General features: G+C 43.6%; 1 protein-coding gene across 2 annotated transcripts; it reads left to right on the forward strand.

Annotated features, from left to right (window-relative positions):
* Positions 1-7,107: 7,107 nt before the first annotated feature.
* LOC143355437 (zwei Ig domain protein zig-8) lies at positions 7,108-111,393 on the forward strand. Of its 2 annotated transcripts, XM_076790242.1 has the most exons (7): positions 7,108-7,479; positions 16,518-16,700; positions 67,722-67,888; positions 74,916-75,126; positions 106,351-106,478; positions 109,452-109,620; positions 111,050-111,393. In XM_076790242.1, the coding sequence occupies exons 2-7, from the start codon at positions 16,577-16,579 to the stop codon at positions 111,136-111,138; spliced, it is 888 nt and encodes a 295-aa protein (XP_076646357.1). In that variant the 5' UTR covers positions 7,108-7,479; positions 16,518-16,576; the 3' UTR covers positions 111,139-111,393. The 2 variants fall into 2 exon arrangements, with proteins under 2 accessions (XP_076646357.1, XP_076646356.1); XM_076790241.1 differs by lacking the exon at positions 7,108-7,479 and having other exon boundaries at positions 16,449-16,700; positions 111,050-111,391.
* The last annotated feature ends 32,786 nt before the right edge of the window (positions 111,394-144,179 follow it).

Here is a 144,179-nt window from a genome sequence, read left to right on the forward strand (position 1 = left end):
CGATGAAGAAAAGTTAGAAAGCGATCAGAGATGTTCTTGTACGTTATTTTCAAAATAAAGTGCACGGTTGTATTGGGCGGAACGGCTCACGTGGTCGGGTCTTGTCGGAGAGGCTCGTGCTTCTCGAAGAGAGGAAAAGACGGCTGAAGTATAATTTTTTGATGAAGAAGAAGATCTGTTCTATGGTCCTGAAAAAACCGCGGTTAGTTAAAATGAATTAAGATATTTTCACGATATACGAACACGTAACGTGTTTTTCACGTTACTCAAACTTTAAACGCATTTTTCCCGAAACGCAAAATTTCGCACGCCTTGTATAATATTCTATGAATAATTAGCCACAACACGACGAACTCCGATTTTTTAATTTTTTATTTAAAACATCGTTGTTAACAGAAACACATATGAGAAAATCCGTTTTTTTTTTCAAAACTTCGCCATTTTTGCAATTTTGCAAATTTTAATAAAAGAAGAATGCCACGTTGTGCGTATTTGCATAAGCTAACGATTCCATTTTGATCTTTTGTTTGGGATCATTTTTGTGCACTGTACACTGCACGGCGCATTTCCGGGATGCCGTTTTTCAGCCGCCATCGCACCATTGATATTAACGATTAAAATTTATAGAAAATATTTTTGTTGACACTTCCAACGTTAAAAAATGACCTCAAATTTTACATCAATCTATTCATTACATTTTTCAAAAAAAAAAAAATTCTTGAAAAACAGACCATTCAGACAAGGTTCCCCCTTATGTTTCACCTGTTCATTTCCGTTATAAATTTCGAGAACACATTCTTTGTCGTTCTTCTATTCGCGCGAACAAAAAAAAACAGAAAGAATCAATTTTTCGAACCCATTACACGAAAATCCCTTGGAGCTTAGTAGCCCCGGGTAGCTGAAATATCGAGCGATAAAAAACAAGAACGACCGTAACGCGGTATCAGAAGACCACCGAGCTGGGTCAAAGCGGTTGTTCGTCTGAAATAAAAAGAAGAAAGAGGGAAGAATGTTTCGGTAACGATATCTGTAGGACACGTGCGGATGTGGCGTAAACGTAGCTCCGCGAAGTCTTCCTCCGGCCACGTTTTATCGTTTTCAATAGGAACGGTGTTGCACCACGGAACAACCTGGCCGTTCGGTAGACACTTATCGACTGTCCCGGTAGAGTCGGATGGTCCCGATATCGTTGCCGCTATCGCAGCCACTTCGAGGAAGGTCGCGGAAGCCGCAAGCTCGATGTCACGCGGTATTACACAAGGTAATGCTCGGTCCGCATTGTCGCTTCGCCGCCATTGTTATTGTTCGCCGCCCGCGTTCTCGTGGCGTAACAAGCCGCGCACACCACCAGACATGCGCCTCGATCGTGATTTCGGTAACGCGTCTCCTCGTAAAGTTTATTGCCCCGCGTTATCCGGGGCTCCGCGAGCTCTTTTCTCGGTCGCGGCTTTGACTTTCGTTCAAAGACACGCCGCCGCGCCGTTTGAACCGTTCCACCCACGCGATCATTCTACTTACGATACTAAACTCGAGGCGGCTCGCGTCGCAAACTCGCGGGAAGTTTCTGCGAACCAGTCCGTCGTTCGGAAATCATCGGATCACGGTGAAAATGAATACCTAAATATTAAGGAAGGAGCAAAACTGATTACACACTATTTGGAACAGCATAACTTTCTTCAGATTAGTCCAAATAACTTTAGTGTTTTTGAGAAAAATGCGATTCTTAGTCGAAAATCGTGAAAAATGGCAATTTCCCCAGTTTTAATCGTTTGTAACTCGTAAACGAAGTAGCCAATATCGGTGAAATTTTCAGCATGGATATAATTTATTCGAGCTAGTCAAACACATTCTTTAAATTTTCAATACAGGCTCAGATAAAAAAGCTGATAAAACCAACTTTTACTGTTTCTTTTGCGATTCCGACCAATTCAAATTTTTTTCAAAAATTTTTTACACCTCGTCTAATAAACTAATCCTTCTCACTTCTCAATAACGTTCAAGTCATTTGATGCAATTTTAAAAAAGTTATGTTTTTTCAAATAGTGTGTAATCAGTTTTGCTCCTTACTGTAAATCGCGGTAAAAATTAATCTTTACTCAAGCCTAAATTACATTGAATTCTCGATGTATGTCGATCACACGGGACCTCACGGTTGGTATAGCCGGCGGTAGTGGGGATAATTCCGCGACGTTTATCATCCGTGCCTTGGCGACATATACAGAGAAACCACTGTAATCTCCGGGCCTACAATCGCCACCAATCTGTTCCTACCACGTCACAGCGAAAATTAATCACAGTGGCCGTAATGAATATTGTAGCGTGTGCATGTTTGATATAAAGTTTGTCGTCGTGGAATTGTTGATTGTACCTTGTTGTTTGTTCACTGGTTTTCCGCGCGTTCGCCATCGTACTTAATGAAATATATTACGTTCATCAACTGCACCGATTCCGTCGCTGATGCGGCGCAGCGAAAAATAATTTTCTAGCTTTGTCGTCCTAATAAATCTCTCAAAAGATGAGATTGAAAATGAATTGTTAACCCTGGCGAAAGAATCCCGTGAAATATGCAATAATTTTCTAAGCTCGAGGGGACGTAGTTAAAGGATCAAAGGAGGACAATGAACGTCATTTCCGTAGAAGACAGGTGCCCGCGAAGGACAGCGGTTGGTAGAATTCCTCGGAAATGTATGCGAGAAGAGACAGGCGTGTAGGAAAGGGCCCTATGAAATATCTTTCGCCGGTTAAACGAGGCCATCGCAAAGTAATGAGCCCCGTTTTAAGGAATTATTAAAGAGATAGCCTACTTTCGGCGCACGTAGAACGGAACGCACGAGGAATTATTATGACATTCAACTACCACAGGGGCTGCCTGCCGGGCCCCTGCGTTCTGTTATAAATACGGGAACATCGTCCCGGCCACGGCTAATAAAGTCATACTTTTCGTCGGAGCGCGATATTAAGAGCCGGAGAGATAACATTAACTTAATAAACTCCCTAAGCTAATACGGCGGAGGCTTTTAACCAATTTATTTATACTTGGAAGTTGCCCGGTGGAAAGTTCTCCGGGCCTATAACACGGCTTACGACAAGCACGGTAAATCAGCAGAGAAAAGGATTTAATAGACTCACCTAACGACGACGCAGATCTTTTAGCAACTACCCTAGCCCTTGCTCTCGAACCTACAGCGATATCCAGGCCAACGGATGCTCCGGCTCGGAACAGATTCGCAAGAAGATGCTGCTTCAAAAATCATTCACGCGAAACCGCGACAAAATTGCAGGTGCGTATCGTTTTATTGGTTCGAGAGCTGGCAAAAACTGGCGAGAGCTGGTCGAATTTGACGAATGAATTTTAACACACAGGGAGATTTAAAATTTAATCCTCACGATTTTAGAGCCTCGAAAGGTCTGAGAAACAATTGTAATTTCAATGGTCTAAAAATTGCATTGTTAAAAATCGGTAAAAGTCAAGACCAGCTTTTTTAAGTAGCACTATGTATTTTTGATCAGACTTCATTGTAGTTTTCAATGCATTCCGTCAAGGAATTCTTCGGTTGTGCTACGGCAAAAATTGAATTTTTCTATGACGGATATTCATCCATTGAAAAAACGGCACAAACGTCCAATAAACGTCAATTTTCTCTCCCTTGTGGCGAGCCATAAACGATAAACAAGTTGTAATCGCTGTGGCCGTATAAAAGGACCGTCCGATGTTGCTGCTTCAAAAATCATTCACACGAAATCGCGAAGAAATTGCAGGTGCGCATCGTTTTATTGGTACGAGAGCTGGTCGAATTTGACGAATGAATTTTAACACACAGGGAGATTTAAAATTTAATCCTCACGATTTTGGAGCCACGAAAGGTCTGAGAAACTATTGGAATTTCAATGGTCTAAAAATAGCATCGTTAAAAATCGGTAAAAGTCAAGACCAGCTTTTTTAAGTAGCACTATGTATTTTTGATCAGACTTCATTGTAGTTTTCAATACGTTCCGTCAACGAATTCTTCCGTTGTGCTACAGCAAAAATTGAATTTTTCTATGACGGATATTCAACCATTGAAAAAACGGCACAAACGTCCAATAAACGTCAATTTTCTCTCCCTTGTGGCGAGCCATAAACGATAAACAAGTTGTAATCGCTGTGGCCGTAAAAAAGCTCGTGGGGCAAAGGGTCAAAGCAGTTTTATCGCGGTCGTAGTAACGAAAAGTCCGGTAACTCTGCCGAAAATACCCTGGCGACAGTAAAAATTTCGCTAACAACTGGGTCTCTAAAAAAATACGCAAACAACTGGATCTGTAAAAAAATGTCGCAACACCATTTCGTGTGGCTGGATGAGGGGAGATGATCGGCATGGTTGTTATCACGGCAGTTAGTATTCGGAATCTTGGTCAGTGGGATCGTGTGCCGTATATCGAGCGCAGCCACGGTTGTACGGGTGTATGGGTACGGGGGACGCGTGATAGCAACAAGCAGCAATCGCGTTATCGAATTTAACAGGCAACGGATACGATGTCGCTTATAATGGTCGAACCGTCGATCATCGCAATAATAATACCAACCGCTATCGACTGCCGTTAGGGGGGCTGCCGTCGACGGCGTTGAACCCCGACAGTACCGCTAGCAACTTGCTACGAGGTAGTAAAACAGCCAGCAGTGTTGCCAACAGTATTCCAATACCATTTCATTCGAATGGGAATTACCAATGTATATCGTTAATCGTTGCTCGGTTATTCTTTTGTTCCGGTCGTTCGGTATTGTTTACGGTCGTTTAAAATTATTTGGGAAACGTTTGTAGCGGTGGGTGAAATTATAAAAATTGAAATGGTTAATTCTTTTACCAACATTGACATCGGTACGCCCTTTCAACTTCTTTTTAAAACTTTTTTAATATTTCTGTTCTCGGCAGATCACTAGATTGCGGATTTTTATGAAACATAAACATTGCCAGTTTTAAGAAACAGGAGTTACGTCGCTAAATGTCGTAGAAAGTTTTGGTTTGTGGCATAAGGGTTGGAGGGAAGTTACGTGAAATTTTTAATTTAAATAAGAATCATACATTTCCTCTTGAAAAGGAATTATAAGACGCCACCATTTTAAATGGATAAAATTACGAAGCATTTGTGACCACTTGTAGGGTAAGGGACAACATTATTGTGGGGGTACCAATTACTGTGCTTATATTAACCCTTTGCACTCGAAGCTATTTTAACTCGAAAATGAAACATTTCTTCCGACCTAGAATATTTCCCTTCTATATATATATATATATATACAATACTGAAATGCTTAGTAATTTATTAAATACAAACAAATTTAACAATGTAAAAAATATTTTGAATAACGATACAGCAATTTTCAGTGACGCTTTAGCCATTCGACTGCTAAGGGTTAACCCTTTGCACTCAAAGCCATTTTAACTCTAAAACGAAACATTTCTTCCGACCTAGAATATTTCCATTCTATATATATTTTTTCATGCTATACATACGAAAATGGTGCAATTTACTCGTAGAGTACTGAAATGTTTAGTAATTTATGAAATACAAACAAATTTAATAATGTAAAAAAAAATATGAATAATGACACAGCAATTTTCAGTGGCGCCTTACAGTCGCCATTCGACTTCTAAGGGTTAATTACACTCATTTGTAAAGCATAATGATATTGTAAAAGTGATATATAACATCTATACTAACTAATCTTAATGGTAAAATTAAATTTCTCTTTTTCAATATTCATGATGCTTTAAACAGAAGTATAATTAATATACGCACAGTAATTGGTATCCCCGCAGTAATTTGGTCCCTTACCCCACCAATCGTCCCGGGACACCCTGTACAACATTCCGACGCGCCGATTCCGAAAGTCGTGTTTCCCCGTGACGGTCGACGATTTTCGGAAAAACCGTCGGCGAACAAAGTGAAACTATTTCGCGGGAACGCGAAAACTAAATAGCAATTTAATCATTACGCTTTCGGATCGGTTGACGTAACTATCGTTGAACACTGGTTGGCAGAGCTACTGGCGAGGGCGGTGGAAACTCGGCGCTGTAGCGCCGCGTGGCATGAGCGGTGTGGGTGACGTCGGTGCAAGAGTCAGGGGCTGATATCTGGCTAAGCGCGGGCGCAGTTGGATCGCGGTCTCCACCACGGCAGCATTTCTCTCACCGGTCTCTCTTAACGCTCCCTCTTAACGCGGCCCTCCGTTTTCTTCCCCCTTATTCGCCTTATCCCCCCCCTCCCTCGATGGACCCTGGCCCCTGTTACCCTTCCACCCTCGCTCTTCCTCATTCTTAATTTTCCACTCTTCTCTGAGCTCCCCCTCTTTTCTCCGCTGTTAATCTTGGCTCCGACCTTCTGTCCTCTCTCTCTCTCTGTTTACTCTCTGTCTACTCTCTCTGCACACTCTTCTTTCTCTCTCTCTTTCCTCTGCTCTTAATCTTCGCTCCGACCTTCTGTGTCCTCTCTATCTTTTTACTCTCTGTATTCTCTCTCTCTCTCTCTCTCTCTCTCTCTCTCTCTTTGCACACTCTTCTTTCTCTCTCTCTTCTCTCTGCTCTCAATCTTCGCTCCGATCTTTCTTTGCTCTCCCTTTGTCCACTCTCTGTTTACACTCTCTCTGCTCTCTTTTTTCTCTGCTCTGTTACATCTCCCCTTTTTCGGATCACTCTGCCCTCTCCCTTCTTTTCATCCCCCTCCCCTCTCTCTGCTCACTCTGCCCTCCGTCATAATTCTCTGTCACCCTCTCTCTCTCTCTCTCTCTCACCCTTATCTCTGATTTGTCCTTCTCTCTCGCCCATTTCGCAAATCCTTTATTCCGAATTTTCGTTTTCACCCCTACCCCCCTAAACTTTCATTCTCATCCTTCTCACCCCGTTCCCTCGAATCCATCTCTCTCCGGTCCACCTCTCCGTCTCTCCCACCGACCAGCGTTGTTTCCCTCTCTCTCCCTCCCACTCTCCCGGTGTGACTCCATCCCCGTCGGTCCCTCTCTCTCTCTGTCTGAGTCTCGGCGAGTCCAGTCTCCACGGAGGTTCTCGCCGGTGGCGGTGCATCGGAGCGGCGTGCATGCGTGGAGTGTGCGTGTGCACCGCATGAGGAACGAGTGCCACGAGTGCCACGGGATGGGAACCGGAACCGGGCGACCGGTATCGCGAGTCGGACGTAGATGAGAGTCTCGTTGGCGCCGATCGCCTCGGTGCTCTCTCCGGATGCAAGCCGCATCCGCGGACGCGGCCGTGTCACGTGGAACGCTCGACGCGCTCTCGCGATACGTCTCGATACCGCGTGGCCGTTTACCAGCGACGCTCCGACGATCCTCGTACCACCGCGACTGAACTCGAACGACCAGGTGACCGGATGTTTGTGACTCGGCCCGAGAACGTTCGCTCTCCGTTCTCTGGATTTCTCCGGTGCGTCGCGCCGTTTCCGGAAGGAGGGACCCTGGACGCAGCGGCTGGAGCAACTGGACTTCCGGTATGACGCGCGAAATGCTGGGTTTAGGCTCGAATTTCGCTACGGTTTCGCTTCAAGTGATTTTAGAGGCTCGAACCTCCGTGTACCAGCACTGCTGTTTGTTGAAAGCTCGTTCCGTTCAATTTTAACCCCTTATACAAATTAAATGGAGAGATCCTGCAGCCTTTGCGTAAGCTTATTGGCAATATATTTATTGTTAACCCCTTGCCGTACCTTTTAGCTCGGAAGAATTCGGGCCCCAGCGCCAATTCATGTTTGGTTCGAACTTTTGAATACGAGGCAGACTCGTGATGTTTATGTTTGACGTGATATTACGACTACGAACCTGACTCGCAATGTTAATGTTTACGTTTGGTCCGAAATTCTCATGACGAGCCAGACTCGTCAATGTACGGCAAGGGGTTAACCAACATGCGAGTGTAAACAATTTATACAAATTGCTGAGAAATAGGATAAATGTACTTGTAATATGTAGGAAGATGTTCGTCATAGTCCGTGGACAAGGAACGAGACGAATAAACCGTTTTTATTTCGTATAAAGATCCCCGGTCCAGGGGTAAATGCGCTTGTGACAGTTGGGACAGTGACTGTCGTAATTAGTCCGCCAGTATGGCGCGCTCACGACGGAAACGAATAATTGATTTCAGACTTCGTCCTAGCTTAATTGAATTTCTCTCGATTACTAATAAGGCGTTCGTCGATTTTTGTCTTGCTTGAATTAGAGACTCTTTCAAACGTACATACGACCGGTGGACGGTGTCTGTCTTAATTAGTCTGGGGATATGATGCACTCGGGACAGAAATGAATGCATCATTTCACACTCTGTCTGCCAGCTTTTAGCGTCTAATTTCTAATCCGACGTTTATCAATGTTGAATTACTCGCGGCTGGACCGCGGATCGGTCGAAAATAAATCGCAAATTACTTGTGGAGAGGGACACGGTGTCCGTCATAATAAAATTAGTTTGCGCATTTGATTTTGCACAAAAATTTGGTATGTTTCCAATTCCGCCCCAACTGATTTAATCGGTGTCACAGCTGATTTCCGGCTTTGTTCTAGCTTTCGTGTGTGTGTGTGTGTGTGTGTGTGTGTAATTCGAACCACAATTTGTAGCCCGATGTTCGTCGATGGTAAATTGCCTGCAATTAGACTCTTTCGAACACACACGATTAGTCGATTGAACACTAAAATTGATGTAATTACTATGGAGGTCTTTGTATAGTGCTGGAGATATTCAACTATGGAGAGATTTTACATTTTAAAATTGTTCAAATTGTAAAAATTATTTTACAGGAAACGACGAAACAAATGTCACGTTTCGTTTCCCCCCTCCACAATGTGGCAACATTAACTGAACAGACAACTGCCGTGACTGTCAGCCAATCTTGGCGCGGATCCTTCGGAGAAAAGAGCATAATCGAAGCTGAGTCCCTCGAGATGAGACCGGCCGAGCCCCGCAGGCGTTAAAAGGTTGCGGGGGTGGATGAACTCTCGTTAAAAAAGCGTAACGCGCATGCACGGCTAACCCCGTTGCCGAACAAACGTTTGTTCCAATTTTTCGTGTAATATTTTTATCCCCTGCTCGTCGACACGAGCACACGCTGCCGTACCAGTATCGGAACAAAAGGGCGAAGTGGTCCTCTCGACAATTTTTCGGAAATGTTTGTTCAACCCTCGTGCAAACCTTGGACGAAAATTTGCCCGATTTCTGTTTCTGAATATCGTAGCGTGTTTCAGTTGCCCTCCGATTGTGTTGCAGTTCGGTGTTCACGCTGATTCGCGGACTCGTTCCGCGAGGAGCTGTTGTTATTGTTGTTTGTTGAAATTGCGAACGAGAACACATGACGCGCAGTAAACCTACCAGCACCGGTCGAAATCACCGGCTCCAGATTTTTTATTTCACGATTATTAAAGTTATGAAGACGCTTTCGTAGGAAATGATCGAATAAACATCTTTCATACCGCACAAAGTCGAAATAAATTCGGACTTGTCATTTTTATAATGGCGATGTGGATCGGTTGCTTTTATAGCTTGGTAGGTTTAGTGCAGACCTGGGCAAAATTTCGAGAAAAAATATTTAAAATACTATTTTAAATAGCATAATTTAATGAGGCTCAAATAAAATTCCACTTTAAATAGAACGAAAAATTTCGGCGAATAAAATATTTTTATTTTGATAACCAGATACATAACATAAAATATTTTAATGTTTTATTTCAAATATTTCCTTACAATGAAAATAAGTTGAGCAAATAGTTAATATTATAAATTATAATTTTTAACATCAGAAACTATAACAGTTATCAAAGTATTATTTGTGGCTTAATTACGAATATTTGCATCTAACATGTTGGTAAACAGACGACAATGTCAGAAAAGTATAAGTTGCTATCAACTATTTGAAATATTATTTTACACAGTCCTACAAAAAAGTCTCACTATTTTCAATATTTTCCAAATAAAAGTACTATTTTTAAATAGTACTTCAAAAACTTTTACTTATCAATAAAATAATTTATTTTTGCATGATTATAGGTATACTTTAAAAATAAAATAAACTATTGTCTATTTCAAATACTACTTTGCTCAGCACTGGTTTGGCGGTAATAGTTAACTATCGCGTTAGTTCGCTTAAATTGTGTACCGAGATCATGCATTCTGTTGTCTCAGAACTGTAAATCAGGAACCATAAGACAATTGGTAGATTATCTGGAGGATCGGAAAAGTCGTTTTATTTTACACTGTAATGGTAAAAGAAAAACAATTACTAATTCCCTACGAACTTCACGTTACGTCCTAAACAATCTTAACCAGCGTTCATTATGTCCCACAAGAACCGAGCTCCAGTTAATTACGGTAGCCTGCCGGCGAACTTTTTAAATGTTTCTTGACTAATTCTTCTTCAAACTTCCCGCGATTCTTCGCGAATATTTCGCCTTAATTTACGACGTTCTTCTGCAAACTTCTCGGGAAGATGTAGTCTTACTTTACGATGTACCTCTTTGTTCTTTTTACACGATTTGTGTGTCCAATTTTCGAATGTATCGTGTCATCGTCCGATTAACAATACAAGTTATATTAACGAAAGTGATTGAAAGACTGTTTTACAGCAAGAACCGTATCGTCGTTAGACAACGGATCTTTGCGCAAAATGAAAATGTTATGCATCAATCGTAGGACACAGCCTTTCTCTTTTCATAATTGTAGTAAGCTGAAAATCGGTGTCTCCGAATTCTATTAACCCCTTCGCCATTTTAATTTGTACCTACCCTTTCTTTCTATATAAAAAAATATTAAAAAATAATGTAATCTATATCTGTTTTAGGATAGACGCTTTTATCTGACTTACGAACGAGCACGAACCGAATGAAATATTTTTCCTAATAAAATTCAAAAAGGAAGGAACTGTACACCGTCGATCAGACACTTTGTTTAATAAAATCAATAGCTGGTTCCAGAAGCATGCGGTCGACGGCATGTACCTCTATCACAAGAACGTGTATTCTATACGCAGTTTTAATTTACACCGCATCCGCGACCAATCCAATTCCCTTAGCTGCGGACAGGACAGAACTTTTGTCGGAATACTTTATTTTCGAATCGAGATTAAATTCGTTCGCAAAGGCTGTCTTCGATCCTTTTGTCCTCTCTCGACCATTAACCCTTTGACGCGTAATTGTTCTTGCACAGAACATGTCGCGTTTAATGTACAAACGGTGGATAACAGTTAATCATTGGACAATAAGAAATTAAACGTTTTCTATAAAACACATTGAAGAATTTTACGTTGGTATTTTGCAAGCCACGCTGGAATTATGTTGCAATTATTTTATTTAACGATGATTTATTTGTGTGCTGCCGAACCAATCAGATAAATATCAACCACTGTTCGCATTAAATGGCCCATATTATTGCGATCCAGTGCAGTGAGTATACAGGGTGTCCCAAAATTACATGAACTCCGTGAAAGAACTTCCTTTGCAAAAATGTCCACCCTGTTAAGGAGTCATTAACGATAGAGGGAGTATTTTTAATTTAGAAATCACCAAAAATCCCCCAAAATCAAAGTAATCTGGTCACTGTAATAAAAATTATAAAGTTTATCGCTTGACTCCGGATTTTACGCATTCATAACAAAAATGGTAGGTGCAATTTAAAACAGTGAACAGATTCAACGAACTCGAGAAGATCAACATATTAAAATTATCAATGAGGGAAATAAATGTTTACTTAGCTCCTGTACCTTATAATCCGCGTATGTAAATTCATTTAGAAATCATAATGAAAGTCGGTTCAAGCGACTAAATTATGAAAAAGAAATCAATTCTTAAACACAGAAACAAAGAACTGTGCCACTGACGCTGCACATACACGCTGACGTACATACATGTTTCAAATCGTGTCTAAACAATTCGTCCCCGAAGAAATTCCATAAATGCCCACAGTAGAATTCTCAATGATTGCGCTGTCAGCGGTCGCTTTTCCATTGATCTCTACCACTGCTCGCAGCAAGTGGTGTCGTCTCGCAACGCGTTCTTCGCGACGTCGCGTCGGATGTCTCGGGGACGTCTCGATCGCTGCGTCTCTGCGACACTGACAAAGCTCGAAGAATGCTGGATGAACGCTATGACGTTCTCGGCCTCTGGCGGGTGGGACGCGTTTATCCAGAAACGGTGAACGTTTTTCGACACGACACGGGAATGCACGGTGCAGCGCAGGGTGCCGTGCCGCGTGCAATTCCGCCGGCTGCGTGGAAATTCGAGCAATATTGAGAGAAATGCACCGGAAAGCACGGGAACACGTGGCCCCGACGCGGACGCAATAGAGGAGCTTTTATTGGTGACAGTGAGTCAACAACGGTGCTCGACACGAGCCGCTCCCTCGACAACGGTACGTTTCTCGTTTCTCGTTTCTCGCGACGCGATGGAAACGCGCGGAATAGAAAAGAGCTTGCCTAGTATACCTAGTGCCTAGTACACCTAGTGCCTAGTACACCCAGAGTGCTCACTACACCTAGCGCCTAGTGACTGCCTCCCCCCAGTCACTATGGCCACAGTCCGTTGATCCCGGACCGCGACAAAGCTTCTCAAACTCGCATCCTTTCCCGCGAAATTTCAGTGATTTATTTATGCGGAAGAACCCGCTGTAATCGCAGATAGTTTAGCTCTCGTTCGGACATTGTAACATGCTATTGTGTTTTCGGCAGAAGTATGTGTTTCTCTGTTCGAACGACGATCTCTCAGAAAAGTATTTTAATATTTTTATCATAACCATCACTTGTTAATCAAATTTTTGCGAACGTTTCTAATAAACGAAACGAATTTTAAAGTCTCGTATTAATGGGTTACAGGGAAATACTTTTTTCATTGCCTACGCAATTTTTGACGGAAAGATCTGCACGCGTTGCCGCAGTGTTCTCGACAAATTTTAATCAATTTTATTTATTTACTTGTCGATATAGATCCCTCGCATGTAAATGTAATTACCTTTCCGGCTGCTGTTGCTCCATGCGGACTGGAATTTCAACAATTTCGGGCGGAAAATATTTTTCTCTGTTCCAAAAAGAAGTTGAAAAATATTGTTATGCTGTTCGATAGCGGTCCTTTCACTTGTTAAAAAATGGTCGACGACATTTTGGCGATTCGGGGCTCTTGAAAAGACTCTAACGCAACAGTTAACACAATCTAATAAACGGTTTTGGTATTGTTGTTGAAAAAAAAAATGCATTTTTACTGCACACAAGCTTCGAGTAACCGGTAAAAATATAATTACGTTACGCGCAGTAATTTACCTTAATAAATCACATTAAACACGGTAGGTGAATATAATTGTATTTCATGCACTGAACGGCGACTAAAAATTCCGGCGGATTTGATAGAAGCCCGCGCTGCGGACGGCATATTTACGGTAAACAAATAAACCCGGCAAGCAAATAATTGCCATTGACGTAAGGAGACGATCGCGGTGGTGCGGCGCGTCGTTTTGCACGGTCGTGCAAGCGAAATATTGTCGAAAGCCAGCCTCGGAGCAGTTATTTTAGAATTTGCCGGGGCGTGATCCTCCGGGCGAGTTTGCACAACCGTTCAGCCATTAAACTCGTTCGAAATTAATTGAAAATAAACGAGTATAAATCGAAACTAATAACGAAACGTTTGCATAAGATGCATCGCGCCGATCACATCAATATGTTGAATAATAATATTTGTAAAACAATTTGCGACTACGGGGAGTCGACGCGATGCGACAACCACCGAGAGAGACAGAAAGAGGGAGAGAGAGGGGGGAGAGAGGGGGGGCGCCGATTGCACGGCGTTTATAATTTCGATTATCTGCCGGCGAATGGGGAATTTATTAGCGATCGGCCATCGCTTGCCGGGCAACAATCAGCCTGTTGTCCGTGTGCATCGCGGATTTCGCCGAAACTCGCCGCGCCGTTCGGCCAAATTGAAATCAAACGATGCGTACAGCTTTGTCAAAAAGTGGCGATTTTATACGCTCGCGAAAACTGTTTAGCTTCATCTCCACGCTGATCCGCAAAATAACGGTTATCGGGAATAATTAGACTGCGGATTTCATCCGCTCGTGAGCAGAATGACTGGATCGAATGCGCGACTGTGAAAATATTTAACCTATTACCTGCGGCTGCTCGATTTCCAAACCGGGTTTTGACACAATTTTATTACTGATCACGCCAGACGACGGATTTTACGCGTTTGTCAGAAAATTGAGTGGCTGCTATTTGAAATAGCGGAAAGATCAATGGAATTTAAGAACGTCCATTTTCAATTTTTTAAGATGATTTGAAGAAGCAATTCTGTCTGGCACCTGTCCCTTGCAACTAAAAGTTTTGTTTTGCATAAAGCTCCGCGGCCTACTGATCACTAGATCTCTATGCAAAATAGAAATTGTTAGCGTCAATTGCAAGAAACCATATAGAACAATCTTTTCTTAAGTATCCTAATAAGTTGAAGACAGTGTATGGACAGTCTTAATGTAACCTTGTTACCACTAAAATTTCAATACAAATAGCAATTGTTCATCAATTTTGGTGAACATATGTTTAATAGTTCCTTATCTCGATCCATTGATCGCAGAGCACAAAACATATAAAAATGAAACGTCTTATAGAAGAGAGAAGATTGAATTTACACAAAGTTTTTTAAACGTTTTTATAATTTCACAGAATTGTGAAATGGAGAACCGGTCATTTCGACCGTGGTAGGTTTAGAGTTAATTCAGATTAATCACCGAGAGCTCTAAAGCTACATAATCTCTTTGAAATGCAGCGCGAAAATGAGCTCGGGCTCCGCTATCCATTGTTAATATGACAATGGATATATCAGCTTCCTTACGAAGTGTAGAATAGTGCAAATAATTTCTTTGGCAATCACCTGCTCAATTTTCAAGCCCACTCTCCAGCAACTCCGAGATTGGCCATTGATATGCGCTATGCTTCCCCGCTGTTGTGCTGCATCTAACGAATGCACATGCATAGTCTATCGCTATCAATATGCGCGAGGTGTCGTCTCAAGTTAAAGAAGCTGGAAATCGCTTCGAGCCACTTCAACTTCGGTTCAAGGCCACGAGGCAAGGACTATCGTGCCGATTAACTGAGTACTGGTATAATTAGCATCGTTACAGTGTAACAACGAAGATACCAGTAAATATTTAGCGTGATCGACAAGTCAATCCGAGCAATTGCTAGAATTCGTTCGACAACGTTTAAGAAATAATTGCTGATAAACGACGGATTTACCTGTGGTCTGTTGATTCTTGTTACCGGAGGTTATCGATGGTTCATCGGTATCGAATGCGGCTTGTTTTCACCATGATCGATACATGCTTGTTTGCGCGTCCATTAACACGTTGATCATCAAATATCTGTTAACGTACACATTAGATTTGCTCGAAGCAATTCATTGAATAAAACAAAACTGTTTGAACACGGTACACGCGACAAACCCACCGAACGAAATACAATACATAAACTCGTTTCCTCTACGATAACTATCCGCAGACTACTTAGAATACAAAAAATTTTCTTTTGCGTGTGTAATGAACGATGAAAGTTACTTCCCATTAAAATTACATTAACGGAAAATTAGTGTAAATGTGATCCGAATTATATCGCGTTTGATATCATTTTAATCAGAATAATGCCACAAATATATTGGTGAAAGTCTCATAAAAAAATAATTGATAATAAAGAAGTTAATGGAAAGTTCCTTCCCATACGCTGTCTTTCTCTTTGCAACATTATATCGGAGACGGATATTCTTTCCGCTTGAACGTCAGTCATGTTTGTATGTCATGACATTCACGCGGGATGACTCTTAGGTTTCGAGCGTGCCCCGTGTATTTCCAATGGGACGCTCGGCGAGAACCACCGATTTCGTATGTGTGTCAGTAAAAAGAACGGCGGCACTGACATACAACGATGATTCACTGTAGATGTGTTAACGATCCAGTAGGTTATGAAATAAGCTAAAGGTCCGTAGTACGTGAAATAAAAAAAACAGAGTATAGAGTTTGTTAGTGAATAGAAGAGGAGCTTCTCGCTGAAGCGCTTCAGTTCAACTAACTGTGTTCGAAGTCTGTCCTCGGAAAAATGCCGTCTTTACCGATGGTCATAAACAAGTGGGAAAATAGATAGGGATATCTATCTAGGTATAAGGTATATGGGATAGCGGCAGAGGAGACTTTTCCTTCGTACTTACATAGATTCTAAATGTATACTTTAACACTCCCACTGATTTAGAATTGTCGCTCCCACTACAACGGCAGAGGCTTTTCATTGATACGCGCGAGCTTTCGAGAACAAAAAATAAAACAGAAAAGAAACTTAAATAACTTCTAAATATCTACTTTAACGAGATGTTTCCTGCGGACGAAGTGGCTCGCGAACGACGCAGTTAGCGCCGTTGTGCAACACGATACAGCGCAGCGCGGCTGATGCGACGAGACTATCCTTGTCGGGCGCGTGCCAGTCGAGATCGATTCAGTGTGCGAAGCAGAACTTCTGTTTCTTGTCCGCAGAAAAGACGCATCGCTTTGCTGCTCGGGCTGGCACCACTTGCGAGACTGGTGAACGCGAAATGAACCGAAAACGATGGACCGTGAAGCCGCTGCGAATAGATTTACGGTGCGGCACCAGCGGGACCGGATGCTGCACGACCGCCAGGATCATCTGCATCTTCTTCCTCGCGATACTGATGCACGGTATGTCCATTCACTGTTCTATTAGCCGTAGAAACTAGACCGAAGCGTCGTTCGCACGGTGCACAGTCGCTGCTCCTCGATCTCCTGCTGTTATGGAGGGAACCTTGTGTAAAATGAAATTTTTGAGAATTTTTATTCAGGAATACGATAAAAGATGTTAGAAAGTGATCAGAGATGTTCTTGTACGTTATTTTCGGAATAAAGTGAACGGTTGTATTGGGCGGAACGACCACGTGGTCGGGCTCTTGTCGGAAAGACACGTACTTCTCGAAAAGAAGAAAAAACGGCTGAAGTACAACTTTTTGAGGAAGAGGAAGATCTGTTCTATGGTCCAGAAATCGCAGATTAGCAAAAAACCGCGGTAAGCTAGAATGAATTAGGATTTTTTGATGATATACAAGCACGTAACGTGTTTTTCACGTTACTCAAACTTTAAACGCATTTTAGTTCGAAAACTGATTACTCGATGTTTATGAAACTTGGTATATATATTCTAGAAATAATTGATCACAACATGACGAGCTCCGATTTTTTAATTTTTTATTTAAAACATTGTTGTTAACAGGAAATCATAAGAGAAAATCCGTTTTTTTTCAAAACTTCGCCATTTTTGCAATTTTGCAAATTTTAATAAAAGAAGAATGTGATGTTGTGCGTATTTGCGTAAACTAACGATTCCATTTTGGTTTTTTTTTTTGTTTGAGATCATTTGTGTGCACTGTACGCTGCACGGCGCATTTCCAGGGTGCCATTTTCAGGCCGCCATTGCACCATTGATATTAACGATTAAAATTTGTAAAAAATATTTTTGTTTACATTGCGACGTTAATAATCGATACCTCCAATTTTAAATCAATCTACGCATTCGATTTTTCAAAAAATAATTCTGGAAAAACAGACCATTTACACAAGGTTCCTCCCTTAAAACATGCAAGAGAAAAATGTCTACTCGTCGAGATAATTCGATGATGAGAACTCGTTTGTTTCTAATTATTCTTTGATTAACACGTTCGTGACATTTTTCTGATTGAAATGACACCCAACACGACACATTTTGGATCGTATTTACCCGTTTAATCCGCGATTGCGTGGAACCTCGGTTATCCGAACCGACGAAATCCCAATTCAGTCTGTACGATTTTTGAAGCACTTCTGCAATATTTCGAAGCTGTCCCAACACGAGACTCTCTTCCCGAATAAGCGTCGATAGCATGATTCACAGGTTTTCGGTTGGTAACAGGTCTAGTGACTCGGTGTAACAAACGAGTGCACTAGGATCTGTCAGCAAGGCGACGAGAGAAATCGTGATCGTGTGGAGCGGGAGGGGGGAGGGGAGGGGATGGGAAACACTATTCGCAAAAATCAGCGAATCGTTTAATTCAGCGAGGGGAACACGCGAGAAATCAAATCCGCTGGCCGAGTACATATGCGCGCTCGCGCAGTTCAATTACTTTTTTGTCATCGATTCCTGAAGGCACAGAGGCTTGTTTATCGGGGCTGTTGGCGCGCGCGATTTATTCCAACGGTGAAAACCGGGCCCCCGTTAATTAGAATCCCCTGCGTTCCGTGCGGTCAACTATCGGCGCGCAACTATTGACAAGCCACTCTCATTACAGTAAGTCTCCATTATCGCGTTAATTCTTGCAAAAGTAATTGTCTGGATATATCGATTCGTTAATTGGAATTCTCGGCCGACCCCGCCATCGCGCGTTAATTGATAGATTTCGTTAACGCTAAGTCTACCGACACTTCTTGTATACCTGTTCCTACCGTTCGTCAAAATGACCGGTCCTTAAAAAAAGTTATTGTTAATATAATGAAACGTAGATCAAATTCCATAAAATGACGATACAATTTCAATTATACAAAAAATGTGGCTCGATCGATCAAAAGAATTTTGTCAAAAGTGTCGGCATAGCTTCCGCACGTTTCCTAGACGTATGCAACAACGCTCTACCGTCGCTGTAAAAAAAAATAAAATGTTTATTCCGTCAGCCGTTTCGGAGCGCAACGCGGAATACTTTCGAGTCGAATAAACGCGTTTCGTTTTGTTCTTTTTTTTTTTTTTTTTCAACAGGTTCGGGATAAAACCGAACTGCGTTGTCTCGATCTCATTGTCGGAATCGGGCCGAATCGAATGTTCGCGGGGCATAAATATCCGTGGACGGACAAGCTCGCGTTTTTTTACGACGCGGAGGAAAATACGCAGAGATCGAGGCGACAAATAACGCCGAGCACCACGGTATCCAAGCCGGCCGATATATCAATGCGCAATTTACGATGTTGTTACGTCACCGGGACGGTGTGCGGCCTTTTTCCGCGGACAGAGCAAACAGAGGAAATCTGAAATTTATAACGGGATCAGCCGGCCTGGGAGTCGATCGGGGATAATGCTCGGAGCTTTACGCTTACGGAAATAAGAAATAAGAAGCTTGCGAGTCCATTGACCGCGGTTTGCTTGTCGTTTGTTCGGCCATTGATTCCTGAACTCGAACCGCCGTTCCACGATGTCGTCCTCTTCGTTAACACGTTCGCTGTCCAAATGTTTTTTATTAAATTCAACTTGAACAAATATCTCCTTTACGAAATGTACAAACAATACGACAGAAGAGAGTCAAATGGATTTTACACACTTCTGTTGCGTAAAGTCATCATTATCCAAGTTTATCCAATTTTTGCAGATTTCCAGAGAATGGTGTGGAATGAAAAACTATTTTTCATGGGAACAGTCCCTGTGAACAAATGAAAATCATGCTAAATTCGATCGAATTTTATGTTATAGCATTTTTTTTTCCATTCACGGCTCGTTGATTCCACGTCTGCGCATCGTCAATTTTTGGTCTGCTTCTAACGCTTATATTACCAAATATCTGCCTAATCTCGTCAGCTGATGACCAGCACGCGCTAGATTGAACCTTCCTCTTCCGTACGAGCCCTTTCCCGGCGAAAAATATTCTCATACAAGGACGAAAAGTTGAGGCGCGTGAAACCATTTTGCGTCTAATTTTGTCGGTAACGTGGTCGCTCTGCCTTATCGAGGATTACGGAGTCTTGGCTCGTCTAGTTAATAGTTTTGGCCAGTTGTACGCAATTTCCGAGGGAAGACAAAGGGACTGGAAAGTAAAATCGAGCCCTGGTTTCGCGTCCCAGCGAACTCGACGCAGCGGGAGCACCTCCTCCGCGAGTATTCCGCCGTGACAACGATCTGGACGGAGAGCAATCGCAGTCAGCACTTTGCGAAGTGAAGGTAATTGGCTGGGCTGAAAGAGAAACGCGGATATATAGAGCGGTTTTTTTCGCGGGAGGAAAAGGATCCGTCTCGTCTCGTCTCTGCTCGCCTAGTTTCGAGAACAGTAGCTCTTTGGAAGGTTCGCTGATGCTATTTCGTCTAATTAAATCCGGAGCCCCCTTTGAGGGTCTTAAGCATGGCGTTTCCAGTCCTATCTCGAGTCGTTTGCCGCTCCGTTACGCAGCCTTTGCCTCAGCGTTTCTTCGAGTACGAGAGTTCAACGCGCCCGCCATTTTTCTTACCCTCGGCCGCCTGCTTTTTCGACTAACACGGAGCGTGTCGCGAGATCGTTATACTTCGCCCGCTGCGTCGCGGTTCGCGTTTCGTTCGCGTCCTCCACCGGCGATTGTTTCCTAATTGTTTTGAAGTCTATGATCCACGGCTGAGGGCTTTCCAACGGTGGGTTTACGGATCACTAAAAGTGACTATTTTGCACTTCTTTATAAAAATATCGAGAACGTATTACCCACATTTTTCGCAATATTTTTAAAGTAATATATACCCAAAGAAGTAAACTTCCTAAATAACTTCTCATATATGCATCTTTAGAATCTTAATAATTGTAAATTAAAAATATTAGAACCCGTCATTTCGACGCATCCCGTAAACCTAGTGTTAATAGATCCTTCAACAGCGATTGTAGCAAGTAATCTGATCACTTCGATTGTGGTATTATTAAAAAAATCGTGGATCAAGTTTCAAATAGTCATCCTGCAATGGATTCGTCCAAAAAAATTTTTTGATGTTTGTACAATCGATTCAGTTTCTCGCATCTTTTTTTACCGACAACGTGTCCTCGGTTTTTTACCTGCCATGTTATGGAAAAATGTTTTACAAATGAACGATGTATGGCGAAGATATATGCTTTGACACGTCAAGTGCCAAATATCAACCCCAGACACCACAACTAGAAATTTAAAATGTATTACAGGGGATGCTGTCTTATCCCTTTTGAATTCGAAAGACTCCAATGAAATTCGGTTCATCTGGATATCTCATAATAAATATAAATCTCTAAACCCAGTCAAAAATCAGTGTCAGTCATATGTGACTGACGTGGCAGTGAACGTGTTAAGCTTTAAAACGAGTCCACGTTTGTATTATTATTTTTCACGAAGTTATCACAGTTTCAATGTCGACAATTAGCCGAGGATGGGATATTTACTATTGCAGATCCACTGTAAACGAGACAGCCTGTATATTGGAACGAAAATCCCGTGAAAAGGGAATAAATACAATCCTACAGATAATAAGGAGCGAACTATGGTGGTAAAAACGTGCAGGGACGAGCAATCCGGGAGGCACGAAAACGTAACGTTCCGTTGATCATCCTCGAGCGTTGCTCTCGAGGATCGATTCCTAAACGTACATTTGACCGGGCTCACGGATCGTCAATTCGAGCAGGAAGAGATTCGGAACGCTATCGGATGACTGGCGAAACGCAATCAACCGGAAATTTATAGATAACCTCGAGTGTTACAATCGAGCAACCGGAGAGAATCAGGGCGAGAAGAGAGAAGACAGAGAGGGAGAGAGAGAGAGAGAGAGAGAGAGAAAGCGAAGAAACTACAGAGTTGCTCTCTTTCTCGTTTCGATGAAACGAACTATCGAGCAGAAAAATAAGCGCGGAGAAGCTTGGCGAGCTCGTCTTTCCATTATCGCGGGTAAAGCTGTCCCCTTTCGCGGCTGAAATCGTATCGAGTCGACAGAGACACACACACACGTACACAGAGAAAAAGAGAGAGAGAGAGAGAGAGCTCTTTCATCGAGCTAAAGTCCCGGAAGTGCTCGAACCGTTTAGAGTTTACCGACGTCGCCGTCGCCGTCGCCGTTCTATTTCAATCGCGCGATCTAATTATTTCACAGGTGGAAAGGAGCGCGAGGGACCTTCTCGGATGATTGATCTCGCCTCGGCGAGTATTCTCTTCGCGACTCTACCGGGAAATGTTCCGCAAGTGGGTCATTTGCCTGCTGGGAGTCGCAACTAACCCGGTATATTCAATTACCGCGGGCCTCCAATTAATTAGTCGCCTTAAAGGATAATCTGTCTTCGTCCGCATCGAACGAGCGCCGCGGACCCTCTTCGCGTCTCGGCGCTAGAAAAATGCGGAGAATCATTCATTCTTCATTTGTGAAACGTTATCATGCCAGATCTCTAGACTGCGGATCTTCGACACAGAATAAAAATTGTCTTGCGTCAGCTGTGAGAAACAGGAGAGCCAAGTTCTTCCTTTAATCCTTAGGGAACGCAGTTTGTCCATTGGAAATTTGGCTTTTCTTGAAGATAAATTTATACAGGGTGATCGACTACAGGTGGGAGAAAATTTAAGGGGTGGTGTTCTCCATGACAATATAAGACGAAAATGAAGAGTAGAAAAATGGTGATTTCGGCTCCGTTTTTCAGTCATTAACAAATAAAAATCCGCCTAAAATGCGGCAACCCGGCCAACAGATGGCGCGAGACTTTATGACGTCAGCAACGTACACCTCTGTTGACCGGGCTGCCGCATTTCAGGCGGATTTTTCATTGATTATAACTAAGAAATGAAGCCGAAATCGCAACTTGTTCACTCTTCATTTTCGTTTTATATTGTCTTGGAGAACCACCCCTTGAATTTTTCTCCCCCTGTATACAATTCGCTTACAAGAATCCGCAGTCTTGACTTCTCTCTCTCTCTCTTTCTCTCTCTCAATCGCACAATATCGAGCTTTCCGGCGGCGGATCGATCGCGACATTTGCAAAAAATTAGTCGGCATTACGGTGGACAATGGCCGGCGCGAATTACACGAGCGTAAAAAATCCGGGACGAAGACGGGTGCTCGCAAAGCTTTTAATTAATGCCTCGGTGAAATACGTTTACAAAGTAAGGACAATGCCGAGATTATGCTCTCATAAAGAAGGATCCGCGAAAGAAGTTCCGTCTAATTATTCAGACTAATAAACGTTTAATTAAAGTACCCACCGGGGGAGCATACCTTTTATGCTGTTCCCCTTGAAATATGTACTCGTTCCTCAGAAGGGTCGGGGGGAGGGGGGGGGGCTAGTGCTAGTAACCGGTGCTCGTTGACTATGAAAAGCGGGTGAAACGTCTTGCGAAAACTATTTGCCGGGCTTCGCCTAATGCCCGGCGTCGCTCGTTAATCGATTCGACGCGAATAATCGCGCGGATCGCGGCCGATATTAAATAAGTTCGTCGATGGGAAACGCGAGGAGGAGAGCCCATCGTTATCGGTTATCAATATCTGCTGGCTGCAAGCTGCCGCTGCTCTTGGATCCACCGAATTTCAACGCAATGTCTCGCAGTTTCGTTATTATTTCGGGGGGGGGGGGATGTGCTTCGTTAAATTGACTGGAGGAGTTCGACTTTACAACGGAGGCGCCCGAGAGGACTATAGTTGGCGAAACTCATTCCGAGTGGGCCGCGAATCTTTACGTATTTATAATGCCATTTGAAAAACACAAGAGATTTCTCGGTGCACTCGCGAGGAAACTTGTGAAGTTCGAAGGGCGCAAATTAAAGCTGGAAGATCGTAATTTATGCTAGATTCGTTTAGATTTGTAGGAGAACTCGAGATCATGTCGGGAAATCGGTAAATCGCAATCGACAGCTCGAAGAAACATGATTGGACTTTAAGGAGTTACTGCAAATGGATTTCAAAACGCTTTCCCGGGGAAATTTATGAACTTTTGTGGGCTCGTATGGAAGCTGGAGGATCGCTCTACGCGATAGATGCATTTCGGTTCGTAGAAAAATTCGAGATCATGTCGAAAAATCGGAGAATCTCGGTCGATAGCTCGGAGAAAAATGATTGGGTTTCATGCAGCTACTTGAAACCGATGTTAAAATATTTTCCCGTGGGAATTTATAATGTTTTGAGGGTTTATGTGAAAGCCGGAAGATCACGCTTTATGATGCATACATTTAGGTTTGTAAAATCGATAAATCCTGATCGGTGGCTTGGGAAAAAAATGATTGAAATTCAAGGGGATGCTTGAAATCGATTTTGAAATATTTTCCCGTAGGAATTTGTGAACTTTTGAGAGCTTACATGACAGATGAAAACTCATGTTGTATGACCAATTCGTTTAGGTTTGCAGGAAAATTCAAGTTCGCATGGAAAAATGGATAGATTCCAGTCGATCGCTAGGAGAACAATGATTGAAATATAACGGACTACAAATCGATTTTAGAACGCTTTTCTGAGGGAATATGTCAACTGTCGAGGGCTTGTACGAAAGCTACATGATTGCATTTCATGATAAACTTATTTAGGGTTGTGGGAAAATTCAAATTCATACCGAAACGTCAATACATTCCAGTCGATTGCTACGAGAAACACGATTGACATACGGAGGGGCTACTTCAAACCGATTTTCAAATATTTTTCCGAGAAAATTCGTGAACTCTTGCCGGCTCGTATGAAAGCTGTCAAGAAATCTCATATGAAAAAAGTCAAAATCGTATTAAAAAAAAAATCGATAATTCGATTCTAAGTAACTTGCTGTACACATGAACAATAAATTAGATTAGACACCATCGTGTTAGGAAATCTTTCACAGTAACTGGCTACTGTCAAAGTTGAAACGGGAACAAATAAAAATCGGTAACGATCTCGAGTACTTCAGGCTGAAGCGATCCTCTGAAAAAATGCGTGATTTCCTCTGGAATCGGCTCGTCGCGCACGCTCGTCGGATCCATTCGTTGTAGCCTCGGTCGCTCGCAAAAAGCTCGAATTAATCTATCGTAACGGCGCTATCGACTGGGCAGCACGAGCCCCAGAAATCCTCGGATCGATCCATCATCGACTGCTTCGGCCATGCTGGAAGAAATGAATCATTACTTTAACGGATTATCGGTTAGCATTCCGCAACGAGGACGGTGACGGCGCACCGCAAAAAGACGAAACTCTGCTTTTTCTCTCTCGCTCGCCTCTCTATCTCGAGTTTCTTTTCCTCTATCGACGAATCTTTATCGGATCGGAAGTTCATTCCGAAGTAGCACCTTCGCTGAGACGCTTAGGAACAAGTGGCCTAGGTGAAAGCGTGAAAAGAAACCGAACTTTCCGCGAAAGTCGCGGCAACTTTTCCTCGGGGCGATGCACGCTGTTTCGACCGACGGATAAAAATCGAAGGAAATAAGTTCGCGAGACAAATCTTCCCCCGCGACGTATTTCGTCCCTCACCGCATAATAACGAGCGAAATAAATATTGTTTTTATGAACTGCAAGAAACAGGAGAAACAAGTAAAAATTTGTGCACTGAGTATAAAAGTACTAAAGTGTATTTGTCCTAAAACTTACCGTTGCTGAGAGATTTGATTGTTTTCGCGTAGAATGTTCGAAATGTCAGCCATCTACTGCGATGCAACTTTGTAGTCTTTGAAACTGTCGCGTCGCTTACGCGTCTTATTGTTGGAGCGTCTATTGTAGCACACGCTGCGATAATTCGTTGCTTCATATTTTCCGGAGTTGTTGGTGCATCTCGGTACACAATATTTTTTTAAATAGTATTAAAGAGAAAAAAAGTGGATTGATTTGTAGCTGCTCTTGAGCCCCTCCACAAAATCTAACACGATTCACATAATCCATGTCGTGTAACTTCTGCTGAATGCTAATGTGATATGGATGATATTCGTGATGAGTGAGATTTCAACAACATTAATTTCATTATCTTCATCACTACATACAGGCTTTTCACGATTCATCTTACGAACAGCGAGACTTCCAATTTCTTCTAATTTTTTACACAATCTTTCAAAAATCTTGTGGAAGGGCATATGCGGTTAGGGTATCTTTCACCGTACCGAGCCACAATTGCGTTTCTCTTACTTTCTCCATAAATTCGAAGCATCGCTAATTGTTCTTCACTAACTGAGAAACTGGCTGACATTGACGTAGTGAGCATATCCTTGATTGCGTTCCATAATGAAAGTAATAGAATGTAAACAGTCAAATATCTCAGCAACGGTAAGTTTTAGGTCAAGTACACCTTAGTACTTTTATACTCAGAGTACGTCAATCTATCGACATCGAGCATAAAAAATTGGATATTCCATTCAAAAAAGAAACAAAGGTGACCTCAGTCTTGCTAATTCTGGGACTTTTATCGGCGAGGCATTTCAGACATATATAGAGTAAACACTGTACACACCTGAGTTTAACCACCTGTCGGTTATTGCCCGAGCTTCAAATGTTTTTTCGACGGTCACGCGCCGATATCTCTCGTCGAAATTTGATCGCGAGCGTCACGTCGCTTTTTCGACGTCGAGGATCACTCCGATCGCGTTAACCCTGTGCAGCCTCGCCGATCAACCGGCCGTATTGAATTTCCTGCGGTTCTACGGACCTACCCTGTCACGGTCTTTTTTTCACCGGGACCGAAAACCATGCTGCGGAAACGACGACGCAACGCGTTTCAACTTTATTTGTCGGATCAAGTGCTACGACACGCGACGCGACGCGACGGTTCGACTGCAAACTCGGCGAACCGATCGACTCGGAAACTCGATTTCGTTCGACTCTACGATCTCCCGCAAGATGACGTTGCTCCTCTTCGCAATCTTTTTGACGGCGAAAAAGGTTCGTACGCTGACCCAGCAATCCCAGAAATTTCACAAAATCAAATTTATGCAATTCCTTTGGAAACTTTTCGCCCTTACGAATTTTTTCGATCTCGACCGAGAAAGTTGCAGAAACGTTTCTTGCGCATTCCATAGACTCTCCCGAGTGCAACGATACATTTCGATTGCAGCATTAAAAGCAATTAAATATACCGTCTTTTCGATGTCCTCGACATTGGCAATGAATCGGTTTCGATCGCCGATTTCTTTCCGTAAAAAGTTTCGACGCAATTGCACGACATGACTTTTGGTCCCGTTTGAATATAATCGTAGAGCAAACGGTTGAAACGCGTCGCGATTCGACTGATCGATCGAGTTCGGCGTAGAATTATCGGGAAAGAAACACTGACCCGAAACTTATGGTTCTCAGGTTCGGTAAAGTTGAAGTTCCGCCGGGGGTTCTTCGAGCCGATTCTTAACCGGGGGAGGACAAATATTTGCGTCGAAAGTTGAATCCGCGGCCATAATAGGGGTGGGTTACTTAAGAGTGCCCGTTCCCGTGAAAAGCTCTTTCGCATCCGCGTTTCGCGCTACGCCGTCGAGAAATTCTCCCTTTCTCCGTCTGCACGAAGGGAAAAAACCTTTTATTCCCTTGTTCCTTATTAAAATGGAACCTCGATTTCGCCGAACGAAATGGAAAAGGACGTCCTTTGTTCTCCCGGGTTCTCTTTCTGTTCCGCTCGAAATTTCTCCGCGGAAGTCGGTCCGGATGGCAGCAGCGAGAGGAAGCAAACGATCGTGTCCAATCTGTTTTTTCCTGGCCGCGTTGTCGGACGAACAGACGCTGCCTCGAGAAAAAAAGAAACGAAACGAGAAACGATACTGACGGGGAAGCAGATGCGGCGGCGTTGCACCGCGTTGCACCGCGTTGCAGAGCGTTGCAGAAACGCTGCACCGCGCACGAATCGCTATGCCCCGGGTAAAGAAAGAATGCAAATATTTCCCCGTTTTCTTCGTACGCGCGAACGCTGGTAAATCCGCATAAACTGTCTGCGAGCTGAGTTAATATAGCGCCGCGTGTCTGCCTCGCCGACAAGGAAATATTCCTCGAGCGAAACGTGTCACTCCTCGGGGAAAGGTGCTTTTCTTCTATCGTCCGAGACGTATCCGCCATCCGCGTCCAACGCGGAGGAGAACGTACACAATTTTTACCTGTTCTTCCCCGCTGCGGCTTCCTCGAGTCGAAACGACCCCGAATAAATATACCCTGCCGAGTGGAATAACGTTTACGTTTACCCGAGATTCTTCTCGGGCCGAATAAACAACGATGGGTTACCCACGTCAACGTTAGGATCCCTCTCAGGTGCGCGATGTTTCGTCCAATGGGAAAAAATCAGAAATTCATTTATCTCAAAATATTCATAACAAAACGTGGTTTGTATAATTTCAGCTAAATATATCAATTTGTTATCGAAATCGAGAAAGAAAGGTTACTGTTGAAATCAGTGCATTTTTTTGCAGAAATCCGATGCATAAACTACTAGTTGAGACTGAATCATTTTGAACCTGTTAACTGTTTGGCACAGAGCTGTTCAGCGTCTGCCCGTACGGGCAGCAATTTTCTTGCCCTGGGCATACGAACCACGGGCACGGAGCCCCGCCCCTGTGGGCAAGGCTGCACGTATTAGGCGGACCTATAAGTAATCAATTATTTTGAAATCTAAAACAAATTTTGTAGTAAAATCAGATTCGTGAAGCAAAATATGATTTAAGGTGCCTACTTACATCTTCTACAGAAGTGAATGTTTTATTTTTTAAATAATGCTACAGGGATCTGAAAAGATGATAGAGGGAGCAATGTCCGGTGAGTACGGGGGTGCGGTAAAACTTCCCATTGCAATTCTTTGATTTTTTCCTGAGTGAGTTTCGCTATGTGGGGCTGGGCATTGTCAATTTGCAGTATTACACCTTTTCTGTAAAGAGCCCTCTTTTTCAACAGTTCTGAATACAACTGTTGTAATGGCTGACAATACAACTCAGCAGTAACCGTTTCTTCAGGTTTCACCACAATTTTACAAAATTGTTCTGTGCACGGAACTTTAACGTAGCTTTTAAAACGGAAGTAGAAAAAATGGTAATAGTTGGAAAACATCCTAGAAAGCTGGTGTGTTAAGGATGAACCGCGCTCTTAAGGCATTGTTTGAACATGTTTAAACATCGATAATGTTATAAGAAAAAATATACCGTTGAACTTGGTAGATTTCACGGTTACAGCAGAAAATATTCCCGAAGTTGAAAAGCATTCCAGGAAGCCGGTGTACTCTAAATTCGTCTCGTTCTCTTAGGGCACTAATTATGCTTGGATATTTACAATTTTATAAAAAGAAAAATGAATATATTTCCTACAGTCTACAGAATCATTCTACGCAAGCAACTTTTACAGCGGTTAAAATTCTCAAACTCGAAAATTTCATTCTCACACCTTAAAGCATGGCTTCTCCTTTTAACACTACACCTACCGCCGCCGGTCAAAATGACCGTTGCAGATTTTGTATTTTACAATGACTGAAATAAATAAATATATTTAGGAGGACATGCATTGTAACACGAACCGCACAAAATCCAAATAAATTTAATCTCGTCATTTTTATAAGACAACACGTATTTGTCACTTTGAAGGCTCGGTAGGCTTAGTATTAAAGTCAACTCAAAAGACTGATGGTCATAAAGGAAAACGATTTTCATATTCAGCGCACGGGGCTCTATAAAAATTGTCTATTGGTATACATAGTGCTATCTTTATTTTACGCATACCTATTCCCTTATCGTCGCTCGTCGACAACGGTTCGCATTACCGACGTCACGCGACGCTGTGGAAATTTATTAAACAGAGTGCAACCAATCGATCAGGTGTTCTTTATAATCCAACGTGACAGAGACGAGAGAGAGAGAGAGAGAGAGAGAGAGAGAGAGAGAGAGAGAGAAGAGGGATCCCGAGAAAAGCAGGATTCGTTTAATCGCGCGACAGATCTCCCTTTCGATTTTGGAAAACTGCTTATGATGGAATAGCGTCGCGCGAGCGTATCTCATAGAGAGAGTCGTCGGTGGAACACGTCGGGGGATGAGGGAAAATGAAGTTTCCCCTCCGTGAGATGAAAGAAACGAGAATGGCGACCGCGTCTCTGCGTTTTTCCGAGCGGGCCGCAAAGGAGCCGTTCCTCTCGCCGCGCCGGGAACGATGCAAAAATGTTGCTCCCTTATCTCGTATTCTCCTTACGAGGAAAGACGAGCACGTCTCGCAGAGTGGATGGCGGAATGGAATATCGTCGGCGATTCGCAGTAATTCGCGTGTGCCTCGACACCCCCGCAAATTACGAATACATACACGTCGCCCGTCGCCTAATGGAATTTTCAAAAATCTCTGCGAACACGCTCCGGGACCAGACGAACACTGCCTCTGCAACGTCGTGTTTGCAGCTCGAGTAAAAATTAATGGAACCGTTACTATGCAACTGTTGGACCCGAAATCATACGTGCACCCTGATCGTCCAAATAGTTTTTCATCGAACCGTAGAAACTCTCGAGTGATACTAAAGTGGCACGCTGCTTGTTAACGTTCGATTAAAACACCATTTAAACGAGATTTTATATTACACGATCCAATATTGTGACGACAAATGCCTGTCAATATAGACAATTCAAGAATTTCATTTGTTCGACGACCAACGAATTGATCGCAAATAATTCGAAAACAAATATAAAAGGGGTGAGATTTGGGAAAATGCCCCCTTTTCTTTCGACACGTGACCTACGCCATTTTATTGGTTTTGAAATGCTGTATACAAAATGTACTTCTCATTTTCGGCGCAAATGAATAGTTTTTGAGATATTCGCGAAAAACTGCCGCTACTACTACGCGAACCCTGCGTATGCTTACGCGTCCGTGACGGCGAGCCGCGCAGTGTATGCGGTATAGATATACTTTCTTACACCTCACAGGCGAACTTGCTGAAAAGGTATTTTCGGTATAGAATATAGAAAGTTCGGGATTTCTGAGATGTATAATAAAATCGCTTGCTTCGGTAGCTCGAAAAAAGAAAAAAAAAACTAACCCACCCCAACACCAGTTCCACGTATTAACAAATTCTATAACAGAATGTTATATTGTTTAATGTGAGAGTCGTCAAGTTTTCGTCACGGACGCGTAGTTACACGCAGGATTCATGTAGTAGTAACGGTAGTTTTTCGCGAATATCGCGAGAACTATTCATTTGCGCCAAAAATGACACATACATATTGTGTTCAGCATGTCAAAACCAATAGAATGGCGTAGGTCGCGTGTCGAAAGGAAGGGGGGCGTTTTCCCAAGTTCAGCCAGAAAAAGATATAAAATCAGAACTGCGGTTCAATTAAATCGGGACATGAATTTAATTTTTTTCTGTACACGTGCAATAATTCAGCCTCTGCACGTGTCGGCAAATACTTCGTAGATTCCCGTTCGTTTTAATTGTATTCTCGCTAGAAACGTCTAAAGCGACCGATAAGGAAGAAATCACGCGAGTCCGGTGTCCGAATAGAGAATGTCCTTCGAGCGTCGTCGTAATGAAAAGCGACGTAAAAGCGCGGAGCTTTGGCCGTAGAGCACAAAGGTTCGAAAGTCGTTGGGGAACGATATCGCCCGTTTCGCCAAAGGCATGGAGATCGCAACGAATCGCGCGAGCGAAGCGCATCCTGCGCGCGGAACCAGCCGGAAAGTCGGTCGATAAAACGTATTTCGGTGCGCGGCACACGATTTTCGTTGTTCGGCTTTGTCTTTCGTCGGCGACGATCGCTGCCGCCTGCTACGCGCTCGAGCTAACACGGCGCGCGTATTGGTCCGATGAATCCGCTTGATGGGACCGCTCGAGCATGCGCCTTTCGAATCGCGTTTTACAGAGGAACGACGCTAATGTCGGTTTTTGCGCTGCCCGCGACAATACGCGCGCGTAGCTGGCCAACGATTCGAAATTATGTTGGTTGGTCCGACGGACGTTTACTTGTTGTTACTCGTCGCTGTTACTAACCATGTCCGCTCGAAGCTGATTTTATTCCAGAATTCAGACATTTCATCCGATATACAGGGTGTCCCAAACATGTATTTCCTGGGAAGGGATGATTCCTGACGCAATTCGAAATATCTTTTTCCTTTGCGAAAATGTTCTCCGCAGCTTCATTAAAGAGTTATTGACGGAAAACACGGACCAATCAGAGCGCGGCTACAGCCGACCGATTCCGTCTGGGCCAATGGCAACGCCACGCTCTGCTGTAGCGGCGCTCCGATTGGTCCATGTTTTTCGTTAATAACTCCTTAACGAAGCCGCGGAGAACATTTTCGCAAAGGAGAAAGTTACTTCAAATGATCTCAGGAATGATCCTGATTACAGTTTTGGGACACTCTGCACACTTAACCTACCAACTACCAATAATATCGAATAACAGTTGCACGAATTTCTGGAATAAACACCGTTCTCTACTTTCCTGGCAGCCGCGGGAACAAATGACAAAGCGCGCGATGCAACCAAACGCAACGCGGTGCAGCAGTGCAGTTAGAAGCATAGACAGACCTGAATCGGGTAGTTGTGGGATCACGGTTCCCGAAGCAAACTGTTTGTTCGGCTGTAAACACGTTTATCCAAAAGTCGCGTATCGTGTATCGCGTATCGTGTATCGCATATCGCGTGTCCTTGCGTCGAGATATCACAACAGCCAGTTTTGCCGGAGCTCTAACCGGAGAACTGGAGAGCACACCTCAGCTCTATCCCGACGGCGAATGGCGCGGGGTATGGGACGTAATGACACGATGATGGGACGCGTGTAACTGCGTTAGCTCGAAGCATTCGGCACAAATGGCAGTAGAGCTTACGGGCCGGAGGCTGTTTAATTTCACCGTGTTCCGCCATGAAACCCGGAAAATAGCGAATTCACGCTCCGCCGCCGCGAGCCCCGTTAATAATTCACGGTGTTTTCCTTTCATAACTTTGTGCTTTGTCACCCCCGCCTAAGTTCCGAAATTGCGGCGCGTTTTACGCTCCGCGCAGCTCACCGAAAAATCGCTCCGTGCAAAAACCGTTTATAATATCGATCTCAGTTCTTGAAACCGTTTCGGGACAGTAATTATTTTAATAAATTCTCGACATTGGAATATTTTATTCAGAGAATAATTTTACTCGTAACACATTGCCCTCCCCAATTATTTAAAGCACTCGTTTAACCCGTTGATTCCCAAAATTCATATTACTAGACTGCGTTATCTTGTGGAGGAATTGTTTTAATAAATTCTTGACAGTGGAATATTTAATTCAGCGAATAATTCCCGTTGTTCCCTCTATTTATTTGAAGAATTGATTGAATCCTTCCATTCCCAAATAGATTACAGTCTTTTCTCGATATATGTCGCGAATGCCTGGCTGATAAAAGTCGCGAAACTATCCCCACTACCGCGGCGTATACCCGGTGAGGGGCACCGAAGCTCGAGAGGCCTCTGACGCCGAGGTGTGTAAACATAATATGAGTGAATAGTATCTCCTGCATGATATATGTCGCTGGTAAGACCCGTGTCGTTGACATATATCAAGAAAACAATATATTTGGATATTTCACGAAGGAGTTTGCCTTTCCTAAAACATTTCATCGATGAAGGTATTATCGCTCGATACTATAGAGTAAGGAACAGTTAATAAAGCTAGTAAATAAACAGTAAATAAAGCTTTTCTAACAGAACAATTTTGGTCAATCATTTCCGATATTATTTCAATCTCTGGTTCCAGCGCACGCGTCAAAGTTTCGACGACTGTACCAACGACACGTTGAATCTGCGTCTCCCCGGTTGCCTATGAATAAACATTAAACGCAATTATGGAGCGGCATATTCGAGCTGCTATAGGTGGATCTCTCGGAACTGTTGCTCTCGCGGAACCCATTGTTTGTTCGACTGTTCGCGACGAACGGCCGGATTTGCACGAAACTCGTCGGGCTTCCAAAGTATGCCGGAAACTGTAGATAAGTTAGTTCTGAATCTCGCGACGCGACGCAAAATTCATTCTCCGAAACTCTTCCCCGACGGCGCGGAACTTTGACTCTTTCTTTCAGCGCTTTTGCTCTCGCGTTCGTCTCTTTTGTTCGCGAAAGCTTCCTTCGGTCGACTTTTGTCCAGCACGAGAGCATTGCCATTGTTGCGAGCCAAAACGTTTGTTTAGCTCCTACACCAGCTCCTCGTATCGGTGCTTTAGTATTTTTAATTGATAAGAAGTAATTCATCTTTTTTGACAATATTCGACCGTTGCGTGCAATACAAAAATTGTCTGTATTTATTGTAAGGTACAGGAGCTACAAAGACGTTTATTTATTTTCTAAATAATTTCATATTTTTTAATAGCATTGAAGGGGGAGATTAAAGGGGGGGGGGGGCTTGCACAGTAAAGTCTTAATGTAAGCTCAACCCTCGGGTCCGTGCTGCGACATAGATCGTGCAGGGCTACTAGTTTTTTGTCACCGAGTCGACCGCGCCGAACGAAGACGCATCACATACCGTCAATTAAGCCACTATTCATTTACAGTTCAAATTATATCGTGTTTAGTGTGATTTTACTAAGAAAAATGCCACGAATAAGTTGGAAAAGTCCCATAAAAAAAAAAATGAAAAATAAAGAAGTTCCGTAATTGAATTAGCAGTGATTCACACCGATATACCCGACCCGATATCGGATTACGCGACATGAGGGGAAACTGACTAAGATCGTGTAGCTCCGTTCAACTTAGGTCAAGACTTTGCCCGTATTGCGTTCCTAGCGATTCGACGCAGATAATTTTGATTTTGCATGATCAACCGCAGTCTAACAATACGAAATAGTTCGTAAAAGAGATCGTTCACATAACGTGTGTTCAAATAATGTTCACATACCGAGCGTTCTACGGTACAATACAAATGCCGGCTACAGCGTGCAACGTCCCATTAAAAGCTCAGGCTGGCGGTGCACGTTCGATATTATCGGATCACGTTCGCAATGGTGAAAAAAAAAGGCGGGGACAGGTAAAATGTCCATTCGATGCTTGCGTCGAATAGCGTCGAACGGTGCACGCGCGCGCGCCTTTCAAAACTGCTGTACACACAACCGTCGAACTGTACACTGTAGACCGGGGACGCGTTTTGTCGGCACGTCAGCCGGTCTCTGTCCGCGATAACATTTGCAAAGCAGCCGGCGATCATTGTTTCCGGCATGGCGGTGCGTTTTTACGTTTTTCCCCGAATGCGTCCGGCAAGAGACCGTTACTTTCCACGTTCTGATCTCGCCGCGGCAGTTTCCCGTTTTACCCGACGTTTTCCCAAACGGTTCCCATCTAGCTTGTGTTATCCCCTGGCCCAGACCGGCATCAGCGAAAATTCCGCGGCTCGCGGCGAGTCACTCGTGCGAGTACAAAGTGTTTCGCGCACGAAATCACTCGGGCTACTCGAAAAAAGAACTATCTCCCCGGGATTTTTTAATTGCGATCCTACAACCATTCTCTCTCTCTCTCTCTCTCTCTCTCTCTCTCCTCTCTTTGCTGGTGACCCTCAGAGCTTCGTTCTCGTATTAGAAAAATCCTCGTCTAATTTATCATCCTTTTTCCTGCTAACCCGTTTTCGAAAACGCGAAATTCCCCGAGCGCTTTCGAAACTCTGCCCCTAATAGAGGCTGTGCTCGGCTTACGCGAAATATGTATAGTGTAGTATCTATTCGCGAGCTCAAGTTCTCCTTCGCAATTTCGAATACGTGGCAGTTGATTTCCTTGTTTTTTTTTTTTTTTTTTTGAGAGCTTGGGAGATATTTTGAACAAATGTGTATTGTTCTTGACAGCGGGTGGTTGATTAAAAGGGTCTGTGTTTTTGATGAAGTGTGAAACTACATACATACGAATTCACGTATACATTCACGTATACGAACTTGCAAGGGTTCACGGGGCCTCAAACTGACGCTTCAATATCGAAATGAGCAATTCAGAAATGGTCAATTTGGTTTCCTGAAACTCCAATCTAGGACTGTTCGGTCTCTAAAATGCCTATTTTTACCTTATCGTGGAGTAATTTTTAATATTTGATGGCATACTGCCAGTCGCAAGGCGTTCGAAGCAAGCGTGACGTCACAAGATGGCCGCCGCTGACAGATCTTCTTAATATCGTGAGATTTAGCATTCGTATCGAAAAAATAGAACCATATAGTCCTAGCCAGGACATGTACAATGACGGTGCTGTGTATTTTTAGTTGATTACTTACTTATTTAAACGCGAAAAACGAGTTCTCCTGAAACAGCATCTCGCGGTTCCGACATTTTTCACTACTAGCGCTACTGTCACTTTTCAAGTAAACACTGCACTACGCGATAAAGTATGGTCGATAATGCAGGTCGATAATACAAGACAATACGGATTATAGGTTTACTTATGTACCATATAGATTACAATTAAATTAACATATTTCAAATGGAAATTGTATAAACATGCACGAAATAGGTGGAACGATTAAAATGAAGATGCGCGGCTTTTTAATCGGAGATACAGTGAAAATATTCGAAACTGTTAGTTTGATTGAAATAAACATGTACGGCTTTCTAATTCGATGTTGAATCAATATATTGATATTAGTACGCTGTAATTTCTCATTGCTTTTATATTTGCGTGGCGAAATAAAGCTGCAAACGTATGAAATTGCTTCCACTGAAAAGAAAAAGGTTTTTTAACCCGTGGAAACGATGGAATGAAAAGCGCTGGATAAAACAGCTCCGCAACCGAACAGTACAGCAGCAAACATGTTGTTCGTGTAACCGTTGGGAGTCGGATGAATCGGATAAGATCATGGCAAGAATGTGATATACGGCAGCCGACGATGCTTGCGCCGCGGTACCATCGAATAGTATAGTTCCACCGAGAAGAATCGCAGCTTGTTATCCACCAAGTTGGAGCGGGTAACGAACGTATTTTTGCCGCCTCGATTGACGGCGTAACGCGGATCAATGTGATTACGCGGCCAAGATATTTACCCTCTCGTACGTACAATAGCGGACAAAAGTCGTGTTTATTTTGGAAAATGAAACTGCACTGGAAAAATATCGCATTCTCACAAATACATTATTTTTCAGATGATGAAGCAATCAACGTTTCAATCTTGTACCATTCGGTTCGTTTATTCTTAGGGTAGGGGACCCAATTACCGTGGGGGTACCAATTACTGTGGCTATATTAATTATACGCATCATTAAAGCATAATGGATATTAAAAAGGAGATATTAAATTTTTCTCATTAAAATCTGTTAATGTAGATGTTATATATCTCTTTTCTTAATATTCATTATGCTTTAAAAATAAGGATAATTAATGTAGGCACAGTTGCCCTATTAGTAAACCGTGGAATTTATGCGTTTTTAACAAAAACGAGTAGAATGAGCAGAAAACAGTAAAAACCCATTGTCACATTGTTTTCAATCTACTGGACCTATTAAGAAAGAAGACAGATTTCTCTTTTGCTCTAGTTTGTAGGAATTCAGGTAAACAATTTTTATTTTGCATAAATTTCCGCAAATTCACTACTAAAATTATTCAAGAAAGGAAGATGCATATAGTTAAGAGCACATGGGTGCTCAGCGTCACCACATCGCTCTGTTCCAGTCACACTCTATACAGGGTGTTTCACCTAACTCGAGCATCCAAAATATCTCGCTTGTGTTTCATGCTAGAAAAAAGTTGCAGAGCGAAACATTAGTCGGTTCAAGGTTATATCTTTTTAAAAGGAATGATATACTCTTATTATCGCTATATGATAACCGAGGTCAAGACAAATCCAACGACCTGTAATATTACGACCTTCACGTGACCTTCTTGCAACGGACGCAGACAATTTTGTTTTCGTATAAAAACCCGGTGTCTGATAATGATTCCTCGACTGGGGAAAGTGTCAATTCGAGTCGACGAATGGCAGAATCGTTTCGATCGATTCCCGGACACGGTAACACCGCGTCGTCCAACGAAACCGTGAAAAATGACAGCGCGGCGGCCGTTTCTGCAAACATTTGTTACCGGCTGACAAATGTTTCGCTTGTCCAGGCTCCGCTCGCGCGCAGACGTTATTAATTTCGGCTCCGGTCTCTGCTCGTGATGCCGGCGCGACGCGACGTACAGTCATAATAAACAAATTCCGCTTGTAACCGACGGGAAATACCGAAACCAGTGTACGCTGTGTCGTTCTATCGGCGCGGCGAACCTACACTTGTCCGGCGGCGTTTTCTAGCTTCTACCGAACAATGAAAATATGTTTACGCGACACCGCAAATGCCGGAATGACGTTGTCTTCTCGCTGCTGCCGGACATCGCTCGTTCATACGAGCCAAATTTTTAACGTTTCGCGTATACATCATGTACTTATGCCTGTGCACGTATCGTTCGTTTCGTTTACGGGGAAACGTAAAAACGTTATTATTGGACTGCGGATTTTCTACGGTCATGGCGAAAATGAGTGCAATTTAATGCAGCGGGCGGATTGAAAAAAATTTTTAAGTATCAACCTGCTAATGTGCGCCGATCCAATTCAGTAAAGAAAGAATAGAACTTCTGTTTCGATCCTGTCCTGTCGAAATTATACAAAGAATTTTTATTTTGCGTAAGGATCTGAAGTCTAGTTTAGAGCTAGAATGGTTCTTTAATTACCGCGCTACTGGGTTGAACTTCACCTCAGGAAACCAGAAATTTTTAACTTTTTCTTACGTAATCGTGTAGATTTTGGCGAGAAAATCCCGAAAATCCATGTTTCAGTCCTAGGAGGTCACTAGTTCAAAAGTTATGCGAGTGTACGACGATTCTCAGCGTTTTTGATAGGCGAGGGCGCCGCCATGATGGTATGTAGTGACCGACAGAAACATGTCAGAAACACTGAAAATGCTGTGATCACTGAACAGTGATCTCCTAGGATTGAAACTTGGATATTTGGCATTTTCTCGCCAAAATAATTTTTAAGAAAAAAAGTTAAAAATTTCTGGTTCCCGAGATCAAGTCCGCCACTTTTGTCGCAAACAGAGCATTCAACCAGATAACTCTAAGGATTCGAATAAAGAATTTTCCTTGGAAAAATTGAGTACAGGGGAAGAATTATATCGAGCTTCCGTGTACCGATTCGAGCGACCAATTAGGGTCGAAATGGCAGAAATTATTTTTCAATTCTTTTGGGAAGAAGAATTTGATTCGGTAACAGAAAGAGGAAACAGTGACGCCTCTTGCCGAGACACAGGCGGGAGAAGAAACGCGGCACGTTTCAGGGGAACATTCGTATCTTTAATATTCCGGCTGTATCCTCGTGCACAACGTGTACCGGCGAGATTTTCAGGATATTTCTGAACTGCATATCGCGTGGACGTGGTGTGCCAGCGAACGAGGAAACTCGCGAAGAAACGGGACGCGTGAAAAAAGACGAAACTGTCGGTACACGCTTCAGAAATCTCCATAGTTCCGCGAGGGTGCAACGAGCCTGGCGAAACAAACATTTCTGGCTGGAAATTATACGTAGAGAGTGTACCACCTGACGTGTCCACCTCAATTATATTGTAGATTAAATGCGAATATTTATACATTAATTGTTGCAGAATACTTTAGAAAATACAAATTTTGTTTTTCTCTTTGCAGCAGAAGCTGCTTCTGTTTCTTTTAATGCCATTAGAAGAGTGTGCAACAAGGTTCGCTTGTATCTAAAATTAATGAAAAAAATTAACACTTTTAATTTGGTATAATAAGAAAAATATTGGGAACATTGGAATGGAAGTTGGCACGACTTAATATTCAAATTGCGACTGGTATATGTTGCCGTATAAAAATGGCAAGATTTATTTTGAGCCATTTTTATTATAACGTAGGAGAAATTTGAAAACCGGTAATTTGACAGTACCTACACCTAATCCCGTTAAAAAGAATGATCATTTCGAAGTTCGTATATTCAAATTTTTATGACAACGTTAAATATCAACGAATTTAAAATATAGAAATAGTATTTCGCAGTTGAAATATTGAACTTATTGCGTGAAAAAAATTGACTTTCTACGTGCTCAAGCTTCAGCTCCAACTTCAACGCCACCGTTTGACGATTTCACGGCTCGGTTTTCTTTTCCCGGAAAGCCGAATTGGAAAGTTTTCGCTCTTTTCCTGTTTTCACTGAAACGGCTATTTGCCGAGCGCGGATTCGATCAATTTGTTCGTCGCGATAATCTTCAATGAAAAAAAAAAAAATGATCGTAGCCTGGTTGAAAACGCTTGGCCGGATAATGCGATGGTTCATCCGCGTTCCGGGGCCAACGGGGCTTCGATTTGCATGGAAACGAACCGGTAAATACAGACGGACGTTTAGGAGCAATCGATGGCGCTATTAAAAGTAGACGATCTGCAATTTGTCCGGCATAATACCAAAGCACTGTGGTCCCGGTCCGCAAAAACGTAATCTATATGGTTCGAGCTGTTACAATATTCCTTTTCTGAATCTGTATAATCATTATTGCGGTTGCTCTAATTTCACTCCAACTGGTGCATATTAAATAAAATTAATACCGGACGGAGACAATATAGAAGAATTAAATTATAGTATTCAATTATGCACGAGAATTCTATGTTCAATATACCTGAATGTTTCGCTCGAAAAAGTTCCGGACGGTACAAAAGTAGAACAGTGCAAAACAGTTGAAGAAAATACCGTTGTATTATTAAAATTATAGTTGTAGAAAACATAAAAATAAAATTATAGTTATAATTGTAGTCTTAAATTTTTGTGCCAAGCGTTGGCTTAGAAGCACCGAAAATAAGTTAGCGAAATATGTCCGAATTATGAGATCCCGAGATATAATTCTCGAACCACTGGGAAATGTTCGAGCAAATCATAAAATCCAGACGCATGATTCTCGAACAACTAAAATACGTTCGTTTAAATCCTAAACTGCCGAAATACAATTTTTCTGCAGAAATCCCACGGATTCAGTGTTGCGGCGCCATTAGGGTCGGCGACTCGTCCTCGAATGGCGGTTTCCGGTTTCAACTCGAGCACCGGAAGCGACGGCGTTCTGTCCGAAGCGGTTTCGCAATGGCCCGTCGACAGGAAAGTCCGCGGGTATTGCGGACTGAATAAATCATCGCTTCGACGAGCCATTAAAAATTCGGAGAAGTTCTTATTACCGGGTACAGTCTCCCGGAAAATTGCTGACAACCACGTGTCCCTGCGATAAGACTCCGGCGATACATAAGCTTCTTAAGAGCTTCGCCGTTTAATTAAGAAGAAGATAGAGGAAACGCGGGCAACTTTAACTTCGACGGTTATCTATCCGGGTGATCCTGGTCATCGAAGAACCGATAGGCGTCGTCAAAAAGTTCCGGGAAATAGAAATTTTTTACTGGAACAAATCGGAACGACAGACATTTTGACTTCTTTTAATAATTTTCACATTGGAATTCTTCGAGTATCCTATGTATTACGATCAGAGAACGTTTCAGTTTTCGTGAACGTCTCAGATATTCAATTATATTGGACTCGCGAATCATGCAGCGTGGATTATAGTTGCATTCGTCGAGAGAACTGTGACTCGCGCACACAGATTTTGAATGCTCCGAATAATTGGAATAAACGATCATACAATTTCAATGAAGACTGCATAGTGGCCTCAATTGATGTTTCTACAGAGCACGTGTTTTTACGCATCCGAATTTTTAATGTGGAAAGCGAGGACTACGGCAAAACATTTATGGAATTGCCATATTGGGGTTTTTTATATATTTATAGCATATGAAAATGTTTAAACTCTCGCTTTGAGCGACTTTTGACGTGTTTACAGGTTATGCGGTTGTTTGAAAATCGTAAATTTGTCAGGGAGGTAAAAACGTACATTTTTGTATGGAAACATTTGACAATCTAAATGTCATTAGTTAGGAAAGCTTCTGAGCTACTGTGCTGTGTCAAATACAACGTTCTTTTAAATTTCAATAGTAAAATAATAAATGTATTATATTATTTGGAGCGATGATTCCAATCTTTCCTGAAAGAGAGCGCCGGCAATGAATCGAAGATTTCCAAAAATCGGCAAAAACGTGTTAATCGTCGACGACCACTGCGATCCCAATGCAAAGGTTCGAACATCGAAACGAAACTCTCGAAGCACGGCGAAAACTCTTCAACAAGAGATTCTCTTCGTTTCACCTTAGCGGATGATCGGCAAAGTGTTTGCTATGGTAGAACGCGGCGGCGATCAAAGGAGAGACGCGATCGATCGAAAGGAGATTCTTCTAGGGTTCGGAGGTGTTTTAAGCGGTGCGCGTGTTCCCCGCAAAGCGAGTAGTCTATCCCGTTATTTGTCGAGCCCGAGCCGAAGCCCGAACTAAGCCCGAGCCCGAGGTCGGGATCCGGGGAGATATTTGCGGCGTTGCAGTTGCTCGTCAAAGAGAAATTGAAACGCCAACCGTAAACTACATTAGTCGGGTATGAGTCATCAACGGCTCTGTAACACCGCTTCCGCGTTGTTAAATAAACCTAATTCTAGGCGTCAAATATTGAAGATGATGGCTGCGCCCTCTATCGGTACGGCACGCTGCGCAAATTCTTCAAGCTCGAAATCATCCCAAAGCGAATCACTCTCTGCCGACAACCCTCGCAATATATTTGCGTTACTTCAAAATCGAACATTAACGTTTTAACCTCTTCGATGTTTGCTGAAATTAGAAAGCACGGTAGACAACGTATCTATCCGTTTTAAAATGGAGCTAATAGATTGTGTCATAAGATGGCAATGATTTCTTCGACTAGACTGTTTTCCATTGCGAAGAATAAAGCAGATTTATGCGTTCATGACAAAATAAGTAGAAGCATAAAGCTAGCTAAAAGAATTCGAAAAATTTGAAACCTACTAAAAAAGCAATAAACCAATCCTCTATTGGCTCGTTAAAATGAACCGTATTTTAACACCGTACCTACCAAGCATTAACAGTATCTGGTAAATATTGCCTTGTAAAAATGGCACCCATCAATTTATTCAGATTATCCGTAATTTTCAATATAATAAATGCTTGGACAAGGAAATTTATTTTATCGTTTTCCATAAATGAATTTTTATAGCTTCAATAATTGTAAAATATAAAACCGGTCATTTTGACCGTGGTACATTTAGTGACAATAGTATTACTAAACCTATAAAAATCTACTGCTTCACTAAAATAAAATATTCATATGTATCGCGATGTTGTTTCTCTCCCGTGATTATTAAAATACATCAATGAATTTCCATTTCACCGCAGTTTTTCGCAACCGATGCGAAACATATTTCCCATAAAGATTCTCAGACTAGTCATAACGGACTTCGAGAGAATTTGTCAGAGTACATGAAGCAGAAGCAAACTTCCATATTTTTCGTCAGCTGGTTCCGTGTGATTCCGGCGTCCGCCGTTCGCGAAAATCCGAGACCATTTGCGCGAAGTTTGGCCCGCGAAAATTACGTTATATTCCTCGACGGTGAGAGGGAGAGAGAGGGAGAGAGGGAGAGAGAGAGAGAGTGAGAGCCGCGAGGGTCGCGCTTCCCAAATAATTACGATTTCATTTTGCCCCAGCCACGCTCCGGGATTACGAAAGCCTGCTTAACATTTCCGATTCCCCGGTTCTTTGGAACTTTCCGCAATTATTCTACGGTTCAGACCTTGTCGGAGTCCCGTGTCAAGCAATTCCCATTAATGTCGCGTTCCCTCGAAACGCTTCTGCCGCCGCAAACAATCGTTCAAGATTGTTCTTTAGCCTGATTAAGAGTTTCGCCGCGAGAACACTAATTGTAACGATGTTGAAATTTTGCATTGTTTGGCAAGCCTGTGCTTCGAAATTCCGTGTTAAATCATAGAGACTTTCATATCGTTTTCGATGATATTCTACTCTCTTGTGTACTTTTTGCACGGTCTACGATTTAATTTTTGTCTAGGATTGCAATTCTTATATAAATAATTTGTAATTTCTAGTCTACTGTTGTATGACGAATCTGGCCAGGACAAAGTAGGCACAATGGCAAGGAAAGTTTCTTCTCAAGCTCATTCCTTTCACGAGACTTCAAAATCATTGATCTTTTTTTAATCGATACCTTATGTATACTTTGTTGGATATACATGTAGAGCATGAAAATACGAATCCAAAGACTATAAGGACCAGACGGTTACGATTATTTAATCTGGGAGATATTTGTGTCTGAAAGCATTAATATTTTTTTTATTTGATGCTTTCAGGCACGAATATCTCGAGATTAAATTATTGTTATTGTAATCATTCAATTTGGCTTTTTATGCTTGACAAGGAAATCCGAGAAAAAATTGAGGGTTCCGTGTAAATATATACCGATGACCTTCAAACCATAAGATGATGACTTTGAGAAGATTTTTAACCAATTTGGACAAATTCTTCGCAGATGTATTTTTAGTGAGGTGCACTTGAAACAAAACAAAAAATTAATTTCGTCAAGGTTTTAAAAGGACGAACAGTTTCCAAGCTTTGTGTGTTGCTGATTTAGTCGGCAGAAAAAATTTTTGCAGGCAGGTCGAAATTTAAATTTTGGTCCATCCTGAGAGATCATTTTGGCCGTTGTGGGTCCAGGATAAATGATCGGAAGCGATTTGCATTCGTCGGCCGTTGAAGAGACTTTACGATCCGCGGCTTGTTTTATTTCTTACGGGATCCAGCGGTGATTCGCGGAACTCTTTGACGCGTCCCAGAATATAAAACTGACCGACAAAAAGCCGCGGGAGTGCAAACGACAGCTTAATTACCGGGACACGGGACGGTATGCAAACGTAATGCGTTTCCAATTATCTGGCCGCCATGGCGCGCCGCGGACTCTAATTCTTGATCTGCATAAACAAATCGGCCAACCCGCGCGCGCTCTCTCCTCCCTTTTTCCCGTTGAAAAACTTTCGATAATTATCCGAGCTGCTCACTCTCTTTCTCTCTCTCTCGCTCTCTCTCTCTCTCTCTCTCTCTCTCTAGTTTTCTCGAACTGGCATAAAGCTTTTGTAACTGCTACCACCGCGAATACCCAGACGGTTTCCCCTTTAATTATTCAGTTTCTTCGGCTGACTCCAGCCAGAATGCATCAACGTGCTCCCGCAAGCGGAACGAGAAAAATTAATCATTTTTCTAGCGCTGCCTAATTGAACGGTATTATGATTAAAACTGTTTCGCACGGTTGCGCGAAATTTTCGAGAACGCGAAGTCCCGTGGGCCGACTGAAATTAATTTATTTCGGTTTCATCATGAAAAATCCTTTCGGCGCGAGTGTTTCCCGGATTTTTCGAAAGTAGTTCAACAATGTAGAAATTCATATGCGTACGTAAGCATGATTGAACTGTCATCCTGTGTGGCAGTATTACAGCAAGAAGTCCGTGTCGACAGAAATTAATAGCGTACTCATTCTATTTCCGTTGTGAAAAATCTTTTGGTCGGCGACACGTGAATATTTTTGTCCGGAGTTTTGCAACATTATTTTAACAAAGCAGCTTATGTAAAATATACGAGTATGATTAAACTAAAAACGGGAAGGCAAAAAATTCGTGTGCGTTGACTGAAATTAATATGATAATTATGCGTTCATTTTACCGTCATGTTATTATTATATTTATAATTGTCATCATTACATTACCCGTGAACAATTTTCATGACGCAAACACACATTTCCATGATAAACCTCATAAAATCCACTACGTGTTCATCGCATTCGAGCAATCCGATAAACGGCAGCAAGTCACAGCAGATAATGGCGAGCGCACATAATCGACCGAAATCGAATTACTGTACGTGTATTCGAACGATAAATAAAATCGGCGGGCTAAAACGTAAATTATTTATGAGCGGACGGTAATAGTTTCTCGAAATTTCTCTAGAAAATCGACGCGTTCGGTAATTACACGCCATCAGTCGATCGCTGAAACGATCGATTTATGGGAGGACGTTGAACGAAATAAATTCGCCGCTGTCTGGAATGGTGCACGGTCGCGATCCGAGCAGCTGTTGCGCGCATTTCGCGCTATAATCGACGCCGGTTTATCTTCGCGCGATAAACGCAATTGTCCCGGTAAATTATGCGAGCCCTGTTAACCAAATCGTAATACGCGTACGCGTGGCTGGCCAAAACTCTCGCAGTCGCGAAATAAGCCAATTGGGACGCAAGAAACAAGATCGATGCACATACAACTGCCTCGCTACGAAATTGCATCACCGAATTCCCATTCTAACCATAAGCGCGGGGATTCGAACGAGATTCAAACGGGATTCCAATTATCTCGATCGCTGTGCGCCTTTTTCTTTCTTCCTGCAACCAATTTGTTACATCGAATTAATTCTATTTCCGGTCAAGATGTTCACGTATACGCCTTCAAGATAAAAATTTCCAATCGCGTTAAACGTGCTTCAATTTTTAAGACAATTAACAACCTGTTTTGCTTCGTTTTAAGAGCGTGCACTTGTGTGCTTGATTATCTGTAAGCTAACATTATTTCTCTGCTTTTTTTCTGAAATTTTATGTAACAACAAGTGTAAATTATTTTCCTCCTTTACTAGACAAATGACACCTTTTCAACGAGCTTTTAACCCTCCGTATGCTATGCCAGAGTCAATGGTGACCCGTAGCGGTGGGGATAAGCTCGTCAATATGTACAATTTCGATTCATCCGAAATACGACGAAAGCCGGTCCCGAGCCATCGCCTTGTATCGAAAGATAATTGTAGTGAAATATCGGCATAGGCCTACAACTCGACTTCGATTGGCTATATCTCAGCCACCGATGAACAAATTCAACAAATTCGAACTGCGTTCGATTCACCGAAGTCTACACGACAAATCAGCCGTGGTAGGAAAAGTCTGCTCCGGCTGAAAAGCTAGCGAAACCATGCGCCATGCCGCGATGCTAATTTGCGCGAGTTTCGATCGAACGTTCCCGGATCATCTCGAAACAGCAGCCGGCCGTTTATCCGACTCGTTAGAAAGTTTCCAGTGCCTTCTGGCCGCTTGTTGTACCAATTTCAATAAACGGGTCCAACCCTTTCACCGTGGATAAAGTCGTTTGCCGGGGTTCGACGAAGATCAAAGGGCCGGGGGAGTGGGGGTAACGACGCGCGACGGAACGAGACGATCCGGGGAAGTTTGAATTTCTATCGGTAAAGGATTCCCGATGTTTCATTAAAATCTGAAAGCCCCGGTTAATAAGGTTCCTCGACGGGTGGGTAACGATTCTCGTTAGCCGTAAACTCGCGGCGCGGAACCGTTTAGATTTAAGGAGGGTTAAGTAAGTGGTTATTTATGGGGAATCCGCGAAACTCGTCTCCCGACGCCACGCCACGCCATGCCACCGACGCGCCGCTTTGGTCCTCGAAATTTCGTTCCCTTTCTAGGAGGATCAACAGCTGGAAGGACGGCAGCAAAATGCTTGATTGCCGCTATAACTCCAGGCAATTTAGCGCACAAGGCAAAGTCCCGAGGCGGCGAAAGGGCCAACAGCAATTTCATGTTAATATCAACCCCGCCACGGCTGCTCCAACCTTCACTCGTTGCCTGACGACGCGACGCGACGCGAGACACTGTCGCTCATTTTGTTCGATCGAGGGATCAACGATTCTCCCGAGATTCTCTAAAAGATTCCCTTTTTTTTTTCATCGTTTGGGGACGATACGATTTTATGCGTCTACTTTCGAACATTCCAGGATCGCTATGGAAAATAAGCCAGTAATTTTTTTTACGATTAGATTAACGATTTTGTCCTGCTTCGCGGGTATTTGTTATATCTCGGAATTGTTCCTTTGTGCTGTTACCAGTTCGAATAATCCTGAACAATTGACTGAGCATCAGAAACCCAGTCAATATTCCTAGTCGAGAAGAGGATCGTTGCGCAATCGTCTATCCGTAGTGTTCAACAAGCGTGATTTTTCGAACCCGGCCGCGAAAGAACGTTCGCAAAATTGAAACGAGGAGGAAACAGCGGAAACTATACACGAGAAAAACACCGGGTATTTCCCAAATCCGGTGGATAACTGGAAATATCCGATATCCGGCCGGCCAGGCAGCGTTTTTTACCGATCGGATCGAACCGGATCGGACCGAATCGAATGCACAGTCGGATATGGTCTGATATCCGACGGAATGACGGGCCAATAATTCGACGGTAATTCAACGTCCGCTTAAGATGCGTCTCGAGCTCCGATAACGTAGAAAACTCTTTATGGCTGGTATTAGAACCGAGCAGACCGTTCGTAAATTCGACGTTGGAATCCTTTAATCGTACTGAATCGAAAGCGTAGTTGCGTCGAGGACTTTCGGAAAATTAATGCTTATCCGTTGCCGTCTTCATTTTCCAAAGGGGTTCGTCATCACATAAACATATAAGCAACTTATTACTTATTACTCACTTATTACTCAAACATATTCAATTGTTTAGAATGATACAGAAATACATACCTCAGTTGTTTTTGGGGTTATGTTTGAATGAAGCGGCGTGAGCTTGGTTATGAGATGATATTTATTTATACTTCTTAGATAAAATTGAAGAACAAAGAAAATAAAGTAGCGGTAGAACCATTTCCTCCAATGAAAATAATGTAAAACGGCGAGTATTTTTGATTTAAAACAAAATATATCTTGCGCGACATACACGCTCAACCACACGACGGGTTCCGACTCTGCCCGACAGTCTACGATTCGCCGGAACGCGCGCTGTTTAAACCGCATATGACGCGGCAAAGGAATTTAACCTCATAGAAATATCATATTTCATATTTATTCATATATATATATAATATCATATTTATCATATTTATAATTTAAGATGTCAGGTCATTTTGGGACACCATTTGTGTCACCTTCAAGAATAAGTAATATAGGTTTCCACTATATCCACTATATGCCAGCGACCTTCCACATTCCATAAAATCAAAGTAATGTATTTAAGGAAATTACTAAATAACGAATCTTCATGCAAACATTCTCTGCATTAAACGCAACAGCTTGGAATATAATAGAAATGAATTTCTTGCCTTTACGCGATTGAATAAGTTGATGGTAATACGTCGGTACACTGAAATCCCCTTTCTGTTTCTTCTGTTTCACGTTTTTCACTTGCCCGCTTTTGAACGCATAAAGAACCGCAGTCTAGCGATTACCCGGGCATTCGAAAAAATTGTCGCATACTACGGCGAGGCAATTAGGGGTTAATTTGCCGGCGGCAGAGCCGTTCGCTCCGGGCATTTAAGCATCCGCTGACGTCGCTGGTTCGACCCGGCTGGAAGAAACCGGGGAAATAATTCATCGGATGTTCGCCAGCTCGTGAAGTGTAATGTGGAATAATGTTTTACACCGCGGCTGGTCTTGGCCGTGGTAGTGGGTCGGCGGCCCGTGGATGTTGCCTGCAGCCGCAGCGATGAAATGAATTTTCCAGTATCAGGGCGGGGAGGGGGGGGGGGTAGCCTGCACTTCATCCGTCATGCACTTTTTGCCGTGGCGCGATGGCAATGCGCCAATACACCGACACGACCGCGTTATTATCCGCGAGGAGAGATGGTGCGTTAACAACGATACATTAAGGAGGGTACCGCGTCGCATTGCCCGAAATTCTCAATTCAAAATTAATTAGAGCCGCCCGGGAAACATTCTTCTTTGCTGGAACAGCAATTGCCCCGCTTCTCTCATTATACAGTAAAAGTGCGTATTTACAGTATTGTGTATTTACAGTAAAACTGTGTGACTCGAATCCAGTGCAACGAACGTGTCCAAAAGTGTTCAAGGATACCGTGACATTATTTTCAATCGATTACAACTAGTAGAAGAAGAAATACATTTTTATTCAGTTCCTGTTCCTTACAATTGATGACGACAATTTTTATTTTACACGAGGATCCGCAACACACGAGAGTTACCCTTGAGTGATCTTGAATCACCCTCATAATAGGTCATTGTATTCGTCCGGAAACAGTCCATTCAAGAAAATATTATTGTCCTTAAGATCTCGAAGAAAATAACCTTGAGACAACCTTTAGCCACACAGACTTATGTCCCCCTCCAAATACGATAACTTTCTGGCCAAACATTTTTTGATATCTACCTAAATAGTAAAGTGAGTAGGGGTGGCAGAATGAGATGAGACACCCTGTAGAGTCATAGAAAATTAAAGAAAGAAAGATCGTTGAGAAATACGTGATAATTTCAGAGAAATGGCGGAATCCGCGGCGATAGTTGTCTCGCGGAAACGTCGACAGGCTCTCGCGGATGCCGTAAATGGCATTTTCCTTCGGATGCACTTTTTGCGCCTCGGTTGCTGCACCGGGAAAGGAATCTTCAGATCCGAGGATCCGAAGAGACGAGGCCGCGATCCACGCGTCGACTTCGATCGTCAACGTCAGCCGTCTCACCACGTAGGCGTCTATTTCCGCGGAATTTCAGCCGTATTTCCGCTCCCGGGACTTTCGACGTACCCCGTCAATTGCGTTCATCCGAACTTTCGTATATTCCCAGTCACACATCCTACATCTGTCGTTCAATCTTTCCAATCCGTTTTCTTTTTTCTCTGTTGCTCGGCAGCCCAATTTGTTCGTGGTCATTGGATTCCGCGTCGACCCGGAAATATTATGCATCAACGCTGAGCCTACCAAGCGTTAAAAGTATCTTGAAAATGTTGCCTTATAAAAACGTTTTCATTACTTCATTACACATTATTCTCCATAAATGAATGTTTATAATTTCGATAATCGTAAAATATAGTCTTATAGACTAAATAGTACAGTGATTCCTCTATATATGTCGCCAGGGCCTGGATGATAAACGTCGCGGAATTATCCCCACGGTAGTATACCCCGCGAGAAGTGTAAACATAACAGGGCTCGGGACGCTGGCAAGACGCGTGTTGTTGACCTATATTGAGAATTCACTGTATTTATAATTTTCAAATTCATTTAACCCCAGATAACTAAATTATCATGCATGGCGATTACGGTGCCAATTAAACCACAGATATAATAACAATCAATCGATCCAAATTTCCTATTCTATCTATAACAAATTCTATAACAAATACTGAATCTCAACGTGAGCTAACAACCTACACAAGTGGTTGGTGCGACGCTAAATAATTAATTAAGAAGGAAAAGAATATTTCATCTGATAGAGAAGCGGGATACAATTGAACGTATTATCAAAAAAAAAGAGAAAAAAATTCTTTGCCCTGATGGAGTAACAGGAGAATAAAATTTATTTCAGTTTCAGCATGCACAATCTAATCTGCAAAAATCTAAATTTTCACAAAGGCCTCTTAATTACAAAGGAAGCGGACCCATGACAAAATTTTCCGGGCTCCAGCCGACTCGCGGACATTCCCTTGTAACGGGTCAAAGTCTCCGAATGGAATTTTCCTTTGTCCGTGCAATTTTTCGAGCACGATGTTTGTGCATCGGATAAACGTAGGAAAAATATTGTAATAATTTCGAGCTCTTTCATTAACGTTTTTTTACGACATATATATACATATATCCTCCCTCCCGCGATGCCATTTCAAAGCATAATTCCGGCACAATCAAAATTCTGTGCCCGGGGGAAACGGTGCTGGATCTATTATTTCAGTTTCGTGCATTTTAATATGTTTGTTATTTAACTTCGCTTTATTGTTTTTATCGATATTCCGTCGACGTCGACGTCGACACGACGCGACGCGACGCGACGCCGCGTCGCACTGCGCTGTGCCGCTTCGTTCCGGAAAAAAAGCTTTGTTTCAAGAGGAAAAAATACGAACGATACTGTTACAAGGCTTGTAATTCACAGTTTTTGTTGGGTACCGAGACACTCGCGAGTCTACTCCGCCATGATAAAATCCCTGTACTTTTGCTCGTAACGCGAAAACAAGAAAAAAAAAAAAACGATTTTACGAGGACAGTAGGAAAAACTGCGCGAACTCAACTAAAGCGGCTCGCTTAACGGCCTTTTTACAAACAATCCTCTATCCCGTGTTTCACTGCGGCCCTATTTACACTCGACTTTAAGATTACACGCGTGTATACACGGGCTCGAAGCAAGGCCTTTGCCCCACGGTGATCTATAAACACAAAACCGGCAAACGAATCCATTTTGTCAGGTGGCCCAGCTAGACAAATTGCCCGAAACACCGAAATATTTAGGAATTAATTCTGAGGAATTGCGACACGATAGAGAATTTTTCTTCTGCACACTGCGCGCTGCTGTCCTGCAGTATCAACACAATTTTTTAGGGATTTGTAGGTAGCTACAAAATGGCGGTGCGCGACGCTATTTGGAACGTCCTTTTTCCCCGAAGCTGGTTTCATTTTGTCGCGAACTAAAAAAGAGAATAATGAAAAATCGAAATTTGTTTTCAAATATTCCGTAGGTAGAACTTTCAATTTAGTATTGAACCTTGAAAAAAAAAAACGGATTGGAACGAAATTGTTAAATTGGTAGTAGGAGAAGAAGATATATTTAAGATTTTCTGCTGTTGTTCGAAGTAAAAAATTCCTCTTTATTATTAAAATTCTGGACATACATTTTTCCAGACATTAAACTGCAAACGCTCACCGTATTAAGGTAATCAGTTATTCGTCTATTCGGATACAGTTGTCCTCTCGTGCTTCTGTGCCGCAATTAAAACAGATTGAATTTTTCCAACCCTTCAAACTGCAGGAACGTGGCTCGACGGAATAGTTTTCGCGTTCCGGAAAAGCGTCGCGGAAAAACGACGATAACAGCACGTTGGTAACATGCATCGCCCGGCTGCATAACTTTTTACGATGACCTGGATGCGCTCAAAGGTCCGCGAGATCGTCTGCAGCTAAAAGTTCGTTACTTTCTGACAGACGTTGCGAGGCCACCGGGGTTGTAGAGGTCGACTTTGTGCCCGTTAAGTATGATTTTCCTGCTGAAGGCAATTCATAATACTCTCGTACCGTGTTGCTGGTTCAAAGAGCCGAGCGGATTCACTCGCGGCTAAACGTTATTATTTTTTTTTTTTCTTGGTATTATTATTAACGACAGGCGTTGTTGGTTGTAAGACGCGCGCGCATCCTCCGGACAAATAATTTGAACACGAAACGGCCATTCGCCGGGATCCGTCTAACGACGCGGTTCCCCGGCTACTTTTCCTGCTTTATGGAAACACGCCGAACTCATTTGGATTTAACCCAGTTTCGCCGACGGAGATCACGCGGGAATATGCTCTCGCGAACGAACGAAACTACTTCCCTGAAGAGACCGCCGAAACAGACCCCGCCAAATAATTATATCCTTCGCGCTCGCTGCGAAGAATTTTTTCTACGGAACTTTCCAACGCTCCGCGGTGCCCGAGATTCGCCATAACGGACCGTCGCGCGTCGCTCCGATGCGAACCCGCCCGAAAACAGCGATGTTCCATTCGTACGGGATTAAATCAACAATTTCGCCCAAAGTTCACGACTTCTTACTCAACATTCCCGGGGAAACTAATGTACGTTACTACGCAGTTTTATAATTGCGCTATGTATCATCGTACGAAGTACGAAGAACAAGATAGGTCGAGTGTACAAGGATTATTACGGATTCTACGGAAGAAACCATCCACCCAGCTCTTGCAATTGGAGCGCAAGAAATTCTTAAAATTGACATGTGGACTCTGGATTTTTATGCAAAATAAAAATTGTTTGCATCGATCGGTTTCCTCGTCCAATAATTCTGGAAAGAGGGGGGCCGATACATTGGAGCTCTTACGTTCTCTTAATCCATCTTTGGCTCCAAAACAATTCAAATTACACCTGCTCATTTTTACCATAAATGCATAACATCCGGCGTAAAAATTGACGAATATCCGGTAGAAATTGAACACTACCGGCCAAAAATTTGAGGTCACTTGCTGATTTTTCGTAAAGATCGAATATACCGAGAAATTGTGAAACGATCCGTCCGTGTATTGTTTCGTTTTATTCGCACTTTCGTCGAGCATGGGAAGCTTAATCCTCCCGAAGCGTGGCGCTACAACGGTCATAAAACGTTGAAGCGGTGGTCACGGTTCGAGGGATCGATAAAGGTTTCAATTTAGTCCTCGGAATGCCCTCCGAGTCGTTAAGCGATTCGTCCGCCGGTATTATTTAATGAAGTCGTTTGGGGACTGCCGTTGTAACTTTATAGCGAAACGGTCTGCGCAAGCGGAGTTCGCCGAGAACGATGATATCGGGCGTGTGCCGTCAGGATGCTAATAAACGTCCTAACGCTCGGCGGGAGACGGTCCCGCGGGCCGGGGCCCCGGGAACTTTTCGAAATAAGGAAAAATGATAAAACTTCGAAACGTAACGGAGCCGGGGATGCTCGCTACGTTGCGGGATAGTGTTCACGCGCTAAAAGCCGAGACGTTCTCGTAGTCCCGCGCATTTTACCATATTTCCTACGGCGCGCGCTGCACGGGAACAGCTTTACTGCGACGGAAGGCTCGCGAAGGGAACGCTTCTTCCGTTAAACATAGCACGTCGGTTATGCCATTCCGGCGGCCGACTGCGAACCGATAGCACAACTCGAACACTGTCTATTTCCGCGACGTATCGCAGCCCGATCTTTCAATTATTTAACAAAAAATATTATATATCAATAACGACTCGTTGCCTTATGGCGTTTCTTTGTAACCATCGTGCTCCCATAACCTTTTAACCTGTGGCGGCTAACTTCTAATACGGCGAATTTTTGATATACAGTGTGTCCCACGAGCTCTGTGTACTTGAATATCTTGGTTATTTCAAACAAGACGAGAAAATGTTGCTTACAGATGTTGTAGGGTTTATGAAACCACATGGTATAAATGATATTCATGCAAGCGGAGGCGTAGAGAAGATATAGAGGTCACCTTTGTTTTTTTTAAATGGAATGTCCAATTCTTTACGCTCGATTTCGATAGATTGGCGTATTCTGAGTATAAAAGTACTAAAGTGTATTTGTCCTGAAACTATAATTCTGCTATAAAACTGACAATTCCGCGACGTTTATCTTTTCATACCCTCCCGATCTTCGTTCCTATTCATAAATTTTCGCAAGACAGTTTCAACAGTAGGTTTACGGGACCCGTGGAAATGACGATTTCTAATATTTTTAATTTACGGTTACCGTGATTGTGAAGACGTATCCGCGAGGAATTATTCAACGAATCTATGTCTTTGTGTTTATACTGTTTAAAGAATGGCTAAAATTTTGGATAGATGTATTCTTGTTATTTTTGAACCTAGTGTTGATACAGGTCGTCGGGAAATTATCGGCAGCATCTTTTCGCAAACATTTTAAAACATTGCTCACTTGTATTCGAGCCCTCCGGCATTACGTTTGTGTTTTCGACGAAACGCAGGCATGTTACGCATTTTATCAGGACTTTCAGCATTGGTACACTCGAAACCAAGTTATTCCGTCGGCCATGAAGTTTATCGTGCGTCCGTTTCGAATGGTCTCGACCTTTGTTCGAAAAGTTGAAGGCGAGCCCGTCTATAAAACGCAACAGCCACCGGGTTATTTTCACATCGAGTCCTGTCGTTCGTCGAGGCTTCTTATACGACCGTACATCACGGGTTGGGTCAGTCGTGAACGCACGATAAGACGGTCGCTTCGTCCTCTCGCTGCTCCTGCTCTGCCTCTGCTTTTAGGTCAGTCGTTCCGAAAGGGCCAGTTCTCGTAAAACGTATCCAAAGTATCAGGATCCTTGAAATCGTCGGTCGCCCCCCGTGAATCTCGAGTGATATATTATACCCCGATCGAATTCCTGGAAAATCCGAGGAAACCGGAAAAATCTTGCTGCTCGGTGACCCGGCCGAATTAACTTAGGCGGAAAGTTCATCCCCTTTTCTCGCGCGCGATAGGTGGTTCTCGTTTAAAAAATTGTCATTTGTCTAATTTTGTTATCCTCTTCCCCATCTTTCACAGGTATAATCACAACGAAAACTCGAACGGAGCCTGCTAAATACGAATGGTATTTATTTGTTACAAATCCGAGAAAACTTTAACTTCCCTGTTGTTAACATTGAAGCTGCTGCAGATATCCAGTCAATATAGATTTCTTTTTTCGGTTAGGAAATTTCTAAGATGAAAAAAACTTTAATGTTTGCAAGCTGCGATGAAAATATTTCGTTTCTGCTGGCTGTTTAAATTTTAGAGTTTTATTCGAACGAAAAGATGCAAATATTTTATATTGCCTCGGGCGGTGGTTTTTGCGGAATGTGTAATTACCACAATGTACAATTGGAATTCCATTAACGGGATTAGCAAGTAATTAATTTACTATCCTCCGAGATTTCGCTCGTCGCTCGTTAAAGTTTCCTTTCTCGCTGCGTTCCGTGAAAATCGGATGATTAAACCGCCAGCTAGCCCGACAGTCCGTATTACCTTCGCTCGAACGAGAGAGTGGAAACTCAAAATTTGCTGCCCTACGGGAACGTTAAAAATACGAACGGGAGAACGAGACGAAAATAGAAGGGGTGGGAGTTGCTGGAAAAATGAGAGGGTGGTTAGTTATGTATGTAGGTGCGGCGCGAGCAAAAAAGGTACAGTGCGGTGTAAAAGTTGCTGGAAGATTGTTAGCAACCGTAATCTCTTTCAATTTAATTTTCTTTTCTCCGTTTTTACTGTGCCATTTCAATTAACAAAAAGTGTATGGAGCTAACGATGTTTTTTTCATCTCGAGAACCACGAGAGAGAGAGAGAGAATGTGAGAGGGAGATAGAGGGATCTAGAGGCACCCTATCGTTTTGTCCCGGAGTGTACGACAAATATCTGAAATGCTGGTTCGCATCCGCAATACCGATATCCGCTCGAGAAAGCTTTCCACTGTTCCCGAGAGCTTAATTCGTCGCACGCGACGAGCGTATTAGAGCAAACAATCTTGCCGCGGTGCTTGAAATATGTGTTCCGTTCGCGCCGAACAACTGAATATTTCACGACGGGCTGGATGATTAACGCGACACCTTGCCGGATTTCATAGATCCCCGGCGAAAAACCCGTTCTAACACACGGGATCGAATGAAAAACCGAGTTACCGGTTTGCGTGCGCTATTCTATGTTTTACATATGAACACCTCCTGGTGTGAGCGGCAAACACCTCCGTCCCAATATTAATCCCATCGAGGGTCTGCCCTCTGAAATTGGAACGGAGCTGATAGGTTGCGAAATATTGACAAGCCAAGCATTAAACAATAAAGTAGAGGAGACCTGGAATTCTAGAGGTAAAAATATAGAGGAAAATTTAGAATATAGTCTGAAACGTTCTGACGTGTGCTTGTTGCCAACTCCAAAAGAAAGTGGACCAACCAGATATGAAAATAGTATAGGATTTAAAAATATTACAGTATATATTTACTCCACTGTTGCGGGATTAGAGATTTGTCGTCATTCGAAACTTCTTAGAGGAAGAAAATTCGTATGTATTGTATGCCTAGGCTGAACTCCACTTACTGGGACCAAAAATTTTGCACTTTTCTTCATCCAATCCACTAGATCTTCACGAGAAAATGCCAAAAATCGAAGTTTTAATGCGAGGAATTCACCGATTCGAAAGTTATCTATGTTTAGAGTTGCGCGACTTCATGCGTTTTTGACAGGTAAAGGCGCTCACCCAGCGCTTCCGCTCGCCAAACATCGCGTGACGCCGAGCACACTTTAAACGCGCATAACTTTTGAACCAGTGAATTCCTCGCATTAAAGCTTCGATTTTTGGCATTATCTCGACCAGATCTGTAGGGTTATATTTAAAAAAAGTTGAACATTTTTGGTCCCAGAAGGTGAAGTTCTCGTCAACAAAGTAGAATTTCATATCGGTTTAACGGAAATCAATGACAATCATATTTAGTAGATACCGTTCGAAATTTACTTTCGTCGGCACACTCATATACCAAGATACCAAAGTACCAAGGAATTTAGGAACTCACCAAATCTTCGTCCGACTATTTATTCTCAAGGCTTTCCTCGCTGGTAAGTTCAGTGTCGATTTAAGAGCTGAAGATTAACGCGTCCGTTTTATTTATTAATGATATATAGCGAGAGCGTCCGAACGTCTACTTATCACGCGAAAAAGGGGAGCACAATGACGAAGGCTCCTTTAAGATATTTACTGTAACAAGCTCGGGGGGCCGCTCTCGCTGGGCCGAACAAAGACTCGAAAATTATCCGTATCCTCTTCCCTCCCACACTCCCACGCCTCCTCGGCAGCTCCCTTACCAGCTAATTCCACGGTTTTACGACCGCCTGAATTATTTGCGCTGTTTCCACTCCGTTGGCCCACCGACAAAGTGTTTTCGGCTCTGTTCGCCTATTCCAGAAGAAACCGCCCTGCCGAGCCGAGCCGAGCCGCGTGAAACCAAAGATTCCCAGCCCCCTCGTCCTTGTTTCTAAGGATCGTTCAGGGGAGCCCGAACCAACGAGAAATATTCCCAAGGAAACCATCCGGTTCTTTTTACCACGATTTCCGGCACCAACGTGGCGAAATATTGCGCCTGCAAAATTAATTTATTAGGGGGAGCCATAAGTAATCTATTATTTTGAAACCTAAAACAAACTTTGTAGTAAATTCAAGTTTTTACTTCTTAATTTATTATATAATCTCCGTCAGTATCAAGGACAGTTTGTCATCGCCCCTGCAAATTTTCAATCCCCCTCCTATAGACATCCAGGGTTCGTGAAGCAAAATATGACTCGAGGTGCCTCCTCAGATCTCGTTGAAATTACTCAGAAAAACAATTTTTTTTAGCAATTTCCTTTTCTTCAGGTACTGTAAAACGTTCATTTCCTTTTCGCTTGCACTGTAAGGTGCTTTTCTTTAACCGTAATATGCCAACTTAATCCACTTCTTAATATTTTTCACTGTGCGCGTGGCCTGAAGCAAGCGGATCAAAAATGACTGCGGCACAGCACTCGGAGGGTTGAAGGAAGTTCGGATCATTTCGGTAATGGCCGGACGTGCCAAACGAACGGACGTACCGTATCGTTCGGTATTTCCAATTGACCAATCGTATTTACTTCCCACCCGATGCGGCCACCAATTCGAACGTTCGGTATTTCACGTTTTCCAAGTGACACGCGGCTCTTTTCTCAATGAAATTAATCATCGAAGTCTGCACACAATTGCCGAATTTTTCAACATGTAAACGAAACAATTTTCAGAGGCCGCTGAGCAACGAGAAATCTGAAGTGATTTAGTCTATATAATTACGACGATTTATTGTTACCAGAAAATTAATTTACCGGAGGGTACATAAAAATGTCGCTATCATCGTGTCCAGTTTAATTTTCTAAAATGAAAGGATTGCGCCGCCACACGCGCTTGGAAGTTTAACCGCGAAACAGAGAAAAATGTGAAGCAAGCGCTGCAAGCCAAGGAAGGATAAGAAATAACGTAGTCCACATAATTACGACATTGTGGACCACAGTTCCCGTCGTCAGTGTTAACAAACTCCACAGAGTACATTAAAAAGTCAGGCTTTAATTATTTCAGTTTTTTCGTTTTCAATCTAACTTTCGCGAATTAAAAGACGCGAAAGTTCCGCCGGAAAATAAAGAAAAATTTTAGACGTCGGCCACGAGCCAAGAAAGTTTAGGAAACTATAATTTCATTTCTATAATTACGACAATTTAGATCATAGTCTCCGCCGTCGGTGTTGGCGCAGTCTACGGAGTACGTTCAAAGTGCAGGCGTCTGTGATCTCATTTTCTGTATAACTTTCGAAATTGGTAAAATTGCACAACCTTTGAAACGAAACTAGCATTTAATTCATACAATTATGCCAATTTCGACCATGATTTCAAACGTCAGTAACGAGGAGAAACGCCACAGAATACGTAAAAATGTCAAGCTTGATGATCAGATTTTCTCGAATTTTCAATCCAACCTCCTAAATTTAAAAAATTGCGCAAACTCGGCCACAGAACAACAAAAAATTCGAGGAGAAGTTGTAAGTTGGAAAAGGGCTAGGAAACTGCGACGCAGTTTAATGCGAGGTGCTCGAGCATATCTCACGGCGCCGAACGAGACATTGTTGGTGTTAAAATTTCGAGGATCCAGACGAGCGTCGTTGTTGAGGAACGAAGTAGGTTGAAATAGCTGTGCGAGCATCGTTATTAATGACATATCTCGCTTAACAGTTTCAACCGCGAGTAATCCAACGTAAACGAGACGGTCCGTGGAAGTTTGCAGGTTTGTTAAGACGGTGCACGCCACTTGGAGGTGTAACTAGGCTGAGCCGAGCAACTTGAACGCGTTTCCGGAGCTGACTATGGTTCCTACTGTGACTCTGACTGCGGGACTTCCAACGCGTCGGCAGCGCGTCGGCTGCTCGTGTATACACGGTCTGTCCCATTTCCGATGAGATTGCTCAATAAATAAAAAAGAAGACGCTCTACAGTGCATTTCTTCCATTGTATTTATTCGAAATAATCCCCCTCCAAGTCAATACAGCGTTGAAACCGATCATAAAACTTGTCGAAGCATGTCTGGTACTCGATGGCCGGAATAGCTTTCAGGATGTCGGTCGAAGCCTTCTGGATGGTCGGAATCGTACTGTAAGTGTTCCCCTTCAACGCTAATTTGAGTTTAGGTAATAGCCAGAAGTCGCACGGCGCTAGATCAGGCGAGTACGGCAGGTGGTCGAGCGTTATGATGCTTTTTTTGGCCAAAAACTCGCGTACCATTAGGGCTTTGTGCGACGGCGCATTACACAAATCGCGCGCAGATTTTTCTCTTTCCCAAATCCTCGGTCAGAATGCGATGGACCACACTCTTAGGAATGCCAGTCATCTCCTGGATAAGTCTCGCGGACACACAACGGTCAGAGCGCAGAATTTGGCTGACTTTCTCAATGTTTTCTTCATTCCTCGAGGTTCTCGGCTTCGGTGCGCGTTCGTCGTCTTCAAGGTCTTCACGACCATCACGAAATCTAGCAAACCAGCGGAATACTTGTGCACGGGATAGACACTGGTCACCGTAAACGTTTTTCATCAATTCGAATGTTTCTTGAGCAGTTTTGCCCAACTTAAAACAAAACTTGATATTCGCTCTTTGCTCCATAGCGATTTTTCGACAGACTGACACAATGGACGGTTAGGTATAATGTCGTAACTATTGACAGAACAATTGAAATGCTATGAAATTTGGTGTGAAGATAGATGAAAGATGTGTCTACAAAATTCAATACATGAATCAATAGATGGCGCTGCAATCGGCTGTTAATTTCGACCAGTCTCATCGGAAATGGGACACACCGTGTAATCCGGAGAATTTATAGGACGGCGCAATTTCCTGCGCATTCTTTTTGAATAACAAAGAATCTGCTAACAAGAGTTTCGCGACGTATGTATTCTTACCGGCCTAATTCGAACATTCTCTCGACTCCCCTAATTAGTCTGTGCTTGCTGTTGCGAAATATGCCCTGTCGAAAACGAGTCCTCTCTTCTGGGCTTCAACTGCGTTCCGAGTGTTAATAAGTGATCGAGTTGATGCATTTTTCCCTGTTGCATAAATATTGAACGTTCAGCAAAGAAATATTTCTATCTCATGCTCAATGAAGGTCCGCAAACATTCGTGTATATTCTTTAGAGTGATACTTTCGCTTTTTGCTCTTTTTAATCATTGCTCAAGCATACTTGAACGTTTTCAATGTTACAATAACTGCAACTGTATATGTTCAAGTATGTAGAATTTTTCCGTGCAAGGTATTTTCCTGCAGCTTCCGTTATCAAAGAAGAAAAAGTTCGTCGACAATTTTTCAGATTTAAGTTTTTTTACTGCTCGTTTAACATGGACAATTAGAATCAGAATGAGAATTAGGAACAGCGATAATGCAGTCAAGCTCTGTGTAATTCGTTACAAAGATCGATGGGGCCAAAGAGAACGGTAAACTGAGAAAATGAGCGAACAAAGAAAAATAAATGTGTTGAAAATCTCCGAGGACCGAGGGGCGACGAATAAAAACGAGCGATCCGATCGATCGCGAGGCGGAAAATTCGAAACCAGCTGTTGCAACGGGACAGGTAGAAAAATCCGTTTGGTCGTCCGAGTGCGAAAGCCTCCTCTTTTTTCAACGGTGAAAAGGTGGAACGGTGGAAAGGTGTCGCGCGTCTCGCGACAGGTTTCCACGGGGGTATCGTAACTTTTGTCGTTCCATGATTGATTAATTCGTTGGGCTGGCAATATTTCCACGGTGTAAAATCGGTCGCGCGGCTCGACGGTCAGAAACCAGAGATGCTTTATAGGGCGTTTGAAAACGGTTAATCCCCGGGGCTGTCACGAACACAACACACGATGCTTTGCAACGTCGTTTTGGCTGTGCAAGAGCTCCACTTGTACACAGAAACGAGGACTTGAATGCCATCAATCTAAAAAAGAAAGTAGTTTCTAAAACTAAGCAGTCCTTAACACTAGAACTACCGAGCCCTAAACGTGACTTAGACTTATACCTTTATGATAACAGCAAGATTGAATTTGCTCAGGTTTCATACGATTTTTATGGTAACATGTACTCCAAAGAAGAGATATATTAAAAAATTTCTCGTGAAAACGTTTTCATAGTTTCCACTAATCGTGAAAGAAGAAATTATCCACCAGTCATTTTGACTGGTTTCGGTAGTTCTAGTGTTAAAATTAATTTTCTGATATTGATTTTCAATCCTCATTTTGGCATCAGTAAATCGAAGGCCTCTGCAGGGAAGTTGGCAGGCAGGAAAACTAAGGACTGAGAAGGAAAAGAGGAAAAAAGAAAAGCTTGTATTCGATCATCCGGCCAGGCGAGGTTCATTGTTCCGACGGATTGAAACTGTGAAGCACTTGTTTGCGTAAACGTCACCGGTCCCCCGCTTTCGCCGTGATGCCAGTCGTATCCGGATAATTTAATGCCTCCACGAGTATCCGACTTCATTAACGCAGTATCTGCTTTGAACGCGTTCGCCTCTCAAAGGAAATTTGCTCTGCGCAACTTTGAGATCGGAAGGCATGCCGCTCCGCCCGCGTAATATAAACACGACGGCGCTGCCAGCTTTGACATGTTTTTCTCATTGATCTTGGATTACTTTGCAGATTCAATTATCTCTAAACGAATTTAGATTGGCAATGAGATGAGACGCGATAAATCTCTAGCTAACTAAATTGGTTGATTTTAAATACGCTCGTCATGGTCGAACATTGTTGCATTCTTGACATCTTGCATTTTTAACGGAGTTGTGGGCTTTTGAATTTGGAACGTTCGGATAACAGAGCGTTTGAATACTGGAGCGTTCGTATTGCTGAGCGTTCCGACAACTGAGCGTTTAAATAACTGAGCGCCCCGTTAACAGAGCGCCCGAATAACAGAGCAACCAGATAACTGAGCGCTCCGATAACAGAGCGACCATATAACTGAGCGTTTAGGTAACTGAGCGCTCCGATAACTAAACGTTTGGATAACTTAGCGTTTAGATAACTGAGCGCTCCGATATCAAAGCGTTTAGATAACTGAGCGCCCCGATAACAGAGCGCCCGAATAACAAAGCGACCAAATAACTGAATGTTTAGATAGCTTAGCGTTGAGATAACTGGGCGCTCCGATAACAGAGCGTCCAAATAACGGAGCGCCCAGATAACTGAGCGTCCAAATAACAAAGCGCCCAGATAACTGAGCGCTCAAATAACAGAGCGCCCAGAGAACTGAGCGCCCAAATAACAGAGCGCCCAGATAACTGAGCGTCCAAATAACAGAGCGCCCAAAGAACTGAGCTTCCCAATTACAGAGCGCCCAAATAACAGAGCGTAGAAATAACAAAGTGTTCGTATAATCGAGGTTCTACCTCACACAGAACGATCAAGCGATTGCGATTAAGCTTTTGTATCGCATCTCCTTGCAATACGTAAGAAAACTCCCATTATTACCGCTAATGACTTAACATTGTTACGGTCGATTTTATATTTCCAGAATAAAATGTTAACGCAAATTGCAGTCGAACGAAATGGAAAAATGAGGTCGTTCGGCCCGCTTAAATAAATTGAAATGTCACTCGCAATATGTTTATTATAGTTTATTCAAACGACTTAACCCTTTTCTTTACGACGGGGTTGACCGCGATTCGAAACTTCACCGCGAAGCGAGTGTAACGTTTTTACGACCTCTCTTGAAGTCAACAGCACTTCCGGCAGTATGCTTTGTCCTTAGCATCCATAATCGTCGGGGCCATCTTACTTACATTTTAGGCTCGTAGCTTTTTGGCGAACGCTTCTCATGCAAAGTGTATTCTAATACCACCATTTACTGTACGGGGGTGGTTTTATCTTTGTTATCAACGTCGCATTTTCCTTTCTCCTCTGTTCCCCTCATTTTTATGCAGTCTAGTTTAATTACAGTTTAGCTTTAGCCTAGTTTTTCATTTAGAGGTAACCTAGTTTATCTTGGGTATGTGATCCAGCTTTTTGTTTCGTATTATTATTAAGTTAATCATAGTTTTTCACTCTAGTAGTTTATGTTCGTGTGATTCTAGTTTATATTAGCACGATAGTCCAGCTTTTTATTCCACCTTATTCAAATTTATTCTGACGTTTTAATCTAGCCTTTCATGTTCATGTAATTCTAATTTATACCAGCGCGATATCTTTTTGTTCCACCATATTCATCTTTGTTCTACCATTTTATCCTGTTGTTGTATGCTCATGTAATTCTACTTTATTCTAGCATTCCAACTTAGTTTTTTGTTCCGTGTCATTCTAATTTATTTTAGTGATTTAGTCCAGTGTTTTATATTCATTTCATCCGAGTTTATCCTACAATTCTAATCTAGTTTTCACTCCATGCCATTCCAGCTGATTCTAGGTGTCGCTACCTCCACACAACTTCACTGTTGCTGAAACTTGGTATGTAAAACAAATGGTGATAGTTAGACTGCGGATTTCATGCACTTACGACAAAAATGGGTACTTTAAAACAGTAAAGACATTAGAAAAATTTTAAAATGCTGTCATATTATTTTCAGCCTATTAAACTTATTCAGAAGAAAAATCTATTTCACTCCGGTCTGCTGTGATTCGGGTAGAAAATTTTTATCTTGCATAAAGATCCGCAGTCTAGTGATAATCAATTTTCGAAAGCACGTTCGACGAAGGATAATGATCTTTCACGAATTTTGGACAGGGTCGGAGCGCTAGGATCCGATCCAGCGAGGAAATTTTCGGCGACGCTTTCCGGCACGTAGTTTCCTATTTGTCCTAGGGTGTACCGGGGCGTTAAAAGCGTTTCACCTTTTCATCTCGCGCGAAAATTCTGCATTCTCTCTCTCTCTCTCTTTTTCATTGCGGCCTCTAATTACACACGGCCGCGGTAAACGGTGCCGCGTAACCCCTAGACGGGTGAGAAATAATTTTCTCGCTCTCCCGCCAGACGCATTTATTAAAATTATACCGCGCAAAAAGGAAAATATAGAGCGATCACGTGCTTTGAGCCGCGGTACACGAGACCCTCGACTACTACTATACATACACATACGTATTGTGCAGGTGTATATACACAGGAACGTTGTCAGGAAGCTGTTCCGTCGCTTAGGAAAATATTTGCCGCGTCCGAATCGATAATTTCCTTCTACGAAATGAAGCCGGGAGTTTCGGTGCTCGCGACCTACTCAACTTCGCCGGCTTCTGCCCCTGTTCCCAGGGAAAAATCTACGAGCCCCGTCGTCGACGTTCGTTGCATCGCGCGCTACTCGTTAATAATTTCATTATACCGGCTCTGAAACAGCCTCATATTTTTCCGCCGCGTTGTACGCGAAGCTAGAAGACTCGGCCGTGCCAGCGATACCGGGAAAGTTTGCGGACGCGCGAGAATTACGACGGATCTCGTTTTGATGACTCGTAATCAAATAGTAATCGTATAATCTATACGTACAATATGTATTATACGATCCATAGAACGTGTACAATGTGCCCTGTTCAATTCATACAATGTACAACACATAGCCGGTGAAGCGTATACAATATACATGTCATACAATGTATACAAAGTACAGTGATTTCTCTGTACATGTCGCCGAGGCCTGGATGATAAATGTCGCGGAACTATCCCCACTACCGCGGTGTATAACTACCAGGAGTGTAAACATAAGACGGCTCGGGTACGTCTCCTGGACGATACACGACGCTGGTAAGATCCGTGTTGTTGTTGACATATATCGAGAATTGACTGTGCAATGAACGAGACACTAGGTGTACATGAAGTACAATGTACAATATATACTGTGTACATGAAGAACAACGTGTACATGACGTATGTACGACGTCCGCGTCCTTGAGAGCATGTTTCACACAGGGATTGTTTCCTGCATCGGCACAGAGCAATTCTAAATAGTATGTCGCTGCAAGGGATTTCCTACGGTGAACAATTTCCAAAACAATTAATGAATAATATATCGTGCGATATCCAATGTGAATGCATATCGTGCATTTCGAAACAGCGCGATAGACAAGCCCATATTGCAGCGTGGCTGCCGGTGGCTTCTGGTGCATCGCGGGTGCATCCTCTGCGTCGCGCACGCTAGACGAACGAGGTCGCGACCCTCGCGTCTCGTCGCTTCGGAAAAGTCAATTACAAGTGTAATCGCGTATTCGTTGGCGCGCGAGATCGGAGAGCGGACAATTTATCCGCGAAATTTCGCATCGGTCAACTCGACGGCGGCGATCACTTCCGAATGCAGCCGATGTCCGGACGGTTATCACGGCCCGAAAGTAGGTACGCGGGTTGAACGACAGGCGCATAACTATCCTGTTGCCTGTTGTCTATCCAGCTCTCTCTCTCTCTCTCTCTCTCTCTCTCTCTCTCCCTCTAGTCTTCCTGCACTGCGGCAAATACGATCTCGTTCGCGCGCGAGTCCCTGTAACGGGATACGTTTACACTGATGCAACAACCCATGCATCCTGCTGCGAGCACGATGCTCTTCGATGCACGATGCACGTATCTGCATCCCTTCGCCATTCATCCTGACAGGGTGAGTCGCGCGGAAGATACTCGACGCACTTGAAATTAAAATGAGGTCGCATCGAGCGGGCCACACGCTGTCAAACCTGACGGAAAACTCTGATTTCAAAGCTGTTCTTTGAAACGTCCTCTTGGCGCGTAGTGCTATCTAATTATGCTCTTCGATGTCTTCGTTGCCACGTCTGTCTGGGATTAATAAACTGCTACTATTCGCTTCGACGCACACCGATACCGATTTTTGGGAACCGAGTTGTAAAATGATTTGATTAGGTGTATGTCACACCTAATTGCTCTCTTTTTGCGGTAGACTTTTGTGGACCGTTTTATAAAAATATTTGATATGATTATATTGCATAGAATCCTTTGGATTAAAGCTCGTTCTTGTTCGTGGTATGTAACACCTAATTGCTCTCTTTTTGCGGTACATCTTTGTCGGCTGTTTTATAAAAAATTTTGATATAATTATATTGTATAGAATCCTTTGGATTAAACCTCGTTCTTGTTCGTGATATGTAACACCTAATTGCTCTGTTTTTGCGGTACATCTTTGTGGACCGTTTTATAAAAATATTTGATATAATTATATTATATAGAATCCTTCGAATTAAACCTCGTTCCTCTATTAAAGCTGAACAGATTTTTGTGGATCGATTTGTAAAAATCGAAGTTGAACAAGAATTAGACATTTCGATTTATATTAATATAGGGTTAACACTCTTTGCACTCGAACGGTGACTCAGAGGCGCCGGCAAAAGTAGCTATACCGTTGTTCAAAACAGTTATCACATTATTAAACTCGTCTGTGTTCTATAAGTGACTAAGATTGAATTGTTGCACGAGAAAAAAGGTTCAGCGTGATTTGCATAACGTAGAAATAATTGTATAGACTGAAAATGTTTCTGGGTTGAAGGAAACGTCTTGATTTCGGAATTAAAATTGCTCCGTGCGCAAAGGGTTAAGAAGCTAGTTTCTCAAAAATCTGTTCAACTGCTTCGACATGAAACTGAAAGAATACTGAAAGAGAACGACCGAGCCCGAATGACTTTAGCGAATGACGACGAACAACATCGGAAATATTGCCAGATAGTTCCGGGGATGGTTAGGTTCGCCGGATAAAGAATTCATGCAGTACAGAATGAAACCAATCGATTGTTCCCTTTTCCGTTTCCAGAGGAAGCTGTGCAGAGTAACCGGCTGTTCGAGGCGGATAGCTCGCAAACACGGCAACCGTCGGACGGCGAACCGTACTTCGACACGACGATTTCACCGAACGTGACGGGCCTCGTTGGAGAAACGGTTCAGCTCCCCTGCAAGGTGAAGAACCTGGGAAATAGAAGCGTAAGTGCTCCTCTCGACTATGTTCTGTTCTCGCTATAGCTACTCCACTCTCACGGACCTCTTGATTTACTCGAGACAATCGATTCACGCTACCCAGAAACTCGCTGGCCGAGTTGTTTCGCCAAAATCCGACCGCCCCGCAAATAAACGCGACACGTATTCATACAAACATACACGCCGTCCTGAAACATCCTCTGATTTCGTGCACTCTTTACTCACACTCGAAGAATCAACGAATTCCCCAAAAAGTGCTTAATAAAAATTACAAAAGAATACATATCTCACTTTAAGCCCTCACACGTCCCTCAGGGTGAACATTCACACACTTACTATTATTTTTACAGGTATACTGTAAAATGATTGATCACATATATGTATGTGGGTGACGGAACTATTTGTCCAGGTTTTAAGATGAATTTTCACGTTAATCTATTCATTGTACCAAATTTGATTAGGATCTGTAAAATGCAAGAAAGTTGGAAGACTGCTCAATATCATACATTTAATTAGTTTCAATTTTTATTTCATTAAATAACTTACTCCGATTTTACGGAACTTTTGAGTTCTCTAGTTTGGCAGTCAAGGTATTAAATGAAATATAATTCTTCGTTTCACAGGAATTTTAATACGATAGTTCGCAGTCGAGATTAATGACGTTCTACTTGTAATACTTTTATTTATTTTACTTATTTTATTTTACTTTTTATGTCTTTATAATACTCGACGCATTCTATTCGCCAGGATTGTAGACGATTCTTGCCATTAAGGCCCGTGGAAAATATCGTTTGCACGTAGTGCAGGAATTGCGGACGGGCCAAATTAATTGGACGGCGGAGGATCGCGTTTGAAAATTTAACGAACAACGCGCGAATTGAACGGAACGCGTGCGCGAGATCATCCGGCCCGCTGTAAACACGCAGCCCGCGTGAATTAACCGGTAAACAAGCGGGTACACGGCCGGATACATGCGTGAGCACGTCGACCCGCTCCGATACAGTCGGGTACGGTCCGTTGCCATGTATTAGGTCACGCGACGCGTCAACGAACGCGCACTGTCAACGCGTTCGGTCACTGATAGCCACTGAAACGTGATAATGATCATCGGACTCGAGCGAAAAGCAGGAGCTCATTCTCTGTCACAATGATTCTCACAATTTACCGTTTATCGTGGATTTTCAATTTCTTTTTCACACGACTTGCATCACGAGCACCACGGTTATTAGTACACCACGGCATAAAAAGCAAAGAAAATTGAAGAAATAGTATATATATTCAACAAAACACGAACAAATTCACGGATCCATGGACTTGAGAGCCAAAACTTCGTAATTCCCGATAAGGTAGAGTGACCACGTTACCGACAAAAATACGCGAAAAATGGTTTCGCGTGCCTCAACTTTTCGTCCCTATATGAGAATATTTTTCGCTGGGAAAGGACTCGTTCGAAAGAGGAAGGTTCAATCTAGCGCGCGCTGGTCATCAGCTGACGAGATTATGCAGATGTTTGGTAATATAAACGTTAGAAGTGGGCCTAAAACTGACGATGTGCATGCCGTGGAATCGTAATTACGAAGTAATATTTACTTGTGTAACGAGCGACTAAAGTTTCGGACACGAAGAAGAACAGCCTATGGGGAAGAAAGAGACTTTAAGTCAAAAGTTAAACATTTTGGAGGGGGACAGTGGGCGCTATGGTGGGGGCCGTTTTGCCTCGATTGAGACAAGAATGCCCTTGCCTGATGTATCGGATCGGATAATCGGATCGGATATAATATTTACTTGTGTAACGAGCGACTAAAGTTTCGGACACGAAGAAGAACAGCCTATGGGGAAGAAAGAGACTTTAAGTCAAAAGTTAAACATTTTGGAGGGGGACAGTGGGCGCTATGGTGGGGGCCGTTTTGCCTCGATTGAGACAAGAATGCCCTTGCCTGATGTATCGGATCGCTGCGCGGGGTCAACGTGTAATGTGAATAGCGTTCGGAATAATGGGACGACAACACGACAAGGTGAACGACCGACAATAACGAGAAAAAAGAAGAGGGGTCAAAGAGAGGATATTAAAGTTCCATGATCCGATGGTGTAAAGGACGAAGTGGCTGACGGTAATAAGCTGACGGCGCGGCGCGGCGGAGACGACCAGCGAAACATAATGCAACTTGCATTATCCACCGATACGACTCTCCGTCGGCGACGGCGTCGACGTCGATACCGTCTCGCTCGTAATGTCTCTGGGAAGCGAAAGATATTCGAATGAAGAAACTCGATCTTCGGCCGCGTTATCCCGGATTATGCTCGGGAATGAAACAGCCGGAAATAATTCGCTGAAAGTGTCCATACTGCGAATTACCGAGGAAGCCAATACTTTCCTATCCGCATAACATCCTATCAGGAAGCATAACTTGATGGAATCCTACTAGATATCGTCGAAAATGTCTGTAAGGCAAAGAGACAAAAGCAAACTCGGAATTCTCTAGTGCATCCGGACGTGTCCGTTCGTTTATTAAAATTCATTCGGTAGATCCGTGCCGCTGGGTTATGCATGGCGTTCCATTAATCGAATAAACGAATCCTTTAACATCCCGCGCACGTAATCGAACGCAAAGCAACCTACTTCGCGACTTTGCGGAGGCAAAGCTCGCTGTAATACCGTGAAACGGTGCTCGAAGTTAATCAACGGGTCTGCTCCCCGGGTCTTTCTCGGAGTCCCGGTTGATAATTGCATAACCAGAATAATCGCGAGTTGCCTTTCAACGCGTTTAATCCACGGGGGATCTGCTCATTCTGCCCCGGCCTTTCTCTCGGCTTCCTTCGGCCATCCGGCAGACTCTACACCTTCTGTAAACACCGATGCTCTCATAACATTTCGTCCCCTGGCAACGTTCCCGTAGCACTCGCGAATTAATTCTACCACCTCGAAATGTTCCGTTTGACGATCATTTCGAAAATAGTCGCGGGACACCGAGCAACGTCGAAATCGTCCACTCTTACTTCACAATTATTCACTCTTGTCCCGACAAACTCTTGCAACTTTTTAACCTTTACACGCGCGATAGAAGACACTGTTTGGAGCAAGTATAGTTGTTCATTAATGCTTGTTATTTAATTTCGTTACAATATTAGACGTTCGTTTTCACACCTTCGGTAACTTGACTTGCCTGGTAACTTAATATCCCAGTAACCATTACTCGTTCACCCTGTACACCGCGATACTTTTTTACTCAGCATTGAATAATCTATCGAATCGCAAATATCACACGTCATGATGCAAAAACTCAAGTTCACCGTCACACTCATCGTGCATCGTATCTAATAATTAACCTTTACGACTGTGACGCCACTAAAAATTGCTGTATCATTATTCAAAATATTTGTTACATTATCAAATTTGTTTGTATTTAATAAATTACTAAACATTTCGGTATTGTACGAGTCGCACCATTTTCGTATGCATAACACGAAGAAAAGAAATACATAGAAGGGAAATATTCCAGGTCGGAAGAAATGTTTCGTTTTCGAGTTAAAATAGCTTCGAGAGCAAAGGGTTGGCCTCGTGCAATTGATTTTTAAATATTTGTTAAACACAGTACGGCGTACCGATGTCGTCCCCGAAGAATTTTCTTCCGCCTCGGAATTTACCTTTTAGCGGAAATATCGGGTCGACGGTCCACAGGCCCGTACACTGAACGTCCGTTCGAGGAGTTCCTTACGAGCGGTTACGCGGATTAAGTATAAAAAGAGGATCGCTGATTGGCCCCGGGTACTGCGGCACCGGTTCCGGTTCGGGCGCGCACGGCGTGTTACATTTTTAATCCCAAAACTCATCTCTATGCAAAGGATGTGCTCACACGTACGGGTCAACCGGGTACGTGTGTACCCGGCTAATACGTTTCGTTGATAGCCTACCGTTCGCATTCGTGCGTGTAACGTTTCCACGCGTCGCGACGCCCGAGCGTGTCGCTGAAATTTCCTCGGCCTAGCTTGGGAAGAGAGCCTCCGGGCTCGCCGAAAATAATGCTGTCAAGCTTGACACAGTAGACGACGCGACGCGTCCCGTCGCGACGCTGCGCGCTCTGCTCTCTGCTAGCTTTATTCCACTGTAGAAACTGCCGTCCCTCTGTGTTTTGATAGCGATGACGAGTGGGGAACGGTGATGTACTGCGCGACGGTACTATGGTCCTTTTGGGTACGATTCTACGTTCTCTTTATGTAGGGTTCTACGTTCTCTTTAGGTGGGGTTCTATGTTCTCGTTTACCTATGAGTTTACGTTCTCTTTATGTACTGTCCTGTGTCCCCTTTATGTACCGTTCCGTGTCCTTTTTATGTACCATCCGATGACCTCTTTATGCACTACTCTATGTTCCCCTTTCGGTAGGATTTTACGTTCTCCTTGATGCACGATTCTACGTTCTCCTTAATGCACGACTATACGTTCCCTACGTTCCTACGTCATTCATATCCGATTCTGCACCTTCTCTATAAACGTCGTGGAACTATCCCCACTACCGCGGGGTATACTCCGTGAGGGGCCTAACACATCTCCTGGACGATATACGACGCCGACAAGACCCGTGTTGTTGACATATATCGAGAATTCACTGTAATTCTACATCCTCTTTGCCACGTGGAACTCTTTGCTCCTCCAGACCACCGACCTAGGAGCAGAGCTTAACACTAGGTTTACGGAGCACTAAAAATGGCTATTTTACATTTCCTTATAAAAATAACATGAATATATCTATCAAAATCTGTAGCCATTTTTTTTTTAATAATATATACCTAGAGAAATCAATTGGTTAAATCATTCCTCACGGATCCATGTTTGCAATCTCAATAATCGTGAATTAAAAATATTAGAATCCGTCATTTTGACGGGTCCCGTAAATCTAGTGTTAAGGTGTGTATGGTGCAACAATTGTTTCAGTATAAAAAAGCAGTTAAATATAAAATCTAATCGAAGCACTGTTTAAAACATATTTTAAGGTGCTTAACACTGAACCTACCAAGAAGTGTCGGTAGGTTTAGTGTTAAACAAATATTTTTTTGTGTTTTTGCGGTACCTAACCTAACCTATGGATCCCAAGAGAAACAAACGTATTCTAGTGTTTCGGAAACGCCTTGGTGTCACCTTCAAGAATAAGTAATACAGGTTTCCACTAACAATTGTAATTTTAATCTCTACAGCGCTTTTCAAGGTTACTGCAATGTCAAGCGAAGACTGTCTTCCGTATCTGAGATCTTTCGCGTGGAACATTTTCTCGTGACACCTATAATTTTCGAGTTAAAAGGAATTCTGTCGTGAGAACGGGCTTTTTAACGCGCTGTGCGGAGTACAGAAGCGACACAACGAGCAGTGGCATTAGAGATACAGAATCGTGGGTGGGTAATGAATGAGCGGCGGTTCTCGATTGTCCAGGAATCGTATGCAGATCGCGTATCCTCGGCAGCGATGATTGCTTAGCCGCAGCCCGGGCTCGGTACGGTCCCGAGTAATCTGTTAAATTACGCCCGGCAAAAACGATTCGAATTGCCTTTTAAGCTGCGAGACGGTCGTTACGGCACGATTCAGCTCCCAGGGTAGGAAATGGCTCGGGTTGCGGCTGTTATGACGGCTCTGGATCATCGATTAGATCCCGTTCTAATTAACGGCCTCGAGAAGTTGCCGGTTTCGGTATCACCCGTACCTCCTCCCCCTCCCTTATGCCGTTTCGCACGCTTCTCCCTTTGGAACTTTGCCAATTCGCTTATCCGACTCGCTCGAATAGATATCATCTCGGGATCCGTTCTATCCTCGCAATCAACCACTTATCACCGATGCTGCCACAGCCGCGGACAATTGCGGATTCGACGCCCCGTTCGAGAATCTTTTGTTCTTCGAATTGCTTTTACTTCTGACAAATTTTAGAAATTCGATCGTACGCATAGATTCCGATACGTTCTCTTTTCTTTCACCATTGAAATTACCATGCATTTGAAGATTATAATGCCGTCTGCAAAATTGATATACGATCTTTTTTTTTTTCGAGGCGTGTATCGACACGCGTATCGCGGCGTTACTGTGGCTCGCGCGGTGAAACCGTGAAGCCGTGAAATTGTGGCAAGGTTGTCGAGAGAAATGTACTTCTCAACGTGGAAAAATGCGAACATGTGTTCCCGGGGAATATTTTTGCAACAATGTACACGTGCGGCGGGATGTTTACGATAGTGCGGTTAGCGGATAACGCGACATACACAGGAACACAGGGGGGATCCGGTGTGTGCGGAATCGTCGAGCGTCTAATCATTTTTGTGTTTTAGGGGGTCGATTAATCCCCTGAGTGCGGTCTGACCTAGCTTTTCCAAGCCAGCTCTCTCTCTCTCTCTCTCTCTCTCTCTCTCTCTCTCTCTCTCTCGGCTAGCAGGGTTGGAGTGGGGTGGGTTGGTTCGAGAGCAGACCTTAAAAATGGACACAGCGGACAGGGACACGGTCACGCCCGCAGTTCACTCGTTTATGTTCGGAACTGTGTCCGACTGTTATCTACCCTCTTAAAAATAGTCGAGCGCTGCTATCGACCCGTTTAAAAACAGCCCGCGCGACGATTAGGCCGGTCGATCAAACCCCGGTTGGCTCCGAACCCATTTTTCAATTATGCTCGCCCCCGTTTTATGCGATTTTTATCTCCCGTAGGCTTGCCCGAATCGTTGCGGCTTTCGGGTGAGATGGCACACTGGTCTGGTTTCTGGGTCGTTTGTTTCAATGTTGACCCTTTTATTGCGAAAAACATATAGACAGCGGACTTGATGCGTTCATGGCAAACGTGTATTGTATTATTTTCAACCGAGTAATATTGTTCAGATATAAATGTCTATGTAGCAATTTGCATTTTATTTCAATCTGAAGGGAAGTTACTCAATCTGGACACCCTGGATAAGTGTCGTATCTTTGTTCACTTTCGTCGTTAGCAAGCAGCGGACGGATAATTACTGTTTGCACACTTCCATGGAGAAAGAATTGTGTATATATGTTCTTAATCGTGTTGATTGCAGGTGTCCTGGATAAGGCACCGGGACACACATCTCCTGACTGTTCGAACCTACACATACACGGCCGATCAACGTATCGTGTTGGACCACACGCCGCACTCGGACGATTGGTTCCTCAGGATCAGATACGCTCAGAAAAGGGACACTGGGACCTACGAGTGCCAACTGTCGAACACTCCGCCCGTTAGCCGTTACTTTTATCTCACCGTTGTCGGTAAGCCACGTCGTTTGTTGCATCAAAACCGAATTCGTAAATCCGCAGCCTTCTTCGAACAGAGTCTCTCAAGATGAGAGAGAAATTTTCGAATCGAGAGAAAATTCTTACAGATATACCATACCTTTACGAATCAAACCGAAAAAGATTCGATCGAATCGGAGTTATAATTACCGAGATAAAAATTCATAATCACGGCACGCTCTGTGCAAACAGAGTCGCTCAAGACGAAGCTCGACAGGTAAGAATTTATTTACAGCTTGCGATGTTAAAAAGATTCAGTGGAATAAAAAATTCCCAATATAGACCAAACCTTCTCGAATCGAATCAGACAAAATCCAACTCGACCGGACATATTGTTTACGAGATAAAAATTTCGAATTTTAACCTGTCCTCCCGAGAAATAACAAAACAGTGGAAAACTTCGACGGTCCGTATCTTGCAAAGAAATTCGACACCAACAAAACGATGACATAAACCACCCTCGATATTGCATTCACTATCAGCTCCAACCTCAATCTCAAAAATCAATCATTTCTGCATGCTATAACCGTATTCAGCAATCAAAAAATGAGACAGGAGGTTCTGAGAACATCCTGTCGCTCTCAGGGTCAACGAACTATAAAAATCGAAATAGTTCAGGCACCCGACTACCGGGGCCCGTGGCGCGAGGTGTCGAGAGCGAAATTATTCCGCGGATATCGCGAGTTATCGTAATAGACTTTCTAACCAAACAGATATCGCGGCTCGATCTTACACGCGACGACGGGAACATGAAAGGGAGCCGCGTTATTATTCCAACGACGTAATTATACGAACAAGCGAGGACGCGTATCGAGCGACGCGGAGAATACGTCCTGCTGCACTGATGCACTGTGCACGGGTGTGCTGTGTGCTGTGTGCAGGATGCAGGTCGGAGACGACGACCGTGGCATCTTCCGGAGACGTAAACACGACGACGACAAGCGTCGAACGTACACACGCCGAAACTATCCGACAAAAGGATCAATTAATTTCGAGGGAACTCCGAGCGCGACGCTAGGGGAAGATCGCGACGCAGTTACTCCGTCATAATCGTCGCGACGATGACTTTTACGAGAGGACGGTGAATTTTTACGAGGCCGAATTAGCTTCTATACGAGGCGTGTGTTGTCGTAACGCCGGCTCGATCAAACGAAAAATGGGGATCGTTACCGGTGACGAGGAACGAGCGTGTTTGCTTTAACGATCGCGGGAATTAGCGCACTCATGCCCTGCAAGAACCATTTGTTCGTCTACTCAGAAGCTTACAATTACATCGGTTTATGAGCTGTTCCTTCTGAAAATAACGGTCGAATCAAATTCGCTTGTTCGCGGAACTACCAAGCTCGAATAAAATTATTTATTGATATCGTATAATCGATAATGTTTCTGCGAAGTGTTTCCCCATTTGAATCTACAGGGTGGTCCTTTTAAGTAAGGCCACCTTCAGGTTATTGTGATGCAAGAAATATTTGTTGTCGACGGACCAAATATCTGGTAAGATTATTTTTTTCAGAAGGACATTTTCTTCGGAGTTATCAAGGCCATCGGTGTTTCTTGATACATAACTGGATTTTTTATTATTGCATCGTGTAACATGACCTTGAAATGACCTTGATCTTCAAAAATTAAGTTTTTTAAACCCGCTTTTCCGGCCGCTGCATGATGCAAAAGAATTGTTCGAAAAAACCAATCCAGGGTTGCGGAAACTGAAAATTCATGCTTGGAAACGAACCCCGGGTGGATCGTTGTACGATATTTTTTTTCCGTGAAGTTACACGAGTTGAATATCAACAATTTTTCGTCCTCGTTAAAAATTTCGTTGCACGTTTTTATATTTTCTCTTATTTATGTTTTTGCGTGTCGCAAATTCCGGGAATTACAATTATTCAATAAAAATCGGCGAAAACTTTTCGGTATTCATGCTATCTCTACGTGAGTTAAATTATTGTTAAAACCGGAACGGAATATTAATAACTGTTCAACGTCGCTAATATCCGTTACAGTTGATGCGACGTAAAACTAGTATTGAAAAAAAAATTATTAACATGTTTGATCATGGGATGACGCTCGGTGGCCGCAAGCCGCCAATGTCATTTGTTAACGTGACACATATTTGATGTGTTGTTCCCAGTTATTTATTTACCAGATAGCGGGTTTGATGGACGCACGACAAAAATGAGTGGATGCAATTTAAAGCAGCAGAAACGTTAGAGGAGTTGAAAAATTCTGTCGTATTATTTCCAACCTCGTAAACATATCAAAAGATCAAATAAATTTCTGCTTCACTCCAGATTGTTGCAATTCAAGTAGAACATTTTTATCTCCCATAAAGATCCGCCGGCCTGTTCGTTACAAATATCCAACACTCGGAGACCGGTTCTATTTATTGTTCTTGCAGAACAAAAATGTTCTCTTGAAACAATCGCCTGAGCAAACTAAACAACTGCTAGCCTGAAGGTTGAATGAATCCTTGGAAGAACTGGGTCAGAAATATCACGGGCATCGGTCGTTCGGACTTAAAGGACATACGAGTTCCTGAAGTGGCAACGAACCGCAGATTGAAACGTCGGGGATAAGCAGAGAGGCTCTCGAGATAATTCCAATCAACAAGTGCGAATCTTGGGGAGAAGATTCGACGGGGGTAGAAAAAGAGAAAGAGAGAGGAAAAAAAATTGAAAGCACCCTCTCGCCCTGGGAAGGAAGCTCGCGTATAGAGCAGGTTTAAACGGCTTGCCGTAAGTAGCTTTGGCTCGGCGTTTCTTGTTCTCGCCGCGCGAATTTAAGCGCGAAACAGTTGAAGACCGGGCACGGAGCAGCGGCAGCGGGCCAGAAGTCGAACGTGAAAGAAGAAATAGGGGCAAAAGGATTCGCGGGCCGCGCCAGATATCGACGGGCAGGCAGGCAGGCTGGCAGGCAAGCAGGCAAGTCAGAGAAGCGAACGGGCACGATGGATCCCGACGATTCCTCTTCGACCGTTTCTTTTCGGGAGGAATAGCTTCATTAGCCCCGCCGATAATTGGCTCGGTTCGTGACTCGCCTCGGCAAAACACTCGCCCGGTGTATAACGCCCTTATATCCCGGTCGAGACCGGTCCTATCCCTTCCCAACGTCGGGATTACTTCGCTGGAAAAAGGTGTAGTGCGGTAGCTTCGAGCCGATGGACTTTGCCTAATCCCGTAGGGCGGTTTTACAGTCGCCGGAGGGCAAAATGGGTGATGTCCGAAATTTTCCTGAACGTATTTCTTTCACAGCGGTTCCTCTTGCAAGAATTTTTGGGGAAATCTCGAAAATACAATAGAATTTTTTATTACTTCGGAAATTGAAGAGGGAACCGGCCAACTAGAGAAGTAGAGAACTTAAGGAAGAGGGGAATACAGGGGTTGGACTAGGAGAGTAAGGAACTTAGGGGAGGGACTAGGAAACTAAGGAAGGAACTGTGGAACTAGGGACGGGACTAGGGAAGAAAGAAGGGAACTTAGGGGAGCGACTAGGGAACCATGGAAGGGGCTACGGAACTAGGGAATTGTGAAGGAAACTGGGGAAATAGGGAAGAGAGCGGGGACAATGGAGGAGGGACTAGAAAGCAAGGGAATTAAGGAAGGGAGTGGGGAGGAACTAGGGAAATAGGGGAGGGACTAGAGAAGAAAGAAGGGAAATTAGGGGAAAGACTAGGGAACCATGGAAGGGGCTACGGATCTGGAGAACTAGGGAGGTGCATAGGGAAGTAGGTAACTAGGGAAGAGAGTGAGAAACCTAGAGGCGGGGCTAGGAAACTAGGGAATTGGGGACCCTAGAGGAGGAAGTGGGAAACTAGGGAAGGGGCTACGGATCTAGGGAACTGTTAAGGAAACTGGGGAAGTAGGGAAGAGAGTGGGGAACATAGAGGAGGGACTAGAAAGCTAGGGAATTAGGGAAGGGAGTGGGGAGCCTAGAGGAGGAACTAGGGAAATAGGTAAGGGACTAGGGAAGAAAGAAGGGAACTTAGGGGAGCGATTAGGGAACCATGGAAGGGGCTACGGATCTAGAGAACTAGGGAGGGGCATAGGGAAGTAGGTAACTAAGGAAGAGAGTGAGGAAGCTAGGGAATTAGGGACCCTAGAGGAGAGAGTGGGAAACTAGGGAAGGGGTTACTGATCTAAGAAACTGTGAAGAAGACTGCGGAAGTGGGGGAAAGAGTGGGGACGAAGAGGAGGGATTAGGAAGCTAGGGAACTGGGGAAAGGAGTGGGGAGCCCAGAGGAGGAACTAGGGAACTAGGGAAGGGAGTGGGTTACCTACGAGAGGGACCAGCGAGCTAAGGAACTAGGAAACTGAGAGAATAGGGAAGGGGAACAGAGGAAGGGGGATTGGAAAAGAAGTAGAAAGGGAAGAGTGAGTAAGAAGAATTGGAAAGGAAGTATTCCTCTCACGCGAATAGATAAACTTCGTTGTTTCACAGGTAATCCCTAAATAAAAATTTCCCATTTTATGTCAACAATGTATAAGCTACTTTCAACTTTCGGATCGAATTTTTTTTTCCAACTGTAAACGTTACAAAATGTTCGATTTCGAGTTCCCACAGCGCATCACAGAAATGATTCCCGTACACGACCCGGAGTCTTCCGGTTTTATCGGAATCGTCAATGTAGATTGTAATTGTATTTAGGACGTAATTCGTTTAAGGAAACGATATTACGGTACAAGGGAACAGCGCGTCGGTTACGTTTATGGCAAATAATTCCCCTCTGTTGTTTGAACAACCGGCGGGTTTAGGTGTGCTGCCAATTGTGATGCGTGCGATAAAACTGACACGAAGGACGCTCGCAAAGAAGTTGTAAAACCAGACGGCACGGCGGCGATCGTTCCCGGTAATCTTCGATCCTCCCGCCGAGTATCCCGAAGAGCCGGGGAAACACACCTAATAATGGAACATCGAATCGAGTCGAACATTCCCGCGGGAGCAGTTTGAATTCTCTGTTAAAATTGTCATTTGTTCTCGTCGGTGTCGGCCACGATTGCTTTATCCACGGAAAAATCAGCTCGAGGTTGTAATTTCCTTCGGGTCCGCTGTTATTCGCTTTGCAAAACCGTGACGATGTAAATTCAGTCCGTGATTTGACAATTCTATCGGCACATTTTATTATCACAATTTTATCGTCACCGATTTTTATGAAACTCGACCCACAAAAATATTTGACACTGTGTGTGTGTGTGTGTGTGTGTGTGTGTGCATGTTACAAATTAGTATCTTTAACGAAGAATTAGATAGCAAATATTTAATAATTTTTCTAGTTAAGTGTTGTTGCATTTTCTTGAAGATTTGCTTATGAAAATTGTAATACGAGTGCAGTTGTCGCTCGAGAAAATCACAGTGTCGGACATTTCTATTAAAATCACATTACGCTTGCATTAAAATTGATAATTTTGCGACGTTCCCCGTTACACCGTTTGCAAAATGAATGGTGCACGCGAAAGTTGGTTCGCAGCACCGGAAGCTAACGAATTTCATTCTTTTAATGCGGAGTATCGTAATGCTCGGTGTAACGCGTGCAGAAGAAAGCTGGCGTTCCGCTCGCAACAATGCTGAATAAATAAATAAATAGGAATAACGTACCGTCGGTTGTTCAGCGCGGAATGAAAAAGGGAGCGGGCAGCCCGGTTTGACAGTTGGGGAATTAACTTTCTTCCTGTCACAGAGCTCCCCGGGGTTAAAATGTTTAAATACCGGGAGGGGGTTTTTTCATCTTTTTTCCTTTTGGGTCGCGTTAGCGGGAACGAAGTTCGTTTTATGAAATTAAAAGGGGGACGGAGGAGCGCGGAAAAAAGTCGAGGCAAATGTCGTCTTGACTCAATTCCGCAAATTCAATTTCGCGGGGAAGTAGACCGAGCCGCGGCTAGAAATCGGACGCGAAAACTCTGGTAAAAAATACTTTCGATGTTTTACCTTGTCCTGGCCCTTTCAGCCCTTCCAGAGCTCGCCAACGATCACGGTTAAAGCGCGCGATTTTTCCTTGGAACAGCGCGAAAATGTTCATTCAATTTCACTTATTTTCCCATTCCGAGTGAAAATTCTGCCCCACGTTCGGACTTGCCACATTAGTTAACAAATTAGAGGGAAAGAACGAGTCATGATTGATGAGTCGACAACGCATGATTGATGACCACTGTGGTTAATTAGTTGGAGCAACATTTAACTCACGCGATCGTTTAATTGGCCTAACTTCGTTAAGAAAAATCATGCGATGGTCTACTTCAGAGGAAACCTCTGCTTTCGTATTCATTCAAAATCCCCATTGCATTGCAAAATTGAGCGAGAAGCTAAAATTAGAGCATTCGACGTCCGACAAATTTTGAATTCTCTACAGATCAAAAATTTATCTTCCTACATAGTCGTTTTGAAATAATCTCGTAGATGGAAAGCTTCTTCTTTTACAATAATTCTTCTTCTTTAGATTTACCATTGTTCTTGTCCTCGCAAAGCATTGTACGATCGTTGCACACGGAATTACAGTTTTCAAAGAACGGAAGCGCGAATGAATTGCGTATTGCATTTTGAGAAGCGCACTTACGGGTTAAATATTACCCGGGGCGGTGTTCGATGTGACATCTCGTTGTCAGAAACAAGGGAAATCAAATGGGAGAGGATCTGTCGAATGTCGAACAAGCGTCGATTTTTTTTTTTGTCGGCGCGAGTCTATTATTCGATTTAGCGGCTCACACTCGTCGATTGATTTGACAGTGTACGCCGGGGATTCGCGGGATCCCAACCAAAGGATCCATCCGACGATATCCAGCTTAGCGAACTAATTTCTCTGACGGACAATAAATCACCGGAGATCGAACCCGTCTTTTTCCAACCTGGCGACGACGTTACCGGCTCGAAATCATTTCGGTAGAATCTTCCCTTTCGAGGGTCCATTGCGAATCAGTGTCAATTGGTCTCCAGAGCCGGTTTCTTCCATTTTTTTTTCACCTTGTTTAGAGATCAGCTTCGATTTAACCCTTCTCGCAATATCATCGCCAGACTGCGGACCTTTGTGCAGCAAGCGAAAGCCAAATAGAAATTTCATTCCTCCTTTCATAATTTTAATAAGCTAGAATGTTCCGAAATTCTCTTAACCTCTTAAGCACTGTACGCCAGTATAGTGGCTTCCGTGGAAAGTATCAGTTTGAATGGTAACGCCACTATAGTGGCTTCCGTGGAAAGTATCAGTTTGAATGGTAACGCCACTATAGTGGCTTCCGTGGAAAGCATCAGTTTGAATGGTAACGCCACTATAGTGGCTTCCGTGGAAAGTATCAGTTTGATCGGTACGAACCACTATAGTGGCTCTTTCGCTATCTGCGGCCAGGTGCGCCGTCCCTGGGAGACAGAGTTACGGACGAGAGCGTCGTACCTGAGAGATGAAGTTGCGGACGAGCGATCTGCCCACTACTTTAAATCGCAGCTATTTATTTTTGTAAATAAATACGTAAAATCCGCGAACTAATACATATTAAGATCCTTTGGACACACTTTTGAGATGTAGAGTTGCTTTTGATAGTGGTATATTTTATAGGGTTCTGTTTAACAGTATGATCGCAAGAAAATGGAAAGGAAAATTTGTTACACTGACAAGACCCTCTAAACGGACCATTTTCTATTGTATTTGCAGTTGATGCACTCCAATGAGATGAAATTGGTGGAAATGATCTTAATTGGCTGTCACCCTCTTCGTATCGCGAACGGTATCGCCGGCCACGAATTAACGTTCAATTAGGTGGTTCACTCAGATTTAACGTGTCTCGGAGAACATGCTCCTCTGTGTTACTGAATTATTTCTGCAGGCGTGAATCAGCACCTGTTCCTAGATCAAAAATGTTAAAAAATGCAACGTTCACTGTTTTCTTCGCGATTCAGGTCAACATAAATTTTCAAAAAAATTCTTTGCCATATCATCTAGTAATTCTAATTCTTCTAAAAAAATTAATTAAATATTTATTGCGTAAATAGCAGAACAAAATACATTGTAGTTCGTGGGAGGTTAAAGGAGTAGTTCCTTTTTCAAAGGACGTGCGAATACAATCGTCGACAACCATGTCTTTTTGCGTCCCCCCAGCGATCCATTTCGCGGGAAGAACATTAGCAGAAATTAGGTAATCGCCGGTGAAGTTATGCTATCCGCAAACACGGCGCGGGAAACGCAGCCAAACGCTTTGACGCAGTTCGCTCTCGCCGGAGCTGTAGCTGAACCAAAATAGATTATCAACAGAACGATAATTGCAGGGATAACTTTACTTTAAGCTGGAAACGCGGGGGCTGCGTTCCGCCGCAAATATGTCGGGGGTCCGCGCACCCCCGCTCCCAATATAATTTATAGAGAGCCGCGCAACGCCGGATAAGAGGAACGAAATGATTATACCGAAACGAAACAGCCTTGGCGTATATTCGAGTCGTTAATGTTCCGAAGCGTCCACTCTGCGGCCGCTCGTTCGGCAAATTCGCGGATCCCAGCTGATCGCGTGAAAATTTTCGTCGAGGGGGACCTGGCAGGTAGATTATCGGGCAAAAATATTTTTGAAAACTTGCAAACATTGGGAAGGAGAAAAAATTTCGTTCTGCAACTCTTGTGCGTCCCGAAGACGGTAAAAATCTTGTTAAGAGGGCCGGTGGCATTTTGATGTAGTGTAAAACTACACACACATAGGCCTCAAACTGAAGCTTCAATATCACAACGAGCAATTCAGAAGTGGTTAATTTTGTTTCCTAAAAGTCCAATCTAGGACTGTTCGGTCTCTAAAATGCCTATTTTTACGTTATCGTGCAGTAATTTGTAATATTCGGCGGCATACTGCCTGTCACGAGGCGTTCGAAGCAAGCGTGACGTCACAAGATGGCCGCCGCTGACAGATTTTCTTCATATCGAGAGATTTAGCATTCCGATCGAAAAATAAGACCGTACAGTCCTAGCCAGGACATGTACAATGACGGTGCTGTGTATTTTTAGTTGATTACTTACTTATTTAAACGCGAAAAACGAGTTCTCCTGAAACAGCATCTCGCGGTTCCGACATTTTTCACTACCAGCGCTACTGTCACTTTCCAAACAAAAACTGCACGACGCGATAGAGTATGGTCGATAATGCAGGTCGATAATACAGGACAATACGGAATATAGGTTTACCTATGTACCATATAGACTACAATAAAATTAACATATTTCGAATTGTGCCTTAAAAGAAGTCTGTGGTTGAGAAAAAGTACGTTTTCCAATGCAAACGTTGTTCATCGTACATGCAAACACTAAATTTATTGAAAATTATAACCACACCACCTATCGGTAGGAAATCTTATTAATTAGCTTTGTCTATTGACAGTTCGCACGACTATAGCGTGACGATCAGCTCCGTCAAGGACAAACCCATTCCGGCCTTTTTAATCTTTCCTCGTATTCGTTGGGGCGAATTTGGTGCTCTCGATAATAATGCCGAATAGAAATTGCACTCGATACGTCGCAGACCGCGATGCGAATCGGTCGAACGACTGCAATTGTTTTCGTTATCGCGCGCCAGAATCCCGTCTACCCGACGGTTTTATTTGCTTTCCGATCCATTGAACGGGGTCCTCTGCTTAGTCGCTGTGAACGCGATTGGTGGCGACATTTGTTTCGCTAATAGTCTTCATAGTTGCTAAATGGCGGATTTATTTGCGCCCGGGGGATGCTAGCTCGATTTAGTGGCGGGAATTCTAATGCGCAACCAGCACTCGAATATTATGGTCCGATTCAGTCTATTATACAGGGTGTCCCAAAAATGTCAGAGAACTTTGAAAGGGGTGGGACTCGAGGTAACTTTCAGGTTCATTTGAAGTAACATTCTCCTTAGCGAAAATGTTCACCTCGGCTTTGTTAAGGAGTTATTAATGAAAAACACGGATCAATCAGAGCGCCTAATCATTGGGCGCGAGCGAGGCCCCCATTTTGATAGGTGACCGTCGCGCGCCTTTATGACGTAAGCAACGTACACCTCTGTTGGTTGGGTTGCCGCATTTTAGGCGGATAATTTTAATTGATAATAACTAAAAAATGAAGCCGAAATCGCAATCTTTTTACTCTTCATTTTCGTCTTATATTGTCTGGGAGAACCATTCCTCAAATTTTCTTTAAGGACCTTTAGTCGAACACCCTGTATGTCGAAATATGTAATATATTTAATATATTCGTCGAAATGAAATTGAATTTTATTTAGGAGAAGATTTTACACTTGTCGGGTATGATGTGATACATTAATTCGAACATTGAATTAAATATTATGTTTTTCATTAGCAGAAAAGTGAGCGAAACCGTCGAAACTGAATATTTCCCAATGAAATTATTCCGTCTTGCTAGATTGTTAAAATATTATGTCGTGCACAGTCGAGAACGGATGAAACAACGTAGCGTAACGGCGGAAACGCTGAACGTTCTACCATGTTAAACGTAACGTTATTAAATCAGATTCGAGAACGACTAGTCTGCTCACACTTTCTCTCTCTCTCTCTCTCTCTCTCTCTCTCTCTCTCTCTCTCTCCTGTCCTCTCTTCTCCAGCCATTCTCGTTACGTTCGCTTTTAACCCCCTTAAAGATCGAGACACTCCTCGATAATGGTACGGGCCTTTAACGACTCGAAACTAACCATCGAGGTCTTCCGAATCGTTACATACGTTCCGCTCGATCCCGCGATTACGGGGACTTGCGAGTTTGATCGTAGACAGCCTGGTTCATTTTCTCAAAAACGTCAATGGAACGTTTTCAATCCTTTGTAGGTTTTTGAAAATGCGAGGGACATTTTGCTCGGAGGAATAAACTATTTATCATAGTCGAGAAACGAACGATATACAGTGAATTCTCGATATATGTCAACAACACGGGTCTTTGCGGAGTCATGTATCGTCCAGGAGACATACTCCGAGCCATGTTATGTTTACACTCCTCGGTGTGCGAGGCCTCCCGGGCTTCGTGACCCTCTCGCGGTATACCCAGCAGTAGTGGGGATAAATCCGCGACGTTTATCAACCCGACCTTGGCGACAAATATAGAGCAATCACTACAGTGATATTATACATAATGTATCGCAAGAATATTGCGCTTCCTTGAAAGGATTGATTCTTGAGGTCATTCGAAGTAACTTTTTCCTTTGCGAAAATGTTCGCCGTGGCTTTGTTACGGAGTTATTAACGAACAACGCTGACCAAGCAGAGCGCGGCTACAGCGGACCGATTCGCGGCTCGGCCAATGCCAACGCCACGCTCAGCGGGACCTGACGTCAAGCCGGAATCTGTCTGCCGTAGCCGCGCTCTGATTGGCCCGTGCTTTTCGTTAATAACTCCTTAACAAAGCCACGGAGAACAATTTCGCAAAGGAAAAAATTACTTCGAATCACCTTAGGCGTCACCTCTTTCAAAGAAGTACAACATTTTAGACAAAATAAATGCATTAATTGTAAAACATGGAAACAAAATAAGAATCTATTTCTCTCTTTAGTGGTTTGATTAAGTCACAAGAAATGTGTTGATACTGTTACATTCTTGTAATATTTTACTGTTTGAAATTATACTCACCCATGCTTGCGATAAAAGCTCGAAACTAATGTTCCAAGCTTGCTTTTGGTACAGCACAATTATTCAAAGTCCTGTAAATAGGTTTCCGGTGGTTAAAAAACAATTCCTAGTGCAAGGGAAAGTCTTGCTGGAGGAAACGAATTCTTTTCTATCAAGTGTCACTATGTTTTCTCGATTGGGATCACAGTGGAACGCAGTATAGCATCCAGGGCACCGTAGAAATCCGCAGTGCGACTATCGCGGCGCATAAGGATCCACGAAAACTCGGCGAGCGATTAATTCGAGGTGGAATTGTTTCGCTTCGGACTTTCGAGGGCTCCGCTCGGCTCGTTTCCCCTGTTCTAGCCTCGGGGAATCTTGTTTCTCGATAAAATCACGGTGCTGGCATGCCGTGGCCGTGCCCCGCGCAATTTATTGCTAATACGCGCCACGGAGCCGTCATCGTGACGGATTAACGAGGCGCCGTTGAAAATGCAAAAAGCTTTAATTTCAATGACTATAGGGCCGCGTGCTGGCCCGGCCCTCCGCTCTATAATTACAGGGTGGCAGGGGAGACCGGATCATCGTGATAACAATACTCGAACCTCGCCGTAACAACGTGCTATTGTAATTACCCCCCTTCTGCCATCGAGCAGCAACGTGCTATTTTCGCGAAAATACGAGGACTCACGCTCGATCACCTGACCGTGCTACGCGGTAGCCTAACGTTTTTACTATAGCTCGCTAACGTCGACGGGAAACTTGCGTTAAGCGACGATGCAAGTACAAGTTTCATTGCTGCAGAATCTAGCCATTGTTCGGATGCAAATTTAACCCTATATGCTGCACTGTGCAATTTTCATGTCGCACGTTTACTATTTGCTTTCTTCAACACTGAACTTACCGAGCACTGAAAACGGCTACTACGCGCTTCCTTGTGAAAATGACACAATTCAAGTTGGCTGAACTTCACTTTGGGGGACCAACAATTCTCAACTTCTTTTTACATGATCCTATAGATTTTGACGAGTCGATGCCACAAATGTAAGTTTTAATGGCCGGAGTTCGCTGGTTCAAAAGTTATAGGCGATATCAAGCGTTTTTAACAGGTTAGAAATATAGATTTTCTTCTTTCTAGTAAATTATAAGCTCCAAAAATGTTCCACTCATTTAGTAATGATAGCAGCAGTATTAAGTTTGACTTTGTTTTTTCTTCGCTAGAATTTAGGGTAACATTTCGTTCCACCAGCTCTATTTAGTTAAAGAATTTGTTGATTGGGATTTTACGTTTAGTGCTCGATAGGTTTATTATTCGTTAATAGATCCCAATAAAATAATATCAAAAAGTCTCGACTAAATTCCGCCAAGCGTCCAAAAATTTGTAAGAACGCTGTTGTACGTCGATTCAATGAATAAATATGGAACTTTATGAATAAGAAATGATCCTTATCGCACGCGAAAGAAAGGAACCGGAAAAGAACGAAGGAAATGGACGTCTCGAGGGTGTTCCTAAATCGAAAAGAGAAACTGTTGGCCGGCCAGGGACGTTTGTTTTTGCTCGACAGTGCGCAAATTCAATCTTATTGTTAGACACTGGAGAGAGGCCTGGTCCACCGAATAAAATCCAATAACGGCGGATGGGGATCCGTCGATACGATGTATCTGATACTTCTCCTTGAAAGCTTGACCGGGCGAGTACCCATCGGTTGAATTCTGCATGTCTTGGAATGCCCTCTGGTGGAATTCATAAAGAAAATGTACTCGCATTTGTGCCAGTAAGGATTTTGCTGTACAACATGCCAAAAATATATTTTCACATCAAGACATCTGCAAAATTTCAAGTGGCAGTTGTTCTTGAGATATAGCCATTTCGGGAAACATTTTTACGCATAATAAATATTTAATGTTTCAATGCTCCTTATATGTAAATAATAGACCGTAACAGTAATAACATTCGACGATTCTAAAAGAAAAGAAATCAATTTTAATTTTACTCCAGTTTGTTTTAATGCAGATAGAAAATTTGTGTTCTTGAATATAAAGATTCGCTGTCTAATAACGAATAACATAAATATTTAGTAAATTCTATTCGAAGTCTTCACCGTAAGTCTTCACCTAAGTCGAAATGTTGTTTCCAATGTTTAGCCGTTAGACTAAATATAAAATGTTCCGTCTTCTATAGGATATTATTGACGGCAAAGTAATTAAAATTGTGCCAATTGCGAAATAAATTGAAGGGATGAAACAAATGAAGAGATGAAGAAAATCAAGGCACAGGGTTGAGCTTATCTCGTTACCCATCAGATTTTCATACTCACCGAATAAATCCGCAAAGTGAATTATTAATCTTTCCATCGCATTGTTCTTTTGCCACACAGTCAACTCGACGAAGGCAAAACGAAGTTGGTAAAACAAAGGGACGGCTAAAGGATCAACGCAGGATTAAAGCAGGGATTAAATTCTACCTTTTACTTTACGCAATGGCTGCAGACGATTTTCCATTGGCGTAAAGCAATTTTAGCATAAAGACCCACGGTCGATTAATACCCGTTTCTCTCGTTCAGAGGATAACCGAACGAAAAACAAATAGAATCGAAGAAGCGGATTCCCGCGGAACAACGAGACTAAACTTGCCGCGACTATAAACTTGGAGGCTTCCGGTTTCGGCCTCGGAAGCTTCGAAGTATCGAGGATCGATCGGCTCTCCTCGAAGTATCTTATAATTCTTCGGAAGTTGCGAAACCACTTCGTCGGTCTTGAACACGGAGAGAAAGGGGGAGAGAGAGAGAGAGAGAGAGAAAGAGAGAGAGAGAGAGAGAAGAGGAATACTGGAGCATTCGGGGCCGAGGTTGGATTATCTGCCGGTCTGTTTCAGCATTTCCTTAGTTCGCTGACCAAGTTGCGGGGTGCGGCTGACAGCTCGGAGACCTTCATTTCCGCCGTAGGAGTACGTCTTCAGGTTGAAAGCTAGCCGGAGACGTTTCACGACATCCACTCGATCCGCTTTCGTCCTGCAATCCGTTTTTAATTTAACCCCCACGCCATCTGGCAAGACTAGACAGGTGTAGACTGGGTCCGCCAGGATTCCTCGAAAAATTGCAATGCGTATGTTCACAAAACTGAACACATTCACCCCTCCAAACTTGCAAAGAACTCGTATAAAGAAACCGAAGAAAAGTATCAACCTCTTGTCTTACGATGTAACATTAGAATCTCGAACAACATTGAATTTAGTGTCGTCTTAAAATGAAAGGTGTCGCCTACGCTATTTTCTTTGCATTCAAGTATCAGGGGGACCCATAAGTAATCAATTATTGTGAAATCTAAAACAAACTTAAAATTCAAGTTTTTATTTCTTAATTTATTATATAATCTCCATCGTTATCAAGGACAGTTTTCCATCTTTCCTGCAAATGTTCAATCCCGCTCTTATAACACAGGCTGCTTTACCGAAAACTGTGAAAGAATACGTGTTTCCTTTTCAAAGGTCGGTACAGAACTAAAGGCAAAACAAATTCTTTGCGGATAATTGATTACTCGTGGATACCCCTAATAGCTAGAGCTGTTGGACTGCTCTTGTACGTACCAATAAGTCCGACAATGTTTAGTACGAATAATTCTAGCAAGGAATTGATGAAATGGAATTTGCGTATTTCCAAGGAAAGGGTTAAGAGGACCGTCCGCAAAAGTCGATGGAGAAACAGCTGTGGTCAAGATGACCAAGATGTCGGTAACTAAGGTAACGTCGTTGAAGTTTGCTCGAAGAGCTGGTGGATGACTTCGCGGACGCAGGTATATCCTTATCGCGGATCGTTGGGCACGGGGCAAACATTGACGTTAGTAATCATCTAGCTAGTCCGGTCTTGTTATTCCCGTGACATTTTATAGCGAGGTATAACAGGTTTATCCGTAGGACTGTTTACCGAGGCGCAGCGAGGCAAGGGGCAAGAGGCAAGGGGCAAGAGGCAAGAAGAGGTGGAGACCTCAGGGATTTCTCCCCGAGTTTCTCGAATTCTCTTTGGTCAGTCATGATTTGCTGTCCATCCCCGCCCCGCCACCTATCCCCGCTTCTCTACTACGTCTCTCTGCTCCATTTTCGGTGACGTCGCTCTGGCCCAAGTGCTTGCGCATTCTTAGGCAAATACATACGTCCCCCCCCGGTGAAAATTGACTCGTTAGCCGGACAAAGCCCGAACGAACTTACAATTAGTTGCCACGGTTGTTGTCTCGGACCACCCCGGCTGCCGCTTCCTCATTGTCCACTTCGTTCGACGCGCAAACTGCACCGCAATAACAGCTTTCATTTCGCTCCGCTGAAATTGATTTCCATCTTCCGGGAAGATTGATGATTTTTTAACACTAAACCCGCCGACGCTTCTTGTACGGTCAAACCTGATTTTGTGCGGTAGATAGGCACCGCATAAAAGAAACGGCACGAACAAAATATTCAGAAACTTTATAAATAGCTGTAACAAATAATTTTTTATTATATTAAAGAAAATTTCTTTTATGCGGTGGAGAGGGTCCGCATGAAAAGAAGTCTCACTTAGAAAATATGTCAAAGATTTACGAAATAGCGAGAAAGTGCTTGCCGAACGAAATAAGTAATTAAATTACACATAAAAAACATTTGATTTCTTATTTTAAACATGGAGAAACTTTCAGAATGCACATAATTCAATACCACTCGTCGTAGTTCAAAACGCGCATATTCTTGTGACGAACTGGTTCAAAATCGCTTCGTGTCGGTATTACGCGCGGCTGACGCAATATGTACATACATTTCATAACATATACATTGTATCAGTGTACATATGTACACAGTTGTACACTGTGATAATGTCGTATGTACGAAATTGTACGCAGAAGTTTGGAAAGGTCAATTTGACCGGCAGTGGTAGGAATAGTGTTAATATTTTGTAGATAAAGATAAATTAATGTTCCCACATCACGTAGATCCTAATGAAATTTGGTGTGCTTGGTAGTATCAAGCTTTAATGCTGTTTGTAATACCATTGTCGTTATACGGGATTAACAAGGTGGAAAATTTTTCTAGATAGTACGCCATAACGCCGTGCTTATGGAACGAGCGTTATTGTATTATAAGAAGCATATTGTGAATTTTCCGCGTCCACGGCGTTGGATAGTTTTATTGAATCCTCGGGTAATTCTCGCGACGCTTTTACAATAATGGCGCCCGTAACAAAAGAAAGCCTCGCGTTGAATCGCCGTTATTGTAAAGCAGTTAATTGAAGCTTGTACTCGCAGGAAAGCACACGGTCACAGAAAGTACGGTAGAAATAATGAAAGAATACGTTACGTATCAACGCAGAAACGGCGGGAGAAAACAAGGTTAAAATAATAGGTTTCGGTTACCCGTGGCTATATCAATATTGAGGCTCCTGTGCTTGTACAAACAATTACAGAAAAAAATCAATATTGTCGCGGAACCTATTGGCTACTGTATACACAGACTGTAAGTAGTACAATGTAATCGGTTACTTACACAATCTCTAACTCTCCGGATGTAGATACGGCGAAAAACGGGGGAACGAGAAGAGAAAGGAAACGCTCGTGTAAATTGTTTATACTGGCTGGGTTTTGCAGTTTCAACCGTTTGCACAGAAGTTTCTCTTTTTATTTACTTCGTGGGAGAGTGTAAAATAAGAACGAGTGAAATGAAGACGGGAAAACGATTCAGGAAGTACGAACGTTTTATGATTCTCTGTAATTGCTTTCAAAGCAAAATTTAAAAATTCAATTTGCAACTAGCGAGGATTCCGCGCAGTAAACGAAGTTGCGTCGAGTGAGGTACTACCGTACTTTTTGGCTTTGTATAAAGATATGGGACAATTGGGACATGCAACGAGCTATTACAGTGAATTCTCGATATATGTCAGTAAACACGGGTCTTGTCAGCGTCGTGTATCGTCTAGGAGACGTATTTCTAGCTTCGCGGCCCCTCACGGGGTATACCCCGGGGTAGTGGGGATAATTCCGCGACGTTTATCACCCAGGCCTTGGCGACATATATCGAGAAATCACTGAACAAGTTTGCAACAAGAGCGAGGTTTTACTGTACTTATCGATTGAGCTTTGTGTAAGAGCTGGGGCGGTGATAGATCGATAAGAAAGATGATTCTGCGATCCCCGACTACTCTTTAAGGCGGTGTTCGGATCAGTCGAGTTTCTGCATTTTCCGGGATGACGCGGCCCGAGTCGGCGTCCGCTCGAGCGGAACTCGACAGCAGCAAGAGATCTTCATTTCCTCTGGAGGAGGTTGTCCCTAAGCGTCGTCGGTGGCGTCGGTGGCGTCGGTGGCGTCGGTGCCCCCTTCAACGGCATATTGCTTCTCCTCGGAGAACTTTCAGCGAACGACGAAGGGAGAAGGAGGGAGGGTTGGGATATCGGTACAGCAGACGTTTTACGAGGTACTAGCGGCACCTCGAGAATTCACTCCTCAAGGAATAATCCATCCGTTCCTTAGTGGCTGCCTCGAAGGAGATTCGACAGCACCTGCAGGACTAACCGATCGATCGCCCGCGCGAACTTCAACAGGACAAATTGACCCAGTGAACTGGCTGATTCTACCCATCGATCACCGGCCCTGCTTATCGCCGGTGTACAATTTCCTCAGACCGCGGAGCAACGCTGCTTGGTTGCTTGGTTAGACGTCTGCTTTCGCAGCGACCGCGATGCAAGTCTTATCGATGCGGGAACGAAAAGACGCATCGACCGGATGATCCTTGCTAGCCATGCGAAGTATCCTGAGTTGTATAAATCCTGATCGGTTACCCTGGTATTCGACCTACCGGAAATTAACGGGACCATTCTTTTTACGAGTTCAGCGCGGTGCATGGTATGGCGGGCAGAACGTTTTCGCGAGGTCATATTTTTTGCGATATTCCAAGGTTGTCAGCGTTCTTTTAAAACGAGAGTACATACCATTTTCATTAGCGTCGCGCAACAGCTAATGTCAATACCTATGTTCGACGACCTATAACACCATGACCTTCAAGTGACCTTGAGTACGAAACACTCACAAACGTTTAGCAATCGATGCGAATTCCTTTAACAAAAAGGAGTAAGATATCCAATTTTGTTCACCCTGTATTGTTTAAAATGAATCCTATCGATGCGGATCCTTGTGCGTGGGCCACGGGATTAGACTGTAGGTCTTTATGTTTATGAATGATACATTTTTTCTTTTATTAATCTTGATAGGTAGAACACGAAGCATCGATGTTCCTAGGTTCTTTGAATTGTTCGCTGTTTTAACTTTCGCCTGCTCGTTTCAAATGCATAAAATTCGCAGTTTTGTCATGAGAATGCGAAGAGCCGTCGTTCCAAGAATACAGAGTTCCCAAGAACAAGAGTCGTTCCATTAATTCCAAGTTGTCCCATTGCAGTTGCGACAGTTAATGGATATTTCGTAATGCGGTTAGTCATTTGGTACGTTCCAACGGTTCCAGAGAAAATTTCCATTTCCATTTGCAGTGCTGCAAGAATGCTTTCCGAAATATTCATGCCGCACGAACAGTTTGTAACAAAGAGCTAGCTAAGCATCGTAATTTTCTTTAACATTGTACAAAGGTCGCGTTAACGTCCAATAACGATTACGGGTCTGCAGAGTCACAGTTATAGAAGAGGTACTACATTCTTAGTGTTCCGAACGTAGAGAAGGATAGCGATTGATAGAGAAAGAAGAACCGAGGTTCACGGCATTCGGCAAACATCAAAAGACACGCGCGAGCTCAACCTTTCAAATTCGAAATTATAACTTCCTATTTTTGGTTTTTCATCAATTTACTATCGTTTTCGTCTCGTTTTTCTGGCTAGAATGACACCCAACACGATATAATTACGATCATAATCACTTGTACAACAAGCGATTCAAGATTCGGACTTCGCATTTACAGAATCCGTGTCTCTACTATAAATGTCAATCGCTTGTTACACAACTAATTACGATCCTAATTATATCGTGTTGGGTGTCATTCTAACCAGAAAAAAGATACGAATACGATGGTAAAAGTTTCACAAAAAAAAATTGAAAACTATAAAAATTCACTGGTTCCGAGGAGATCCTCCCAGTGGTAGGGATAAAATTTTAACAGATACGGTAGAGATATCTTTTGCACAGTTACTGAGAGAATATTGTAGTCGTGGGGGTCGAGGAACACGGTAGAGGGCACAGTAGCAAAGTTCGGATAATACATTGGATAAGATACCGAGTGGTCCGGCTAGCGAAAGCTCTAACGAGAAGTTCTGGTCCGCTGGTGATAGACCCCGGTGATTCGCAGGTCGACGAATTGTTATTTCTGGAGCTATCACGACGGAGCAACGAGCTCGTTACGTCAGGCGATAGCCGGCAATTTGTCAACGAACTTTTCCGTAGTAGTTGAACCTGAAATTTCCCATGGCGCGGCATCGGGGGTCAGAGAAAGCTGAAGAGTGGGAGAGAGGGACCTTGGTAAGCCGCGGCCGGATCGTTCGATTCGGTATAGCGTTTTATCTGGAATCGGTACGGGCCATCAGTTTCCACATGACCGGTCCAAACAACACCTTTGCCGAGAAAGAGAGAGAGAGAGAGAGAGAGAGAGAGAGAGAGAGAAAGCAGAGAGATAAATTATTCGGGAACGTGAAAAGAGGCCGGGATCAATAATGAAGCCCCGGAAAGCAGGTCTGTCCCACGGAAAGCGGGAAAGCTTCGCTCAGCGTCGAAAAGCGATTTCCATTGCGGCTGAAAATCGTGACCGGCGTTCGAAAGGACAATAATGCCGGACTATGCCGTGCGCCGTCCCATCCTAGTGTCGTCCCTTCCCCCGTGATCGAGGACGTTCACCCGACGGATATACATACACACAGCTGACGGTATTCGATGTGGCTTAGGCGTGGGACGAGCACACGGGACGAAACGGGACACGAGATCGTGTGCAACCGGCGCGGCGCATGCATTATTACCGTTCCCCGAATCCGTTCGAGGGAATCCTGTGTCTGTGCGAGAGAGCCTCTCTCTCTCTCTCTTCGGTTCCAGGAGCCCGGACCCCATGTGTTACGCGCCCATATCCACCGTCCTTCTATCACCGGGATGAGCATTCCTACGCCCTCCGATAATAATCTACCGTCCACGCCATTACCGATAGAAATTGATTGCGCGACGCTCCGCGCCCCTCGATAGCCCTTCCCGCGATCAAACCACGCAACACTGTCCGTCCTATGGTTCTCCGCCTACATTTTTCATGATGCTAATCCTGGCACGACCCTCCTCGCGAAGCTAGTTTCATATCCTGTCGAGCCAGCGGATCCAGAAAATATTCGAACACCAAACTACCCAGTCTCGAGAAATTGTCGATGTTTAAACAGCGATGATTTCGTTAAAACAAATTGCACAATAACAATCCTGGAATGGATTTGACCTTGACGGAGTTGATGGTCACGTTATAATCGTGCGAACGGTCAATACATAGACAAAGCTAATTATTAAGATTTTGCGACCGATAGGTGGTGAGGTTATAATTTTCTGTGACGATCTTCAATAAATTTAGTATTTGCATGTACGATGGACGTTTGCATTGAACAGCGTACTTTTTCTCAAGCACAGACTTCTTTTAAGGCACAATTCGAAATATGTTAATTTTATTGTAGTCTATATGGTACATAGGTAAACCTATATTCCGTGTTGTCCTGCATTATCGACCTGCATTATCGACCATACTCTATCGCGTCGTGCAGTGTTTACTTGAAAAGTGACAGTGGCGCTAGTAGTGAAAAATGTCGGAACCGCGAGATGCTGTTTCAGGAGGACTCGTTTTTCGTGTTTAAATAAGTAAGTAATCAACTAAAAATACGCAGCACCGTCATTGTACATGTCCTGGCTAGGACTGTACGGTCTTATTTTTTCGATACCGAATGCTAAATCTCTCGATATTAAGAAAATTTGTCAGCGGCGGCCATCTTGTGACGTCACGCTTGCTTCGAACGCCTCGTGACAGGCAGTATGCCTCCGAATATTACAAATTACTCCACGATAAGGTAAAAATAGATATTTTGGAGACCACACAGTCCTAGATTGGACTTTTAGGAAACCTAATTGACCACTTCTGAATTACTCATTGTGATATTGAAGCGTCAGTTTGAGGTCCCGTGAACCCTTGCAAGTTAGTATACGTGAATGGGTTTCTTCTATGCGTATGTAGTTTCGCACTTCATCAGAATGCCACCGGCCCTCTTAAAATAAAAAATCAGCACTTATAAATCTCATTATTCAGCTAATTTTTGCAGTCAATTTTGGGATCAAGAATTTTGATGAAACGAAGTCTGTTCACTCTTGTTCGAAAGATCGTCGACTTTCCCGTCTGCCGTCGCTCCGTGACGCTCGCGTTTCTGTCACGCGTGCCCGGTATAACTATAACCCAGTTAGAACCTCGGGTCTACGTTTCCTGCGACGATTCTACGCGGCAAATTTGCAAGTCAAAGCGGAAAACACGTCGGCCGGTGATTTGCTGATGGCGTCGCGGCTTTCGCGATACGATTTTCCTTCTCGCTGGAAAATAAACACTGTGCCGAGGTTCGATTCGCACGCAGAAGGAAGGAACGGGGTTCGACATATTTTAAGATAATAAAGAATAACTTGCGATAACAAAGCTGTGAATAACACGATTTTTATGCGAAGTAAACATTTTGTGTGGCAATCAAATAGCCACATAAAGTACATACGCACTGTCTTTTTAAACAGTTTTTTGATCGTGTTAAACGGGGGTCAATTTTACTAATTTTCGTCACAAATCCACAAAATCTACCGTCTTCTAAGAAGTATAATTGTATGCCTGAGATGTGACATCTGCATTTCTGAAACAGGATTTTAGAGAGAACTTGAGAAATTAATTGAATGAATATTTGATTGCCTAAAACATAGAATGTTAAATGATTTCGTACGAAAACTGAATAACGCGACAATCCGAGGAAAAGTGGTTTTCCTGTTGACATAACTTCTCGTACGTTACGACCCGAAATAATATGTAACCAAGGTTCGAACGAGTTACATTTCCGCACGCGAATTGGCCGCAGATAAGCTCGAAACTTAGATACGGAGGAAACTCGATGGGCCGATATTTCAGGGATTCTCCTATCTTCGGAAGAATTCCGCAAGAAAATCTCGTTTGGTCCAATAACGTCGACTTTATTGAACGGACAAAATGATTTTAATAACCGGCAGTTAAGAATTTCATTAGGGATCGCACTCCCGGATAAAGGGAGTTCCACGGGGCCCTTATCTTTCATCAATTTCGCAGGGATATTTTTGAGGCGTAATTGAATTCTTTGCCAAATTGCTCCGACCGTGGGGAGAACCGACTTTATCGGTGAAAGGCAAGCGGAAAATTTTTCGACTGCGCTTTTCCATTAGGATCGTATTTCGAGCGGCAAGAGCGTGACAACTTTATCGCGGATTTGCGAAACGCGACCTCGCCGAAAGTATATTGACAGCTCGCGAAAATGTAGCTTTTCGGCTCGGAAATGGCCGATTCAAGTTGCGTAGCGTACATATAATAATTGCCAATTAATGATTTACATTTAAATCTACGTTTCTTAATAAATGTGCATACCAAAAAAAAAAACTGACTCAATGAATACAATAACACGCAAAGAATGATTTTTCAAAAATTCAGTTTGAACAAATAAAAGCCCAAAGTGCTTTCTGCTTAGATTTAAGGAGCGCTGGAAGTGACCATTTTACATTACTTTATAAAAATAACAAGAATGTGCTGCCCAAATTTTTTGCCATTTTTTGTCATTTTGACGGGTCTCGTAAACCTAGCGTTAAGCAACGTTATAGCAATAAACACTGCTGTTTCGCGACAAAGACGGACGGCGAGTGTTAGCAGCACACCAGGAGGCACTTGTGAAGCATTTTCAGGAATAAGGGTATTACACGGTTGTGTTTACAATTACGTAGAGGTTGTGGAACAAGAAATTTCGAAGTTTGTCAGCACGTTTCCCTAGCGGAAATAAACGAGGAGCGATGCTTTCGAGCAAGGTGGTGAAAATAAGCGTTCCGAAAACCGCGAACTTATCTCGGAGATGTTTGATAATTAGTTCGGCCGAGCGTGAGACTAATCGACCTGCTTCCAGGGCTCGGGACTCAAGAAGACTGGTAAGATTCCATAGCCAACGACGTGGAAAGTTGTTTGATCGTATCAGGGCCCGTGTAACAGTTTGAAAGTGCCATTGAATAATCAAACGAGCTGCTCGAACGATGACGGAGCCAGTCTTCTCTTCGCTTCGCGCGCGTCACAGTCCACAGAACCGTTCGAAGCATGCGGGGGCTCTTTTGTTTTTCTCTGTCGGGCGACTCTTCGGAAACCCATGAATATTTCTCAGATTAATATATTATTAACGAGTCGGGAGCGAGAGCGGTGCATGCGCTGGCTCTCTCTCTCTCTCTATTTCTCTCCTCAATGGATACACACGATCAAACTGCGCTTTCGAGCGTGAACCAGGATGACCGTCTGTATGCCACGTTACGATGCCGCCGCAAGGAAATTCTCGGCAAACTATCCAACAAGAGTCATTCGCACAAAAGACCACGATAATGGCCAAGACACACCTCATCCGAATATACGCCGTTAACAGTGCCCCGTCTCCCTGAAATGGCAGACCGGGATTGTATCTACAGATTTAAATTTCTTAGTGCCGAAAAATTAAACTTCAGCGAGAAATGCCGAGCCGAAGGGAATAGTTGAAAATGATGGTCACATGTGCCCCCATACCAAACTGATCTTTCTTCATACTATTCGATAGGGCCCAAAAGAAAATCCTCTGTGACAAGTTTCAAGACTACACCCCTACCACAAGGGTAGTTCAAAATACTTCGAATTGTGCCTTAAAAGAAATCTGTGCTTGAGAAACAGTACGCTAACGTCCATCGTACATGCAAATACTAAATTTATTGAAGATCGTCACGGAAAATTATAACCTCACCACCCATCGGTCGCAAAATCTGAATAATTAGCTTTGTCTATTGACCGTTCGCACGACTATAGCGTGACGATCAACTCCGTCGAGGTCAAACCCATTCCGGCCGGCTTAAAAAGACTGCGTAAATACCAGAGTACATAACATAAATTGACATTATGACAGTGTCACAGAATTCTCTATAACAGTTTGCAAGCCCTGCTTTGTTCACACGCAATATCATTTTACAGTTTCGAATCGTCCCTTTTCTTTCTCATGCTATTTGATCCGAAGCCGTGGTTTCTTTGCTCGGCGAACGAGTGATCGAATATGAGGGGTTTCCATAATTCCGTGGAACACCTGCGCTATCATTGTATCCGTCTATGATACAGTGTGCAAAGGGAAACGCGATCGCTTTAATCTTGTGTCAAGCCGAACCGTAGTATCCAGCGGAGCCAGCATTGCTTCAGGTTTCGGACTCGGTTTCCTATTATCTTGGGTTTATCCCGAGCACTGCGCGGCCACCAGAATCCGTAGCGTCCGACCGATCCGACAAATTAATATCCAACCGAGCCATCGATCTCTGTCGTTGATCGATCTTTGCTCGACCCCCCTTGCAACGGCAGAGGAAATAAATCGTGCAGGGCCACCGGATCCGTAACTCGACCGCGATTTCGGCCGCAATTGAATCACCGCTGCTCCTCGTGCTACCGCGCAAAAAAAAACCCCCCGAACAAAATGGCCGGATACTAAATCGACGCCTCGCCAAGAATACAATTCTCCTCGACGTTGATACACTGGAATCCTGCAGCAGAGTCTAATCGACTCGATTCCCAGACTCTTCGAAGAATTACCTTCTATTTTCAATTTCGAGTCCGGACGATTCCGTTCTCGGTCTCGGCGGCGTTCGCGCACAAGCGAAAATGTGTTTCACACGATAACGGATCGTTCCCCGGTTATGCGCGCAAAGATTTAAGCTTCAGGTTAGGCGCAATAGCTTCACGTTGACCGTTATTGAATGCAACAGGGTTTCAGTAAATGCCACGCGACTGCAATTCCAAGCTTCGTGCGAAATCAAAGAGCTGTAATTTCGAAGTTCATGAAGCACGATGTTCAATCGATTTGTAAAGGGTTAAGGCTCTCGGTGGAATCGCAGAAGTCGCAATTCCAGGGTTTATAATTAGGTTGGGAAGGCCTGCAATTCCAACGTTCGCGATTGAATTGCAAGCTCCACAATTCCAAGATCCGCAGTTCGATTGCGAACAGCATCAATTCCAGGGTTCGCAAGCACTGACAACTTCAGAATTCTTCGTGGAATTGCAAAAGGACCACAACTCACAGGGTCACAGGCATTTTAGGACGTTACGTCACGATGGTACTGCAAAATGTCACAATTCCAATTTTCATGGCGGGACTGCATTACAGTCCCACACTTCTGAAGTACAATTGCAAAAGATCAGAATTTCCAGATTCACAGTTCGATTGCAAGCAGCATCAATTCCAGGGTTCGCAAGGGCCTACAACTTCAGAATTCTGATTGGAATTGCAAAAGGACCACAACTCACATGGTCATAGGAATTTTAGAACGTTACGTCACGATTACACTGCAAAATGTCACAATTCCAATTTTCATAGCGGGACTGCGTACAGTCCCACACTTCTGAAATACATTTGCAAAAGATCAGAATTTCGAGATTTGCGGTGAAATTGCAAACATCAGCGATATAAATATTTTACAATGGAATCGCAACGAGATACCCACTCCGAGATCCGTGACAAGGATCCAGAAACTCCAATATTTCCAAGGAACAACTGGTATACGCAGGAGTCGTAGAAATGCAAAAGCCGTTAGCAATTCAAAGAAGGGCAACATTAAGAGATTTTCGGAACCATAAAGAACTGGTTGCAAGGTTTCCGAAGAAATTGCAACAACGAAATATCGGGAGCCATGAGTCAGGATAACGAGGGTCGTACCATTTGCAACAAGCTTTCGTTGGGTATAGTCACGCTAGTCAATGGAAAGCTCGTAACGCGACTAGTTCTCCGTCGTTTTCCAAGGGTTTTCGAAAATTTCCATTTCCATTTGGATCGTTGCGAGAATGGTTTCCGAAATATTCATAGCACAATAAGACGCAGTTGTTTCGTGCTCTCCGCACGAAACGGCGCGCACCCGGTTCATTGGTCGTATTTGCGAACCATTGTGCTTCGAAACGCTTGTCTTTCGACGTCATTGTTCCATTGAGAATTTTAAATGAACATAATATTGTCCCGAAAGTTCGTTCCGATTTCAATTAATGCGTTGAATGCAAATTCAGACTGGTCTTGCTAGAAAATCAAATGTTTTCGTATATGCTCGTGTGAAACGCTCCAACGCGTGTCACTTGTATCGAAATTTTCAGCACACCTGCAATATCTCAGTAACTATTAATTTCTCACCGTATTTACCCTTATAGTTTTATATTCGGGTTTCTCTCTTGAACCATACAATTAAAGTTTACCCTTTTCAACGAGGAAACTCAAAGTGATTTTTATATCTCGATAAAAATAAACAAAACAGAAAGAAACTAGTTATTACATTGCATATTACCTTTAAAACTGTGCAATTATCTTATGGGAAATGATGTATAGCATGTTAAAAAAATTTTTTCCGCGCGTGGTATCGGAAAAACCACAATTTTCTTGAAATTCTGCAAGTTTAACGAATTTTCTCAAGGTTAAAAAACGCTCGTACCATAATCTCCCTATTTTCCCCACATTCTACAAAGTTTCAGCTTTAATTTAAAAAAAATTTCATCGCTCTACCTCATTTCTATCGAAAGTTCTCTGATTTTGAATCCGACTTCGTCCAAATTGCCCACTGTGCGCCGCCCTCGCCATCAGTTCAAATTGTGCGCCCGTCTTGTAGACACCTCCGACAACGTCTTCTTACAATCAAATATATTTCTTCCACCGTTTTCACATATAATTATTTTCGCATATGCCCTGAACAAGCATAAATCCTGTGTCTCTTTTCGGGGCTCGCGCTCATCGGGCTCTTTCGCAACGAATCGAACGCGATTCCCGCGACCGAAGGGGATCGCGAAAGTTCGCTGAATCGGACGTATCGCAAAATTACAGCAGTTCGTTCTCGCGCCGCGTCGGTATGTACAGAACTTATTTCGCCGAGCTCGGACAGTTATCGCCGGGACGGTCCCCAACGCGTCGCAATAGCGAACGGGAGCGGCCTGACAAGTTCAACGATTATTCACGGAACTTTGAAAGCGGCGATCGATTAATTGCAAATATCCGTTTACCTGGAATGCAGCGGGACAGGCGTTTGTCGGCGGTTTGCCGGAGCAAGCCGTAATATGTTTTCGCGACGGATTAATCACAGCCGAACGATAAATTTCCACGAGACACCGCGCCGTTCGACCGCGAACGCGATCCTAATGGAAGGCTCGCTAAAAGCTCGCGGTTATTTTCGACCGCTGCGCCGCGCCGGACGATCGGCGATTACTATCGCTTCGGATTCGGATCGTTGTTCCCCTGGTGGCGACGACGATGCAGTTTTATCGGGACACGTGCCACGCCGGCCGAATAAATAGTTCAGATCGAACAGGGATCAGTTTCTTCTTCCTCTCAGGGCTGGAATTCCAATTCTACGAGGAAGTTCGCCGCCTAGGACCGGAACCGGTCCAGGATCGGTATCTTTTGAAGGGCCAGCCAGCGTTGTCGAAGCTGCGGCCCACCGCCGAGGACATTACTTGCGGCAAATTCTCAATATGACATCCTTTATTTCAGTTTAACCGACTGGAAAGAGGTTGGCGTCGCGCCAGGATTCGAAATCACTCGCCGCCGTATTGAACCAGCGAAACTTTCTATCACCCATATTCTCCTCTGCTCACAGTTAATCCTCTCGCCTGTTTTACAGGGAATCGCTTATCCGCACAAGCCTATCCTTCCCAACTTCGGTTTTTCATCTTCGATGGAACGGTCCGCTTCAGAGACCATAACCGAAACGAAGAGAATAGCAATACACAGAATAACAATGATTCTTCTGAAATCTGTTCAATTCCATGTGACATTCCGAGTTTTTACAGCAAAACTGAATAGTATAGCGTTTTTATTTAATTTTCATTTCGCACACAAGATTCGCAGTTGAATTGTAAATTGACCAAAAGTTGGTTTTATTGCCGATGAGATCTTCCGCCATTTTTTCTGTTTCTAATTTACTCTGTCCCTCAGCAAATTGTGAACGTTCTTTCTCGTTCTGCGCAGTTAACGCGAATTTAATTTTCATTCTCAGTCTTTTAATTCCCTCGCACGCGTACCATAAACGCGGAGCAGTTATTTCAAACTGAATTTATATTTGAAAATAAAATGGTATTATATAATTCCCCCAAAGCGCTCTGCATTAAATTTGTAGCAGCGCCGTAAGAGTAATCGTTATACTAACGCGGTAAGCTGTTGCAACAATATTTTAACCAGACAAAATTTTAACAACCAGATTGTGGGCCGAATTGCCTTGCGACTACGTAGTGAAACGTGGCAACGTTAATGTCATTTCTGCCCTATTTTCGCCATAGACGAGATAAATTCTCCCTTATCCTGGTTTGCACGAGCAATCCATGAAAATTGGAATTTGCATAAAGTTTCTCAGCCCGGTAATAACATCGATATATTTTCAAAGCGTCGGGCTCGGAACGAGCATTATTTTTTACGGAAATTAGGGCGAATGTTCGAGGATTGTTGCAGAAAAGTACAGAAATCGCAAGAAGCTGTTTCTGCGAGGGCGGATCACGGCAAACCGGGGATCAGAATTACTTTATTTAAATCTGCCCTTTGGTTCTTTTGATATCGCTCGGTTTCCAGTTAGTTTAAACGGTTTGCTGCTGGGCCGAATGTCCAGACGGCAAAGGATTATCGAAACAGGATTAAGCAACGGTCCTGCAGGAATCAGTTCTGTCGGGCTTCGGTTCGAAATGCAGTTCCCAGTTTAGCGAAAATGAGAAAAACTTGAAACATTCGTAAACACGTTAATTTTCCGCCAAAGAAACCCGGATTATTACCGATTAATTCATTGCAGGTTTCCACATGAATAAATCAATAGTATAGTAACGCGTGCGTATAAAACGAATTCAAATACAACTTTACCGGCTTCTGCTGGCAGTTCCGATATTGATTTTCTTCGGAGCAAAAATATACCAAATGTTGCTAAAAAAAATTTGTTAAAAAATATTGTGAAAATATTCCGAGTGACGGAGTTCAAAAGATCAAAAGGAATATAAATTGACTTCTGTAATCCGTCTCGCTTACCCGCACAGAGAAAGAAGTAAAAACTCAGCATAAACAGGTGGAAATAAAAATAAATTTCGCTCGTCTGGAAACGCATGCTAACCGAGTGCAACAAATACAGTTTTCCGTACTCCTTATAAGCATCAACGGCCGACGAGAACCCGCGAATGACCACCGCGGAAATTTTACAAACTCCATGGAAGAGGATCAGGTTAATTCGAAAAGTTCGAAATCGCTGATTAAGCCCGGCGGCCACCTCGAGAAGCCAAACGTTGTAATTATTTTATGCCGAGGTCTCTCCAAGGACTCCCAAGGGAGCCGGAAACGCGTCACAGACTGCGCCGCGTGTTGTTTTTCCGAGTCGCGATAATTATGACGAATATGTCTCTAGTTGGTTGCCGACCGCATGTCCTTTGAGGTCTGCTCGACTCCCTTGGGTTCTCCTGGGAAGCCCTTGAGAGCTCCTCGGTCCTTGGGCGAGCCCTTCCCACCCAACTCTCGTAATTACGGGGGAATGTTCCGCCTCTGATCTCGTGCTTCTGTCTCCTTGTCGGTGATGGATAGGAACTACTTATACTTTGTATTGTTAGACTGATTTTTTTATGTAACGGGACATTGATCATTGAATCATATGAACATTGAACCCTGAATCACGTGAACATGGAACCTTGAATCATGTGAACCTTGAACCTTCAATCATATGAGCATTGGACACACTGAACATTTCGACACCTTCAACATTGAACACAACTCACGACAGTGAACATTGGGCACCTTGAATAAGGAACACACCGAACATTGAACATTGAACACATTGAATATTGGGCACTTTGAACATTGAACATCCCGAACATTGAGCATTGAACACAGTCGATACATTGAACATTGGGCACCTTGAAATTGAACATCCCGAACATTGAGCATTGAATACAGTCGATACATTGAACATTGGGCACTTTGAACATTGAACATCCCGAACATTGAGCATTGAACACAGTCGATACATTGAACATTGGGCACCTTGAAATTGAACATCCCGAACATTGAGCATTGAATACAGTCGATACATTGAACATTGGGCACCTTGAAATTGAACATCCCAAGCATTGAACATTGGACACAGTCGATACATTGAACATTGAACACCTTGAATCTTGAACACATTGAACATTGTACACCTTGGATATTAAACACGTAATATCTATCTATAATAATAAACACGTAAGAGGAATTTAGAACTATTGTTATATTACTTTCAATCTATTGAACCTGTTCAGAACCGAAATCAATTTTTATTTTGCTCCGTGTGTGTTGTAATTCGGGTTGAGAATGCTCGTTTAGCATAAAAATCGTCATAAAACTTCTGGACAACCTCGTTTATTTTCGTCTCGAGGTTGCAGCCAACGGAGGGTAAACGACTGCCATTTCTGATTGCAGAGCCAGTCACGGAGATCGCCGGAGGGCCGGATTTCTTCATCAACAAGGGCAGCACGATAAACCTGACGTGCCTGGTCAGATACGCTCCGGAACCACCGTCCGTGATCATTTGGAGTCATAATCACGAGGTAAACGGTCCGGTGGACTCTCGCTTATGAGATCAAAGCTCCGCGCTGTCGACGACTACGGCCGCGCGTTTAAGCTTCCAGCGAGCCTAGGTTTCGCTGTGCTTCGCGGCAACCTGGAAAAAAAAGCTCTTGGCACCCAACATAGAAAAGATACTCTTTTTCTTTTATCCGTTCAAAGAATCGCCCGTACGAACGGCTCCATTGTTATTCCGCGGTATCGAGTGCCGACGCGAGTCGTTATTCACGAAACCTAACAAGCTACACCGATTGTTCCACGACCAACGGGAGACGGAGAAAGGTGCGAACCGCTGGCGGAAATACCGACAGGTGGCGGAGCGTAAATTATTCACCGGGCGAAATGAGAGTAGAAACGATCGGGGAGCGAGCAGATCCCCGAGAGATTTATCACGGGAAGAGAAGCCGCGCGAACCTTTTTCTCCCTTTCAACTCTCGATCGTAGACTGATCGAAAGGGGACAAAGGTTAAACAAGGAACCATCTCGGAACCAACGGGGACCGTCGCGAAGCCGTCCGGGAACGCATTAAAAGCCGTTCTATTTTCTTTCCATTCGGTCTTTACTTTCTTTAAACTGTCTCGCCGCCCCGGCGTAGGATTAAGCGTCCTTTCCTTTCCTCTGCTCGCCCAAGGAATTCTCGTCCAGGTTGACGTTGCGAACCTCGTTACCGGTAATCGGTCCCAGCGCGGCTGCGCTCTGCCATAATCTTGTCGAACTATGCCGCGGCACACGTCTTGTCTCGTCGCGTAACGTGCTTGAACGCACGCGAAGAAATTGAAAAGAGAAAACAGTCGGTGGCTTTTAGTTCTCGAGGAGGCCTGAGACTCCATCGGTATTTGTAGTACTTTGAACACGAGGTAAAAGTAAAGCGAAGGAAACCGTTTCGGAATCTTCCTGCCAGCTTGACACTCCGGTAGTGTGCTCTGTGAACGGACTTTCTAAACTTCCTGCTTGCCCAGCTGGAACGGTCGAAGAAAATGTGCTTGGCGTAGGTTGGAAAATTCGCTGGGCAACGCAATGCGAACGTTGAACATTGCACAGTGAATCTTGAATCGTGTGCCTTGAACATTGAACACGTAAAACATATTCGACATTGAATCTTGAACATCGGACACATTTAATCTGGAACATTGAACACACTCGATATTGAACATTGAACACATTGGACATTGAACGTTGACCATTGAACACACTCAATCTCGAACATTGAACACATTGGGCATTACATCTTGAACACATTGAATAACGAATCTTGTACACTAAACGTTGAACCTGGAACAAATCTTGAACATTGAACATACTCTATCTTGAACATTGAACATACTCTATCTTGAACATTGAACATATTCAATTTTGAACATTGTGCACATTCTGGCTTGAACATTGATCACATTCAATCTTCGACATTGAACACATTAAATATTGAGTCTTGTACATTAAACGTCGAATGTTGAACATTGAACGCACTCAATCTTGAACATTGAACACACTCTATCTTGAACATTGAACACATTGTACGTTGCACATTGAACACACTCTATCTTGAACATTAAACACATTGTACATTGAACATTGAACATTGAACATATTCAATTTTGAACATTGTGCACATTCTAGTTTGAACATTGAACACATTCAATCTTCAACATTGAACACATTGAATATTGAATCTTGTACATTAAACGTCCAATGTTGAACATTGAACGCACTCAATCTTGAACATTGAACACACTCTATCTTGAACATTGAACACATTGTACGTTGCACATTGAACACACTCTATCTTGAACATTGAACACATTGTACATTGAACATTGAACATTGAACATATTCAATTTTGAACATTGAACACATTCAATCTTCAACATTGAACACATTGAATATTGAATCTTGTACATTAAACGTCCAATGTTGAACATTGAACGCACTCAATCTTGAACATTGAACACAGTGGACATTCAATGTTGAACATTGAACACATTAAATCTTCAACATAGAACACATTGAATATTGAATCTTGTACATTAAGCGTTGAACTTGGAACATGGGGCATCATATCTTGAACATTGAACACACTCAATCTTGAACATTGAACACACTCTATCTTGAACATTGAACACAGTGGACATTGAATGTTCAACATTGAACACATTCAATCTTGAGCATTGGGCTCATTCAATCTTGAGCATTGGACTCATTCAATCTTGAACATTTAAAATATTCAATCTTGAACATTGAGCACATTCAATCTTGAGCATTTAAAATATTCAATCTTGAACATTGAGCACATACAATCTTGAACATTGAACACACTCGATCTTGAACATTGAATACAGTGGACATTGAATGTTGAACATTGAACGCATTCAATCTTGAACATTGAGCACATTCAGTCTTGAACATTGATCGCATTAGATATTGAATCTTGAACACATTGAATATTGAATCTTGTACATTAAACGTCGAACCTGGACCATTGGGCATGAAATCCTGAACATTGCGCACATTGGACATTGAGCATATTGAATATTGAACCTTGAATACAGTAAACACATTGAACACATGGAACACATAGAACAAGCTTATTTTCACATTTTACAAGTACATCTCCTACCAATGGAAATTAATGCTCCACGAAAATGAACGGAGTTAAACAATTCAACAGTAACGTAAACTGTCTCATTCCAGCAAGTCAGTGAAACACGTCAAGAACCGAGTCGGCCGTGGCGTGAAACCGCGTTCGCGAAATCGCTTGCAGCCGAGTTCCCGAAGATTCGGCAGAGACAGCCTCGATCCGCGAACGTGTTTTCGATGCAACTCGGTCCGATGCATCTCGCCGTTAGAGTTCGTGTCATCATTGCTTGTCCGCTGCGGTTATCCGCCAGCGGGTCTATTCGCAGCCGGTCACGTCGCAGACAGATAGCTCGAGCCAGCTGTTCGTCTTGTTTGTTTCGCAGGCGATTAACTTCGAGACGCCGAGAGGCGGTATCAGCCTCGTGACGGAGAGAGGACCCGTCACATCGAGCCGTTTGCTCATACAGAGTGCCACCAAGGAGGACTCCGGACAGTACACCTGCTCGCCGGGAATGATGTATCCTGCCAGTGCGACGGTACACATTGTTAACGGTAAAGAAACACTATACTTGGCGAACCATGGTGTCCTGAGACACAGCTAGCTGGACGAAGATGCATCTTCATGTTTTTGACGTCATATTGGATTTGAAAGAATTCGTTGATTTGTTAGGAGACTACAGAAGGTCGCAATGTACATTCATCGTTGAATCTTGCTCCTTGAACACAGAGTACACTCAGCATTGAATATTGAATCTTGAATATTCGATAAATTGAATGTAGAATTTTCATTATTACACAAGTAGAACCATTTCAATTGTATTCTTTCGTACCGAATTGTTGTAGGTACAGATTCATGGTTTACCTATGAGGTACACGGTTTCAGCAACTTCAGTTTAGCAACAGAAGTGTCTAGTCTTGTCCAGCTAGCAGTGCGATACGAAGCTCGTCAACCTATTTCAGCCCGGCACCGTTTCAGTCGGCGAAAACGGTCGCACCCTCGGCTCCATCGTGTACTCAGTTGCTCTGGGTGTGCAGACCGAGAGCACACAAACGCTCCCCCGGCCTTTTTCCTTCTTTCCGCGTTCAAACCGGATGCTCGCAGTCTAGAAACGAAAGCTCGGTTCGATCCTCGCGATCGCGCCCCGTCATTCTGGTAACTAACAAGCGAGCCGACACTGCTGGCACACGAGGCTGGGATCGCGTGTCGGAATGCGATCCCCGAGCGAGAAACGCTTTTGAGAAATTAGGGCAGTGGAAGGGCTCTTCTTTCCCTCCCTCTTCGCTAGTGCACTCGCCGAAGTATCCCTTGTACGCTTGTCAGTTCATAAATGGACGAGCAAAACTTGTGTTCAGCTAACCTTTCAATGTCATTCTTGCTTCTTGCTACAATTTATTCCGTAAGATAATGAATCTGGCCATTGCACGGATTATGCTAAAGCCATAAAAGAACATCGAATTTCCACTTGAATCGCCGTATACATTGTTTGCACGAGGTTAATCGGAAAGAACACGTGTCTGCGCTTAATGAACGGACTGCATTCAGAAAGGAGTCAAGTCAGGGGCTGACCCGGTGCACAGGTAGCATAATCAAACCGGAATCTCCGGTACAGCGAGAGCGTCGGCTCGTTTCGCGCGACAGGATCCCGAAGGATCCGGGAAACTTCGAAGAAGAGCGCGAAGCAGGATCGCGGAGCGTTCCGTGCAGTTTCAGGAGTTTCCGAAATTTCATTTACGTACCACTCCGACATATTAGGACGCGCTGTTCGCGCCTAATTTTACGTAATTACGTAAACTAAGTGGAAACCTTGACGCGCTCTCATCGCGCCGCGCCGCGTCGCGTAGATCGAGCCGGGGTACATCTTCGTCATCCGTGGAACGTTGGAGCTATGCGGCGCAGTATGGCATAGCGGAGGCGTTAGGCGAACGTTTTCATATTCCTCGGCACGACTAAATGCACTCCGGGAAATTCGTTTCGTTGCAGAGCATCCGGCGGCGATGCATCACGGATGCGGCGGCAGGATATCCGCCGGGATGATGACTATGCTTCTCCTACTCTGGTTGGTCATCTAGCCGGCGCTGGGTCCACGAGAGCCGCCATGATGGAACGACCGGATCATTGTTGTTATCATCAGTAGAAAGTGAATCTTTATGCGAAACGCTAATTCCACGAAAGTAAAATTAAACCGCGGTGTACGTTTTCGAACAAACGTTTAAATTTCATTGCTAGCTCTGAACGCTTCGTTTCGATCGAATATTTTTTTGAACAATGACCTAATTGTAACCGGCACGCGTTGCTTTGTACAAATCAGCAAGACTTAATTGATTTACTTTTAAGCGCACTTTTAAGTGCTTCAATCCGGAACTTCACGGCGCCGATCGCAACCGATACTTCGAATCGAACGTCGACGAGCAGCACACAGGGTCAACGGCAATACCAAACGATCGCGTAATCGTTCCCGCGAGAGTAGCTCGGCGAATAGAATCCAGCAGGATTTTAAAAACTGCAGACGACCATAATCGTTTCCACCGGATTTCTAACGACCAGAGAGAATCGTATATACCGAGTTACAGGTCGCCATCGAGCCATCGGTGTATTCAATTAAATAAAAACACGTTCGTAGCAGTGTTGGGAAACCGTCGCCGAGGCGGTCCAATAATAAACTTGTTTCTGCCCGTTCTCGGTAGTTTCGCATTGTTCCGACGCAGCGGCGACGTCTCGATACGTATACGTTCACCTCGAGGAGAATAAGCGACTTCGGGAGCCACGGTATCACGGGGAAACTTGTTACGTTTCTGTTCGCTATCGTTGCGAAATAGAAAGAGTCCCGGAGAAAATCTGTTGTCTCGCCTCGTCCTTCGCGAGCAATCAATTTCAACGAAGGAACCAGCCAGGACAATTAATTTATCGAACGGTTTCGAACGGAAAGTCTACGCGCGTTGCCTCCGATCGAAAAATTCACCGACATATTACTAAAAAGTCGATTTTCTAAAAATCGATTCGATATGCATCGCTTTCTACGGACGTGTGAACCTCGATGATGAAGAAATTGATGAAGTTGAATGAACAAGATCGGCTTCTTCAAGATTACTTTTGTCTTGGTTATTCTGTTTCAGATTTTCTCTCAATTTTCATGGTATGATAAAGAGCTTTGTTCCCCAATAAAGAACCATACCTTCCATTAGTGATTAGAAAACCGCGGATTTTGTGTACCCACTTGTGACAAAAACGAGTAGGTGGGACACAGAACAAACGCAGCAATCGAGAAGCTTAAGAGATCACTTAGAGACAATTTTTATTTGCATAAAGATCCGCAGTCGAGGAGCTACGACTGATAACAGGATAAAAATGTAAAGCTGAATGAAACGAGAAAAACATTTGAATTATTCTTTTCGTATGATGAATATACTTGTCGAAACAAAAGCAATATCCGATTGTTTGCGACGCTACTCGCCATGCATCCCCTGAGGGGTTAATATGTATCCCGATTGAGTCAACAACCGTAGAAATCAATATTTATAGAGCAATCGTCGTGCACACTTGATGTTCACACGTCGAAGCAAGCAATCTCCGACAGTTTCATCGAATCGTCGGGACGGGGCGATTACAGGTAGAAAGAGAGACCGGTAAGCTCCGGGAATCGCGATACCGCGACGAAACGCTGCTACGTTCTAGACGCCGGCGCATAACGTAACGAAGTTTATTCGTTGACGTCGAAACGTTTCCGTGGACGAGAAGTTTATCGACGTTACCGCGTCGACACGCAATTACGCGACTGCAATTTTCCTTTTCGCCTGTGAGAAGTCCGCCGTTCTGAATTCAGTCACGAGAGTTTTGTAAAAATAGCCCTGATCTCGCGACGCACTCATGCTTGTTCATACATTATCGACAGGTCAAACGATCGAGATATCGATTGATTCTCGAGATATGTTGATCGGCAGATCGCATAACTAGAATAGATTCATCGATAATTCGAATGATTGATAAAAGGAATGAATGATTGACCGATAGATCGAGTGATCGACAGATCGAATGATCGTTAGATCAAGTGGTCGATAGATCGAGTGGTCGATATATCGAATGATCGATAAATCGAGTGATTGATAGATCGAGTGATCGATAGATCGAATGATCGGGAGATCGAGTGATTGATAGATCGAATGATCGATAGATTGAGTGATAGATAGATCGATAAAGCGATAGATCGAGTGGTCGATAGATCGAGTGATCGATATATCGAATGATCGATAAATCGAGTGATTGATAGATCGAGTGATCGATAAATCGAGTGATTGATAGATCGAGTGGTCGATAGATCGAATAATCCGGAGATCGAGTGATTGATAGATCGATAGAATGATAAATCGAATGATCGATAGATTGCGTGATCGATAGATCGAGTGATAGATAGATCGAGTGGTCGATAGTTCGAGTGATCGATAGTGCGGATGGTCGATAGATCGAAGGACCGACATATGGAGTCACCGAAATGTCGCATGATCGATTGAATCAAGGATACGTCTAATTATCGATAAATCGAAGTATCCAAGAAACGATTTATCGATAGATTGAATCCAGGATACGCAAGTTATCCAAGAAATTAATTATCGATCGACTGAATTCTCGATACGTCACTGTGTCGATACCAGGGTCCCTAGTCGCATGGTTTTGTCGCGAGTTGTACGGGGGTGCTTTCGTAACGCCCTGTTGCGAAAGGAAGAATGCTGTAAGAATCGTGATAACGCGACAGAGCTTAGGCGAGTCCGAGAACGAGTTTTCTTTCTTAAAATAAAATTGTGCGCCGGCTACAGTAGCTATGTTGTTGCATCACGGCTCACGGCTCGCGGCTCAACGAAAAACGCTGTTGCCAGGGATTAAGGAAAGGAACGGAGAAACGGTTTACTGCTAAGTAAGCTGTGTGTACGGCTATTTCTACTGATTACTACTTAGTCTTGCTCCCTTTACAGAAACGTTTGAACCGTCCTGATTACAGCGGCTCGCGATTACTTGCCCCTCTCAGCTTCTTCTCCTTCTTCCTGTTCTTCTTCTTCTTTCCGCAGAGCCGCTTCGTTGCACGCAGCCAGGAAATAATTCACCGAATAATCGCGCGACCATGTTACGCTGCAATGCTGCAATGGAAATGAAAATAATCCCGCAGGTCTCCTCTCGCGGAACTCTCGTTTCCGGAATTTTCATCAATTTGTTTTCATTCCGCCGGCACCGTACAATACCGGCCGCAAGTATAATATTTAGATACACGGAACGTTCCGATATATCTTTTTCGATGAAAAAAAAAAGAAGTAAACTCTTTACTATTATTATTAGACTGTGGCTTTTCACGCGGAACAACAATTTTCTGCGGCTGTTTCGAAAAATGGAAATTCAGCGGACATTTATTTTCGCTCTTTCGTCTTATTAAAAATAATAACACAGGTGACAGAATAATTCTTCTAGCAGAATTTTTTCTGTAGTTCCTAGAAAAATGTTAACAGAACAACCAGGTTGAATATTTTCATATTTACGGTCGGTGGCGTACGTTTCTTGTGACTGTTACTTTCATCCGGTGCATAATAGGTTCTGTTGCACCCGTGGGACCAGGAAACTTAGGCGAACTCTGACGGTCCAATTATCCTGATCGACGGCTACTCTTCGTTAACTGAGAACCGAGCGAAAAATATCCTCGCCGTAGCTCGTGGAAAGTAGAACACGCGTTCGCTGCCAACGAATTTTCAATATGAATCATTCTGGAACGTTACGAGGTTACGTCGATTACCGCACGACGAGTTGCATATGCAATGCGATATACTGTTGCTCGTTTCCATAAAGCCAGCTTGTTGATGAAATACGATATTCCAATAATTATGTATTTGTGGATAATACCGGTTTTAAGTAATGTAATACAGAGGTTTGTTGAACACTCGAATACAAACGACAAACCGAAATTGTAATGACATTTGTTTACAGGAAAAATGGAAAAATACTTTTCTGTAAAATATTTTATAAATTTCGAGTGCTATAAATAAAGCAATTTATGGGAAATAACAATGGCACCGTTTATTCGAAGAGAAATGTGAAAATCTGTTCTGGAACAGGACAATCGAAAATATAAACGGCTTTATGGAAAATGGAGTGTGCACGTTGACTTGTGTCGGTGGCGACTGTTGTAGCTGCATTAGCGTAGAGAATAATTCTTGAACGCTTATGGCAAAGAAGACTCCACGGTGATGCCAAAGGAAAGCGTTCAAAGTACAAAAACGAAGGGACAGAAAAACCAGCCGACGCGTGAAACACAATATAGACCTCCATGTGTAGCGAGTCTTTCAACTGAATCGTAATGGATTAGCGGGAAAAAAAACCCTTCATTGTACTTCGCGCGTAACGCATTGTACATAATGTTGTACTACCACTGTCAGCGAGCATTTTTTATAGAATCCAACGAAGGAGATCAGCGTCTCTCGTAGTTTGTAAAAATAAACGACGTTGTTAGTTCGAGTGTTCGCAGTGTAAGAACTTTTTTACGAGTGTACATAAATAAACAAACTCTCTCACTTCCTCGTTGTAATGACACGTTAGGTTAGAGAAGGTATCCAGGCTGCGGCAGATGTGGGCAGCAACTTTTCCCATGGGAGCACACCGGTGTGCCCCGGGGAGCCCTGGGGCAAATGGCTTCGCACAAACGGGGGCAATTTTTCGTTGGTCTGCAGGATCTTTCAATTTATTTATACACTAAAAGAGAACGGATATTCACATTCAGAGCAATACAGACGTGGGCAATAATTGTTCTTTGCCCTCCGGGGCCTTTTGGTTATTTAAATCTTAAAAGCTTAAAAAGGGAAGAGAATTTTTTAATTCATTTGCAAGATTTATTAATTTTACCATTGACAGACGACACACCGACAGCTGAGGAGACATTATGAAGGATAAGAATTAGACAATGGTTATTGTTCTTGTTGACTTCTTGTGAGGCACGCAGAGCACTTCCCCCGTGCCCTAAGTGGGCGTGGCTTCGTCGCTCTCGACGCCAGCGGAGCCAAAGCAGCGCCCCACGGGGCAATTTGTGCCCATATCTGCCCCAGTCGATCGATTATAGTTCTCGAAAGCGATTAAACGGGACAACAGATTAAAAAACAAATGACAATTGAATCGAATAGGAATCGTTGTTCCTTTTAACTAATTTTTGAGAAATATTGTAAGTCACGATGAAATTTCTATCCTCGTCCGTGGAAATGATATCATCAAATACAGACAACGAAAACTGAAAACAGACTATTTTTTAATCATTTCCCCCAGTACTATCCCTGTGATCATAACTTATTTTTTAATTGAATTAATTCATCCGCCTAACATATTACGAAGAAAATTGCGAAATAATTGAACAAATTCATTCGGCTTACTTTCACTGGAGCAATGTAAAATACTTACTTTCAGCGGACCATAAATCCAGTGTTAATTGAGTTGTCGGATTTTTCAAGTCGATATTAAAGGCCCACTTAAGGGTCGCAGAAGGCTGCGTAGGGGAAAGGGCAAGGTATTAAGAAATCGTGGAACGTGGACGGTATTTTGCCGCATCATTAAACCGCGAACAAAAAGTGTATACTCGGGGTGGGGGTGGGGTGAAAACAGAAAGATGGCGCGACGAAAGGGCAAGGGAAAGAAGAGGATGAAGAGGCGGAGGGGGAAGGGGTTGACGGTGGCGTCCAAGTGCACGCCTACGGCGGGCGAAATCTAACGGAAGATTGAAGAGAGGGGTGACCGGTTGATGTTACAAAGCGGAGAACGCGCGAGAAAGTCTCGCTGGGAAGAGAGGTAATTAGCGTCAGTCGACTCTCGGATTAATTAAAACGGCTCCTTCAAAACGCGACGTCTATGGTAACTCGAAGCGAGGGGAGAAAGGGCGAGCCAGCCACCGAGAACGGCTATTTCGCTGCCAGTGAAGCCAGGGGGGATCCCTGCCAAATAGAATCGACCGGTTTCGAGATCAAATTAGCCGGCTCTCGATCCTCTCGCTCCTCCCACGATCCCTTCTTTCCCACCTTTTTAGCTAAACGTCGAATTCACCAGAAAATAGTCCGAATCCTGAATACCATCGCCATTTGGCCGTAATTAAAGCTCGAGAAGAGTATTGTGCGCTCACAGAATTACCCAGTGGATCAACTCTACATTCGATGGCGACGTGATTCGTTAAACATTCGATTGCAACATAAATTTATCTTCAATATCTGAAGTACACTGAATTCTCGATATATGTCAACAACACGCGTCATATGTGGTCCAGGAGACATACCCGAGCCGTAGCCCCTCACGGAGTGTACCCCGCGGTAGTGGGGATAATTCCGCGACATTTATCGTCCAGGTCTTGGCGACATATATAGAGAGATCACTGTATTTTTAACGCCATTCTGTAGCAATTCTTTTGAGGATAACTATAGACCCTTAGCACTCGAATGGCGACTGTAAGGCGCCACTATAAATTGCTGTATCGTTATTCAAAATATTGTTTACATTATTAAAGTCGTTTGTATTTAAGAAATTACTAAACACTTCAGTATTGTACGAGAAGATAATTCGAGAATTATTGAAACATGAAAATAATTCGAGTGCAACACATACGCATTTATCGGTAATTGAAGTGAGTACATGAACAATCAAAATTACACGAGTTATGTAGTTTCTTTTTTTTTTTTTTTATAGAGTACGTTTTAAGAAAGACAGACTAGAATAATCGCGACCGTAATCACTCGGCAGTTTAGCAGTTTAGCAGACGCGGGGAGCAACTCCCGATTGTGCGGTGCTTCCGGTCGAGAGAAGAGAACGTCTGCGAAGTTTTCGCAACCTGCTGCTCGCAAAGATTCGTCCCGATTGTTCCCCCGAAAAACTACGGGAACTTTTAATTGGCTGGATATTAAAACGAAAAGATCCGAATGGAACCGGACGGTCCGCGAAAGTTCGTGCATCTTTTGCGGAACACACGGGTCGAGAAAGAGAGAAAGAGGATTCTGCAGGATCTTGGCGAACATTTTTCGCAGGATTAGCCGCGCCGACTTGACGAGCCTGGTTCAGACCGGATGATAAGTAGAACGTGTGACAGGCCAGCTCTCAACGTTTCCGCCGTGTTTCGGAAATGCTCTAGCTTCTCCGTCTGAAATTTCATCGCTCGCCGAGAGAGAGAGAGAGAGAGAGAGAGAGAGAGAGAGAGAGAGAGAGAGAGAGTCGTTTGGAAAGTATTCGAAGTTTCGCTGTTTTTATTATAACCGGAACTTTAATCCGGACGAGGCAGCTTTCGAGGCGGGTATCAAAGTTTGCCGAGTCGGAAATTCGAAATTGAATTCGATGACGTGTGACGACGGAAATTTTCGTAACGTCATTGTTCCCAAAGAGGTGACAAAAATCTATAATTCTTGCGAACGATTCTTGCACACAATAAATCTACAGACTCTCCCGAACACGACGGCACATAGGTTTTCGTAATGTTATAAACTTCTGACCGGGTTCAAGCAATGTTTGAATGAAACGCGACACTGTCATATTAACAATTTTGCTCGACTAGCTTGTAACTCGAAGAATTTTTCCTGCTTTCAGCAGGAAAGTTCTGAGCACAAGTACCCTTTTATGACATTATCAACTTTTAAACATGTTCAGACAGTATTTGAACTAAACGTGACACTGTCGAAGTAAAAATTGTCTTCGGTGGCGTTTGAAATTTAAAAATACGCCCTCGTTTAACCACGGAAGTACTGCGAACTTTTCTTGCAGTTTCAGTCATTCCGTGGACTCTCGCGAATGCAAGGATACCGTCCTCCTACCACGTTATAAAATTTTAAATACGTTTAAATAACGTTTGTACTAAACGTGACGCTGCGGCCGTGATACATAGTTGCTACGAAGAATTTTTCTTGCTTTGAACGTAAATCCTATGCAAACTTCTCTTTGCGTTAAACGGCTCGTGTACAGGAAACGCTCGCAGAGCTTTCACAGTTAAAGCAGAATAACTTCTTAAAGTCGCAAGTCTCGCTCCGTTCGGGGGGGAAAAGAATCATAATCTACAGATTCGAGATAGCAAATTTATCCGCCGAAAGGAAACTTGGACACCGATGCTCTGTCAGTTTTCGTTGATTCAAGGATTTCGGAGCATCGCGGCTCAGGAGGAAGGCGAAAGACGCTGCCGCCGCGCCGCGCCGCTTTGTTGATTCGAATCGAGGAGTTTAAACGGATTTAAATAGCACTTGGCGGGCCGGGTCGGGCCGGGCCGGGCCGGGCCGGTTCTCCCCTTTCGCGCGCGGTTTACTTCGGTCGGCTAATAGAGTTTGCCGGAACAATGTTTAAGAGGTTTATCGAGGGAGGATCGGTGGGAAGCAAACTGACGGATCGGCGTTAATTCGAGTTCCCATGCCCGGCGAGATAAAACGCAGCCGACGCCGTCGACGCCGAGTCGCGCAGCGCCGTTTGAAAAATAAAAGAATCCCCGGAAAAATAATTGCGTGGAACACAATCTGTCCGGGCTTCCAATTAGAACTTCTTTTCACCGCGGCTCTGTATTTGTTGCGTGGAACTTTCCGGCAACTTTTTAATTAAATTTTATTCATTAACGCGAATGTAGAACGGAAATGGAAAGCCGCCTCTCTCTCTCTCTCTCTCTTCTCTTCTCTGCTCTCAGCGCCGCCGGTCGCTTGATAAAACGTAAGATGTCCCGGCGAAAACGCGAGGAGTTTATTAAACGAGACCGCGCTGGAAATTGGACGAGGCCGCGGATTAATTTTTAGGAAAGCCCTCCGCGTTACCTTCGCCGCCAGATCGTAATAATTAACGTACCGTGCCCGCCGCAAAGTCGATACGCCTCTGCGAACGTCGGCGAAAATCGAGATTATCGTCCGATCTCGATCCGATAATCAACCCTTTGCGCTCGGAGACTTTTTTCTCAAATCGTCCAGCAGCTTTCCCAAACGAAATTAAAATTTTTTGTATTCTACAGAGGACAATCCTACACACTCCTCCAAATACAACGGTATATATATTTTTAGGACGCTAAAAATTGTCAGTCACCTTCTAGCCATCAGAGGTCTCGAGCACCGGAGCTCGAGAGACACTCCTGCAGATGGTTCGAGCCCTTCGAGGGTCCCTATGAATTCCTGAGGGTTGCTCGAGTCCTTTCGAGGGTCCCCAGGGGCTACTGGACGTTCCATAGGCCCTTCAAAGGTCTCCATGGAATCGTGACACTTAGGGGAGAGGGCCTGTGTAGACATTTCTGGACGTCTCGTAGATCCTTCGTTGACCTCAACAGAGATTCTGGTAATTCCTGAAGGCCACTAGCGACTTCCGAACGTTACCAGAACTAGTGTAGTACTTCTGGTTCTAATTGCTTCTAATTTCTGTTGTTGCTGAAGTTATTTTACGCATTCGTTGCATGCACGAGCGTGTGGAGTAGAAGGAAACAAGTAGAGTTATGAATCAACAAGTAACAAATAATGTTATAAATCAACAACGTTCTTCATCTATGAGACTGTCATCTCCATTTTTTCAGAATAATACGTTCATTTACCATTACAATTTTGACCAAACATCACATAATACTATTGTTAATATAATTTATTTTTCCACTCGTATGAAAATAATACACGACAATAATATTGATTTGCATGGCAGAAAGCCTTGTTCAAACGAAAAATTTTGTAAACTTTGAGAGGTACTTTTTCTAGACACGTTATAGTTTTTCTGTTGTCAGTTATGCACGAGCTGTTCAGTTAATTTAATTGCTAGAAACCGAGTAATTAAATCACGATTTTAATACAACCGAGATCAAAGTAAACGCAAATGAAAAATCAGCTTTGTAGAATGATATTATAACAAACCGCATGCTATAGTAGTCGATCGATACGTTTCGTAACAATTGCATTGTAAAGTCAAGCGTTCCATACGCGACAGCCTGGTAATCACGGAACACGATTGTTACACTTAGCAGTCACTATCCCCGAGGTGTATAGAAACAAGTGCTGTGGAACGAGAGTGAAAGGGAGTCCTCTGGAAGAGCACAAGAATGTTGATCATTCGCAGAGATGAACATCGATACCGGTGTCGATGAATGGCGCGGGAATTTGGTGCTCGGCTAATCGGCCCGATAGAATTTCAACGAGCTTGGCGCGATTGGTACGTAATGATCGGGTAGCGTTCGCCATCGTTAAGGGATACTTCTGTGACAATGCTAACCCTGTAACGCGAATCTGCGACGCCGGCGACGCCGACGCCGATGCCGAACGCGTCCATTGAACGCGGATGACGTCGGTCGTAGATGTCCGTGTGCGCGTCTACTGATTGACCCTTTGTATTAACCCTCCGCTAACTGGTTGAATCTGCGACGATGTTCGATCGCAGTGTCCATTGCGGCAATGCTTTTCGACTCGGCTCAAACGGGCGAAACTCCAACAAGACAGCCATTGGTTTACTCTTTGCACAGAGGCCAACAACCTGCGGGTCCCTTCCGCTCGGCGAACCAACAAAGATTCGGACCAGACCAACTATTGTCCATCGGAATCCTACTTCTCTGTATGTATGTACCATGTCGCTTCGACCTTGTGAATGTCAGTTTTCAACGTTTCGTTTGAAGGCGTAAGGGTGCACGACACCCCCTGGAACGCTGAAAATCCGTTGACATTTCTACCACACCCTCAATCCATTTGCATCGCAAGGAATATTTTGTTGTATCTAAAAAGAACAATTTCGAACAGTAAAGAGGTACAGTGAATCCGCGATTTATGTCAGCAGCACGGGTCTTAGACTCCGTAGATTCGTGATAAGGTAGAGTGACCACGTTACCGACAAAAATCGGCGAAAAATGGTTTTACGTGCCTCAACTTTTCGTCCTTATGTGAGAATATTTTTCGCTGGGAAAGGGCTCGTTCCAAAGAGGAAGGTTCAATCTAGCGCGCGCTGGTCACGAGATGACGAGATTATGCAGATATTTGGTACTGTAAGCGTTAGAAGTAGGCCAAAAATTGACGATGTGCTCTTGCCGTGGAATCGTAATTACGAAGTAATATTTACTTGTGTAATGAGCGACCAAAGTTTCGGACGCGAAGGAGGACAGCCTATGGGAAAGAAAGAGACTTTAAGTCAAAACTTAAACATTTTTATTATGAAATATTTTTTTACGAGACTTTCTCGATCTTCTTGGCCCCTCACGAGGGCTACATACCCCGCGGTAGTGGGAATAGTTCCGCGACACTTAACGTAGAAGCCTCGGTGTGACCTATATCCCGGATTCACTGTATTTCATCATCCTTCATTAACTGGGTTTTCAATAATTCTGCTGTGTCAAAGGGATTTATTTCTTTACAATTGAAGTTGCCGTTGAAGGATTGATTAAATAGTTCTTAGCTATTCAGTTATAGCACCATTGAGTTTCAAAGAGTATAAAATAATCGCTCGTAGCGCGTGTATATATAGCGATCAAGATGATTGTTGAACAGTGCGCGAGGAATTGTGTCACGATCGACGAATCGTTGAAGAGCAATACAGGAATCTTTTCTATATTCCTTTGTTTCTGCGAGCTTCCGACGTCTCCCGGACACTCGCAACCGCGAACATTCGCGAAAATGCTGTCGTGACGATCGAAAAGGTGGCGTGGAATCCGAGATTATGGTTCGTGGGACGGGGTCGTCACCGTTGTGGCCGCGTTTGCACGTTTCGCTTGTCGGCGGCTCGCGCGCAATTATTTCAGCTGGCCGTTCAGCCGGCTCTTTGCGAGCGGAAGTTTTGAAACTGCGAGGCTGACGAGGAACGTGCAAACATTTAGCCAGGGCTTTCTGCGAGAGAACCTGCGGAAATCTCTTCTGCACAACTATAGTGAGCGAGAAAGAGACGCCAACAGTGAGTATCGGTGCACAGTGGGCCAAAATCGCAAAAAGCTGGACAAAATTCATGTCAATTATACAATATTGATGGACTGTGGATTTTTATGCAAAATAAAATTTGTCAAGGAAAAGAAGATACTTGGGAATTTTCTTCCTTCGATTATTTCAGATGGTCAACAGTAATACTCAAGAAAAAGTAATGTCCAAGAAATTAGTAATTTTACAAAATATGTTGGTCACAATAGTATCTGCTTTTCCGAATAAGATTCATTTCGACGAAAATTATGTTTAACGTTACCGTTCAAACATCGGACATATTTCATATGCGACAACCCAATGAAAATGTTGAAGTGTACTTAGTAGAAAGCGATAAATGCGTGTATTATAAAAATCCATTTTGCATCGGCAAGGAAACCATTCGCTTAGAAACAGAACGTGGCGTTAACACTCGAGATGCGAAGCACAGTTTCTCTATATATGTCGCCGAGGCCTGGATGATAAACGTCGCGGAATTATCCCCACTACCTCGAGAGGCCACGCACGGCGAGGAGTGTAAACATAACACGGCTCGGGTATCCAGGGCGATATGGCAAGACCCGTGTAATGCTGACATATATCGAGAATTCACTGTAAATTGATCGACGCGTTGCTTCGGGAGGCTGGAATTCGGGTATTATTTATTCAAGAAACGAGATCAGATACGCGTGCTTTAAATCTCGATCAAGCTGACAAGGAGACCTGGTTTTAGCCTATTCAACGAACATTTTTCAGTTCCACCGATTTTGTAGAATCGGTCCACTGTGCGGTGATTGATCGTGCGGCCGCGGCTTAAACGAAGGGACTGACCGGGGCCGGGCCTTGACGCTACGCGACTCGCGTAATTATCGGGAGACTCGGTTAATTGGCTTGACCGGCCGCGGCCGCGGCATTCTCAACGTGTTCCGCGCTGTAATTTAAAGTAATGCAATCCGGTTTCTAATTAGCGTGCTCTCTATTAAAACGTCCAGAAAACTGTCGAGCCCGCAGTTCCGTGCATTATGCACGCGGCCGTCTGGCGATTTTTCACCTGACTCCGTTAATTAGCTTCGCGCTGATCGATCGCGGCCAACCACCGCACCGCTTCGTTCTGCTTGTCGCGCAGATTTCCCGGTTTTTCTGCCTCCATCGATCGACGCGATCCACTCTCCCCTCTTTCACTCTCCCCTCCATCGATCCGATCAATCGGCCAATTAAAATAATGCTATTATCTTTTCCGGTTTATCGGAAACCTTTCGATTGCCCCGGAACCGCAGCGAAAATTACTGCTAGGCGACCGAGAGGATTAATCCTGGCTCCGTGTCGCTTTATCGGTGCTCGCTGGCCCTCGATCTCGATCGTGCGGAGCTGTGGCTGCCGCCATCGATTCGATCTTTTCAAATTTTCTCTTGTCGATATGGGAAGACTGTTTTCGTTACTGTTTATTCGGTTGCATCGTAAATGGGCTTCGGATCTTTATGCAAAATAAAAATTTCCTGCCTCGATTGTGGGAAACGGAAAATTGATTTCATCTCTCAATAATTTTGATACTTCGACAAGAATACATTCTGAGACTTTTCCAATCTTTTACCGTGTTATTTCTCACTCGGCCGATTTTCCCACGAATGCGTAAAAATCCGCCATCGCGCTCGAGCAATTCGTTAAACACATTTAGCAACGTGAGAATTGATTTGAATTGTGGCATAGTAATTTGCAGTGGTGCCTCGGAGGGGGATGTTGGCCCAGCTTTTCATGGTTTCCGTGGACCATGGGGCTTACGGTGTGCTAGAAGAAACCGGAAGCGCGCAAAGGGGTGTCGAAACTCGGGTAATTCGATCGAGCACGAAGTAGAAAGGAAGGATAAAGAGAGCGAGAGGCGCGTTTCCATTTCGCATTTATCTCGGATACGCGAGGAACGCCCGCGCCCTTCTAATAAATGTTAATGTAAATTATACAAAGGCCGGTTGGGTGGTCTTTGAGCCGCCTTTGAGCGGATCAAAAGGCAACGAAAAGGCAGCGCACGTCCGCCTTTTCACCGGAGCGGAATATCTGCGAGGCATACGAAATATATTTTCGTTTCTCCGGGCCGAATCAGCTTCTCTCCCTCGTTTTTCGACCGAATCCGAGGAAAACGGGAAGACAGAGAGAAAGGGATCCCGTTGCCCGGTGAAATATTTAAGTAATCATATCTGCCACGGCGTGGCACCGCTGATTGTTCGACCCCTCAGGAACAGACACGGTGTTCGACTCCGTGGAATCGCGTTAGAATTGTTGTTTCAGGTACGACGGCTCCCGGCGACGGACCGTTCCACGTTTTAAGGGGGCCGGCAGGCATTTGGCCTTGACTGTCACGCTATGTTATGCTATGCCTTTTTTCTAGACATTTTACGTCTTAAATAAGTAAGTAATCAATTAAAAATGCGTACCACCGTGTTTGTACATGTCTTCGCTATGTCTGTATAGAGCCCTTTTTTCGATACGAACACTAAATCTCGCGAAATTAAGAGAATCTCTCAGCGGCAGCCATCTTGTGACGTCATACTTGCTTCAGAATTCGAATTTTCTGCCGAATATTGTTAATTACTCCGCGATGAGGTAGAAATTCGAAATTTGGGCTCTATACAGACATAAATTGGACTTTTAGCAAACACAAGTGACCACTTTTAAACTGCTCATTGCAATATTGAAGCGATAGTTTGAAAAGGTTTTGACCCATGCATAAGCATATGGATTTCAAACCCTGCCGGCCCCCTTAACGCGAAACGACCGTGATCGCCGAAACCGTCGGTCGATAACTCGGTTCCCATTCCGAGGAGATTCGTCAATTTTCGACGGACGATTTTACAGTCTCCCGAGAATCATCTTCGTATGGCTCGATCTCATCCTCCTCGTCAGGCTCTTCTGATTTCTTGCGTCTCATTAAATATGCTCTAGATTATTTTTCGAGGCATGAGAACGATCGTCGTGAGATCTCATACGAGCGGTCGAATCGCTCGCGTTAATTAAACCTACCTTTTCAAACTTCTACGTACAATTTCGTACAGACATTGTCACATCGCTATTTATCTTTACGACATTTCTTAAAGTATGTATACAATGTATTTTTCAGTATTTATTTCTCGTTTTATTTTTTCGGCGAAAAACTTTCAAATACGATGTTTTGTGTCGACCAAAGTGTTAAAGTTTTTATCATTACGGGAATTTGTAATGTGTAATGTCTGGTTAACACGTTGAGTGCCAAACATCATTCCCAGGGATTCTTACAAAACCGGAGTAATTTAATTAATGAAACCAAAACTAGAAATGTTAAATGTACTATGGGGGATGCTGTTTTAACCCTTCTGAATTCTAAAGATCTTAATAAAATTCGGTTTATCTGGATATGTCAGAATAAAAATGGATGTCCAAACCTAGTCAAAAATCGCTGTCAGTCATATGTAACTGACATGGCAATTAACGTGAATAGGGTCAATGGGGTAGCACATCCCAACCAAGCTCCAACAGCTTTTGGAAGAAAAAAAGCATCAAATATAATTCACTCTGTTTCCTTTCCTATGTAAGAGCGTATAAAACTAACAAAAATTAATGTATCCTAATCAAACTGTTTTCTAAAAATGCCCGCAAGATCACCTTTTTAGACTATGTACACATACCATTAGTTTTCAATCATTCTGACATATTCAGACCTATCTTAATGTCAACTAAAACGGTACGAACTTTCCGGACAACCGAATATTTTCGAGCCGCCATTGCACCGTAGATATTACCGATTAAAATTTCTAAAAAATATTTTTGGTTACATTATAACGTTAATAAATCATACCTCAAATTTTAAATCAATCTACCCATTACAATAAAAAAAAAAAACAAAAAAAAACAGGCCAGTTACACAAGGTTCCCTCCTTAAACAAGTCCCCCAACAATTAAATCATACGAGTCATTTAAACGGGTTCGAATAGACCTGGTATCCATCGTCTGAGGGTTAAAGAAGTGATTCTGTTCTGAATGATGCACGACGCCTGTTCTGTCTGATTGTACACAGAGGGATCTTCAACCGAAATGTCCCGGGCGTTCACAAAGGCATGTCTCGCGGAGAATGCGGTTCACGTTTGCACGGTTTGGGATCACTGCGGCAAGACACGAGCTCTCCCTCTCTCGCAGGTTCCTCTAATTACGCGGACTCTCGCGGTCGAAATATCTTGTACACGAGCTTATCCAGAATTTCGGGGACAAACGTTCCGCGGGAATCGTGTGGCTCCAACGACAGATCCCGCGACGCGACGCGACGCGACGCGACGCGACGTCTGATTCAATTGAGGCTTTGGTTCTGTTGTGCGGACGCGGATAAGGTCGTTCGCGATCCATGTACACATACGTGTACGTGTATACATATATACATACATGTAGTATATATTTTCGTTTCGTCAAAGCGTTGGAGGTCGGGCCGGCTCTCGCTCACGGTCCGAAAAGTAATTCAATTGGCCGAGCCGCGCCGCGCCGCTTAATTCCCGAGTTAAATGAAATTTCGTCCGGGTGCTTTGTTCTTGCGGCGGGAGACAAAGCGGCGGCTAGGGCTCCCCCCCCCCCTCCCCTCGTCCCTCTTCTGTTCTCCGCGAGGAGAACGCGCGGAAGATCGTTAACGGTGATTCTGTGTTTAAATTTCGCGAGAACCGGGCCACCGAAGTTCGCCGCACGGTTCGTTGATGATCAGAGGAGCCAAGAGGAGTTTATTGGTTGAATTTGCTCCCCGAGGGCTCCGATCCATTAGCCAGCGAATTCGTCGACGGAGCTGCTCGATCCTCTTCGTTCTGTTACGTCATCCGCGACCACCTTCGTTCATCCGAAGATCCCTGGTTACATGTTAGAAAATTCGTATCTTTGTTCTTTAAAGGGGCCGGCAGGCATTTGGCCTTGACTGTCACGCTATGTTACGCTGTGCCTTTTTTTTTTCCAGACATTTTACGTCTTGACCTGTTAACCGGGCGGCACGTATAAATACGTCAAACGTAAACAATACCGGGTACGGGTGGGACATATGAATACGTCCTTGAAATGTATGTTGCGTCCTGGAACGGGTGGGACGTGTATTTTCGAACAACAAAGGTATTAGTCATCCATGCATGTCTCGACATGAATTTACGACACGGAGGGAATCAGTATGATTTCGTTATTGAGAGTGATGGACGTGGCGGGCGTGCCCTTGTTAACAGGTTAAACAAGTAAGTAATCAATTAAAAATGCATACCACCGTGTTTGTACATGTCTTTGCTACGTCTGTCCACAGCCTTTTTCTCGATACGAACACTAAATCTCTCGACATTAAGAGAATCTCTCTGCGGCAGCCATCTTGTGACGTCATACTTGCTTCAGAAAGCGAGTTTTCCGCCGAATATTACAAATTACTCCACGATGAGGTAGAAATTCGCAATTTGGGCTCCGGACAGACTTAGATTGGACTTTTAGGAAACGCAAGTGACCACTTTTAGACTGCTCATTGCAATATCGAAGCGTCAATTTGTCAAGATTTTGACCCTTGCAAGTTCATGTACGTATATTGCAGAGAGATTCTCTTAATACCCTAAATTAACCGAGAGCGGACTAGCGTCGGGCTATCTGCCTTCGATTTCTCCGAAAAACAAACTGTCTCCAACAGACATAACAGGCGGCCGTCGACTTGCGGGCCGCTCGACAGTTTCCGCGCGTTTAAATTTCCTCGAGCCGACGCGACCGGAAGGGAGGCGCTAGTTGCATCGAAGAGTAATAAGATGTCCTGATAAGTTCGTCGTTTAATCTCGGAAGGGTCCGGGGGATCCGTTGCGTGGCGCAGTGTGCGGCTAGCAGGCGGTAGGAGGCATCAGGAGCAGCAACAACTTTCCTCCGGCAAAGTAGTTAAAGAGTGACGCGGCACGGCGAAAGGCTACGGGACCGTGTTGGAGAGTTCTTGGTGTTTCGCAGCCGATGCGTTTCACGGACCACGTACCTTAACCACGCCCGTAAACGTTTCATTAACCCGCTTGTTTCGTCCGATAGAACCGGGTCGCGTTCTTCTCGAAACGAGCCGAGCAGCGCAAAAACAAAAAGAAAACACGAAATTTCCAACCGTGTGACGCACGTGGCGAACCCCGCTCTCTGTACAGGAAAAAATATAAAAAGATCACGGGAACGCTAGCGCCCGCCACCGCCACCGGCGGTTAATTAAAAATGTAGAAAGGCGAGGGCTCGCCTCCTAATATTGTCTATAATGAAATCCAACTGCGCGTTTCAACTGGAGCGGGCGCGCGCGCGCGCACGTACGAACCCGAGGATTAATAATAAAACCGCCGCTAGGCGCGAGAGGCCGCGCGAGAAACCGAATTAACCTGAAAAAATGAAATTCGAATATTCATTAGCGTCACGCACGTCCTGCTCGTCCCGCTCCGGGACGTTATTCCAAATGGATTATGAACGCTGGACGACGCGTCGCATAAAACTGCGACCACTCTCTCTCTCTCTCGCTCTATCTCTTTCTCTCTTCTCGCAATTTTTACAGTATAGAGCTGCCTACGTGTCACACCAGGGTCCGAAACTGTTCTCAATGTTGCTGGAAATTGATGCGCAGACTTCTGCCAGTTTTCGTTCAAGTTTTAAACAAGACCATCGGGAAACGTCCTTTGCGAGGTGCAATAGGTTGCATTCCTTTTGTTCGGTGCGTTGCAGGGTAATTGTGTAACCCCCTCCTTGAAGATGAACCCCTATATATATGTCGCCAAGGCGTGGGCGATAAACGCCGCGGAATTACCCCCACTACCGTGACACGCCACAAAGCTCGAGAGGCCTCGGACGCCGAGGAATGCAAACATAACACCGTTCGGGTATGGCTCCTGGACGATACATGACGCTAGCGAGACCCGTGTTGTTGACATATATCGAGAATTCACTGTATTTGCGTTTCAGAGTATGTCTCGCTTTAAGCTAACCAACAACTTAGTTGTGTAGTAAAAATAGATCTAATAGGGAAAAATTATAACATACATATCATAAACGCAATAACTGGACTGCGGATATTAGGCGTGATTTAAAAAGTTACAGTCATTAGAAGGATTTAAATTAAACAAACAATAACATTTCACTCCAGCTTGTCGCAATGCAGGTGGCAAATTTTTATTTTTCACAAAGATCCGCAGTGTGGTAATAACAGAGCGCAATGGGATTAAAAACCGTGTCCTTCGAGGCTGAAAATGAGCTGAACGAATTAACTATAGGTCTCCCTCTTTCGCCTAACGAGCCTGATAAAAACATACGATTAATTAGTACCGTATAAAGTTCCCAAAAGGAGAAGCGCAAAGTTCGGAAAGTATCTGGTTGAAGTATGTCTCGGTTCGTTAAACACTGCGCCCTCGAATGGAACAAAGGGTCCTCGGGGTTGCAATTTTTTCTCGGCCGAACGTTCGAACACTCGGCGCGCATTAGCGATTCCGCTTAGGCGTCCCGTTCCCGATAATTAGGGAAACGAGCCACTTCTGCGGCCGTTTTGTGCCGGGTCGAATTAGTCGACTGGTTTCATTTTCCCCACGGCGCGACACGGCACGGCACGGCGGCCGTTCGAAATCACGCAGCAATGTAACGGCAGTAACGGCACGACGTCTTTCCAGCAGCACGCCAAAAAACGGGAGCTCGAATCACCCTCCAGGGTGTTGTTTCGAGCGCGTAAAGGGCCCGGTTGATACCTTCATTCTCCGGAATCGGTGATTATCGTGACGCTTTGCTCGCGAGATTTGCTGACAGCGCTGTAATTAAACGGTGCCTCGAACGCCTTCGCTTCGTTATTGTCCCCCGGCCACTTTAGGGACTTCTTCGAAAGTCTCTGCCGTCGGAAAAACACCGGTGAACACGTCTGTTGCTGCCAGGTTCCATGGGAAGTGCTCCCATGTTGCTACGAGCTCGCTTGAAAACGTTTTAACGAGTGTGCATTCGTAAATCGTACAGCGCGAATCAATAAGAAATACGGTAGTGCCTCGATAATCGTGAGAAAGATGTGCACGATATTTGTGAACAGTCTATCCTCACTAGCGTTGGGTATAGACCACTTGAAGAGTACACAGAAACTTGATCGTCATGAAGATACAATTACATTGGGATACATCGGTGAGATACAACAAAATCAACGATAAAATTCTTTTGTTTTCAATTGTTCCTTTATGAAACTTTCATCCAACGTATTCGTGACATTTTCCTGATTAAAACGAGCCCAAACATGGCATCATTCGGAACACATTTGCTTGTTCAATTCACGATTTAGTAGAACCTCCAGTATCCGAACTGATGCTATCCTAATTCTTCGAATTGTAGGAGTTTCGAACAGTTTTCAGTCTAAAAGGATTCATATACATTCATCGTACAAATCGGTAAAGATTGAATCTTGCAATCTGGACCCTCATGTCTCCCGACTGAGTTCGGATAATCGAGGTTCCGTTGTACCGAGGATCAAACACGTAAATACGATCCGAATTGTGTCGTGTTTGGTGTCGTTTTAATCGGAGAAACGAGACGAATGGTAAAAGTTCCATCGCCGATGAACCAAAAATAAGAAATTTCGATTTTTGAATCGAGAAGGCCCAGCTCGCACGAGTCCTTTAACGTTTGCCGAACGCCGCGAACCCCTCTTTCTTTTCCAATCGCAATTCTTCTCTACGTTCGGCACAGTACACAGAAAGTAGTGCCCCTTCTGTAATTGTGACTCCGAATTTTTCACAGTTACGGGGAGAATACTGTAACTGTCGCCGGTCAGATTTGTATTTCGCTCCGCAGAGAAGTGACTTTCACGACCGTGCGTCAGGTCGCAATTTCTCTCTCGCGTGGCAGTGTCGCTTAGTTCGCGTGCTAAAATAAATAAGGGCTTAACAGGAGGGGCGGAGGGGGAGGAGGACGAGGAGGAGGAGGAGGAGGAGGAGGAGGAGGTGAAACAAAGCCGAGAGGCGTATAAAATTAAACGTCTTAACGAATGGCGGAGCCGCTCTCTTGTTTCGCGGCAGTATATTTTCGCCGGAAATCTTACGGGGGGCCCAGTGATAAATGCGAATCGTAAAACTGCAAGCGCGCGAGCGAACGGATCCTGTAGACGTAATTAAGAAAACGCTGCACTCCGCGGCTCGACCCGGCTCGGCTCGGCTCGGCTCGGCTCGACTTCGCTATAGCGATGGCTCGTTTCGGGATCGCATAAATCGGCGGAGCCGAACTAAATTGAACTTTACAAACCTATCGTCGCTCGGCCAACCGCCACGGTAAGTGGCCCGTGGAAAGTTAACCGGCGGATATCGGCCCTCGAGAGCGGCCCGCGTATGCTCTGCTAATGGCAGATCTTCCGAAACGATCAAATTTATTCGCTCGGAGGGATTGCCTGCGTCGAGGGCGACATCTTTCAACGGATATCGCTCCGGGAACGTTTAATCGTCGTCTCTAATTTTTTTTAGGCACATCGATTTTCAAGTACACTGGCTGTCTCGTTTAAGAGCCAAGGGTAGTCACATGACTTTTGCAGATTCAGCAGGTCGGTAACCGCTGTATAATTTCCGTTATTCCATCGTCCCATTATTTCGAACGCTATTAACATTACACGTTGACCCCGCACAGCGATCCTATACATCAGGGAAGGACATTCTTGTCTCAAATTGAGGCAAAACAGCCCCCACCATAGCGCCCACTGTCCCCTTCCAACAAACGCCGAATCGGAACAAAATATATCTGCATTTGTAGCTGGAAATATTTCGTAGAAATTTTTCATCCAGAAAACTCATCGAATGGCATAAAAATGCTTGGATTCCACATGCATGCGCATCGTCAATTTTTGGCCTACTTCCAACGCTTATATTACCAAACATCTGCACAATCGCGTCAGCTCATGACCAGTGCGCGTTAGATTGAACCTTCCTCTTTCGAATGAGCCCTTTCCCAGCAAAAAAAAGTCTCATATAAGGACGAAAAGTTGAGGCACGTAAAACCATTATTTGACTATTTTTGTCGGTAACGTGGTCACTCTACCTTATCACGAATCTATGAAGTGTCACGCTACGCCCCTCCTGTAATATCTTTTCTAATCGCGAAAATGTAATATTTTACGCGGAATTTGAATGGTGTTCAGCGGTCAGAAGACTGCGGATTTTGCGCATTTGTGGCAGAAATGGGTAGGTGTAATGTTAAATAGTGGAAAGATTAAACGAATTTTAGAATATTTACACATTTCGTAGAATTTCATAAAACCGGTCAAGGGTCCTATGTCTTGCAGTTAAAGCAGGCAATTTTTATTTTGCATTAACCCTTAACGGACCAATGCCGCCATATAAGCGGCATGGCACTTTTACTTACTGGGTCCAGTGCCGCGTATATGGCAGCAAAAATCAACTTTAGATCATCTTGTTATCCTATTACTCTGAATATATTAGGACCTTGAATAAGTTCTCGCTGTTTCTTCAAAAATGGCAGTAGCAGTACCCCGTTCGTGGAATTTCGAATGGTAACACACATGCAAGGCAGTAGTGTACCTAACCTTAAATTTCAGTGTATGGCAGTTCACTTTAGTGTAAACAAAGTAATTTTTTCTTAGTTCTGAAAATGTCTACTTTTGTGCCAAATAAAGTGTATTTGCGGGGAATTTTATTGCACTACTTTATTCAAAAGAAATCTGCAGCTGAAGCACATAGAATTCTTGTTGAGACTTATGGTGACAATGCTTTGTCGGATACGACATGCAGAGACTGGTTTCGACGCTTCAAAAATAATGATTTTGAACTTGAGGATAAAGAACGTTTTGGCGCACCGAAAAAATTTGAAGACGAAAAGTTGGAGGAATTACTCGATCAAGACCGATGTCAGACGCTAGCAGAACTTGGAAAAACATTACAAGTAGATGAGTCAACTGTTTCAGAACGTTTAAAAGTTTTAGGAATGATCCAGAAGCAAGGACATTGGGTAAAAGCTTTTATTTTGTAAAAGAAACAGCGAGAACTTATTCAAGGTCCTAATATATTAATAAATTTTCACTAAAGTATAAATATTTTCCTTTCTATACTTCAAATAAAAATTTTGAGTCCACAGTTTCTCTTCGTATGAAAAGCAGTTTGGACCTGGTGGGAAGTAAACTTGAAATACTTCCCGATCGTTAAAAAACCGCAGTCTGCCGATCAGTATTCTGTAGATATTCGAGAACTGGAATAGAGTAATAATGGTGTTCAGTACCCAGAGCAGGAAAGTAAGAAGACCTCGTTTGTTCGTCGTTCGTTCGCGAGCGGGTGGCACGTCTCGTTGTCGTGGAATTACTGGGAGGGCTTGTTAATGAAATTTCGTGCTTTGTTCAGAAGAGGCGCGGGCGCGCGCGAAAGCAGAAAATTCCGTAGTAGCTTATAATGGGTTCTAATGACGACTTTAATCAGTGCGTGGGAGAACGAAATAGTAACCGAGTTTAACTCGCGGGAGAACCACCACCTAAAACGATGGCTGTTAAACGTCGTCCCCGGCGAAGTTTTATGGTTGACTTCGCGCTAATGCGCTACAGTTTGTCGCGGTGTTTGCCCGGCCGTTAATGGAACCGCGGATTAAGGGGCCCATAAATGTTGCCAGGACCAGCTGTCGGCGTTGATAAGTCGTCGAAAGAATTGCGGGTTCGACCCGGCACGCAACGAGAACTAAACGCTTCCGCGCCACCGATCGTGAAGAAAGATTCCCGTTCCTTTCGAGACTGTCGATCATCGGAGCCGATACAAGCTGTACGCATAATTATTAAACTGTGGACTTTGATGTGAAATAAAAATTGCGCGCGTCGTTCCGATCGTTCGACAATCAAATATTCCGCACAAAACGATGCGAACGCTCTGTCGTCCTCTTTTCTATTTGCGGCGAAACGTTTCGCTTGGTGCACGCCGCGAATGCAAACTATCAATCAGGAACGGGGAGATCGCAACGTGGAAATATTAAAATCTCGGAGTACGGTATAGCAATAAAACGAATTAATTGTTCGCACGGGTTACGAGCGTCCTTCATTGCACCTGTCACGCCGGATTAACGTTGCCTATGAAATATTGGATCCGCCTATTTGCCCGGGAATTATTATTTACCGTTTAAACCGATCGAATTAATGCGAGTTTGATGGACGAACATCGGAATCTCCGAACCGTGGAATCCGTGGAGGAAGAAACAAAAAAATAAAAAATGAGAAAAGACAGCCGTCTGGTTTTCGGTTCTGAAATCTTGTTAATAGACTCGAGAAACGGTTCTCGTGCGCTCGGAATCGATAAAAGGGCCGCACGGTGGAACAGCGAGGTCGTTATGCGAAATGTTTGACGATAGTTTGCGGTGAAGAAAAAAAAGTTTCGACAGGACGATTTAAATCCAAGCGACGCCCGGGACGGGTGGGGGGAAGCCGCGCGAAAGAATTCGGCGAACTATCGCAACCACGCGGCAGCTGAAATTTCATAGTTTCCCCGGGTATTCGAGGAACGAGCCAACTCGAATCCCCACGGCAGAAATACGATTAACCGGGCCCGGAAAGGTGCCCTAATGAAAGTTGGCCTAGCTCTCGATCATGCTGCCCCGATACTTATGCGAATTTCATCCGGCGAGGACGTCGAACTACTGCCGACACGATTAAACTGCAGCGGAGGCCGGCTTTGCACGACACACTAGCAACCGGCAAGCTAATAGTACTGTCTTACAGTTTTACATTGACATTTGACACATAAAAATGCTAACATTAGCCTCGTGTAGTGGATACTGGTGCGCAGAGTGCGGTCTCCGCGCGAAGTAAACATTGCACGCACCGATTGCAAGAAATGAAAATCTAAATACAATACGATTTCTCCTTCTAACCCTCCGTACGATGACGGGGTCAATCGTGACCCATAGAGGTGGGTATAAGCTCGCGCGATCGTCAATATTTACCATTTTATTCCGACATAAGGCGACGCTTTTTATTTCGAAATAAGAAAATTCGTAACCCCTATTCTACTTCTTCATCCGAAATACGACGAAAGCCGGTTCCGAGCCGTCGCCCTATATCGGAAGAAAACTGTACTGAAACGTCGGCGTGGGTCAGAAGTGACTCCGGCATAGGCCTAGAGTAATTTTAACCAGTTAGCTGTTGCGACCTATTTGAAAAATGCGTACCTAAGTTGCGTCGCAAAAATTAACCGCTGTTTGAATTATAGCTGTTTTGACGAGTATACACGTCATGACACAAAATATTGCCATTTCTTCGTGACGAGTATACTCGTCAAACACAGTTGACTGGTTAAATTTCGTGTACTCAATTTTCCTATGATTGCATCAAATGAGCAGACCACTGATCTTATTGTTACTAATATATCCACAATCGTCTCCAAAGGATAAACAGCATTGCGAGAAAAAAAGTTCAGTGTGTCCTCCACAACATAACAATTAACCCGTCAACCGTTCAATTTGAGTATACTCGTCGCATAGGAAAGAAAAATAGCATTCGCTATTGAATAAGAATGTCGGGGAGTGTAGTACGAGAATGAAAGGTGAAAAATAATCCCAGCTTAAAAATAATTAAGCACGCAACAGCAAGTTCTTGAAACAAAGGAAAACGGTTGAACGGTTGAAGGGAAAATTAGTCAAACCGACCCAATCTCTCCTACCATCCGATTTTCTTTGACAAGGAGAAAAAATCAGTTTGCGAGGTACAACCGGTTAAATGCTGTGTCGGCGATAGAAGGTAAAAGCGCAAGGTGTACGTTTAATTGCCCGGCCGCAGGACCGATAAGTGGTGGGTGTCGTTTGGTTTGATCGCACTATTATTCCTGGAGCTCGTAAACGGCACCGGCGAACGAAAATGGTAATGAGAGGCGGCTCGGGCCTATGGTCGTTCTTATCTGGCGGCTGTGTGCACGCGCGCGTGTTCTCACGGCTGACAGATAGCCCAGGGCAAGAAGAACCGTCGTCAAAATGGAATTATACTTGGGGGATCGAGTGAACGGATAAGACGACAAGGTTCAAAATGCTCACACCGTATCACAGCTTTCCGCGGCTTTCTCTCCCTCCCCCCCCCCCCTCTCTCTCTCTCTCTCGCTGAAAAATTTCACCCGACGATCGCGATCCCGAGATTCGCATGCCACCCGCGAACCTGATAACCGCTAAATAAAACGGCTTGCGTTTCGTTAAAGCCGTTTTTCGCCACCGGGAGATGGATTATGATTGGTCGGAACGGTTTCGCGTCATTTTCATCGCAACGAGAAAGTAGAAGCGCTGCCGAAACCGTGAGAACGTGGACTGAATTTGAATTTTTAATTTGTTGTAATATCTCGTGGATTGATGGCGTAGTCGCAAATCCAATTAGTAGACAACGGATCGTTGTGTATTTATGATATTCGCACGTTTTCAAAGTACAAGAAAATATACGCGGCAACGCGCTAATATTTCTAGGTTTAATTTATAAATTGAGCTTGTTCCTTATCCCGGCCTTGATAAAATAGCCCGTGAAATTTGTAATTTTGTAATTAACACTACCACGGTGGACGATACAGTACGATTTTGTAAATCGAGGAGAGAGCATCGCAGTATTTTTTGTATAATTGAAGTTATAGGAAAATAAATTTGTATCGTCATTTTATGGAAGTTGTTCATCTGCTGATTCATTCAGCAATAAATTGACTAGTATCTATGTTTAATTATATTAACAATAACTTTTTTTAAGGACCGGCCATTTTTACGGCGCACTGTAGGAACAGGTATACAAGAAGTGTCGGTAGGTTTAGTGTTAAAGGAACTTTTGTTTGACAATTTTCGTTATGCGACAAGTAGGATACGAGTAAATTTACGTGGCACAGCTAATTTTTTACAGTGACTCCCACTAATATTTGGACGCTCTTAAAAATCGCATAACTTTGCCAATATTGGACTATGCTGCTTGAATCGTTTTTGAAAAGTTAGAACAATCGCTTCGCTGCATAACGTGAAAAAAATGTTTGATTAAAATTGCAATTGGTCGAAATTGCAGGGAAAGTACTAAAAGTTGTATTTTGCAACTTTTTTATGCGGGCTTATATTAACAGTTTAAAAAGTACGTTTTGTACACCTGTATGAATTATACATATTCTGAACACTTCATTCTGAATATTTCGTTGACCGATTTTGATGAAATTCTCAGAATATGTATAATTCATACAGATCTACAAATCGTACTTTCTAAATTTTCAATGCAAGTCCACATAAAAAAAAAAAGTTGCAAAATACAACTTTTAGTATTTTCTCTGTAATTTCGACCAATTGCAATTTCTGTAAAAAAATTTTTTCACTCTACGTAGCAAGCCAATCGTGTTAACTTCTTTAAAAAAGATCCAAGTCGTATGGTCCAATATTAACAAAGTTATGCGATTTTCAAAAGCGTCCGAATATGAGTGGGACTCACTGTACATGACGTTCGGCGTTAATTGGTTCGTATAAACGAGGTTCCGCTGAACTTGAACGCAGCGTCTGGGACCAAAGTGTGCATCGAGATACACTCGCCCCGCGCACTGTTTTCCAGGTGCAAAACAAGGCCGGCCGCTACCCACGAAGAAACACCGATCCGTCCGAGGCTCGTGGTACACCTGTGATTGGCCCGGTGGACCAAACGCACGAGCGACAGCGTGTAACGAAACGGAACGCTGTTTTCACGGCGGCCCGGTGAACTAAAACAGAGCTCGATGAACCGGACAACTGAAAAATAACACCGGGCAAATGGAGGGCCGGTGGGACCGCTCCTACAATCGCCGGTTAATTCAATCGAGAGAAAAAAATGATGGCGCCGGTCGATATACTCGAATTCCACCGTGTTCGACTCTTTGGTCGCCGGCCGAAATAATATTTGCACGAGAATTAAGGGGGAGGGGTGATAAAGGTAACGAGCTGTCACCGAAAAAAAAAGAAGAAAATCGAAATCTTCGACTTCGATCGAGAGGTAATTATTCCCGCGCAGGCGCCCAGTAGATGATAAACATTCCCGATGAACGAAAACACGGATGGGTCGCCGGAGAAACGAAAAAATAGCTGAGCCACGCGAAGAACCGCAGAGAGGGAGGAGAGCTATGGGAAGGGAGGTTGAGAGGGAATTAATGAAAGAAAATAGGGGAGGAGTCCCGGAAAATGGAGGAAACCGAGGAAAGAAAGGTAAACAGAGCCCGGGAGACATAAATGGGACATGTGTGTGTGTGTGTGTGTTATTCGATGAAACGGCGATTAACATTTAACCACCATTTGTTTCGTTGGTTGCCATCATTGTTCGAATATGTACTTACCATATTCGAAATGAGGGACGTCAGATCGAGCACCTACTAGCTTCCAGGTATACTTATTGAAAATGATTTCGATAATACCTCGTTAACTAGCACATACGAAGGTCAAAACGTTTGCACTCGATCGATTCACGATGCAGAAGGTAGGTCATTCCATTAAAACAAAAAATAATATTACTGTTTGTACGAACTCGGAAAATATGACCTTCAGATGACCTTCACCCACAGACGCTTATGTCCCTCCCCAAATACTAGTTCTTCTTTCTAAACATTTTTTTTGTATAAATAAGAAGGTTATTAGAATTGAATATCATTTGAGATTTGAAGTATTTAATAAAAAAAAAAAAAGAACGCGACCGGAAACGGTCAAAGTGTCCCATAGAAAGAGAAAACAAGGAAAGAGGAAGAATAACCGTGCGCAAAACAGAAAATGAAAAGGGTCGGAAGGGTCGGGACGGGTATAGGATAACGGACGACCGATCAAAGGAAGAGCCTCGATGTTTCGAATCGAACGATCGCGTGCATCGAGATAAGTGCTCGTTCGTTCGACGAATAGCTACCTGGACGTCGCGTTGAGTTAATTACCTGAAGCGTTGCCGGCGTTTCGTCGGGGATTTCGCATCGGCCGCGGAACGCTTCCGAAAGACGAACGCATAAATTGCGTGGGAATAATCGGAGACGATCCATCAACATCAGGAAACGACCCGGTTTCACGGTGATGCATGGGATCCCTGTACCTACCCGGAATTACACGGGCCGCTTCGGGCTAGCTGTTTTTCTTGCAATCGTGTGCATTTCGTTGCGTTTGTTGCTGCATTATACTCTGGTTCGTTTGAGGTCTACTTTTCATGCCGTTTAACTATAAATAGCAGGGGTCTGCGAGAACCCGAAATATCGGGGCGGGAACACGACATTTTTTCGGGTTCGGGGCGGGTACCCGACAATTTTGAGATTCTCGTATTTCTCGGGATTCGGGAGAAATCGAAATTTTCGGGAAAGGGAAATCGAAATTTTCGGGAAACCAGTTTCTTTCGGGAGAAATCGAAATTTTCGGGAAGTCCGATTCTTTCGGGAGAAATCGAAATTTTCGGGAAGCCCGATTCTTTCGGGAGAAATCGAAATTTTCGAGAAAGGGAAATCGAAATTTTCGGGAAACCCGATTCTTTTGGGAATCTCGAAATTTTCGGGAAACTCGATTCTTTCGGGAGAAATCGAAATTTTCGAGAAAGGGAAATCGAAATTTTCGGGAAACCCGATTCTTTTGGGAATCTCGAAATTTTCGGGAAACTCGATTCTTTCGGGAGAAATCGAAATTTTCGAGAAAGGGAAATCGAAATTTTCGGGAAACCCGATTCTTTTGGGAATTTCGAAATTTTCGGGAAACCGGATTCTTTCGGGAGAAATCGAAATTTTCGAGAAAGGGAAATCGAAATTTCCGGGAAACCCGATTCTTTCGGAAATCTCGAAATTTTCGAGAAACCCGATTCTTTCGGGAGAAATCGAAATTTTCGGGAGAAATCGAAATTTTCGGGAAGCCCGATTCTTTCGGGAGAAATCGAAATTTTCGAGAAAGGGAAATCGAAATTTTCGGGAAACCCCATTCTTTTGGGAATCTCGAAATTTTCGGGAAACCGGATTCTTTCGGGAGAAATCGAAATTTTCGAGAAAGGGAAATCGAAATTTCCGGGAAACCGGATTCTTTCGGAAATCTCGAAATTTTCGAGAAACCCGATTCTTTCGGGAGAAATCGAAATTTTCGGGAAGTCCGATTCTTTCGGGAGAAATCGAAATTTTCGGGAAGCCCGATTCTTTCGGGAGAAATCGAAATTTTCGAGAAAGGGAAATCGAAATTTTCGGGAAACCCGATTCTTTTGGGAATTTCGAAATTTTCGGGAAACCGGATTCTTTCGGGAGAAATCGAAATTTTCGAGAAAGGGAAATCGAAATTTCCGGGAAACCCGATTCTTTCGGAAATCTCGAAATTTTCGAGAAACCCGATTCCTTCGGGAATCTCGAAATTTTCGGGAGCCCGACCCGACCCGACCCGTCCTCTTCCCGACTCGCCCCGACCATCAAGTTCTCGCACACCGCTACTAAATAGTATGATAGGTATCTAATCTTTTTACTTCCTGCATCTTGCAATAGATGCAGACTATTTTTGCATAGAAATCCGCAGCCTAGTGATGAGATTACATTATTAGCGAGTTGTTCGTTCACGATTAAAATTGCTGTTGAGACCAATTAAAAAAATCCTTAGCCACAGGTCGTAGGCTTTCAAAAATTACGAAATCACCGCCGCCGGGTGGATAGTGTGCGTTAAGCGGTGCTACACTCTGTTGCGTAAAAAAGAAAATGCAAATTTAACGGTGGGGGTTGAACGGCCGAGCGGAACAATCAAAAGAAGGGAAAGTTTGCCATTGAAATTGAGCAAACGCGCCGCGCCGGGGACATTTCGGCGAGGAAATATCGCGGCGTTACCGGGCGACGAAGCCGCAAATGACTGGCGGTTATCTCATTTTTAATTTGAACGTTACAAACGATCTTCCCGCGTGGGCAGACCGCGATCCATCAATTTGACGGTGCCGCGGCAGAGTGCAGCGGGGGCTGATATTTCATCGTTACCGGCAAAAACTTCGGCTGGACTCGAAAATGAATATTTCTTCTTTTTTTTTTCCCCCTCCCGCGTAGCCGACCGGGGGAAGCCGGTCATTGTCGACGTGAAAGCGAATCGGGTTCCATTTGTAAACTGAATTAGCGCGCGGGAACTATTAATTTCCCGGCGAGCGGAATTAATTGACCGCCGTTCCCGGCGATAAAGGGCCGCATTAAACAGCGGCGCGATTCCCAAAACTGAAATTCCCGCTTTCGGAACGCGCCCGCTCGACACGCTCGATTTCTTCTGCCATACTCTCGCCAGAATTCGCACAAACTTGGACGAAGTTTGCGTGTCCTGTTAATTGTACATTGTTAATACGATCGCGGAGCGAATCACGGGTGAAGATTTGTTACACTCGGGATGCTCGGTCATGCTTATCCCCACATTGTATTTCGAATAACGAAATCGGAGCCGAAGGGACGCCGTCGTTTGCACAGCTAGGGCAAATTGAGAAGTTTCAGGTTGCACAGGAAGCTTTCGAGGGTCCACCGAGCCCTTCTTCTTCAACCCCTTCAATCTACATTCACCCTCATCATGGAACTCTGTGCCTCCTGCAGGGAGTTCCATCTACAAGGTGCTCTTGAGCCAACGCCTGATCCGCGTCTATGTATACGGTCACGTAGAGACCCCGTCCGGGCGTCGCGACGCCCCGAGTCCTTTTACGGGACTCGAGACGCTTCGCTAATTCCCCGACATCTCGTACGGCCGAGTGTATCCCTCGATTATGTGTCAACGCCCTCCTCGCCGCGATTAATCATGATCACACACTGTACACTCTATGCACTTGTGGTTCAAAAACCGGACACCAAAAGTAACAATCATTCTCAACAATTTTTGCGAACAAAATCGATCGTTGAAACTCGTTTAGAATTCAATACGTTTTATTTTCTTCACAGTTTCGGTAGACTGCGGATCTTCATGCAAAATAAAAACGTTGTCTATGAATTATAAGAAACAAGAGCACAATAGAAATTCCTATTTTCTTCTAATAATTTTTGTGAGTTTCTAATAATTGGTACACTGCCGGATCTTTATGCAAAATAAAAATGTTCTCTATGAATCCTAAGGAACAAGAGCCCAATAGAAATTCCTATTTTCTTCTAATAATTTTTGTGACTTTGTAATAATTGGTAGGCTGCCGGATCTTTATGCAAAATAAAAATGTTGTCTATGAATTATAAGAAACAAGAGCACAATAGAAATTCCTATTTTCTTCTAATAATTTTTGTGACTTTGTAATAATTGGTAGGCTGCCGGATCTTTATGCAAAGTAAAAATGCTCTCTATGAATTCTAAAGAACAAGAGCCCAATAGAATTTCCTATTATCTTCTAATAATTTTTGTGACTTTGTAATAATTGGTACGCTGTCGGATCTTTATGCAAAGTAAAAATGCTCTCTATGAATTCTAAAGAACAAGAGCACAATAAAAATTCCTATTTTCTTTTAATAATTTTTGTGAGTTGATAATAATTGTGGATTTTTATGCGAAATACAAATTGTCTGTATCATCTTGAAAAAATGGAGCTTCTTAACTGAGAATTTTTGTGCTCATTCTTAAAACATGCATCTACGCAGAAGTTTCACGAACGAATCCTCAGCCGTTAATTAATAAAAAAAAAATGCTGATTCTTTGAGAATGTCGAACTACGAAACAATTCCTCGGGATCCTAAGTTCGGGATAATTCGATCGCGAGAACTCCCTCGGAGAAAAACAAAGGCGAGCACCGTCGGAAGAGAATGGGCAACCGGAGAAATAACTTTGAAGCTTTCAGGAGAGGCTGAAATTTTCATCGAACGTTGAAGTTAACTCGCGACGAAAACGGAGCGTCCCATGCAAAATGTAGCGTGTGCAGCGCAAACGGCGCGCGCGCTAGCTCGCAGAGAGAAGCCTAGAACTGTGTGCATGAACGTTTGCTCACAGAAGAGAGGCGGCTACGTACGTACACGCGAGAAGCGGGCCAATTTTTCTCTGTATTGGCGACAGGGGTTGCTCTGTTCCTCTTGAGGAGAGTGCTCCCGACGATTCCGAGGCGCAAACTTTCCGCCCGCTCGAGTAGAATGTCTTCCGAAATGATTACGTTATCGAGCGACGTCGGACACACAGACGGATTTCGCGGAAACAGTAATTGCCACACGGTGGTAGTCGCGGCATATAATTTTGAAACAGCCTGTACATCGTCGAAAAAAGTTCAACGAAAAATGAAAATCATTTTACGTCGTTCCACCGTATTGCAACATCTGATCGCTTAACTTTGTGGAAGTTTAACGCGTCGCTTGAAATTCTTTCACCGCGTCAATTTCGGGCTGCAAAACGCGAAGAACGTAATTGCTAATTGG

Source organism: Halictus rubicundus, chromosome 7 (assembly GCF_050948215.1).
Source record: "Halictus rubicundus isolate RS-2024b chromosome 7, iyHalRubi1_principal, whole genome shotgun sequence".
In the NCBI taxonomy this organism is placed as follows: Eukaryota; Metazoa; Arthropoda; class Insecta; order Hymenoptera; family Halictidae; genus Halictus; species Halictus rubicundus.

Excerpts from the sequence above, each read along its gene's own strand:
- LOC143355437 (XM_076790242.1), top strand. The coding sequence starts at position 16,577 with ATGAACCGAAAACGATGGACCGTGAAGCCGCTGCGAATAGATTTACGG. Across the intron at positions 67,889-74,915 it reads AGAACCTGGGAAATAGAAGC|GTGTCCTGGATAAGGCACCG; the intron begins GTAAGTGCTCCT and ends TGTTGATTGCAG. Across the intron at positions 109,621-111,049 it reads GACGGTACACATTGTTAACG|AGCATCCGGCGGCGATGCAT; the intron begins GTAAAGAAACAC and ends GTTTCGTTGCAG.